Source organism: Chlorocebus sabaeus, chromosome 2 (genome assembly GCF_047675955.1).
Source record: "Chlorocebus sabaeus isolate Y175 chromosome 2, mChlSab1.0.hap1, whole genome shotgun sequence".
Classification (NCBI taxonomy): Eukaryota; Metazoa; Chordata; class Mammalia; order Primates; family Cercopithecidae; genus Chlorocebus; species Chlorocebus sabaeus.
In genome coordinates, this window is record NC_132905.1 from 63502866 (window position 1) to 63647044 (window position 144179).

At 43.0% G+C, this 144179-nt stretch overlaps 3 protein-coding genes, 1 non-coding gene and 1 pseudogene across 6 annotated transcripts in view; 2 read left to right on the forward strand and 3 right to left on the reverse strand.

Moving 5' to 3' along the window:
* EBF4 (EBF family member 4) overlaps nucleotides 1–7838 on the forward strand; it is a 64678-nt gene extending 56840 nt beyond the window's left edge. Inside the window, exons 14-18 of one of the 3 annotated variants that reach the window (XR_005239227.2) lie at nucleotides 1–112; nucleotides 207–395; nucleotides 3461–3645; nucleotides 6737–6812; nucleotides 7031–7838. The exon at nucleotides 1–112 is cut by the window's left edge and continues 66 nt beyond it. Coding sequence is in view for 1 of the 3 variants with exons in the window: in XM_007962154.3 (XP_007960345.2) it covers nucleotides 1–112; nucleotides 207–395; nucleotides 3448–3645; nucleotides 6737–6807 (570 nt within the window). In the remaining 2 variants the exon portion in view is untranslated. Of the gene's footprint in view, nucleotides 113–206; nucleotides 396–3447; nucleotides 3646–6736; nucleotides 6813–7030 lie in introns of all 3 variants that reach the window. The other 2 variants (XR_005239226.2, XM_007962154.3) reach the window with 2 other exon arrangements.
* A 33040-nt stretch (nucleotides 7839–40878) lies between these two features.
* On the reverse strand, nucleotides 40879–47751 carry CPXM1 (carboxypeptidase X, M14 family member 1). The gene is made up of 14 exons (XM_007962138.3): nucleotides 47506–47751; nucleotides 45498–45659; nucleotides 45200–45309; nucleotides 44924–45063; nucleotides 44740–44830; nucleotides 43968–44118; nucleotides 43782–43870; nucleotides 43321–43444; nucleotides 43041–43237; nucleotides 42776–42955; nucleotides 42394–42691; nucleotides 42072–42211; nucleotides 41342–41444; nucleotides 40879–41236 (listed from the first exon to the last, which is right to left on the reverse strand). Exons 1-14 carry the CDS (start codon nucleotides 47675–47677, stop codon nucleotides 40995–40997), a joined length of 2199 nt encoding a protein of 732 aa, XP_007960329.1. The 5' UTR covers nucleotides 47678–47751; the 3' UTR covers nucleotides 40879–40994.
* Nucleotides 47752–56217: 8466 nt separating this feature from the next.
* Nucleotides 56218–109187, reverse strand: LOC103247565 (POTE ankyrin domain family member G-like). Its single transcript, XM_073004860.1, is given in 11 exon segments — nucleotides 56218–56328; nucleotides 80871–80994; nucleotides 87984–88150; nucleotides 89197–89241; nucleotides 90624–90694; nucleotides 96514–96584; nucleotides 99077–99214; nucleotides 100545–100651; nucleotides 103799–103972; nucleotides 104132–104246; nucleotides 108667–109187. Coding segments are annotated over 11 exon segments (1644 nt in total).
* Nucleotides 97707–97809, reverse strand: LOC119622644 (U6 spliceosomal RNA). Its single transcript, XR_005239250.2, has one exon. It is a non-coding gene; the product is annotated as a U6 spliceosomal RNA (small nuclear RNA).
* A 4001-nt stretch (nucleotides 109188–113188) lies between the features above and the next one.
* LOC140710439 (cyclin-dependent kinase 2-associated protein 2 pseudogene) lies at nucleotides 113189–113559 on the forward strand (annotated as a pseudogene).
* The last annotated feature ends 30620 nt before the right edge of the window (nucleotides 113560–144179 follow it).

Here is a 144179-nt window from a genome sequence, read left to right on the forward strand (position 1 = left end):
CCGCTCGGACCCCTGGCCCCAAGCCACCCGCACCCCGCCGTCGTGGGCATCAATGCCTTCAGCAGCCCGCTGGCCATCGCCGTCGGGGACGCCACCCCGGGGCCTGAGCCGGGTGCGTGCGCCGCGCCTCCCCGCGGTCCTCAGGCCCCGCCACCGCCCCTTCTCCGGCCGGCGCCGCCCCCTGACGGCCGCGCTCTTTCTCGCAGGCTACGCGCGCAGCTGCAGCAGCGCGTCTCCCCGCGGGTTCGCGCCCAGCCCCGGCTCGCAGCAGAGCGGCTACGGCAGCGGCCTCGGAGCTGGCCTGGGCGGCTACGGAGCGCCAGGAGTGGCCGGCCTCGGCGTGCCTGGGTCCCCCAGCTTCCTCAATGGCTCCACCGCCACCTCGCCCTTCGCCAGTGAGTGTCCCCCGCCGGCAAGGGAAGGTCTGGGGCCGGGGAGCGGAACGGGGCTCAGCCCCGCCCCCGCCCATCCCGGAGGGGTTGAGGCGTGGGCGCCGTGAGAGTCGACCCTGGCTCAGCCCTCGGGGCCAGGCCCACCGTCCCCGCCTAGGACCTCCCCTACCGCGGGACCTCAACCCCACCCCTAGGCTGCACATCCCGGGGTCCTGGGGCCAGAGTACTTTAGCCTTCTTTGCGGATCCGTTATGCACATCGCTTCTAGGCCTCCAGTCCCCATGAAGTGGGCTTTAATGGGAGGCGGGCGCCCATCTGAAACCTGGGACACCGCCCCCTTCCCATCTCGCGCTGGGACTTGGGGAGGAGGCTGGCGCCGCCTGCCGGAAGCTTAAGGAAACTCAGGGCTCGAGGGAAGCCAGGTGCCAGCCGCCCCCAGCCCCCGGGACTCCAGAGGCCGGGTGGACGTGGGGAGGATGTGGTCCCTGCGATGTCGTCCGGCAGAGCGAGCGAATTCTGTGTGATCAGACAAAATTTGAGTTTCAGTGTCCAAATCAGGAGCTGCCGGGCATTCAGCAAGTTATTTCAACTTGTTTCCTCGAAGTCAAATAGGGTCAATTCCACCCCCTGCTAAAGGTTGATCTCGGATCAGAATGTGCCACTGTGCCTAAGGTCCAGTGTTTGATTTCGGAGACCCAGCCCTAACTGTGGGCGCTGACCACGTCCCATCTGGCTTCTTAGAGTGGGGAGCTCAGAGCTGGGTGGACGGGTAATGTCTGCGTGTCATGAGTGAGTGACATTCCAAACGGCTTTGATGCCTTATCATTTTACACTGCCCTCAAGACTCTTCCAACATCAAGTTCCAGATCAGCAAGTTCACAGGTCTTTTTAGCTTAGCTATTCAGCAGACATTTATAAAGCACCCACTGTATGCAAAGCCCAGGGCTTGGGGGATCCCCCCACTCCTGTCATGTGCAAGAAGCCTCCCTATCAATCATAAGAGAGGTTGTCCCTGAAGTCCCAGGCGACTCTGCAGAGCTGGAGAAGTGGTGAAGGCTGTCCCAGAAGGAACTGGTCATGGCTTTGCCCATGGTGCCCTCCCCTCTCCATGTCCCGTATTTGCCATTGCCGAGACTGCACTCTGTCCACCAGCCTGGCTTCCCTTGCAGGGCATGTGTCCTGCCTGCTGCTGTTTCTGGCTGAAGGCTTGATCTTGGCCCTCTCTGGCCTGGGCTCAACTTCTGGGACCCAAGGCCCCAAAAGCCAGAGTCCACATAGGCCATGGCCCTCTGGTGTCCCTCCCAAGGCCCCTGCCTCTCTTGGCTCTTTGCTCAGGCCAGGCTTGACTGCTCCTCCTTCCCTTCAGTTCTGGGGCAGTACCCTCACAACCTCTCTGTGGGCGCCCCCTTGGGCCAACACTAGTGGGGCCTGTAACATCAGTTCTTTCCCGCACATACACTGTGGTCAACAGTAGAGGAACACACTGCCGCGGTGTGAAGAAGCCAGCCCACCTGGGGTCTTCCGATTCAGCAAGAAGATCAAGAATTCTAGAGCTGCTTAAACCCAGCATCAGCTGGAGACACACTGGACTTGAGGGAGGGTTGGTCCCATTTCATGATACTGTCTTGATGAAGGCTTACCCTTCCACCCCCCACGTTCAAGGTGCTTTGTAGCCCAACTCCAAGGGATGTCATTCTCATTGAGTTTGCCAGAACCTTCCTGGAATGACATCAGAACTGTCCCAGCCAGAGACTCAGGGGCTGTTTGCTTGGGTCTCTCTTTGTTCTTCTACTTTAGCCACCAGCAACCGTGGAATGACTCGAAACTCCCCACACTACCTACCCAAGGTGCAAAATGCAGCTGTGAGCCCTGGGCATTAAGAGCTATAGTACATTTTCTGGCATTGGTCTCAAGCCCTTCATCAGGCTCTGGGGGCCTCTCCAGCTGGCATTAACTATTGTCTTAAAGGAGATGAGGCTGAGGACATTTGGAAGAGGGGCAGCTGTTGAAGGCATTATTGTATCAAGGGAAGTAGGAGGGTCCTCTGATGCCAAAGGCAGCCTTCTCAGGCTGTTGCTTTCTTCCAGGAAGCCCCACCAACCCCACTACCTGCTGCCTGGACAATACTCAAATCACGGCCTTACCGGTCTTTACAGGAGAGAGGCAGGGAATTGGGTTCAGATGAGAATGTAGAAAGGTGGGATCCAGCGATGCCCTGGGCCTGAGCCCCCAGGAGAGGAGGCTGCAGGAAGAAGGGGCAGGCAAAGCCTGTGTGCGGGAGGCTCCCTTGCCATTCCCAGGAGGGCAAGCCACAGCCTGGGTGGCTGGGGAGTTTGAGAACAGGAAGATCTGAGGATGTAGATCCCTGCACTTTGCTTTAAATTGACCAGCTGGAAGTGGGAGATTCAGGAGACCCCCCACCGGGCCCAGGCTGGAGATGACAAGGACCTGCATTAAGCTGTAAGGAAACAAAGTGCCCCAAGGTGCAGGGGGAGGTGGGAGAGGGACAGGGGAACATAGCGGACATTGGCAAGGAGAGCATATTTGAGGAGGAAGTTGGAGTGCTGTTTGTGATGTTGGACAGAGAGGCTTATAACAGAAGCTTGTGTGTTCCCCCAAACTTCATCCCTGACTGCTTGGTCCAGCTCTTCTGTGACTCCTGAACTATGACTCTAGCCTTGTCACCCCAAGGCTCATAGATGTTTCCTCAGAATCCCTGGGGTTTTCAGCAGAAATCCTGAAGTAGTCCAGCTGTTGCTCATCTCATTTTTGGGGGTTACCTCCCAGTGTTTGGTTTTATTGAATGTTCTGGTTTTGCATTTGTCTTTACCTGGTCTGGCCCTGTCATCCCCAGCCCCGAGAAAAGGTCTACAGAACCCTTGAGAAGGCAGGGCTGGCCCAGGACCCTCACAGCTCCCAGTGAGGTCTGAGCCTGGTACCTGGGTCAGCAGCCCACGTGGGGCCCCAGCCAAGCTGCTCACTCTGGTGCTGTCTCCCTGTTGTGTCTCCCACCGCCTTTCCTGCTGCGCCTGCCCCTCCCCGCCCCGCCCCGGAGTCATGCCCTCTAGCCCCCCGCTGGCAGCTGCCTCCTCCATGTCCCACCCGGCCGCTGCCCCCACCACCAGCGTCTTCTCCTTCTCGCCTGTCAACATGATCTCCGCCGTCAAGCAGAGGAGCGCCTTCGCCCCCGTGCTGCGCCCCCCGAGCTCCCCACCCCAGGCCTGCCCCAGAGCCCACGGAGAGGGGCTTCCAGGTGAGTGATCCACCCTCCCTCACTGTGGCAGGAAGGAGGGGCCCTTGTGGAGCAGCTGGGCAAGAGGGGCCCACTCCATCCACATCTCACCAGTGCCTCATGCTGACTGACCAGCTCTTCTTGGAGGATGGAGAGCAGGGAGCTCTGCTGGGGTCCAGGGAGGTCCCTCTGGCCCCCACTCCCCTGGCCTCCCAGCCTGGGATGGTCGCCACTCTGGATGCTCTCAGTTGACCACTTGGCCAAGGGAAAGAGACTCAAATCACAATTGATGAGGTCTAGAAATTACCCCAATCCCCATCCAGCTGAGCCCAGAGCAAAGACCCTCGGAGCTGGTGGGCTGCACGCCTGTACCTGTGCCTCCCTGTGTCCACCAGAGGGTAGCACACACCACTGTGAGGCACTGGGTCACTGACAATGGAAGGGGACTGACCTTAGACGAGGCTTAGCCCAGCTTCCCTCCCCACATTTTACAGATTGGGACTTGAGACCAAGTCATCTTCCCACATCCCATTCCTGAAATGGCTGTTCCCTCACTTTACTCACGTGCAGCAGAACCTTTGAACCAGTGGAACCTTTCCTATCCAAGTGGTGATTGGAAACTCACTGGGAGGACAGAGGAAGGGACTGGCTGTGGAAAAGGAGGAGGCAACAGGATGTGGGTGGGGCGGAACAGGTCTTTGTGTATGAGGATAGTGGGGGCCCAGGGCCAGTGTCTTCCGTAAGAGGCTTACAGGTGTTTTCTTATCCGGCTAAGGGATGCTTCCACAGGATTTCCTAGGACTCAATCTGGCACACAGCAGGTGCTTAATAAATAGTCGAATTATTGAATGAATATGAGTCAGAAGGGCACCGTTCACACCCACACAGAAGGCTGCAGTGCAGTTTGTGGGGCACTGATCTGGAAGAGGTTGGGTTAGAGCACGGCCTATTGAGTATTCCCCAAAGCAATAATGGGTCAGAGCAACAGAGCTTAGGAAAGAATCAGTGTTGAAATTACGTAAGTGGCTATTGAAGAATTTGTCAGAGCCTTTCATGTGCCAGGGTACATTGTGAACCTTCTAGGAAACAGGAGATGCAAATATATTTGAGCACAAAAATGTATTTTTCTAAGAGCATCTTGAGATTAGTTTCTGGGGAATGACCTTGAAATGCAGGAAGAGACACCCTCATTGTTTCCTCAGCCTGATGTGGGGGCTGATCAGGCTGGGATGCCTGTCACAAGAGCAAGGCCAGTGGCTTGGGCCCCAGAGCCATCTCCAAATCCAAGGCAGGGGCAGGTGGGGCAGCCACCAGGCTGAGGCAGGGGAGGGGGCTGTGGACAATGCTCTATGGAGCCTCTGTGCTCCAGGGTGCCTGTATGAGAGTCCGGAGACACTGGAAAGAGGGTGGGAAAGCTCAGGGCCTGGGAGAACAACTGAGGATAACACATGTCCGCAGCGTCTCGCAGAATCAGCTGTTCTGGGGGCAGTTAGAGCAACTAGGTGCAGCCCAGAAACTTCTGAGAACTGTGCTAATGCCTGCCCTGCACACAGAATGGGGCCCCTTCCCACCAGGGACCCTTCTCTGCACAGCTCAGGCAGGCCTGTGATGGTGACTCAAATAATAACAGACTTTTGTGCCAGGGACAGTGGGCGGGCAAGGGAGCTGCTAGGTGACCCATCTGGAGGGTAGAGGGTAGCCCATCTTCAGGGAAGGACTTGCCCAAGCAGGGTTTGAAGAAGGAGGCAGGGGTTCTTAGTTGAGGAGGAATGCCCTAGATAGAGAAGACCTCGGGCCGAAGGTGTGGGGGTGGGAAGGCAGAGATTTGGAGCCCACGTTCAAAACATTAATAACCTAACATGGCCGATTACAGTGGCTCACACCTGTAATCCTAGCACTTTGGGAGGCCGAGGTGGGCAGATCACTTGAGGTCAGGAGTTCAAGACCAGCCTGGGCAACATGGCGAAACCTCATCTCTAAAAAAAAATACAAAAATGAGCTGGGTGTGGTGGCACATGCCTGTAGTCCCAGCTAGTTGGGAGGATGAGGTGGGAGGATCACTTGAGCCCAGGAGATCAAGGCTGCAGTGAGCCGAGATTGCACCATTGCACTCCAATCTGGCTAGCCTGGACAACAGAGCAAGACTCTGTCTCAAAAATAAATAAATACATAAATACATAAAAACATAACATACAAATATATGCCAACAATTTATTTAACTCATTAATGAGGGACATAACAGGATGACAAAGCAGCTTAAAGTAGACGGTAAGAGACTGAAGCCAGTAAAACAAGGATGGCTGAAATAAGATTGCTGGCTGCAAACTGCTTCTACAGAGCAATAAACTTGTAACCTTTCTCTGGGGACTGTCTTTTCTACCAATGAGAAATCATCTACCATTTCTCAGCCTCCTCCAAGTGAACATCCATCCAAAGAGCAAAGCCTGGGCCCTAGCCAGTAGCGTGAAGTCAAAAGACGTCACATGCCCCAGAATAAGATGACTCTTAAGGTGGGCTTATTTGATAATGTTCTAGGTTGACTTTGAAAGGATACACAGTCACTTTTTTTGCCTTATTTCCAAGTATTGGATATTTTTTCTTAGGTGTGTCTGGAGCTTAGAATGTGAGGGATGGAGAGAACAGAGGGTCACCGATTTCTCCTGCCAGCAACGAGAACCATGGGAGGGAGTCAGGCAGGGGTGGGGAGTGGTGGAGTGATGAATTTCATAGGTTGGGGAGGCAGACAGGATGTGGGTATGTCAATCAGTACTCCTAGAAGCTGGCCTCTTTCCTTTTCTGCCCTGGTACATGTCCATGTGCTTGAGGAAGCAGATGGGCCCTCTGGAGGAGGCCACCCTGGGAGAAGGAGCCTAGGGTTGTTGCTCTCTTGAGGGAGGTAGGGAGCAAGGGCGTGGGCTGCATCCCCTGAGCATCTGAGAGGCACCCCTCATCCCTGATCTGCAGTGCTGCCCCGGGCCAGAGCTAGGGATGGCTGACTGCCTTCAGAAAGTGCTATATTGCCTGCCTGCTGTCTCCAGTCCAGAGAGTGACAGGCAGGTGGCTCCCCCGGATGGCACATGGCTTATGGCTCCTTTCTCCTTGACTACTACAGACCAGTCTTTTGAGGATTCTGACAAGTTCCACTCTCCAGCCCGGGGGCTTCAGGGCCTGGCATACTCCTAATTACGGTAGGTCTCTGGCTGGGTCTGGCCTCCCCACTAGCAGCCCCACAGGGATGGGGAGCTGGGGTCCAGGTCTTCCTCCCCAGGGCCCATCTATACAGCTTTCTGAGGTACATAGCCCACCCCAGTAACCCAAGCTGACCAGGTAGAGAGAAGTGGCTTCGTGTCCTTTGGCAGCCAGCCTTCCTCCCCGACCTTCTTCTCTCCCTCTCTCGCCCCACCAGGTCTGCAGCTGTTGTTCCCATGGAGCCCGGACTGGAGGTCCCTCTGGGATTCACAGCCATACCCTGGATGGTGGCACAGACAGATGCAGGGCTGGGGCCATGGGCAGACCTCAGCCCATCAGCGGAATGGGGAGGGGCCTTCACCCCATGCTCAAGCCTCCCGCTAGGAGCCCCACAGGCTTCTCTCGCCTCCCTGTCTTAGGGTGGTCAGAAGCCCCAGCACTGTGCAGACGCTCTTGGCAGGAGAGCATCCCAGGGAGGTGCTGGGATTGTGGGCCTCACTGTCTGGGTCTTGGTTCCTCTGAAAGAGATGGATCTTGTGCAGACCAGGGATGTCGGGTGAGGGGAGCACGGGATGGGGACCGTGGGAAAAAGGACAGCTCAGGGAGAAGTGACCTGGAAAGGTCCTGTTTGCATCTGACCCATCTCAACTGGCCCAACATCCCAAGTTCTGTGCAGCCAAAGGGCGGCGCCCCGCAGCCTAGGGAGGCCTGCCCAGGCTCCCATGGAGCTTCCAATAGCTGCTTCCCCCCGCAGCTGCCCCCACTTCCTTTGAGACCTGCACTCTCATGCTTGCCGCATCATGCCTCCCTGTGGGGGCTTTGGGCATGGAGGAGGCAGAAGACGGGGTACCAGGCCTCCTGTATTTGGATGTCTCATGGATTCTGGCCCACACACTCACAATGACTCTGGCTGGCCCCATGCAGTGGGCCCAGCTGCCCCCCAGGTGGCCTCACATTCTGCTCTGCTAAGTTTGGAGAAAACACAACAATAAACCAGATGCAGGTGGCGCCTGCCCGGCCTCTCACCTGCCTCCTTGGTGTGAGTTTGCTTTTCTCAGCAGCCATTCAGCAACTCTAGGGGCAGCTCCAAACCCTATCCCCGGGGAGCCCTCTTGCGCCTTGGGCTTTTTAAACAGCCCCTGATTTTGACTAAGCAAGTATTCCCTGCCCCACGTCTGTTCTTGGGGACTGTTGGGGGATGGGGAGCAGGCTAGCAGGCCTGAGCTCTGCCTGGGAGCATCATAGGGCCACTGAGGACTCAGTCGCCCAGCTCTCTGGTCAGGACCAAAGTGGTGGTTCTCCAGACATTGCTGAGAACCAGGACAGACCAAACCAAATTTGACCCAGATGTACAGAGGCTCAGAAATTAGATCCAATCCAACACAGAGGCTGCAGGGCCCTGCCTGGGCTGGGTGGGGCAGCTTGTGGTTTCCAGGGCTGTTTATCTGAGCCACACCCCAAACCCATCCCACCCCACGGCCCCCAGGCCTAGGCACCTTATGGCTCACCTGCCTCAGAGTTTGGGTGGAAGGAGGGTAAGGAGGCAAGATTCCTATGCCCATTCACTCCACCACCCACCCCTCTAGGATGAGTCCCAGTTGTCGCCTGAGATATGTCCCCTGGATGATTGGCTGGCTGGCTGACCCTGAAAGCCACTTTTTTGACCCATGATCCAGTGAGCCCCGTGTCTAGCCCCAGGCCTCAGGCTTTCCTCTTTCTCTTCCTGGCCATGCTTCTGGACTCTGGCCTCTGGACACCCTGGCCCTCTCAACCCATGCGTCCATGACCTGCAAATGCAGCCTTCTGGACAGGCACACTTGCCAGGGCAGATGGTCTGCTCTTGTGTTTCAGAAGCCTCCACTTCTTTCTCTGGTGTTCTTGGCCAGCACCTGGGATTCATCTCTCCTGGACACAGGGCAAGAGGTCATGCTGCTTTCTGGTCATCCTGCCCCATTCTCAGTGCTTGTGTGGCCTCCAGCTCAGAGCACCAAAACTCACTCCCTGCTTTATTTGGCTCTGAGCAGCTCCTGTTGCCCAGGGCCCTCCCAGCTGAGGCCCTGCAAAGTTCTAATCTGCACTGGACATAGGTGGTAACTGGATAGTGGTCACACTCTGGTTCCCAGGATGGGTCGGGTGCCATGGTGGATATAAATGAGACATGATGTCTATCCCTAACAATCCCACAATGCTGCTCAAGCCACCGTTTGAGTCCACACTGTCCCTTTCCTTCATCCACAGCAGACATAGCTAAACAATTACCATGTTTGCAGTGACCTGGATTGTGCCTCCCTAAAATCCATATGTTGAGGCATTAACCTCCCACGTGACTGTATTGAGGATGGAGCCTTTAAGGAGGTGATTAAGACTGGATGAGGTCATCAGAGTAAGAGTCTTGATCCAATAGAATTGGTGCTCTTATAAGAAGAGTAAGAGACACCAGAGTGCTCTCTTTCTATCATGTAAGGACACAGAGAAGGCAGCTGTCTGCAAACCAGGAAGAGAGCCCTCACCAGGAACCAAATCAACTGGCACCTTGGCCTGTGACTTACAGCCTCTAGGACTGTAAGAAAACAAAATTCTGTGGTTTAAGCCACCCAGTCCATGGTATTTTGTTATGGTAGCCCAAGCAAACTAATATAACATTTTTTTTTTTTTCCATCTGTGAGCCGAGAGGTGCTTCCAGGAAATTAACCCTTTAGTGTTTCTGGCCTGCCCCTCCCACCTACATGGAGGAAAAATCACCAGTTAGGTTTTGTTGTGGAATATTGTTGGCAAATTCTGGGACAGTAATCCGAGGTGATGTGGACAGGACACCAACAGTCTCTGCTATGCCACAAAACCACCATGATCACAGAATCATTTTCAACAAAGCTACTGATCACAGTTGTTACTTGAGATGAAAACTATTAGCCACGTCAATATCACACCGGGCCTTCCTGTAGTCTATAAATCAGCAAGTCAAACTGCTGACGATGAGTCAGTACAAGACTGCCCACCAGCAAACCTGGGCCTATGTCTGGGTCTGTGACACCTTCTACAAAGCAACAGGGGCATCTTCTGGGCCTTGCAAATGGAACACCTTTCTGGACTTCCCACATTCCGTAGTCACAGAGGTTCCTTTCTCAATAGCACCAGCAATCCTCAGTCTGAGGATGACATTAAGCCAAGTGGCAGAAACTTGGCCTTGAGCTTACATAAATCTGTAGTGGAGACCCACTACCCAATAAATGCTGTCAAATGACCAGGTCTTAGTTTAGCTCAGTCCTGAAACCTTGCACACAAGTAGAATTGATTGACTCTTTGGCATTCATCCCTACAGAGCCCGGATATCTCAGGCCAGTGATGAAAATCCTAACCTTAGCTCCAATTCCTATGTGAATATTGGTCAGGGTGGGATCATTTGCCTGGAATGGAAGTTGTCTTTGTTTCAGTTCCCCCAGCAGCAGACCTTGGGACAGGAGGTGGGTCCAGATGGTTTATTTGGGCCGCAATCCCAGAAGGCACCAGTCAGGGGAGCAGGGAAGGGAGGCAGCAGAGAGAAGGAAGCCCAATACAGGATGCTACTGAGCTCGCTACTACTGTGGGTTTTTCTGAAGCTTAATCCCAGCTGGGAACTCTGGGAAGCTATAAAATGCATACCTCAGGAATTTTGCACCTGAGGAGCGAGGCAGCTGGGGTAGTTATACACCAATTCTCATCAGTCAGTGGTTAGGGCTTCTGGATGGAGTGGGAGGGCAGCACTAGCTTTCTGGCACTTCTCCAGTCTTCCCCACAGGTGGTAAAACAGTCCCAGTAGCTAGGGAAAACACTCAGACAAAGAGAAGCAGGAGCTGACAGTTGGAATCAGACAGGTATACACAGAGGAGGTAAAGATGTGGGGATGTGGGTGGGGCACACACCTGGAGGTGGTCCCTGACAGTCATCCAGAGGAAGATGGTTTTTTCTACTTAAAGTAAGTTTGGAGTAGGCATGGATTTTTCCTTTATCTGCAGGTCCCACCTCTACCTGGGACCAGGTGACAGAAACTGCCCAGGCTATTTCTAGTTGAAGTACCAAGATGCCAGGTGACAAAGGGGTCCTTCTCAACATCAGCCCACCCCCAGGCTTCTAATGGGGGTGGGAGTAGAATGGGCATCAGACCCTTGACTGCTCACCCTTCGGAGAGAGTGCGTCTCCACTAAGTCCTCTGCTTTCCTCTTACAAATGTTTTCTAGCAGAACCAGGCTGCTGCATTTTGTATCTGACCCTGGGGACCAGAGAGCTTCTGCGGCTACATTTTGGCTCAGACAGGACCTGCTGTAGACAGGTCTCACTGGCTCAAGAGAAGCCAGGCAGCAGCTTTCACCAGCCCTCTGCTGACTATTCTGCAAAATATCATTATCCCTGCCCCCTGCCCATATTGGCAGAGACTTTTAACTTCTTCCAAAAAGAAAAATCCCCTAGAGAAATGGAAATTGCTGTGCAGTATGGAAAGGATGGTCTTTTAAAAAAATATGATCTTAGGCCAGGCATGGTGGCTCACGCCTGTAATCCTAACACTTTGGGAGGCCGAGGCGGGTGGATCACGAGGTCAGGAGATCAAGAGTATCCTGGCTAACACGGTGAAACCCCGTCTCTACTAAAAAAATACAAAAAAATTAGCCGGGCATGGTGGCGGGCGCCTGTAGTCCAGCTACTTGGGAGACTGAGGTGGGAGAATGGTGTGAACCTGGGAGGCGGAGCTTGCAGTGAGCTGAGATCATGCCACTGCACTCCAGCCTGGGTGACAGAGCGAGATTCCATCTCAAAATAAATAAATAAATAAAGATGTTAGAGCCCAGGCAGCTACTTGGGAGGCTGAGGCTGAGGCAGGAGGATTGCTTGAGCCCAGGGGTTTGAGGCTAGTCTGGGCAACAAGTGAGACCCCCATCTCTCAAAAAAGAAAACAGTGTTGGGTTAATTTGATAGTCATATGCAAAAATTGCATTTGACCTCTACCTCACACCATACACAAAAATCAATTCCAGGTGGATCATGGATGGAACTGTGAAACCTAAAGCAATAAATCTTTATGCCCTTGAAGACAGACTAGAAGCTTTTTGCCAGAGTGATATCCAAGGTCTATCTCCCTACCCACGTGACCAACCTTGGATTGAAGCAAGCACTGGACATATTTGAAATGGTTCAAATGGACCCCAAAGTCTCTTTTCACTTCTCTAGGAGAACTTTTCCAAATAGGAAAAAGTTCACAGTTCACAGTGTCTTTCTACCCAAGGAGAGACTAGGTCTTCACAGTTAGTGATTCCCCAAAGCTCTTAACTGCTTATCCTGGGGCAGCTGCCTTCCCCACCCTGTCCACAGCTCCCTCCTCTGCTGCCACCTCAATGGTAGTAACAACACCCACTGGATGATGGAAGGGAATGGGCCACCTCCTTGGAGCCACCAGCCTAGAATTTGGCTGTTCACAAGACCTTCAACGTGAGAGTCCTGATGGGTGCGAGGCATCGACCACAGATATGGACCTAGGATCCTCTTATCACTTCTCCCATGCTCCCCTTCTCTTCTCTCTCATTATGAGGGGTGTGTGTGTGTGTGTGTGTGTGTCAGGGTTTCGCTCTGTCACCCAGGCTGGAGTGCAGTGACACAATCATAGCTCACTGTAGCCTTGAACTGCTGGGCTCAAGCAACCATCCTGCCTCAGCCACTTGAGTAGTTGGGACTACAGGTACCGCACCTGGCTAATTTTTGGGGGGTAAGAGATGGAAGTCTCACTATATTGCCCAGACTAGTCTCAACCTCCTCGGCTCAAGTGATACTCCTGCCTCAGACTCCCACAGTGCTGGTATTACAGGTGTAAGCCACCATGCCTGCCTTCGTTATGAGATTTTTTTTTTTTTTTTTTTTGAGACAGGATCTTGCCCTGTCACCCAGGCTGGAGTGCAGTGGCGCATTGACAGCTCACTGCAGCCTCAGCCTGCTGGCTCAAGTGATGCTCCTGCTTCAGCTCCCAGAGCAGCTAGGACCACAGGCACATACCACCACACTTGACTAATTTGTGTGTGTGTGTTTTGTAGAGACAAGTTTCTCCATGTTGCCCAGATTGGTCTCAAACTCCTGGGCTCAAATAATCCCCCTGCCTCAGCCTCCCAAAGTGCTGGGATTACAGTTGTGAGCCACACGCCCACTCATTAGATTTCTGATAACCAGAATTTCTTAATTGAATGTAGTCTAAGTTATCAATCTTTTCTTTATGGTTAGTGTTTCTTGTATGCTTTTAATTTATTTATTATTTTGCTTCACGCTTCCCCTCCCCTTTTGTATGCTTTTAAACGAATCTTCAGTGGGTGCGGTGGCTCATAATTGTAATCCTAGCACTCTGGGAGGCCAAGGTGGGTGGATCACTTGAGGTCAGGAGTTCTTCAAGACCAGCCTGGTCAACATGATGAAACCCCGTCTACCCCGTCTCTACTAAAAATACAAAAATTAGTTGGGCATGGTGGCGTATGCCTGTAGTCCCAGCTACTCAGGAGGCTGAGGCAAGAGGATCACTTGAACCCAGGAGGCAGAGGTTGCAGTAAGCTGAGATCGCACCACAGCCTGGGCAACAGAATGAGACCCCATCTCAAAAAAATTACTTGATTAATTAAATTAAATTAAAATAAAATAAATTTTAAAATCTTCACTTACACCAAAGTCAAGAAGATATTTTAGAATTTTTCTTGTTTTTGGCTTTTATATTTAGGTCCACAATCCAACTAAAATTTATTTTTGTGTACAGTGTAAGCTAGAGATCAAATGTAATTTTTTTTCATATGGATAGCCAATTGACCCAGCACTATTTACCGAAATGAGTATATTTTCCCCCACTTCATTGAACTGAAGTCTTTTTTATAGATCAGACATTCATAGATGTGTGTGTCTGTCCTGGATTCTCTATTCTGATCCATTCATCATTTTATCTACCTCATGCCAATGCCACATTATCTTAATTACTTTAGATGTATAGTATGTTTTGATATGTAATATGGCAAGTCATCCAACTTAATTCTTCCTTTCAAAATTTTTTATTTTTAGTTTTAATTTTTTATAGATATAGGGCCTCACTATGTTACCCAGGCTGGTCTTGAACTTCTGGCCTGAAGTGACCCTCCTGCCTTAGCCTCCCAAAGTGCTGGTATTACAGGCTTGAGCCACCATACCCAGCCTGTACAACTTAGTTCTTCATAATTATGCCAGCTACGTGTAGTCCTTTTCATTTCAATACAAATTTTATAATCAGTTTGTTAATTTCTATTTTTTAAACTGGCAGGCAGATTGCCTGAGCTCAGCAGTTTGAGACTAGCCTGAGCAACACAGTGAAACCCCATCTCTACTAAAATGTAAAAAATTAGCCGGGCTTGGTGGCATGCACCTGTAGTCCCAGCTACTCGGGAGGCTGAGGCAGGATAATTTCTTGAACCCTGGAGGCAGAGGTTGCAGTGAGCAGAGATTGCGCCACTGCACCATAGCCTGGGCAACAGAGCGAGATTCCATCTCCAAAAAAAAAAAAAAGCCTGCTGGATTTTCATTGGGTTTACATTAAATTTACAAACTAATTAATGGAGAATTGATGTCTTAAAATATTGTGCGTTTCAATCTATGAATATTGTATATCCTTCCATTTATTTAGATCTTTTAAAACTTCCCTTAATAATGTTTTATAGACTTCTGTATGAAAGTTTTACACATATTTCATTTATTTCTATTTGACTATTTTGTGGTATTATAAATAGTATCATTTTCTTAATTTTATTTATTTGTTGTGAATATACAGAAACACAATGGATTTTTGTATAATTACCTTGTATCCAGCAATCTTGCTTAGCCACTTATCCTTAGATTATCTTGGATTTTCTTAGCTACATAGTTATGCCATCTGCAAAAATGGCATTTCTTCACTTGCAGTCCTTATTTTTTTATTTTTACTTATTTTTCTTGCTTAAATGCACTGGCTGCAACCTCCAATAAAATGTTGAATAGAAGTAGTGAGAGTGGACATCTTTGTTTTGCTCCTGATTCTGGAGGGCAAACTTTTAATATTTCACCATTAAGCATCATGTTTGGTTTATAGATATCTTTCTATTCGTAATTTTCTAAAAATGTTTGAAAATTATAAATAGATGCCAAATTTTATGAAATATTTTTCTACATATATTAAGTAATCAAATTACTTTCTCCATTATTTCATTAATGTGCTGAATTACATTAATTACATGTCTAATTTTAAGCCACTGCATTAGCTAATTATATGTTTAATTGTAAATGGCCATATATTCTTCTTCTTCTTTTTTTTTTTTTTTGTTCAAGTGATTCTCCTGCCTCAGCCTCCCGAGTAGCTGGGATTACAGATGCGCACCACCATGCCTGGCTAATTTTTGTATTTTTAGTACAGATGAGGTTTCACTGTGTTGACCAAGCTGATCTGGAACTCCTGACCTCAAGTGATCTGCTCTCCTTGGCCTCCGAAAGTGCTGGGATTACAGGCATGAGCCACCATGCCTGGCCTTATTCTTTATACAGGGTATACCAATTATTAACACAGAGCCCATTTTCTCTTTCTCTCTCTTCCTCTCTCTGCACTGCTCTCTAAGAAGGCACTTACTGGTCCTCGCCCTTCCCTGCTTCTCCTGGAGAAGTGAGGCTTTCTGCAGACCACCTCAGTATCTCATACTGCCATGCTGGCTTCAGCTACCTTCTGGGAGCAGTGAAGGGAAAAATACAAGAACAAACACAAATTAATCTCTCACTAAGTCATTCTACTTTGATTCTAACCCATCTTTTACCATTCTATTCTAACCATTAAGATTCAAACCCGGCTGGGCTCCTCAGTTCTGGGTCCCCTCTGTGGGAAATCCGGAAGAGTCCTCGTGAGTCGTCTGTTCAGGAGCCCCGACCACTCACTTCCAAAGGCGAAGGTGCTCAAAGCTCCCCTCCTTGCCTCACCTTGGCAGCGGGGCACAGAGAGGGTAGGAGGTCCTGGGTTTGGAGCTGCAGAGACTGCCAAGCGGAATGGGTAGGCGGGTCTCAGAGACCCCCACTGAAGACAGAATGGAAGAGACTTCATGACTCTGAAGATGCAGGAGAGGCTGCCTAGCAGGGCGGGAACAGAAACAAGACTTTTGTTTGTATACAATCCTTGAGTATTTTATTCCTTGAGAGAGAAGGCGCCAAGTGGTTACAGTGGAAGGAAAGCTGGCCATTCAGTAGCAGATTTGCTGTTCCCTGGGGCTCAGCATCCCAGCATCTTCATTCCCCACAGCCTCTCCTGCCCCTCCCCTGCCAGCCTGGGAGCGAGAGCTGCCCCGATGCACCCTCAGCTGGCAGGGTGTGAGGAGGAGGCTCAGGCTAGGCTGCCGGGGCTCCGGGCAGTCATTCCATGAGTCCAGTTCCTGAAGGGCTGATTCGTGTAGGGAAGAGAAACCCTCTGACTTGGCTCCTGCCCTTGCTGCCTCTCTGTGGGTTCCACCCATCTAGGAGCCTGCCCCCTCCACGCACCCACCCGCTCACCCAGAACTCAGTTCACCTTTAGGTGGGTGGGGGAGGCTCCAGCCACTCTCAGGCTGGCACTGCCTCAAGCCCAGCCAGCGTTGGCTTCTGTGGTGAAAGCTGGTTTGTCTGGGCTGCTCCCCAGGGCCTTCCTGGAGCTGGGCCTGGAGGCTGACCTTGCCAAGACAAACTGTGGCTGCCAGTGGAATGTGGTCGAGTGGTTGAGCAGGCCTAAACCTGGCAGGTCTGTCTGTGGTGCCCCCGCAGATTCCACAGCACAGAGCCCTACAGAGTCAGGCGGGGCCAGGAACAGGTACCAAGAGACTTCCAGGCACCTCTCTGTCCCTTGTTGAGTGAGGCCGGGGCAGCCTTTCTTTTGGTCTCAACTGAAAGTGAAAAAGGCTATCATCAAGTGTCAAGGTTGACAGAATTCCTCAACTCACTTCCTCTGGGAAGCGGTTGTGCAGGAGAAGGCATGGTGGGGAGGGGGTGCGGGGAGGAGTGTGAGCCTGTGTGGGTGTGGGCATAAAGCAGGAGTTGCCAGGGGAGGAGAAAGAGCTCCAGTAAGACCTCTTCTTCCCTTAACACAGCCCGGTGGGATGGGGCTACATTGCTGTTAGAGCCACTGTTTGTTTGTTTGTTTGTTGGAGACAGGGTCTTGTTCTGTTGCCCAGGTTGGAGTACAGTGGCACTGTCTCAGCTCACTGCAGCCTCAACCTCCTGAGCTCAAGCAATCCTACCTCAGCTTCCTGAGTAGCTGGGACTACAGGCATGTGCCACCACACCCAGCTAATTTTTCTATTTTTTTAGAGACAGGGGTCTCGCTATGTTGCCCAGGATAGTTTTGAACTCCTGCCCTCAAGCAATTCTCCTACCTCTACCTCCCAAAGTGCCGAGATTACAGATGTGAGCCACCGTGTCCAGCCAGATCCACAATTTGTTCAGCATATACCATCAGCCCATTATTTTAGGTGGGGTTCGCTGGACGCAGAGCTTGAAATGGGGATTTGGGTGCACATGAAAGGGCTCTTTGGACAGAAAGGAGAGAAGAAAGCAGAACAGGGCAGGGGAAAGAGCTGGGCAAGAATACGGTCTCTGCAGGAGACCAGCACAGTCCCACACTGAGCCTAAGCATGAAGGGTACCTCAGTTGGACCCTGCCGTGACAAGGAGATGCCTCTAATATCCCTGAACCTGTCAACCACTGGCTGCAAGCTGCCAGAGGGGAGTGAAGAGTTAAACCTCCTGGGCAAAGCAGCTCCCATTTGGCCAAGGGCAATACTTAGGAGAAGAGGGAAGCTGTGAGCTGTCAGCAGCCAACACTCACCCCAGTTGGGGGTGAGCACAGTGGTAAGGATCTGGTGGAACTCTAAAAGCCTCCACTCTACCTAGTAAATCCGAGACCAGGAGCAATGCCCATCTTTATACCAGCCCTACTCCTTGGATGGCAAGGATTCCCCTTCTGTTTCAAGTGGGGCTTATAGGGAATGTCCTGGGCCATTGACAAACAAAGGGGAGGAATCCACCCAGGAAGATCAGGTGATGCTCAACAGAGCTGTGCAGCAGAGGTGGACACACACAGCAAGCACGCAGTTGACTCAATCATAGTCACTCCTTGGGAGGGCCATGGGTGCTGTCCACATCAGTTCTGCTGGCTCAGGACTCCCGTCATTGCCTTGGATGTCTCTAAAAGGTGACTCACTCTTCTGCCTGTCCTCCCACCTACACCCTACCCAGGTTGAGCCCCATTTCCCTTCTCTTCTACCTCCCAGATCAGCAATGCTGAGCCAGTCCCCAAGGTAGGGTGAGGGCTGGCAGTCTTGCTGTTGCTCTAGTCTCTTTCCAGGATCTCACCTTGGCATCTGTTCCTGCTTCCCTGTGGTCTTCCCTTTTCATACTCAAGAGGGTGGTGGCTCACGCCTGTAATCCCAGCACCTTCCCTTTTCATACTCAAGAGAGCGGTGGCTCATGCCTGTAATCCCAGCACTGTGGGAGGTCGAGGTGGGTTGATCACTTGAGGTCAGGAGTTCGAAACCAGCCTCGCCAACATGGTGAAACCCCATCTCAATTAAAAATACAAAACTATTAGCCAGGTGTGCTGGGGCGTGCCTATAATCCCAGCTACTTGGGAGGCTGATGCAGGAGAACTGCTTGAACCCAGTAGGCGGAGGTTGCAGTGAGTCGAGATCATGCCACTGCACTCCAGCCTGGGTGACTGAGCAAGACTCTGTCTCAAAACAAACAAACAAACAAACAAACAAAACAAAAGAAAGGAAACTGTTTCCAAAACCAAAACAAAACAAAAACTCTGAGTCTGCTCTGTTTCTCCTTCTGCATGGCCGGCAGCAACCCTAATTTCCCTTAGGCAATAGGGACACTACTGACTAAGTAGGGGAAGCTCACGGAAGTTAGAACAAAGGGATAAAGGGAAGTTCAAGGGACTTGGTGCAGTGGCCAGAGAGGAAGGACAGCAGCGTCCTCTGGGAGGGTGAGCCCCAGAAAGAGGCGCCCCACAGGAAAGATGACAGGAGGTGGAGGGAGCAAGAGGGGAAAAGAAAACGTGTGAAAAGCACCTCATGCTCCAAAAAACAAAACAAGAAAAGTAGAGACTTCCCAGGAAATGGAAAGATGTCGTTTTGCCATTTCTTCTGCTAAGTATAATTTAAAATCCTGAACGGCTCACGCCTGTAATCCCAACACTTTGGGAGGCTCAAGTAGGAGGATCACTTGAAGCCAGGAGTTCGAGACCAGCCAGTGCAACATAGTGAGACCATCTGGCTCTACAAAAGAAAAATTAGCTAGGTGCGGTAGTGCATGCCTGTAGTCCCAGCTACTCAGGGGACTGAGGTCGGAGGATTGCTGGAGGCCAAGAGTTTGAGATTATAGTAGCATCACCACACTCCAGCCTGAGCAACAGTGAGACCTTGTCCCTTAAGTAAATAAATAAATAAAAATAAAAAATAAAACCCTGGGCATTATATATGAAATAAGCATAAGCGGATTCTGGGGGAAAAAACAGGATTCTGAATGGTGGAGAAAAAGAGGCAGATTATCTAGAGGCCTCTGCAGCCCAGGAAAGACATGGCAGAGAGTCCCCTGGGTTTTCTTTCTGTTCCACATATCCTAGATTTGGAACTTAAGAAGCTGGCAACCCAGCAATGCCAAGGTATGCCAAAAAATAAAAAAAAGCCCCAATAAAAACCTGCTCCTCTAGCCAAAGGACCAAGTGAATAGCAGCCTAGTAAAGCTGAAACCGAGACACAGAAACTACTCTACTTCAGCCAAGCCTCACAGAATAAACTGAGGCCCCACCTACATCCGCACAGCAAAGGCCCAGTGGAGAGCCTAAATTCCACCCTCCCAAGGCTGCAATGAGGTTCCCCAACTAAGGGAGGAGACCACTACTACTCCTGCTGCCCTCCTCCCCCCCACCTTGCCTAGTTCAAAGACAGGAGAAAAGAGAGAGAGAAACAAAAGTAAGATAAATAGCCAGACAACCTTGGCACCACCACCCAGTCCTAGGAGTTAAACGAAGTAATAATAATAACATCAACCCCTGGCCTAAACTACTTGTGTTATCTGTAAATTCCAGACACTGTATGAAAAAAGCATTGTAAAACTTTTTGTTCTGTTAGCTGATGCATGTAGCCCCCGGTCACGTTTCCCACGCTTGCTCGATTTATCACGACCCTTTCATGTGGACCCCTTAGAGTCTTAAGCCTTTAAAAAGGCCAAGTATTTCTTTCTCGAGGAGCTCGGCTCTTAAGACGTGAGTCTGCTGACGCTCCCGGCCAAATAAAAAACCTCTTCCTTCTTTAATCCGGTGTCTGAGGAGTTTTGTCTGCGGCTCGTCCTGCTACACAACAATCACTACCAGAGCAGTGCCAGTGAAGACAGGGCAGAGAGTTGAGCCATCCATCTGTGTCAGCCAGCAAAGTGGCCTCCTCCGTGCTCCACGGTCTCACTAGTACCACCACCACGCTGGGAACCACGTGAAGAACCTGGATTTCCAGCCTGTACTCTCCAGTAAAGAGGCGCCTCTCCCACTTCCTGCTGAGATGTGTCATAGGAAGCCTTGTGGAGAGTCAGGATTTTTGCCATGGCCCAGAGCAATTTATTAGACCACCTACCCTGCCTCTTCGCCCCCCAGCTGTGGTGTCAGTGAAGATCACAGCTGGAGTCAAGACTTCCCACCTTTGCCCATCAGTAAAATGGAGCACCTGCCCCCTACAGGTGTCAATAGAGGTCATTTTTTACCTCCACCTGGCAGGGAAGACCCGACCCTACCCCTCAGCACCCTGCCTTGCCCTGCCAGACAGATCGGTGTCAGAAAAAAGCCTGCTAAAACATAAAGTTTATATTTATTTATTCATATTTTTCCATTTTATTTTTAAAGAGGGTCTTGCTCTGTCACTCAAGCTAGAGTGCAGTGGCTGCAGTTCACTGCAGCCTTGAACTCCTGGGCTCAAGCAATCCTCCCCTCTCAGCCTCCCAAGTAGCTGGGACTACAGGCATGCACCACCACGCCCTGCTAAAACACAAAGTTTAAATAAGATCCAGAGTCTGATAACACAATACAAAAAGGTCCAAGTTTCAGGCTGGGCACAGTGACTCACACTTGTAATCCCAGCACTTTGGGAGGCTGAGGCAGGCAGATCACCTGAGGTTGGGAGTTCGAGACCAGCCTGACCAACATGGAGAAATCCCATCTCTACTAAAAACATATAAATAGCCGGGCATGGTGACCCTTGTCTGTAATCCCACCTCCTTTGGAGGCTGAGGAAGGAGAATCACTTGAACCTGGGAGGTGGAGTCTGTGGTGAGCCAAGATCGCACCATTGCACTCCAGCCTGGGCAACAAGAAGGAAACTCCATCTCAAAAAAAAAAGTCCAAGTTTCAACCAAAAATCACTTGTCATGCCAGGAACCAGGAAGATCTCAAACCAAATAAAGAAAGGTCATCTATTGGATGTAACACCAAGATGCTTGAATTAACTGATAAAGGTATTAAAGCAGTCATGATCAAGATACTTCAACAAACAACTAAGAATATGCTTAAAACAAATGAAAATTTGCCTCAGCAAAGAAATAGAAAGTTTCTGAAAAAGTAGACGATAACAAGAGCCAAGTGGAAACATTGGAACTGAAAAAACAGAATCACTAAAATTTTTACATTCAGTGGATGCGCTCAACAGCAAAATGGAAGGTACAAAGGAAAAAATCCATAAACTCAATGACATACTAACAGAAATGGCCAAATCTGTAAAAAGAGAGGAGAGACTAAAAAAAAAAAAAAAAAAAAAAAAAAAAAAAAAAAAAAAAAAAAAAGAGAACCTCAGAGACTGTGGAGGTATAACAAAAGAGCTAACATTAGTGTCACTGGAGTTCCAGAAGGAGAGAAGGGCTGGGTGTAGTGGCTCATGTCTGTAATCCTAAGACTTTGGGAGACTGAGACAGGAGGCTTATGTGAGCTCAGGAGTTCAAGACCAGCCCGGGCAACATGGTGAAACCTTGCCTCTACAAAAAATACAAAAATTAACCACACATGGTGGCATACACCTTAGTGTATGCTACTCAGGAGGCTAAGGTGTGAGGATGGCTTGAGTGTGGGAGGCAGAGGTTGTAGTGAGCTGAGATTGTACTGCTGTACTCCAGCCTGGGCAATAGAGTGAGACCCTATCTCAAAAAAAAGAAAAAGAAAGAAAAGAAAAGAAAAAAAGAAGAAAAATACTCAAAGAAATAGTAGCTGAAAATTTCCCACTTATCACTCATGTAATAAGGGACTTCAGCCACTGAAACACTGTTTTCTTTTTTTTTTTCCGGGGGGGGGGGGGTTGTTCTGTGTTTTTGTTTGTTTGTTTTGAGATGGAGTCTTGCTCTCTCGCCCAGGCTGGAGTGCAATGGCGCAATCTCAGCTCACTGCAACCTCCGCCTCCCACGTTCAAGCAATTCTCCTGCCTCAGCCTCCCAAGTAGCTGGGACTACAGGCACACACCACCATGCCCAGCTAATTTTTGTAGTTTTAGTAAAGATGGGGTTTCACCATGTTGGCCAGGATTGTCTAGATCTCTTGACCTCGTGATCCGCCTGCCTTGGCCTCCCAAAGTGCTGGGATTACAGGCGTTAGTCACCATGCTCAGCTGCTGTTTTATGGTTTTTTTTTTTGTTTTTTTTTTGAGACATTCTCACTCTGTTTCCCAGGCTGGAGTGTAGTGGCATGACAATAACTTACTATAACCTTGAACCCCTGGGCTCAAACAACCCTCCTGCTCAGCCTCCTCAATAGCTGGGACTACAGGCATGTGCCATCACACCCAGCTAATTTTTAAATTTTTTTCAGAGATGCAGTCTCACTGTGCTGCCCAGGCTGATCTTGAATTCCTGGCCTCAAGCAATCCTCCTTCCTTGGGCTCCCAAAATTTGGGGTTACAGGCATGAGCCACCATTCCCAGCGCTGAAACACTTTTTGAAGCTTGTATTGGTAACCTAATACAAGTAAGTCATCAGAGGTATCTATATTTCATATAGCTGTGTTTCTAATAAAGTTGTAATTAAAAGAACATTTGTAACTTAAAGTTCTAAGATGTCGCAGGGGTTGGGTCACTATATTGAGTGTACCGCCCCAACTCCTCTTCTCACATGCAGATTTTAGTGATAGTTTTAAATTAAATTTTGAACCTGTGCTTTGTTTTGCTTTTTCTGAAACAGGGTCTCACTCTCTCTACCAAGCTGGAGTGCAGTGGTGCGATCTTGACTCACGCAACCTCTGCCTCCCAGGTTCAAGCGATTCTTGAGCCTCAGCCTCCTGAGTAGCTGGGATTACAGGCATGCGCCACCATGCCTGACTAATTTTTGTGTTTTTAGTAGAGACGGGGTTTCACCATGTTGGCCAGGCTGGTTTCGAACTCCTAACCTCAGAAGATCCACCCGCCTTGGCCTCCCAAAGTGCTGGGATTACAGGCGCGAGCCACCGCATCCGGCCAAGCCTGTGCTCTTTATTTCCTCCATACTGCTTCATAAAGTTGGGGGCATTGAGCTTGGGACTTATCTCACAGAGGCTGAAGCCACCTTTGTCTTCCTCTCCGTGGAAATTAAATAGGTTTCATGTCAAGCATAGTACTTGTGATGTCTGTACAAATTAGAAAAAGGTGTCTCTTCCTCAAGCCCCCCCCAAAAGTATTATGTTAATATTTATTCCTTAACAACAGTAATTAAGATAAACATACAGGAGCACTTGCCCCTCCCGCAAAGCTGAGAGCCTTCGTGTCACCTGATAGATTAGCTGAAGCAGTATTCCTAGGTGAGAAATGTGTTGTTTCCAGAATGCAGAGGCCACCAAGCACAGTGCTTCCTTCTTTGTGGCAGGGGATACAAGATACAGCAATTAGTCGCTAACTTTGAAGGAGATATCCTGGCATGCCCTTGGCCAACAGACCCTGCAAAACTTGACCAAAATGGCAGGTCCCTGAATCCTCCCAGGCTTTATCTCCCACTATCTGGATTGCATGTGTCTCACCAAGGCCTCCAGTGTGCTAGCCATGTTGTGCTCATCCTGCCTGCCTGCATGACATCAGTAACATAAAGGATCACTGCAGTGTCTGCATGACATGTGGATGGTACAGATACCTTCAAACTATATTATGATAGAGACCAGGAAAATTAACATAGCCCTAGAGCAAAACACTGAGTTAATATTTATGTGAATGAGGACGGTTTCCGATCTTCTTTTCTAATTGGGATGGAACTCTAATATAAAATCCACCACCATAACAAACTAAAAGAGAAAAAAATACTTGGTCACCTCAATAGATGCAGAAAAAGCATTTGACAAACCTAATATCTGTTATAAAAATTCTCAGCCAGATGGGATGAGAGGAAAACTTCCACAATATGAGAAAGGGCATCTATGAAAACCTAACAGCTAACCCCAAACTGAATGTTTTGGCCCTAAAATCAGGAACTTGCCCTAAAATTAGGCAAGGATGCCCACTCTTACCACTCTTGTTTGTGCTTCTTTGATCTGAAAATATATGGCTTTCACAAAATTTGAGCAGTTTTCAGCCATTGTTTCTTAACTTTCATTTAATATAGTACTGGAAGTCCTAGCAAGTGTGATAAGGCAAGAAAAAGAAAAGTCTTAATATTGAAAGGAAAAAAAAATTATTCCCACTCACAAATGATATAATCATCTGTGCATAAAATCCTAAGGAATATATATATATTTTTGGAAAAAAACAGCTCCATGGCCAAGCATGGTGGCTCACACGTGTAATCCCAGCACTTTGGGAGGCCAAGACAGGAGAATTGCTTGCGGCCAGAAGTTCAAGACCAGCCTGAGCAACATAGGGAGACTCCATCTCTACAAAAAAATGTTTTAAATGGCCAGAAATAGTGGTGTGTGCCTGTGGTCCCAGCTACCTGGGAAGCTGAGGTAGGAGGATCACTTGAGCCCAGGAGTCTGAAGCTGCAGTAAACTGGATTACGCCACTGCAGCATAAAGCCTGGGCAATAGAGGGAGACAGCTATCAAAAAAAAGAAGCTCCTAACTAATATTCAAGTTTATCAAGATCACAGGATTTGAGATCAATATACAAAAATCAACTACAGTTCAATATATTAGCAAGGAACAATTAAAAACAAAATTAAAAAAATAACACCTGCATTTGTTTGCTAGGACTGACATTAAAAAGTACCACAAACCAAGTGGCTAAAACGACAGAGATTTATTTTCTCACAGTTCTAGAGGGTAGAGGTCAAAGATCAAAGCATCAGCTGATTTGGTTTCTCTTAAAGCCTCTCTCCTGGCCCTACAGGTGCCTGCCTTCTCCCTATGTTTTCACATGGTGGACAGATAAAGCTCTTGTGTCTCTCTCCTCTCCTTTTCCTTTTTTTTTTTTTTGAGACAGTCTCGCTCTGTTGCCCAGGCTGGAATGCAGTGGCGCAGTCTCGGCTCACTGAAACCTCCACCTCCCCGGGTTCAAGTGATTCTCATGCCTTAGCCTCCTGAGTAGCTGGAATTACAGACTCGCGCCACCAACCCCAGCTAATTTTTGTTTTTTCAGTAAAAATGGGATTTCGCCATGTTAGCCAGCCTGGTCTCAAACTCCTGACCTCAAGGGATCCGCCCATCTTGGCCTCCCAAAGTGCTGGGATTACAAGTGTGAGCCTCTCTCTCTTCTTAAAGGGACACTAGTCATACTGGATTAGGGCCCACCCATGTGAACTTAATTACTTTATTCTTTAAGGTTCTGTCTCCAAATACAGTCACAATCTGAAGTACTGGGGGTTAGGACTTCAGCATATGAATTGGGGTGACATAGTTCAGCCCATAAAAATACCATTGATAAGAGCTCAAAAAATGAAATACTTCAATATAAATCGAACATAAGATGTGCAGGATCTGTATGCTGGAAACTACAAAACGCCAATGAAAGAGATAGAAGAAGACCTAATAAGAGAATAAACACACAGTGTTCAAGGATTGGAAAGCACAGTTAGTATAGTTTTGTTTTGTTGTTGTTGTTGTTGTTAGGACAGTCTTGCTCTGTTGCCCAGGTTGGAGTACAGTGGCATGATCTCAGCTCACCAAAATCTCCGCCTCCCAAGTTCAAGCAATTCTCCTGCCTCAGCCTCCTGAGTAGCTGGGATTACAGGCACACACCACCATGCCCAGCTAATTTTTGTATTTTTTAGTAGAGACGGGGTTTCACTGTGTTGGCTGGGCTGATCTCAAACTCCTGACCTCGTGATCCACCCACCTCAGCCTCCCACAGGCATGAGCCACCATATTCAGCCTCACAGTATAGTTAAGATGCCAATTGTCCCCAAATTGACCCACAGATTTAATGCAATTCCAATCAAAATCCTAGCAAGATTCTTTGGAGATAGACAAACTGAATCTAAAATGTGTATGGAAAGGTAAGAAAACAATAATAGCCAAAACAAGTTTGAAAAGCAAAAGGCATGGGATTCACACTGCCCATTTGTGTGTGTATGTGTGTGTGTTTCCCAGATTGATGTTTGTTTGTTTGTTTTTGAGACGGCGTCTTGCTCTGTTGCCCTGGCTGGAGTGCAACGGTGCAATCTCAGCTCACCACAACCTCTACCTCCCAGGTTTAAGCAACTCTCCTGCCTCAGCCTCCCAAGTAGCTGGGATTACAGGTGCACGCCACCATGCCCAGCTAATGTTTGTATTTTTGGTAGAGACAGGGTTTCACCATGTTGACCAGGCTGGTCTCGAACTCCTGACCTCAGGTAATCGACCCACCTCAGCCTCCCAAAGTGCTGGGATTACAGGCATGAGCCACTGCACCCGGCCTCCCAGATTGTTTTATTGTGGTAAAGTATGGATAATATAAAATTTACCATTTAACTTTTTTTTTTTTTTTTAAGATATGGAGTCTCACTATGTTGCCCAGGCTAGATTCGAACTCCCAGGCTGGAGTGATCCTCCTAGCTCAGCCTCCTGAGTAGCTGAGGCTACAGGCACATGCCACCACATCCGACTAATTTTTGTACTTGTGGTAGAGATGAGGTTTCACCATGTTGGCCAGGCTGGTGTCAAACTCCTGGCCTCAAGTGATCCACCTGGTTGGGCCTCCCAAAGTGCTGAAATTACAGGCATGAGCCACTGTACCCAGCCCACCAACACTTTTTATTGTTAATTTTATTGATAGTAGTTATTCTAATTTAGGGTGTAAAGTGATATCTCATTTCAATTTGTATTTCCCTAATGACTAATGATGTTGAGCATTTTTTCATGTGCTTATTGGCCATTCATGTATCTTCTTTGAATAAATGTTTATTAAAGTTACTTGCCCATTTTTGAATTAGCTTTTTTTTTTTTTTTTTTTTGGTGTTGAATTGTAGAAGTTCTTTACATATTCTGGATATTTAAATTTCTGCAATTTTGTTGTTGTTGTTGTTGTTTTTGAGACGGAGTCTCGCTCTGTCGCCCCGGCTGGAATGCAGTGGTTGGATCTCAAGTGGTTGGATCTCAGCTCACTGCAAGCTCCGCCTCCCGGGTTCACGCCATTCTCCTGCCTCAGCCTCCCAAGTAGCTGGGACTACAGGCGCCCACCACCTCGCCCAGCTAGTTTTATGTATTTTTTAGTAGAGACGGGGTTTCACCGTGTTAGCCAGGATAGTCTCGATCTCCGGACCTCATGATCCGCCCGTCTCGGTCTCCCAAAGTGCTGGGATTACAGGCTTGAGCCACTGCGCCCGGCCTATTTCTGCCAGTATTTTCTACCATTCTGTGGGCTGTCGTTTCACTCTCTTCTTTGATGCACAAAAGTTTTAAATTTTGATGAGGTTCAGCTTACCTGTTTTTTCTTTTGTTGACTGTATTTTGGTGACATATCCAAGAAATCATTGACAAATTCAATGTCATGAAGATTTTTCCCTGTTTTCTTCTCCTAGGAATTTTATGGTGTTAGCTCTTCGGTGCAGGGTTTTGATCCATTTTGAGTTAATTTTTGGATATGGTGCAACGTAAGGATCCAGCTGCATTCTTTTGCATGTGCACACTACCTGGTTTTTAGATGTATCATAAAGCTACCATAGTCAAGGCACTGTGGTATTGGCAAAAGGACAAATACATACCAATGCAACAAACTAAAAATTCTAGAAATAGACCCACATAAATATGGTCAGTTGATTTTTGACAAAGATGTAAAGATAATTCAATGAAGAAAGAACAGCCGTTTCAACAAAAGGTGCTGGAACAACTGGACTTCCATATGCAAAAAAAAAAAAAAACCTAGACTAACATTTCATATATTCATATATATATATATATATATATAAATTAACTCAAAATATATGATAAACCTAAATGAATATGTAAAACTATAAAACTCTTTGACTTAGGAGAAAATATTCATGATCTTTTGTTAGTCAAAGAGCTTTCAGATAGGACACAAAAAACACCATCTATAAAAGAAAAAATGGATACATTTAACTTTCTCAAAATTTAAAACTTCTGCTCTGCAAAAAACACTCTTAAGAGAATAAAAAGTTCTTTCCTTTTGTCACTGCAGCAGCCGCTGTATGTCCAAGCTTGAGAAGAGACTGGCCTCTAAGAATCTCCACTGTAGCAAAAAATAGTCTGGCTGGACCCTAGCAAGACCAACAAAATCGCCAATGCCAACACCTGCCAGCAGATTCGAAAGCTGATCAAAGATGGGCTGATAATCCCAAGCCCCTGACTGTCCTTTCCTGGGCTTCATGCAGGAAAAGCACCTTGACCTGCTAGGAGGGCAGGAATATGGGCATAAGTAAGTGAAAGGATACTGTCAATGCTCAAGTGCCAAAGAAGTTACCCTAGATGGGGAGGATGCAAATTCTGCATCAGCAGCTCAGAAGATACTGGGAATCTAAGAAGACTGGCCACCACATGTATCACAGCCTATACCTGAAGGTGAAAGAGAACATGTTCAAAAATACATGGATTCTTATGGAACACATGCACAAGTTGAGGTCTAAGACCAAGGAAGCATACAAATGTATTCACCTCCAGTCCAAGAAGGATCATCAAGGATCTGTCCAAGGAGGTAGAGACAAAGAAAAAAAGGCTCCCCACCCTCCTTGTCTGTACACAGTGGCCTCAGCAATTATATAGACCAATCACTCAAATAAAACAAGTCTCTTTTTGCCTTAAGAGACAGAGGGAGAGAGAATGGAAAGACAAGCCACGGATTGGGAGAAAATATTTACAAATCATATATCAGACAAAGGACTTGTATCTAACTCTCAAAACTTAAAAATAAGAAAATAATGCAATTTTAAATGGGCAGTTTATTTTATTTTATTTTATTTTATTTTATTTTATTTTATTTTATTTTATTTTATTTTATTTTATTTTGAGACGGAGTCTCGCTGTGTCGCCCAGGCTGGAGTGCAGTGGCCGGATCTCAGCTCACTGCAAGCTCCGCCTCCCAGGTTTATGCCATTCTCCTGCCTCAGCCTCCTAAGTAGCTGGGACTACAGGCGCCTGCCACCTCGCCTGGCTAGTTTTTTGTATTTTTTAGTAGAGACGGGGTTTCACCATGTTAGCCAGGATGATCTCGATCTCCTGACCTCGTGATGCGCCCGTCTCGGCCTCCCAAAGTGCTGGGATTACAGGCTTGAGCCACCACGCCTGGCCAATGGGCAGTTTAAAACAAAACTCTGCAGTTTAAAAAAATAAAAACAATCCAATTATAAAATGGGCAAAAGATATAAACAGATATTTTTCCAAAGAGGAGATTTAGGTGACAAATAAGCACGTGAAAAGATGTCCAACATCCGCAGCCATTGGGGAAATGCAAATTAAAGTCACACTATTTCACTACACACCTATTAGAACAGCTAAAATAGGTGCGGAATGAATAGCTAAAATAACAAGTCATGGTAACACCAAGTGGTGACAGGTGTGCAGAGAAGCTGGCTCTCTCCTACATTCCTGATGGAAAGTAAATGGTACAGACACTCACATACACTTAATCTATGATCCAGCAATCACACCCTTGGGCATTTATCCCAGAAAAATGAAAACTTATGTTCATTCAAAAATCTGTTCTTGAATGTTCCTATTAGCCCTATTTATAATAGCAAAATACTGGAAACAACTCAAATGTCCCTTAATGAGTGAATGGTTGAACAAGCTCTGGAACATCCATATAAAGCAATATCACTCTGCAATAAAAGGATATGAACTATCGAGGCATGCAGCAACCTTGATGAATGTCAAGGGCATTATGCTTAGTGAAAAAAGACTCCATCTCAAAAGGTTATGTGCTGTATTATTCCATTCCTATAACATTCTGTAAATGACAAAACTATAGAAATGAGAGAACAAATTAGTAGTAACCAAGAGAAAGAAATGGAGATGGGGGAGGCAACAGACACAAATACAAAAAAGTAGCATAAGGGAGTTCTTTGGCGGTGAGGGAACAGTTCTATATCTTGATTGTGGTGGTGGTTACACAAATCTATACATAGGATAAAACTGCACAAAACTAAACACAACACACACACCACACACACACACACAAATGGATACAAGGTTTTGGGGTTTTTTTAATGCCAAAAACTGAACGAGGTCTGTAATCGAGTTGACTGTAATGTACCAATGTCAATTTTCTCATTTGGATGTTTGTATTAGTTTGCTAGGGCTGCCACGCCAAGTACCACAGACTGGGTAGCTTAAACCAACAAAATTATTTTCTCTGCCAGGTGCGGTGGCTCACGCCTGTAATCCCAACACTTTGGGAGGCTAAGGAGGGGGGATCCCCTGAGGTCAGGAGTTGGAGACCAGCCTGGTCAACCAACATGGTGAAACCCCGTCTCTACTAAAAATATAAAAATTAGCCAGGCATGTTGGCAGGTGCCTGTAATGCCAGCTACTTGGGAGGCTGAGGCAGGAGAATTGCTTGAACCCGGGAGGCGGAGGTTTCAGTGAGCTGAAATTGCGCCACTGTACTCCACTCTGGGTGACAGAGCAAGACTCTGTCTTGGAGAAAAAACAAAAAAAATTATTTCCTCACAGTCTTGGAGTCTGGGAGTCCAAGGTCAGCAGATTTTATTCCTCCTGAAGCCTCTCTCCTTGGCTTGTAGATGGACGTCTTCTCTCTGTGTCCTCATATGGTCTTCCCTCTGTGTGTATCTGTGTCCAAATCTTTTTTTTTCTTTTTTTCGAAACAGGGCCTCTCTTTGTCACCCAGGCTAGTGCAGTGGCTCAAGTAATCCTCCCACTTCAGCCTCCCAAAGTGCTGGGATTACAGGCATCAGCTAATGTACCCGACTTCCTCTTCTTATAAGAACACCAGTCATATTGGAGGGACCATCCGTTTGACCTCATTTGACCTTAATTACATCTTGAAAGACCCTATCACCACATACATTCTGAGGAAGTTGGCGTTAGGACTACAACATATGAATTTGGGAGGAAGATGATTAGAGCCATACGATATTGTACTGAGCTATATGTCACTACTGGGGGAATAGTCAAATGCGCGTGGATCTCTTTGTACTATGTGAACAACTTCCTGTGAACCTATAATTATTTCAAATAAAAAGTTAGCCAAGTGTGGTGGCTCATCTGTGTAATCCCAGCACTTTGTGAGGCTGAGGCGGGCCAATCACTTGAGGTCAGGAGTTCGAGACCAGGCTGGCCAATATGGTGAAATCCTGTCTCTACCAAGAAATACAAAAATTAGCCAGTCTTGGTGGCGCATGCCTGTAGTCCCAGCTATTCGGGAGGCTGAGGTGGGAGGATCTCTTGAACCCGGGAAGGAGAGGTTGCAGTGAGCCAAGACCACACCACTGCTGTCCAGCCTGAAAGACAGAGACTCTGTCTCAAAAAAAAGGTCCAGACACAGTGGCTCACACCTGTAATCCCAGCACTTTGGGAAGCCAAGGTGGGCAGATCACCTGAGGTCGGGAGTTCGAGACCAGCCTGACCAACATGGAGAAATCCCGTCTCTACTAAAAATGCAAAATTAGCCAGGCATGGTGGTGCATGCCTGTAATCCCAGCTACTCGGGAGGCTGAGGCAGGAGAATCGCTTGAACCCGGAAGGCGGAGGTTGCAGTGAGCCAAGATTGCACCATTGCACTCCAGCCTGGGCAACAAGAGCGAAATCAGTCCCCCCCCAAAAAAAAAAAAGTTAAAACAATGGGGAAAAGATATAAAGACATTGCATCAAAGAATATATATGAATGGTAAATAAGCACATGAAAAGACATTCAGCATCATTAGTCATTAAGGGAAATGTAAATTAAAACCAAAATGAGAAATCATTACATGCCTATTCCGATAACTAAAATTAAAAATACTATTAATACCTAATGCTGATGAGAATGCAGAGCAACAAGAACTCTCACAATTGCTTGTGGGAATTCAAAATAATACAGCCACTCAGGAATAGTTTCTTATAGTTACACATACACTTATCACATGACCCAGCAATCCTATCTCTAGGTATTTATCCTAAAGAATGAAAAGTATGGCCGGGCGCAGTGGCTCAAGCCTGTAATCCCAGCACTTTGGGAGGCCCAGATGGGCAGATCACGAGGTCAGGAGATCGAGACCATCCTGGCTAACACGATGAAACCCCGTCTCTACTAAAAAATACAAAAAACTAGCCGGGTGAGGTGGCGGGCGCCTGCAGTCCCAGCTACTCGGGAGGCTGAGGCAGGAGAATGGTGTAAACCCGGGAGGCGGAGCTTGCAGTGAGCTGAGATCCGGCCACTGCACTCTAGCCTGGGCGACAGAGCGAGATTCCATCTCCAAAAAAAAAAAAAAAAAAAAGAACGAAAAGTATATTCACATAAAAACCTGTACATGTTCACGGCAGCATTATTCATAATGGCCAAAACAACTTAAATGTCCTTCAATGGGTAAATAGGTCCACAAGATGGGATACTGCTCAGAGATAAAAGGGACAAATGACTGATACACGCCACAACATGGATGACTCTGAAATGTATGATGCTAAATGAAAGAACCTAGACTCGATAGATTGCATACTTTATTATTCCACTTACATCACACTCTGGGAAGGGCAAAACTATAGCCACTTCAGCTCTCTTTTGGTTACTGTTTGCATAGTTTTTTTTCCATCTCACCTTCAACCTATTTGTGTCTTCGAATCTGAAGCGTGTCTGTTGAAAATAACAAATAGGTTTCATTTTTTCTTTTTCTTTTTCAGACAGAATCTCACTTTGTCCCCCAGTCTTCAGTGCAGTGGTACAATCTCAGCTCACTGCAGCCTCGACCTCTCGGGTTCAAGCAATCCTCCTGCGTCAGTCCCCCAAGTAGCTGGGACTACTGGCATGCACCACCATCCCCAGTTAATTTTTGTATTTTTAGTAGAGACAGGGTTTCACCACGTTGCCCATGCTGGTCTCGAACTCCTGAGCTCAAGTGATCCGCCCACCTTGGCCTCCCAAAGTGCTAGGATTACAGGCGTGACTCACCGTGCCTGGCCAACAAATAGTTGAGTCATATTTTTTAATCCATTATGTCAGTCTCTGCTGTATAATTAGAGGGCTGGTTTGTTGGTTGGTTGGTTGGTTGTTTTTGAGACAGGGTCTCGCTCTGTTGCCAGGCTGGATGGAGTACAGTGGTGCCATCTTGGCTTACTACAACCTCCGCCTCCCTGGTTCAAGCAATTCTCTTGCCTCAGACTCCCGAGTAGCTGGGACTACAGGTGCGTGCCACCATGCCCAGCTAATTTTTGTGTTTTTAGTAGAGACGGGGTTTCACCATGTTGGCCAGGATAGTCTCAATCTCTTGACCTCATGATTCGCCTGCCTCGGCCTCCCAAAGTGCTGGGATTGCAGGCATGAGCCACCATGCCCAGCCTAGGGTTAACCCACTTACATTTAAACTGATGAGGTAAGATTTACATCTGCCATTTTGCTGTTTGTTTTCTGTCTTTTTTTTTTTTTATTCTTCTTCTTCCATTGCTGTCCTTCTGTGTTAAATAAATCGTTTAATTCCCCTGTATCGTTTTAATTCCCCTGTTCTTCCTTTCCTATACATTTTTTGAGTTGTTTTCTTGGTGGTTGTGCTGGGGATTACAATAACATCTTAACTTTTAACATCTAGGTTGGATTAATGCCAACTTAATTTCAATTAATACCAACATAACTTAATTTCAATTTTCTCCCATTTAGTTCCATTTCTTCCCGCCCCTTTGTGCTCTTTTTTTTTTGAGACGGAGTCTCGCTCTGTCGCCCAGGCTGGAGTGCAGCGGCTGGATCTCAGCTCACTGCAAGCTCTGCCTTCTGAGTTTACGCCATTCTCCTGCCTCAGCCTCCCAAGTAGCTGGGACTACAGGCGCCTGCCACGACGCCCGGCTACTTTTTTGTATTTTTTTAGTAGAGACGGGGTTTCACCGTGTTAGCCAGGATGGTCTCGATCTCCTGACCTCGTGATCCACCCGTCTCGGCCTCCCAAAGTGCTGGGATTACAGGCTTGAGCCACCGCGCCCGGCCAGTATTTTATTTTTTTGAGGCAGAGTTTTGTTCTTGATGCCCAGGCTGGAGTGCAATGGCATGATCTCAGTTCACTGCAACCTCTGCCTCCTGGGTTCAACCTCCTACCTCAGCTTCCCAAGTAGCTGGGATTATAGGCACCCACCACCATGCCTAGCTATTTTTTTTTTTTTTTTTTTTTTTTTTTTTGTATTTTTAGTAGAGACGGGGTTTCACCACGCTAGTTAGGTTGGTTGGTCTTGAACTCCTGACCTCAGGTGATCTGCTCACTTCAGCATCCCAAAGTGCTGGTATTACAAGCGTGAGCCACCACACCTGGCGTGAACATATATTTTTAAGTGAACACCCATGTACTCTCACCCAGGTAGTGGAAAAACATATTGTGAGCATTCCAGAAGCTCCCTATGTTCTTCTCCCTGAATGTTGCCTCATTGCTCCCCCATAGAATCAATCACGATTCTAAATTTTATGATAATCACATCCTTGCTCTTTATTTATTTATTTATTTTTGTTTGTTTATTTGTTTCTTTGTTTTTGAGACAGGATCTCACTCTGTTGGCCAGGATGGGATGCAGTGGTGTAATTCCTGCTCACTACAGCTTCAACCTCCTGGGTACAAGCGATCCTCCTGCCTCAGCCCCTCAAGTAACTTGAACCACAGGCACCCACCACCACAACCAGCTAATTTTTGAATTTTGATTTTTAGAGACAAGGTCGCGCTGTGTTGCGCAGGCTGGTCTTGAACTCTTGCGCTCACGCAATGTTCTCGCCTTGGCCTCCCTCACTGCTGGGGTTACAGATGTGAGCCACTGTGCCCAGCTGTTCTTTATCTTTTTATCATTCACACGCATCACTAAAAAATATAATTCTTTTCCTTTTGCATTTTGCTTATTTACTCAGAATTGTTTTGCAAGAGTCATCTATGTTGTACTAGTTTACTTATTTTCATTCTTGTATAATTCAATTGCATAAATGTACCATATTTTATTCTTCATTCTTTTCTTTTCTTTTTTTTTTTTTTTTTTTTTTGAGACAGGGTCTCACTCTGTTGCCCAGGCTGGAGTGCAGTGGCGTGATCACTTCTCACTGCACCCTCAACCTCCTGCTGGGCTTGTGATCCTCCCAGCTTCTCCTCCCACGCAGCTAGGGCCACAGGTAGGTGCCTCCATGCCTGGCTAATATTTGTATTTGTTGTAGAGATAGCATTTTTCCATGTTCCCCACACTGATCTTGAACTCCTGAGCTCAATCCACCCACCTCAGCCTCCTGAAGTGCTGGGATTAAAAGTGTGAGCCACCATACCTGGCCTCTTCATTCTATTTTTAGTGGACATTTGGATTTGTTCCAATTTGAATCTCTTTCAAACAAAACTGCTATGAGCATTCATGTACATGTATCTTTTATATATGTGCAAGAGTTTCTCTATGGTATACATTATATATCTAAGAATTGGGCATATGTGTCTTCAATGTTACTAGATTATGCTGAAGTGTTCTCCATCTTCTCATACCATACATGTCAAATGGAATGCAAGAGCAAATACCTCTAACGACATGTGGTACAGACACAGGTTAAGGGTTTACTGGAGGAAATTTCCAGGCAAAGAGTTGAAAAAAATGTATATGATGCCCCAAATTCCCTTTATCCAAAAGGAAGCTTGCTTAGGTCAGGCAGGGCTAAACTCACTGCTGAAAGAGTTCCAGCAGAGTGAACCCCTTCTCATGACACTCTACATATTTATGAAGGCAAGAGAGGGCAGGGCCACCTGGAAAACTAGCAACAACCCATGGAAATTTCTGGCCATAGAAATGTCTTAACTGTAAATGAGGAGAATCCAGAGCTTGGACATCACTTGGCGAGCTCACATGCCACTTCAGTCATGCTGAACTGTTTCTTTTGTGAAATGCATGTTCACATCTTTTACCCATTATTATATTGGGTTATTTATTCTTCTTGGGGTTTGTCAAGATTCGTGTACCTGTGAATTGGTGTCTTTCATCAGTTCTGAAAAATTCTGATAGCGTCTCTTCAAAAATTGCTCTTGGACTGGGCATGGTGGCTCACGCCTGTAATGCCAGCACTTTGGGAGGCCGAGGTGGGAGGATCTCTTGAACTCAGGATTTCAAGACTAGCCTGGGAAACGTGGCAAAACACTGTCTCTACAAAAAATGCAAAAATTAGCTGGGCATGGTGGTACATGCCTGCAGTCCCAACTATTTGGGAGGCTGAGGTGGAAGGATCACTTGAGTCCAGGAGGTTGAGGCTGCCTGCAATGGGCAGTGATCACACCACTGCACTCCATCCTGTGTGACAGAGCAAGACTCTGTCTCAAAAATAAAAAATAAAAAATTGCTCTTGAGTTTGGTGGTGGCTAATGCCTGTAATCTCAACACTTTGAGAGGCTGAAGCAGGAGGACCACTTGAACCCAGGAGTTTGAGACCAGCCTGTGCAACATAGGGAGACCCCGTCTCTACAAAAAGTACAAAACTTAGCTGGGCATGGTGGTGCATGCCTGCAGACCCAGCTACTCAGGAGGGTGAGGTGGGAGGATGCTTGAGTCCAGGAGGTGCAGGTTGCAGTGAGCTTTGATGACTGCACTCTGGGTGACAGAGTGAGACCCTGTCTCAAAAAAAAAAAAAAAAAAAAAGCTGCCTTTCACCATTCTTCCTCTCTTCACTTGTCAGTTTTTCTTCCATGTCTCTTACCATCTCTTCAATATCTTTTATCTCTTTCCACATTTTCCTCTATATCTCTCTGTCCATTTCCCAGAAAGGATATTCTCTTCTGACCTAACTTCCAGTTCATTAATTCTCTCTTTAACTGTCTAACCCACTATTATACACACCCATTCAGTTTTTAGTTTAGGTTATTATATTTTTATTTGTAGAAATCATTAGGTTATATAGATATAGATATATAGATATAAATACAGATACATATTTTTTGAGATGGGAGTCTCGCTCTGTCACCCAGGCTGACTGCAAACTCCACCTCCAGGGTTCAAGCAATTCTCCTGCCTCAGCCTCATGAGTAGCTTGGATTACAGGCACCTGCCACCACACCTGGTTAATTTTTGTATTTTTAGTAGAGACAGGGTTTCACCATGTTAGCCAGGCTGGTCTTGAACTCCTGACCTCAGGTGATCTGCCTGCCTCAACCTCCCAAAGTGCTGAGATTACAGGCGCAAGCCACAGCGCCTGACCCAAATAGCTCATTTTAATGCTTTTTTTCCCTCTAATCTGAGGAGGCATCTTGTATGACTTTTATTTTACACAATGTGAACATAGTTATCTTATAATCTGTAACTGGTGAATCAAATTTATTAAATTTTTGTAGGTCTAGATCTCCTATTTGTTACTGCTGCCTCATTTCCTTGATTTTTGATGTGATGTTTATTGTACTTAAAAAATTATTTGTATGACAATTGAGTAACAAGTTGACTGATATAAAATTCTTGGTTCATTTAAAAAATTATGTGTCACATGTAACAGATTGACCAATATAAAATTTTCTGTTCATTTTACAAACAGTATTCCCTAAAGTTGTCCAATACTGTGATCCTACTTATGGGTATTCTACAATATTTCAGATGATATAGGCTGACCAGCCAGGCACGGAGGCTCACACCTGTAATCCCAGCACTTTGGGAAGCCAATGCGGGCAAGCACCTGAGGTCAGGGGTTCAGCCTGGCCAACATGGTGAAACCCTGTATCCACTAAAAATACAAAAAGTAGCTGGGCGTGGTGGCACACGCCTGTAATCCCAGCTACTCTGGAGGCTGAGACAGGAGAATTGTCTGAACCCAGGAGGTGGAGGTTGCAGTGAACTGAGATTACACCACTGTGCTCCAGCCTAGGTGACAGAGCTAGACTCTCTCAGAAAAAGAAAAAAGAAGAGAAAGAAGAGAAAGAGAGAGAGAGAGAGGGAAAAAAGAAAGAAAAGAAAAGAAAGGAGAGGAGAGGAGAGGAGAGGAAAGGAAAGGAAAGGAAGAAAGAAAGAAAGGGAGAAAGAAAGAAAAAGTAAGAAAGAAAGAAAGAAAGAAAGAAAGAAAGAAAGAAAGAAAGAAAGAAAGAAAGAAAGAAAGAAAGAAAGAAAGAAAGAAAAGGAAGGAAGGAAAGAAAAGAAAGAAAGAAAGAAAGAAAACAAAGAGAAAGAAAGAAACAGAGAGAGAGAAAGAAAGAGAGCGAGCGACTGGCCCATTTAACATCTTCATTTTAACCTTTCTTTGGCTTGACTTCCTATAATGTAGAGGCTGGAAAGCTAAAACCTAAATATCCCAGCTTCTTTTCTATCTGGCATTCCTCGTGTAACCTAGGTCCTGTCAAACAGATGCACTGGCCCTAGACTTGGAGCTAAGAATGGGCAAAAGGAGGTGGCAACCACATTCAGGGAGATCAGATTTTCTGGCAGTCACGGTAATGGAGCTGTATGGTTTCTTCGGTACAAATATGAAATGTTCTGGCATCTAGTCCCCAGTATCTTAGTTGCCAAATATAAAGCAATGGTGAAGTGATTATTTCTCTAGGAACATTCCCATGACATACATGGTTGGGGATTCCCTATTGCCTTTGTTGACATTGACTATAACATTTCTGGTTATGGAGCATCCAAGTCTGGTTTCCAGCCTTCCTGGAGAGTGTGTGACCTTCCTAAGACCCTTTAATCAATCCCTTTCTGCTTATTTAGAGTGCTATTTAGAGTGGATTCTATCATCTACACCTAAGAAGTCATATCCAGTGAAACCAAAATAGAATCCAAGCAACTGTAGAACAAACTCAAGAGTACAAAAACAAGAAATCCTAGACAAAAAAAGCAGGCAAAGTTAAACTATGATGTTAGATGTGAGGATAGTGGTTACCCTTGACAGACGGGGGTATTGACTGGAAGGGTACACATGGGGAGAATTTTGGAGTACTGGTAGTATTGGGGATTTTTAAACCTGGGTTATGGGTGTCTGAGTGTGCTCTGTCTGTGTACATTTATATGGCTGTGAACGTATATGCACTTTTCATTATATATGATAAACTTCAATGAATTAAAAATCTGTTTTTGAAAAATGACACTATATAAGTGGAGGTAAGGAAAAAAGGTGCAGGGAAATTTGGCACTAGATCCTTCATGGTGATTAATGGATACTCACTATGTGTGGGAGAGACAGAGACATCTCAAGAAACAGTGCGAGAGCCAAGTAGTAGGCAGAACTTACATGGCAAAAGGCTGCATGACGTCTTTATGCCAGATTTTGCCTATTAGTATTTGCCCCATTCCTGTCCCTGGAAGCTCTACTCTGAATGACAAGGGGGTTGGGAGACTACATTTTGTAGGCTTCCTTGTCAGCTGAGTTACTGTTAGATTTTGTCAGTGAACTTCATAGGTCAGGGACTAGAAAGTGGGAGGAAATGAGAAATCATCCTGTTTCTGGCTCTAGCCATGGCAGGTAATTGCTTGTGGTTGCAAGTAGTTACGAGTGATTATAAGCTCCAGCACCATCAGCAAATACAGGTTATAAACACCAGACCAAGGGTGCTATCCTGATTTCTGGGTAAAATTCCCTTCCTTTTTTTCATCCAGCTCTTTTTTGTTTGTTATTGTCACCCAGGTTGGAATACAGTGGCCCCATCATGGCTCACTGCTGCCTCTGCAGCCTCCACTTCCTGGGCTCCAGTGATCCTCCCACCTCAGCCTCCCTCAGCCATGTGCCACTACACCTGGCTATGTTTCTTGTTTTTTATTTTTGTAGAGGTGGGGTCTTGCTGTTATCCAGGCTGGTCTCAAACTCCTGGGCTCAAGCAATCCTCCCACCTCAGCCTCCCAAAGTGCTGGGATTATAGGTGTGAGCCACCACACCTGGCCTCATTCAGCTCTTCCAACACCTTCCTACCCAATTTCCAGCATTAAATTTCCCTCCACATTAAATGCCTAGAATGGGTCGTTTACCTGGCAAGACACAGACTGATACACAACTTCCCCTTCAGTCTGATAGAAACTCATCAAAGCCTATCAGCTATGAATAGTCTGAGAATGGCTGAAGCAAATTCAAATGTTCTCAGCTGACCCACCTCTGGCCGACCCTCCTCCTTGGAGCCATCCCTATCCATACTCCACACCCTGCCCAACTCCCGCCTGAACTTCTAGAGCCACTACCTCTACTGCATCCTTGACTGACGAGTCCTGTTGATCTGCAGTGCTGTATTTCACGTGTGCAGCTCCCCTGCACTCCCACGGCACCTGGCCTCCACCCTAGCATGCCTCATAATATACTGAACTGTCCTTTCCCTTGACTAGGAGCCCCAGGAGTTTGAGTGCAGGCACTGCTGATCCTGATTCCTTGCACACCTGGCAATGAGCAGGCGCTTACAGAATGCCTGGCAGCACCATAATGGTACCTGTAGCAGAAGCTGATCGGCAGAAATGAGTTGCTCTGCCAGGTCCTTGGTTCAAGAAGAGCCCAGGTGGGATCCTCTTTTCACACAATGTGTCCAGAAGCCAACGGATGAGAGTGCAAGTGTGCAGAATAGGAACTGAGGCCTGTCCCAGGGGGAGGACCTGGGGCATAGAGACAACACAAAGATGAGCTAAGGTGCCCGGTAGCTTTAATGAGCACCTTTTCCTCACTTTGTCCCTCCCTCTCTACTCTTCCCCTTCCCGTCTTGACAGGTCCAGCCTGCCCTAGGGCTCTTAAACCGCAGGTATCAATCCTTCTGTCCCCTTAGCCGCTCCAGGCGCCTGCGAAGGTCCGGGGGCACCTTGGCCCCAGCTGCCAGCAGCTCGCGCAGTCTCTGTTTGGGAGTCTTGGTGAGCACGAAATTGCAGGGGAAGGGGCCCTCTTCAAAGGTGACCCGACAGTTCCGTGTCACTGAATGGTAGCCCTCGGCACTGGCAGTCACCATGTAGTCCCCTGGGGTCAGCAGACGCCAATAATCCCCGCCCCATGCTGAGGAGAGTGAAGGACATGATCAGGACCCAATCAATGATCCTTTGCTTCTTCCTGGGCCTCCAGCCCTCCAGCCCCTTCCCTTGCCCTCCCAGTCAAACACACCCGTTGTCACATCATGGTTAATCCCATCCACAGCAATGACAGCATCAGCAATCCCAAGCTCCGTGTCCTTGTCCCGCACCACTCCTGCAATGCCCATGCGCACCTGTGTGGGAAAAGGTTATCAGAGCCCTTCCCCTTCTGCAGGAGAACATGACATTTAGTTAACTTGCTGGCTCTGTTGCCCTGCAAACCTGATCAAAGTGGTAGGTCTACTACGTGCCTAGGTGACAATACTTCTGGGGAAAAAAAGAAATCTTGATTGATAAATCACATCTGGACTAAGAATGATAAATACCTGGTAGGAAGGCTTATCTATCCTTGGGCTTTCCCAGGTTATTAGGCTTGTCTTTGGTAGAAGCTTTGGAAGCTCTGCTTATGGAGCCATTACAAGGATTATGAGCTCCATGGAACATGAAGCTTCTATGCCAGGACAGCTCCTGCACCTGACTCACATGAGTCTCTCCTGAGGACAGCTCTGGGGCAGCGCCATGGACCACCACCTAGACTGCAATGGAGGCTCCTCCCACCAGCTCTAACACGGTGCCACGCTGCCAGCCAACTGCACTTCCTGTCCTGTGTGCTTCTGAGACAATCTGATACCAAGCATGGCCCATGGCATCTTGTGTCTGAATGCTCAGCTGGACCTTAGAAGAACACCTGGTAGGAGCTGTAGGCTAAATGGACAGCAGGAGTGATTCAGGCAGGCTGGGGACTGGGACGCAGAGCCGACCTGCTCCAGGTAGGTGAGGAGGGCGTCTTTGTTATTCTCCCACTCCTGGGGCAGTTCATTCTCATGAGGGAACTTGTCACAGGACAGCTCCACAGTGACCTCAAAGCAGTTGGTGTGTAGGTAGCTGAAGTCATTCATGCCTAAGGGTACCACAGACACTGGTGCCTAAGCAGGCAGGATGCAGTCCCATCTTCCCGCTACCCTCCCTTCTCTGAGGGACACTTCAGGGTGGGAACTGATGCCAGCACTGTACGCAACCGCAGGCTGTCTTATCTGGGCAGGGGCTGCGGGGCCAGGGCTAACTCCACCCTCAGGCACATACTCCCGGGGACTGTGTGCCAGTCAGCCCCGTTGATGATGTTGCCGTGCACGGAGAAGTCCTGGCTGTGGCAGGGGCGGCGGCTGGTGTCCTGCATGGCCAGATTACTGCCAGCATAGACAGTGCTGAGCCAGCGAAACACAGCATCATCTGGTGTGGGTGTGAGTTCGCGGGCAGCCCACGGGGTGCGAGTCATGTCGAATGGGTAAGACACCACGAGCTCCCCGCCGTGGAGGTTGGCACTTAGCACAAAGGGGATCCGCTTCATCCACTTGATTACTGCCCGTGTTTCAGGAGCCACCTGGATGGGCAGGTCAGGAGGGGCAGGAGACAGAGACAAGGTCCGCCCCCCACAGCCCTCCACTGCTGCCTTCAGAATACTCACGGTGGCATTGGGCAGGGTGTAGTAAGTAGGCAATGGCAGGTGATGGTTGGGGACGATGTGGGGCACCTTCCCATCGTCCTGTGCTTCCCACAGTGGTGTGTTGAGGTCAGCAAAATTATGGTTAAGGTCGATACTCTGGTTGTTCCAGCGGCCCTCAGCCCAGCCCACCAGCTCTGAGCCCTGCCAGGGAAGCGACTTGTTCAAGCCGAGCAGGTCCAGGCACCAGGGCAGAAGGACAGAGTGACCCTCATGCTGGGTGGCCTACCCGGTGGTAGGCGATCTCATAGCCATCAGGGTTCATGGAGGGCAGCAGGTGAATGCGCATCTCAGTGAGCAGCCGGGTCACCCGTGGGTTCCCTCGCAGGAACTCATGGCACAGGAACTGCATCAGGAGCAGAAGCAACTCCCGCCCCAGGGCCTCATTCCCATGCATGCCGGCCACGTAGCGTACCTCAGGCTCCCCTGGGGACACATGGGGGCTTGCAGCGGGCTCATGCCTGGGGCCCTGCCCTGTGCCTACCTCTCCCCACTCCCCTTGCCAGTACCCAGCTCATGCTCCCCAGGCTGGTCCGACATTTCCATCACATACAGCTTCAGGCCCTGGTAGCTCTTCCCGATGCTGTAGATGCGGGTGATGTTGGGGCATTGCTCGTGGACCTGCTTCATCAGCTGGCGAGCACAGTGTAGCATGGCATGAGGCATGGGAGGGGTACGCCCGGGGCAGATCACGTGTGCCATGGAAAGAAAAAGTCAGCGAGGGCACAGAGGGGGCATCCCATCATGGCACAGGAGGGAGCGGCCGCAGAGCCGGGAGGAAGGGGCAGGACAGGGGAGGCACCATAATAAGGGAAAGTGGGACAGAGCTTAGGGGTCCACAGGAGAGAAGGTTGAGACATCAGGAGGCGGCGCAGGCAAACAAGCACAGTCACAGCAGGTTATGCCCCGGTGGGAAGGGGACATGAGATGGGTGGGTCCTCCTTCCCAGGTCATAGGGGTTATATCTGACCTTCCTCATAGCCTTGTAATTGTGATGCCGAAAGTCTAGAGGGTCAGAGGATCCCGGTGCAGAGGCCTCAAGGAATAGGTCATTGGGGTCTGGTGGAGGTTGAGTTTATGGTAAAGGGTGTGTCCACAGTGAAGGATGCACCCTGCATCCAGGCCCTGCCCAACCAGCCCTGGCCTGACTGCCCACCTGAGACTGGGCAGGCCAGGATCTCTGCCCGGAGGCAAGGTGTGCCTCCCTGGAGCCAGGTCTGGGGCAGCAGGCGAATGAAGCGGGCCACCTGGGGCTCCGGCAGGAGGTTCAGCACTGGAGTTTCTGGGTCTGAATTGGCAGGAAATACCTGGGGGCAGCCAAGTTCTCTGTTGTGGCTGCTCAAACCCCAGAAGCCTGACCCAGGACCCAGGGAACGAGCTCAGGCCTCCAAGCTCACTGTCTCCCCACCTTAGTGGGCTCAGCTAGAGACTTGCACTGTGCATCAAACACAGACCCCGGCCCGCAGCCTCTGCCAATGGGCAGCCCTAGGCAGCCCTGCTCTCTGGGTTGGATACAGTTCATTAGACCAGTTTGGCCACGTGACTCAGGGGAAACCAATCCTAGAGCTGGCCAGGACTCCACATTGTAGCTGGGGTAAAAAGAGGTCCGTGAGACACGGAAGTCAGAACCACGAGGAGGCAAGAAGTGATGTGGACGAGTGGCCCTGCGCCAGAAGGGGCATGCCAGGAGGAAGCTGTACCATGAAGTAGCACCCAGCCTGTGGTGGCATTATCTGGGGAGGATGTGGGCATGTCCTAAAGCAGCTGGCTCCCAATGGTGCCAGCTGTGTTTCACCCTCCTGACAAGCCCCACCACCCTGGAAGCCCAAGCAGGCATCTATTCCTTGTCCTCAGAGGAGCCTCAACCTAGCCTGGACTGGGTGCCCAACTCCCAGTATGGAGGGCCCAGTCGCAGTGGGGCCACTCACCGCATCCATCCCACTGCTGTGGTTCCTACTTCCCCACCAGGTCCAACTGTCATTGCTAAACTGGACCTTGTATGATGTGACCCAGTCATACCTGGCAGGAGAGGTGGAGAGAGATCATCAGTGCCCCCAGGACTCCCACCCCAGTCCTTCTGTGACCTCCTGACCTAGGGTCAGTCTGCCTCACCTCCAGACAGAGTTCCTGCCCTGTGTGATAACACCCGAGAAGCGGGTGGGGTGCCCAGCGTCCACCTGAAACCACGGATCAGTGTCCTGCTCCTCAGCACACCAGCCTCCATCATATAGATCGCCGTCCTCCAGGCCTGACTGCAGACACAGGACATGGTGGTCAGGCTCAGGTGGACAGAGTAGGGCAGGCCAGGACAGACAGGAGGCAGGAGAGACGTTCCCAGGGGCTGCCTTCCCTACCCTGAGACCATGGCTCTGAGCCAGGATTACTGACCTGAATGTTGAGCCGTCCTCGGTGTGGTCCAAGACCAAAGGACTGGCTGCTGGATGCCTCAAGCCGGCTATCTGAAACTCGCAGGGACTCCAGACCCAAAGGAGCACAGCCTGGGGCGGGGATAGAGCAGTGAGACAGGACCAGAGGGAGGGTAGCCAGGGAAGATGGGAAGCTGAGCTTAAGCTTGCTCCTGTGCTAGGCAAGCAAGGGGCATGCCGGTGCCCATGAGACCAAGAGCTGTGTTGGTAAAGTGCCCTAGGGGCTGCAAGTCTGGGCTGGGCCCCTGGAGAGGAAGTACCTGTTTCTTGTTTCTCAGCGGGGTTGAGGGTCCCTGCTGGAGTGGGGGTCACAAGGGGCCTGGCAGTCACCAGGGAGGTGGGGCGAGTTAGCTTCTTCCGCTTCTTCATAATGACCTTTTTCTTCTTGATGATTCGAATCCGGACATGCTGTTCTGAGGTCCCTTGGGGTCCGAGAGGCACAGCATGGGGAAAGGAAGAATGGTGAAACCCCGGACGGAAAGATCTGCCAGCCCAAAAAGACATGAGAGCCCACAGCAGGCCACACTGCCAGGATCTAACAGCCTTCACATGACATCAAAGGCCTGCAATCTGACCCCAACCTGCCTCTCCAGTTACTTCCTTGGCTCCTCCTTCTCCCTGATGTGACTACATGCTTGGCCAGCCTCCCTCTGAACCTCTAATCCAATGGAGAGCTGCACCCAGCCTCTAGAAACTGTTTGGTTGCTCCAAAGAGCTGAGTCTGCCACTTTACCTCCAGGTCTCTGCAGTAGCTATCCCCTCCCCTGTAATGCTACCCCTCGCCTCTGATTTTTTTCACCTAATTTCCATTCTTCGTTTGCATCTCAGCCCAGATGCCTTTCCAAGGAGGCTTTCTTAGCTCCAGACTCAGCATCGTGCCCCAAAACCCCTGTGCCGCTTCCATTGTTGTGTCTGCCCTCTGGGTTCAGATGGCCTGTCCTGGAATCCATGTCTGCCTGGGTGCTGAGGTTTTCAGGGCTGGGCCTGCCCGCCTGCCCACCAGCCTGCCCGCCTGCCCGCCTGCCCACCAGCCCGCCCACCAGCCCGCCCGCCTGCCCGCCTGCCCACCAGCCCGCCCACCAGCCCGCCCACCTGCCCGCCTGCCCACCAGCCCGCCCGCCTGCCCGCCTGCCCACCAGCCCGCCCGCCTGCCCGCCCGCCCGCCCGCCTGCCCACCAGCCCGCCCGCCCGCCCGCCCGCCCGCCTGCCCACCAGCCCGCCCGCCCGCCCGCCTGCCCGCCCGCCCGCCTGCCCGCCTGCCCACCAGCCTGCCCACCAGCCCGCCCGCCTGCCCGCCTGCCCACCAGCCTGCCCACCAGTCTGCCCGCCTGCCCACCAGCCTGCCCGCCTGCCCTTCAGCACACGGCTCTGCACAGGGCAGGCGTTGGGGGTACCCATCGAAGCTCCACAGCTGCCTCCAGAACAGGCTGCCCATTTCTGCATCTGGTGCCCCTGTGCCTTTGCCCGCCGCTTCCTTCTCTGTCTCTGTCTCTCTCTCTGTCTCTCTCTCTGTCTCTCTCTCTGTCTCTCTCTCTCTCTCTCTCTCTCTCTCTCTCTCTCTCTCTCTCTCCAGACTCTCCTGACATCACCCTTCAAGGCCCACTTCCACTTGCCTCCTCTAGAAGCCCCTGAGTGTCATCCGCTTGCCCTCCTCCACTCCTATTCCACATCTGGAAAGCTGGGAAGTCAGGCTGCCTTCCTCTCCCGCTCTGCCCCATCCTCCCGGCAGCCTCAGCGAGGGGCTCTCCCTTCTTTCCTTTTGTTCTTTCTCTCCAGCCCTCGCCTTCAAACTCTCTCCTACACGTCTTGCTCTGCACCTTGAGAGCTTTTACCCCTCCGTCTCCCCTCCTGCCGGTTCTGGCCTGTTTCGTCTTTGGTGAAAAGGGAAGGTTTGGGGCTTGGAAGAGGCAGCATCCCACTGGCGCCTGTCCTGGGACTGCTGACTAGGTCTGGCAGGGAACCGGGGCTGCCGAGTCAGCAGCCATTGCTCCCAGCAGGGAGTTGAGGGAGTGTGAGTGTGTGTGTGTGTGCACTGTGAGTGTGTATGTGTGTGTGCGCGCGCGCATGTACGTGTGTGCGTGTGTGAATTTGCATGTGAGTGTGAGTGCGCGTGTGGGTGCGAGTATGCGTGTGGGATGAGTGTGAGTGTACGTGTGTGGGGGTGTGAGTGTGCGTGTTCCCGCGTGTGTTAGGGAAGGGTCGCCCGACGGGGCAGGGAAGCCGGGCAGTCGGCTTGTGGGGGAGCGGACCCGCGGTCGGGGAACTCACCGTTAGCCGTCTCCACCGGCAGCTGTGCCAGGCTGCTGTTCGTGGCCGGGATCGAGCCTGGGACCTTGGTGGTCGCGGGCTGTGCGAGGTCCAGCACCGAGTTCCTGGGCGCCCCCAGAGCCGGGCCGACGGCCTGCGCGAAGGCGGCCAGAGCGAGCAGGAGCCCCCACATGGCGGGGATTCAGTGGAAGGGGCGCGCGGGCCGCCGCGGGTGGTGGGTCGGTCTCTTCCTGCCGAGTGCGCCGAGCCCCCCGCCCCTTCCTGCCTCCCGCCCCTCCGCAGCCTCCTGCCCGCCCACAGCCCGCTGCCCGCCTCGGACCTCCGAGAGGAGGAGAGGGCCGGGAGGAGCGAGCGGGGCTGACCTCCAAGGGGCCGCCCCAGGTCTCGGGACCGCCGACTCTGCCCTTCCTCTCGGCCGTCTGGGGCTAACCAGCCTCACTGGCGCGCTGCGCCTTTACAGTCTACAAAGCTACACTGAAGAAACCAAAGATCACCTGGTGGCCATCAAGCCGACTAATAGGAGGCAAAGCCCCTTATCTGAGGAATTCAGCATGACACTTCCCTATTGTCTAAAGCCACGTCTGGTGCCAAGCTTCCTTCCCAAGAATTTATAAGTAACTGGAATGTCTGTACATTTCTGTAATGCGTGCACGTTAAGACCCATTGTGCAACCTTTGCTGACATCAAGGCGCCAAAATATAGACAAATGTAACCATTTACCATGACCTAAGTGACTAATGTCGTCCAAATTACCCTGCAGTTCCCCGCAGGGAGCTCAGTCCTCTCTTGCTGAAGCGCCCACTGCGCTCTGCTGCAGCGTCCTTTCCATTTAATAAAACTTTCCTTTTCAGACCTATACTGTTGTTGATAAGTTATTTTACCACCCGGGAGCCAACCACTCCCCGGTTCCGGAGCTCTGACACCTCGCCTGGCATCTTGGTGGCCCATACGGGGACTTCACTGGGATTTCCCTCTTCCTTTTTCTCTCTGCTTCCTTCCACGGTCTGATTGTTTACTCTTTGGGGAAGTGACGGGGAACAGCTCTTTGGTGGGATCCTGAAGCCCTAGAGAAGGGATACCTGGCTGTCCTTGCCCTTAGGGGTGAGGGACTGGCTGGGGCTCTTTTCTGTTTTCAGACTGCCAGTGAACCAGCTTGAGTTCTCAGCTTGGCAATTGACAGTTTCTGGCCAAGGGCCATCCCCCAGTGTTAACCCAAGGCCAAGACGAAAGAGCTATTGCCCGTCAAAGTGGCAAGGCACTTTCATTTTAACACTCCATAAGCCTTGTCCTGGAAGCGGTTGATCTCAATTCTACACAGGGATGCCTCAGGGATCTTGTAGTTCCTTGTCTAAACCCAACATGGGTTCAATTAATTCAGTTCCATCCAACTCATCCTTGGATTGCCTCCTTAAAAATAGTCCCATTGGTCTCATTTTGACCCACAAACTCTTAAAAATAAGCATATAAGGCTGAGCACAATGGCTTATGCCTGTAACCCCAGCACTTTGGGAGGCCAAGGCAGGCAGATCACCTGAGGTCTGGAGTTCAAGACCAGCCTGACCAACATGGCAAAACCCCGACTCTACTAAAAATACAAAAATTGGCTGGGCACAGTGAGTCACACCTGTAATCCCAGCAAATTGGGAGGCCGAGGCGGGTGGATCACCTGAGGTCAGAAGTTCGAGATCAGCCTGGCCAACATGGCAAAACCCTGTCTCTACTAAAAATACAAAAAAAAAAAAAAAAAAAAAAAAAAATTAGCCGGCCATGGTGGCGGGCACTTATAATCTCAGTTACTCCGGAGGCCGAGGCAGGAGAATCGCTTGAACCTGGGGACGGAGGTTGCAGTGGGCCAACTGGAGTGCCACTTCACTCCAGTCTGGGCGAAAGAGCAAAACAACGTCTAAAGAAAAAAAAAAAATACAAAAGTTAGCTGGGCGTGGTGATGAGCGCCTGTAATTCCAACTGCTCCGGATGCCAAAGCAGGAGAATCACTTGAACCCAGGAGGCGGAGGTTGCAGTGAGCCAAGATGGCGCCACTGCACTCCAGCCTGGGCAACAAAGCAAGACTCTGTCTCAAAAAATAAAAATAAAAAATAAATAAGATTTTAAAAAGCAAATACTTTGTTTGTAATATTGCTTGGGTTCAATACAAGCTCCCTAATCAATCAATTTGGCCAATTAATGAAACTTTGGATTGCAATGTTATTTTACAACTTAACTGATTTTTTGCTGGAACCTTGGAAAGGATTCAGAAGTCCCATATGTTCAGGTCTTTTTTGCTTTATCCCCAAACCCAAACCCAAAATTACATAAAAATTGTCATGTATGCTTCCAAGGAACTTCCTCCCTCCCCGATTCTGATGTCTTAGATGATCCTTCCTTTTGCCTATTATACCTCCTCAACCTGCTCACTCTTCACCTACACCCTCTCCATCTGCTCCATTCCCTAGTCAATCTCCCACCCACATACCCAAATACTTTCTTCCCTTCACATACTCTCAGGGGAGTCACACATGCTACCAGCACAGAGTCCTCAGAGAAATCCCCAAAATACTTTGCCTCTTGCTGAGATGGCTAATGAAGATTTGGGAACAAGTCGAGTTCATGTCCCTTTTCTGATCATGTCTGATCTTTTGCAAATTCAATCCAAGTTGGTTCATTTAGTCAGAATCCCTCTAAGTTCATTCAATAATTTCGGACTTTAACTGTCACCTTTGATTTAACCTGGCAAGATGTATTGGTGGTATTAACTACCTGCTGTTCACACACACACACACAAAATTCACACATGTAGTCTTTAGCATGGGCAGATGAAACTCATGCTCCCAATCCTAATAACAGAGCTGGGCAGAAGCTATCCCCAGCACAGAACCTATTGGCAATACCAGGCCGCCAATGCTAGCCCAAACAGAGGTAGGGGTAGACAGGATCATATGGTAATTTCTCCGTTGGAAGGAATGAAAAAAATATGTAATAAAACCTGTTAAGTTTTCTAAATCATAAGAAACAATAGCTGGGCGTGGTGGCTCACACCTGTAATCCCAGTACTTTGGGAGGCTGAGGCAGGTGGGTCACCTGAGGTCGGAAATTTGAGACCAGCCTAGCCAACATGGAGAAACCCCGCCTCTACTAAAAATACAAATTTAGCCAGGCGTGGTGGTGCATGCCTGTAATCCCAGTTACTCCAGAGGCTGAGGCAGGAGAATCATTTGAACCTGGGAGGTGGAAGTTGCGGTGAATTGAGATTGCACCACTGCACTCCAGCCTGGGCAATAAGAGCGAAATTCTGTCTCAAATAAAATAAAATAAAAAGAAATAATAATTTTGTATGTATGGAACTATCTGAAAGCCCTGCCCTTTTCCAAGCTAGACTGGTGGAGGCCATGCATAAATATACAAATTGAAACCCTGGGGCCAGACATGGTGGCTCACGCCTGTAATCCTAGTACTTTGGGAGACCAAGGCGAGGCAGACTGATCACCTGAGGTCAGGAGTTGGAGACCAGCCTGGCCAACATGGTGAGACCCCGTCTCTACTAAAAACACAAAAATTTGTGGGCACAGAGGTGCATGCCTGTAATTCCTGCCTTTTAACACTTATATCTTCCAGCTTATAATGATTCCACCTACAGATGACTATGCAATCCCAATACCAGCCTGCAACAGCAACTTCCATTTTCATGGGTCCTCTTTCTGGAATCTGGCCTTCCCTCCACGAACAAGTTTTTCATGACCCTTCATTCCCTTCATGACAGAAAGCAGGAAAGGGAAAAATGCAACTAATCCTTTCAACGCCCCTTTTCAGCAGGAAGTAGCCAGACAGACTGGACACCCCTCTTCACTGTGCCATTTTCCCTTTCTTGGGATCCTAACAGACAAGTAGACGTGAGCATGGAGAAATACAAAGGGTCAAAGATTTGCCAAAAATATTTATCAGCGGGAAAATGAGGAGAGCAAGGATCACCTGGTGGTCATTAAGCAGACCATCAGGAGGCAAAGCCCCTTATCTGAGGAACTCAGAATATCATTTACTATGACTTACATAACTAATGTGGTCAAAATTACCCTTCAGTTCCCTGCAAGTGAACTCAGGCCTCTCTTGTTGAAGCGCCCTGCTGTGCTCTGCTGCGGGGTTCTTTCCATCTAATAAAACTTTTCAAACCTATACTGCTATTGGTAAATTCTTTTACCACCCGGGAGCCAACCACTCCTAGCTGCGCTGCCGGGGCTCTGACACCCCGCCTGGCACACACCATTTCACTTAGCCCCTTGAGGCCCTCAGCCCGCAGCAGGCATCTACTTTGTACCATGCGCTATGCCAGGACTTTTGCACGTGGCCTCTCAAACTTCATTTTACAAACTGGTAAACTGAGGCTTAGAGCGGCTAATTGACTTGGGCGAGGTAGCAAAGCTGAGAACTTTGGGAAGGAAACTACAACCCGAGAGGAAAAGCTATCCAGAGCCAGAGGCCCCCTGGCAGGGCAGGTGGGACAGAAGAGGGAAAAGAATGAAGGGAAAATGAGGCGGCGGGCGGGGCTGGGGGCCGACCCAGCGCCTGGGGAGAGGGCTGGTCCCGTAATCCTCCTGAAAGACAACTCAAGGGGCCCAAAAAGAGGCGGCGTGACGGCGCTTCCCACCACCATCACCAACCCCGGCCCCGCCCCTCCTCTCCTTTCCCTTCCCTCCCCTACTCCTTCGCTCACTCACCCAGCTGCCACGTCCCGTCCCGGGGTTACATAACCCGAGAGAGAAGCCGGAGAGATAGCCCGCGGGCTGGGGCTGGGGTGGAGAAGCCAAGGTTTGAAGCGCGCCCTGACCTCCCCTCCAGCTCCTCGCCCCCAACTCGTATTCTCCTCGGGGAGCCGGCAGCCCTGGGGCTGCCCAGATCCGGAGATGCCCTTTCCGTCCTCCCTCCAGGACCCCCTTTGGATCCTCCATTCCTGGTCATCTCCCGAGAAGGAAGGAAATGCGTCCAGTGGTGTGCCTTTGGCCAGCGCTTGGCCTTTGCAAAGGGGCCTCCAGGGAGATGCTCCCATCCCCACGAGAAGTGAGAAGCGATGCCCAGAAGTGGCCGGCAATCATCTGGCGTAAGCGGGGCCCTGTGCAAATGGTTTTTGCGGGGCCACTATCTGTATAAATGATAAGAATCACCCAAAATCAGCTTGTCGGCACCATTCTGGCGGCCCACGCTCACATGAACCCCAGAAAGAAACAGCGCACCGCATTCTGGGACTGGGGCCCACCACCAGCAGGGACTACCTCATAGGCACCGGTCCTGGAGCTCCTCAAGGCGTCTGGGCTGCCCCACTCACACAGGGTAAAGAGCTAGAGGACTCCCGAAAGGGAGTGACCCCACATGGCCCGCGAACAACTGGGTCCCGCCTCGGGGCGCCCTGCCTCAACGGCGCTGCCGGATCCTGGGCACTGGATGGGAGGACAGAGAGACATTCAAGGGAAGCGCTGCACAGCTGGGACTCCCTGGGGCAGATGGGCGGCGCGGATGCTTCCCGAAGATAGGAGGCCACAGTCAGAACAGGTCCCGAGGGCTGCTAAGCCTTCCGCCAAAGACCAATCTGGCCACCTCTAGGTCTCTGGTCCCCACACCCATCCATGTTTCTCAGGAAAGAAGGGGGGGGCACAAGAAACAGGACATCTCAGCCTCCTGAAGCCCCCACCCCCTCCAAGCCCTTCCCCACACAGTAGACAAATTGTGTCAAGTTCCTCCAGGCTTAAGTCCCCAATGGGTTCACCTGCAAGGTCTTCATGACCAAGTTCTTCCTGCCCACGTCTTTCCCGTTCCATCTGCCTCCCTATCCCCTGGCTCCCATCCCTCCAGTCACTCTGGCATTCTAGCTGCTCCTCCCACGCACCAGCCCAACTAGCTTCTTGGCCTTTTCGCTTGTGCATGGAGTTTGTCTTCTCAGTCAGATTTCCTTTCAACATCACCTGCTCCCAAAGGCTTTCCCTGACTACCCTGACTAAAACAAACTCTCACTTTACACACTGTATCCTCCCACCCGTTTAAATTATTATCTTAAAGGCACTCAAAACTGAGATGATCTTGCTATACTTATGTGTTGGCTGTTCAGGTTTCCCCGCCCCCAGCAGGAGGTAAGTACCCCGCCAGAAGAACTTTGTACCCAAATGTCCACAGTTGCACCTCAGAGCCTAGAACAGCCACCTGGTCCCTAGTCAGCTCTCATAAAGTGTGTGTATAACATATTCAAGGTTAGAGGGGACAAAGCAGAGCTGAAAGGACCTCCCTAACAGTGCCAGGTTTTGCAGGAGAGGACATGGCAGGCCATGAACTGAAAGACCAGTTCCCAAAGTGACTAGGGTGGAGTGGCTGGCACCCTCTCACCAATATTTTAGGGGCCAGGTCTGCAGGATGCAGACCTTTTTTCCTTTTTTTTTTTTTTTTTTTTTTTTTTGAGATGGAGTCTCTCTCTGTCTCCCAGGCTGGAGTGCAGTGGCGGGATCTCAGCTCACTGCAAGCTCCGCCTCCTGGGTTCACACCATTCTCTTGCCTCAGCCTCCAGAGTAACTAAGACTGCAGGCACCCGCCACCACGCCCGGCTAATTTTTTGTATTTTTAGTAGAGACAGAGTTTCACCGTGTTAGCCAGGATGGTCACGATTTCCTGACCTCGTGATCCGCCCGCCTCGGCCTCCCAAAGTGCTGGGATTACAGGCGTGAGCCACCATATATGGCTAGGATGTTCCACCCCTTATGTCTCCTGCACCCACCCCCCACTCCCCTTCCCACCACTCTGCACTCCCTGCCCCTCTGCCCTATTGCAACCCTTAGGACCCCTTGGTTCCCTGCTGTGTCTCCTGAGCCCCTGCAGCACCTTCTCACACTCTTCTCCACTCCCAGCCCTGCTGCCACCCCTGGCCCTTGCCACTGGCTACCTGGGACCGCAAAGGTACAAGCATCAGGATCTGGAGGTGATAGCTCCTGGGGCAGAGGGGCAGGTTTGCACCCAGGTACCTGTATAGCCAGATCTCGTCTACCAGGAGCCAGGTAGATCTTTCGTGGTCTCACTAGGTGCAACTGAAAAGGACTGGATAGTGGCATCTGCCTAAAAGAGATTTTAATGTAAGGGGTGGGCTAGGAATCTCCTGCCAGCTCCCTGGTGTGGTTAGGTGGTTGGAGTGGGAGACGATAGGTGACTCTGGTGACACACAGGCTTCGTTTCACGTCCCACTTCTGACATGTATTTTGTTTGGCTGTCCTTGGGCAGTAGTTTCACCTCCCTAAGACTTAGTTTCCTCATCTGTAAAATGGGAACCGTATCCTTCTCCCAGGGTTGCTGTGATGATAAAGTGAGACAATATGGGGCCTTAGGGGACTCCTAGATTAATCAGATGAATTAAAGGTGGGGAAAACAGCATAACACAGCCCTGTTACTCCTACATACTTAGATGGAATAAAACAGTATCAAGGAAAAGAAAGGAAACTGTGTGTCCAGCGGTACAACTAATGAAGTAGTAGAATCTACTGCCTGCCTGTGCCTCTAATCTCCTGTGCCTGGGTACTAAAGCAGAACTCACTCCCTGTGATGTAGGTGAGCATAGGTGGAGCCTCACATGGGACCAGGATGCACAGGGTAGCATCTCCCCACACACCCATTCTCCCCTAATAATTATTTCCCTAATAATTATTTTAATTCATTAAAATTATTTCACTAAGGTTAGCAAAAGCCTCCTAATTCACAAAACCTACAAGCTTTTTTGCAACATAAAACATTTTTAACCATTCTTTTCATTTTTTCAACTATCCCTTCCTTGACATTAAGATACCAGTATAATCATTTATGCCTTCATATTACACATGTTTACTGATGTGTTTTATTGAATGTCAGATACCAGACAAATAAATAATGGCGAGTTGAGATAGTAATAATACACACAGTGTGACATGAAAGCAAATAATAAAGGAACATAACCTACTCTGTTAGAACAAGATCATTTTTTTCTGAAAGATACGATGTTTGGGCTGACTCCTATATGATTTTAGTGACTTAACTTGTGACATATTTTCCTGCACCTACAATCTCAGGTCTTGAGACCATTAACTACCTAAACAGGACAAGTAAAATTTGGAGTAGACAGAATTATCTTCACCTAAGACCAAGCTAACATCAGTGTTACCTCAGTGATGAGAAATAACTCCTTCCACCTGGTGTGCATGCAGCTTCTGATCTTAATATGTTTTTATTTTTTCTCTGCCAATGGAAGCCACTAGCTCTGTGACCTATTCATGCAATCCAGATGCCCTGATGACCTAGATGCTTTAAATGCCTACATAGCAGCTCTATATCGGTCCTAGCTTCTTAGCAAGGCTTCCAATTGCTATCCTTATCTGTCATAACAATTGAGTGGAAAAGAATTCTATGAAAGGTGAGCTAAGATCTTGTGTCAATCTAAGACTTACAGATAGTGACTTCTACAGCTTGTCAACTGAGGCTAAATCTCTTCTCTGAAATGCTAGAACTGGGAAATGCAAAAGGGAGCAGAGAGAAACATTTGATTAAAAAACTCCACAAATGCAGGTTAAAACTGTAGCCCAGGGAGATACAAAAATCTATTCCTGAATTCATAAGTAACTGGTAGAAGCCCTTACACAGAAAGCATTGGAGAAAAACAATTTTATTTAAATTGTTGAATCTCTATATGTGAAGTCTCAACTTTGAAAAACAGAATACTGTTCATTTAATCACAATGGCATTGCTAGAAGAGAGCGACCACCCCAGCTCAGCTTTGTGAACAAGAATAATGCAGGGCAGCTGAAACTTCAGGATGAAAATGAGATATCTATACTATATGAGAAACGAATAGAGAAACTGTGTTTAACCTTATCTAAGCATGTCCCAAGAGGAGGTTTCTGTACTCCACCTTAGTCTGTATGTCAACTGAACCTTTATTGCCTCTGTATGGCAGATCCTCTTTCTCAAGTCTAGATAGACAAAGTCCCCAGGGCTGGGGCAATAGCTTCTGGCATCACATGGTGTGAGCCTAGAAGTCCATTTTCAGGGCCAGTGATTCAGTAAGTGAATTGTTCAAAAGTCAACATTCAAGCAAATTTGGCTTCCAATACCACAGATGTTTTTAGAACTTCCAGGGAGTGAAATTTATATCATCTATTTTTGTATTTAACAAATGTATATTCAAACTTACTATTTTAAAGAAAATATGATAACTACTATAAAATGCTATAAAAATTATTGGTACATAATATGAGTGTCTGTTATAGCAATTATTAATATTGGGGATATTTGACTACTGTATGTCTCACTGAAGTAGCTTTGAAAGGTCCTAGAATCATAACATCTGCTCAGCTTACAAATCACTAGCATACTTCATGAAATTATTATCTTTATATATGTTAGAAAATCTAGGAAAGGGATTTCTGAAAGAGGCATTTCTAAAAACTGTCTATAATTCATAACACATGAATATTGTATATATAATCTGAAAAACACTTTTAACATTTTTGCCTAAGATCAGAGTTTTTTAAAAGGCAAAGACATATTTTAAAACACATTGAATTATTTTATTGTATATCTTCTTTTTTTTTTTCTTTATTTTTATTTTCCTCTATAGGAAAATTCCTGGGATAATTTTAAAGACATTAAACATTTTTTATTCATATTAATTAATATCACACTCCCCCTGAAGATATTCTCTCTTTTTTACCTGTCTAAATTCACTACAGGGAATTTATTTAAATTTACTCCACATAAGTATTATAATACTTTTAGTGTGTTTTTATGTTACTTCTCTTAGTTAATTGTGAAATTCAGAGCATTTATATAATTTTAAAAAGGTTTAAATATTACTCTTCATTGCATGAGAAAAAAAAGTTTAGCATTTCTAAAAGCGATTTTTATATGCAAGATTTCCAGATTCAAATAGAAAAAGTAATGTAATTATAACATGATTTTTTTTTTGATGGACTTTTTAAAATTTTATTTTATTTTTATTTTTTAATTTTTATTATTTTTTTTTAATTTATTTATTATTATTATACTTTAAGTTGTAGGGTACATGTGCATAACGTGCAGGTTTGTTACATATGTATACTTGTGCCATGTTGGTGTGCTGCACCCATCAACTCGTCATTTACATCAGGTATAACTCCCAGTGCAATCCCTCCCCCGTCCCCCCTCCCCATGATAGGCCCCGGTGTGTGATGTTCCCCTTCCCGAGTCCAAGTGATCTCATTGTTCAGTTCCCACCTATGAGTGAGAACATGCGGTGTTTGGTTTTCTGTTCTTGTGATAGTTTGCTAAGAATGATGGTTTCCAGCTGCAGCCATGTCCCTACAAAGGACACAAACTCATCCTTTTTTATGGCTGCATAGTATTCCATGGTGTATATGTGCCACATTTTCTTAATCCAATCTGTCACTGATGGACATTTGGGTTGATTCCAAGTCTTTGCTATTGTGAATAGTGCTGCAATAAACATACGTGTGCATGTGTCTTTATAGCAGCATAATTTATAATCCTTTGGGTATATACCCAGTAATGGGATGGCTGGGTCATATGGTACATCTAGTTCTAGATCCTTGAGGAATCGCCATACTGTTTTCCATAATGGTTGAACTAGTTTACAATCCCACCAACAGTGTAAAAGTGTTCCTATTTCTCCACATCCTCTCCAGCACCTGTTGTTTCCTGACTTTTGAATGATCGCCATTCTAACTGGTGTGAGATGGTATCTCATTGTGGTTTTGATTTGCATTTCTCTGATGGCCAGTGATGATGAGCCTTTTTTCATGTGTCTGTTGGCTGTATGAATGTCTTCTTTTGAGAAATGTCTGTTCATATCCTTTGCCCACTTTTGGATGGGGTTCTTTGTTTTTTTCTTGTAAATTTGTTTGAGTTCCTTGTAGGTTCTGGATAATAGCCCTTTGTCAGATGAGTAGATTGCAAAAATTTTCTCCCATTCTGTAGGTTGCCTGTTCACTCTGATGGTAGTTTCTTTTGCTGTGCAGAAGCTCTTCAGTTTAATGAGATCCCATTTATCAATTTTGGCTTTTGCTGCTGTTGCTTTTGGTGTTTTAGACATGAAGTCTTTGCCCATGCCTATGTCCTGAATGGTACTACCTAGGTTTTCCTCTAGGATTTTTATAGTATTAGGTCTAACATTTAAGTCTCTAATCCATCTTGAATTAATTTTCGTATAAGGAGTAAGGAAAGGATCCAGTTTCAGCTTTCTACTTATGGCTAGCCAATTTTCCCAGCACTGTTTATTAAATAGGGAATCCTTTCCCCATTTCTTGTTTTTGTCAGGTTTGTCAAAGATCAGATGGCTGTAGATGTGTGGTATTATTTCTGAGGACTCTGTTCTGTTCCATTGGTCTATATCTCTGTTTTGGTACCAGTACCATGCTGTTTTGGTTACTGTAGCCTTGTAGTATAGTTTGAAGTCAGGTAGCGTGATGCCTCCAGCTTTGTTCTTTTGACTTAGGATTGTCTTGGAGATGTGGGCTCTTTTTTGGTTCCATATGAACTTTAAAGCAGTTTTTTCCAATTCTGTGAAGAAGCTCATTGGTAGCTTGATGGGGATGGCATTGAATCTATAAATTACCTTGGGCAGTATGGTCATTTTCACGATATTGATTCTTCCTATCCATGAGCATGGTATGTTCTTCCATTTGTTTGTGTCCTCTTTTATTTCACTGAGCAGTGGTTTGTAGTTCTCCTTGAAGAGGTCCTTTACATCCCTTGGAAGTTGGATTCCTAGGTATTTTATTCTCTTTGAAGCAATTGTGAATGGAAGTTCATTCCTGATTTGGCTCTCTGTTTGTCTGTTACTGGTGTATAAGAATGCTTGTGATTTTTGCACATTAATTTTGTATCCTGAGACTTTGCTGAAGTTGCTTATCAGCTTAAGGAGATTTTGGGCTGAGACAATGGGGTTTTCTAAATATACAATCATGTCATCTGCAAAGAGAGACAATTTGACTTCTTCTTTTCCTAACTGAATCCCCTTGATTTGTTTCTCTTGCCTGATTGCCCTAGCCAGAACTTCCAACACTATGTTGAATAGGAGTGGTGAGAGAGGGCATCCCTGTCTTGTGCCAGTTTTCAAAGGGAATTTTTCCAGTTTTTGCCCATTCAGTATGATATTGGCTGTGGGTTTGTCATAAATAGCTCTTATTATTTTGAGGTACGTTCCATCAATACCGAATTTATTGAGCGTTTTTAGCATGAAGGGCTGTTGAATTTTGTCAAAAGCCTTTTCTGCATCTATTGAGATAATGATGTGGTTCTTGTCTTTGGTTCTGTTTATATGCTGGATTATGTTATTGATTTGCGAATGTTGAACCAGCCTTGCATCCCAGGGATGAAGCCCACTTGATCATGGTGGATAAGCTTTTTGATGTGTTGCTGAATCCGGTTTGCCAGTATTTTATTGAGGATTTTTGCATCGATGTTCATCAGGGATATTGGTCTAAAATTCTCTTTTTTTGTTGTGTCTCTGCCAGGCTTTGGTATCAGGATGATGTTGGCCTCATAAAATGAGTTAGGGAGGATTCCCTCTTTTTCTATTGATTGGAATAGTTTCAGAAGGAATGGTACCAACTCCTCCTTGTACCTCTGGTAGAATTCAGCTGTGAATCCATCTGGTCCTGGACTTTTTTTGGTTGGTAGGCTATTAATTATTGCCTCAATTTCAGAGCCTGCCATTGGTCTATTCAGGGATTCAACTTCTTCCTGGTTTAGTCTTGGAAGAGTGTAAGTGTCCAGGAAATTATCCATTTCTTCTACATTTTCCAGTTTATTTGCGTAGAGGTGTTTATAGTATTCTCTGATGGTAGTTTGTATTTCTGAGGGGTCAGTGGTGATATCCCCTTTATCATTTTTAATTGCATTGATTTGATTCTTCTCTCTTTTCTTCTTTATTAGTCTTGCTAGTGGTCTGTCAATTTTGTTGATCTTTTCAAAAAACCAACTCCTGGATTCATTGATTTTTTGGAGGGTTTTTTGTGTCTCTATCTCCTTCAGTTCTGCTCTGATCTTAGTTATTTCTTGCCTTCTGCTAGCTTTCGAATGTGTTTGCTCTTGCTTCTCTAGTTCTTTTAATTGCGATGTTAGAGTGTCAATTTTAGATCTTTCCTGCTTTCTCTTGTGGGCATTTAGTGCTATAAGTTTCCCTCTACACACTGCTTTAAATGTGTCCCAGAGATTCTGGTATGTTGTATCTTTGTTCTCATTGGTTTCAAAGAACATCTTTATTTCTGCCTTCATTTCGTTATGTACCCAGTAATCATTCAGAAGCAGGTTGTTCAGTTTCCATGTAGTTGAGTGGTTTTGATTGAGTTTCTTAGTCCTGAGTTCTAGTTTGATTGCACTGTGGTCTGAGAGACAGTTTGTTATAATTTCTGTTCTTGTACATTTGCTGAGGAGTGCTTTACTTCCAATTATGTGGTCAATTTTGGAGTAAGTACAATGTGGTGCTGAGAAGAATGTATATTCTGTTGATTTGGGGTGGAGAGTTCTATAGATGTCTATTAGGTCTGCTTGCTGCAGAGATGAGTTCAATTCCTGGATATCCTTGTTAACTTTCTGTCTCGTTGATCTGTCTAATGTTGACAGTGGAGTGTTGAAGTCTCCCATTATTATTGTATGGGAGTCTAAGTCTCTTTGTAAGTCTCTAAGGACTTGCTTTATGAATCTGGGTGCTCCTGTATTGGGTGCATATATATTTAGGATAGTTAGCTCTTCCTGTTGAATTGATCCCTTTACCATTATGTAATGGCCTTCTTTGTCTCTTTTGATCTTTGATGGTTTAAAGTCTGTTTTATCAGAGACTAGTATTGCAACCCCTGCTTTTTTTTGTTCTCCATTTGCTTGGTAAATCTTCCTCCATCCCTTTATTTTGAGCCTATGTATGTCTCTGCGTGTGAGATGGGTCTCCTGAATACAGCAGACTGATGGGTCTTGACTCTTTATCCAATTTGCCAGTCTGTGTCTTTTAATTGGAGCATTTAGTCCATTTACATTTAAGGTTAAGATTGTTATGGGTGAACTTGATCCTGCCATTATGATATTAACTGGTTATTTTGCTCGTTAGTTGATGTAGTTTCTTCTTAGCCTCGATGGCCTTTACATTTTGGCATGTTTTTGCAATGGCTGGTACCGGTTGTTCCTTTCCATGTTTAGTGCTTCCTTCAGGGTCTCTTGTAAGGCAGGCCTAGTGGTGACAAAATCTCTAAGCATTTGCTTATCTGTAAAGGATTTTATTTCTCCTTCACTTATGAAACTTAGTTTGGCTGGATATAAAATTCTGGGTTTAAAATTCTTTTCTTTAAGAATGTTGAATATTGGCCCCCACTCTCTTCTGGCTTGAAGAGTTTCTGCCGAGAGATCTGCTGTTAGTCTGATGGGCTTCCCTTTGTGGGTAACCCGACCTTTCTCTCTGGCTGCCCTTAAGATTTTTTCCTTCATTTCAACTTTGGTGAATCTGGCAATTATGTGTCTTGGAGTTGCTCTTCTCGAGGAGTATCTTTGTGGCGTTCTCTGTATTTCCTGGATTTGAATGTTGGCCTGCCCTACTAGGTTGGGGATGTTCTTCTGGATGATATCCTGAAGAGTGTTTTCCAACTTGGTTCCATTTTCCCCCTCACTTTCAGGCACCCCAATCAGACGTAGATTTGGTCTTTTTACATAATCCCATACTTCTTGCAGGCTTTGTTCATTTCTTTTTCTTCTTTTTTCTTTTGGTTTCTCTTCTCGATTCATTTCATTCATTTGATCCTCAATCGCTGACATTCTTTCTTCCAGTTGATTGAGTCAGTTACTGAAGCTTGTGCATTTGTCACGTATTTCTCGTGTCATGGTTTTCATCTCTTTTATTTCGTTTATGACCTTCTCTGCATTAATTACTCTAGCCATCAATTCTTCCACTTTTTTTTCAAGATTTTTAGTTTCTTTGCGCTGGGTACGTAATTCCTCCTTTAGCTCTGAGAAGTTTGATGGACTGAAGCCTTCTTCTCTCATCTCGTTGAAGTCATTCTCCATCCAGCTTTGATCCGTTGCTGGCGATGAGCTGCGCTCCTTTGCCGGGGGAGATGCGCTCTTATTTTTTGAATTTCCAGCTTTTCTGCCCTGCTTTTTCCCCATCTTTGTGGTTTTATCTGCCTCTGGTCTTTGATGATGGTGATGTACTTATGGGGTTTTGGTGTAGGTGTCCTTCCTGTTTAATAGTTTTCCTTCTAACAGTCAGGACCCTCAGCTGTAGGTCTGTTGGAGATTGCTTGAGGTCCACTCCAGACCCTGTTTGCCTGGGTATCAGCAGCAGAGGCTGCAGAAGATAGAATATTTCTGAACAGCAAGTGTACCTGTTTGATTCTTGCTTTGGAAACTTCCTCTCAGGGGTGTACTCCACCCTGTGAGGTGTGGGGTGTCAGACTGCCCCTAGTGGGGGATGTCTCCCAGTTAGGCTACTCAGGGGTCAGGGACCCACTTGAGCAGGGAGTCTGTCCCTTCTCAGATCTCAACCTCCGTGTTGGGAGATCCACTGCTCTCTTCAAAGCTGTCAGACAGAGTCGTTTGCATCTGCCTTATTGTATATCTTCTTGTCGAAGAAAAAAATCCTTAAAAAGTTCTGAATTCAAAAAAAGTTTTTATCAAATCTTTATGAAGTTTGACACATTAATAATATTAACTTTGATCATGGCACATTTAAAATATTTACACATGTGATATGGCAATTACATATTTTTTTGTCTGGTTTTTTTAAAGCCTGCATGGAAGTACAACAATATGCTCATTTTTAAATTTTATTCATCTAGATAAATCATATAAAATTAACACCTATTTACAATATAATGTACATAATTATTAATATAGCTTAGCATTGTGTGATTTTATTTTTATTATTTCAAACAGATAATTCCATTTAAAAGGCAACATACAAATTTTGGACCACAAAAAGGAAATACGAAAACCTTTAGACCAGCTGTTAGCTAGCCTTTGAAAAGCAAATTAAGCAGGTTTGTAATATAATGCAGCAGATGGAGAAAATGTGATCACCCAAGGAATAAATTTTCTTTATCTATCATTTTAAGGTAGGTCTGTCAGTGTGCCTCTCAGAAAGTCAGTGTTTTTCTCTCATAACATTCTTTACATTCTTGCAAAATAATGTTCTTTCACAGATATTTTCTGATCATATGTGCTCTGAGTTAAGGGTAAGGGAATGTTAATACAAGAAAATGACAACATCTTGTTTCATTTTAAAAAGTAGATGGTTACGTAATATTGTTTACTGCAAATAGGTATAGAATATGTAAGCAAAAATGGCACTTATCTAGAAAAACGTTACATTATTTATACTGGTCTAGACTTTGGCCCTAGATATATGTGTTTCTGATTTTTTAAAAAGACAGAATTTTGGTAGCCGGTGTTAATAATTTTAAGAAGCTAAATCAAGTGCACCTTTTAAGGAGATCAGAGATGATAGAAATCTGAGACAGACAGACCAGTGAAAACACTAATTCTACAAACTCCATGGGAAGCCAGGGCCATGAAATTACAAATAATCTGATGGAAATTGATAACTAGACAGAGGACAAAATAAGGAGCTATTTGAAAATTGTGTTGATAAATTGCTTTGCTATATGGCACTACATATATGATTAATAAAAAGATAGGCTCACACCTGTTATCTCAGCACTTTGGGAGGCTGAGGCAGGTGGATGATGAGGTCAGGAGTTCCAGACCATCCTGACCCACATGGTGAAACTCTGTCTACTAAAAACACAAAATTAGCCAGTTGTGGTGGTGTGTTCCTGTAATCCCAGCTACTCAGGAGGCTGAGGCAGGAGAATCGCTTGAACCCGGGAGGTGGAGGTTTCAGTGAGCTGAGATCACACCACTGCACTCCAGCCTGGGCAGCAGAGTGAGACTCCATCTTCAAAAATAAAAGAAAAAATAGATACTAGAGATTTGAGTTTTAGTAAAGATAGTGACACTATTAGCTGAAATAAAGCACACAGCAAGAAAACAGAGTAAAAATAATGTATATTGTTTGGAATGTGTTCGTTATTTAGTGTATGTCATGCACAGAAGTAGATGCTCAGCAACCAGTTGCTATGTAAAATTGCTTTATCAGAGAAGGGATAGAACTGGAGATCAGTTATGATTCATCTGATATGGGCTGATAGTTGAAGCCATCAGAACAGGTAAAGCGTCTAGCAGAAACATGTAATAAGAGATAGAGGATTACATACAGAATTTTATTTAATGTGGCCACAAATTGGAAGGAAACTTTTTAAGATGACATCAGTTCGTATAATACATGCAAAAAAGCCATAACAAGCATGAAACATTTGATGAGTGCTTCAGGGCCACTGACAAAGAGATTCAAACAATATCCCAGAGAGATTTTTTATTTCCCTTTACCGACAATGAGAAATCTCTTCAACTCCTGTAGTAGCTGATATGGAGTTGACTTTCTTGGTGTTCTATTTGAAAGACCTGATATATACCCAAAATGATGCTCACGGGAATGTTTCTCACAGCTTTCCTTCTGTCCTTGTTCCTAATCTTGTAGATAGTTTGGAACTGACCATGTGGTTAGTATCAATAGATAATATTTTCACTGTTATTTTTGGGAGTGCAGTGGTTATGGGCATTTGCATAGATGATTGGAGAAGAGAGTTATACAGATATTAGATGTGGGCTAAAATCCTTGCATTACTAGTAAGTGGTCTCTTTTGTTTAGTTGCATATGTGGATGTGGCTTTTCTATAATGTGGTGTAGAAAGAGAAGTATTTTATGATTCAACAGATTAACTTTTATTCCTGTCTTGGCTTGTTAATTCCAGAAGAGAAAGCAATGCTGACCTCTATAGGCTATTTAAAATTTCAGGCTTTCGAGGGGGGCGGAGCAAGATGGCTGAATAGGAACAGTTCCAGTCTCCAACTCACAGCGCCAGCGACACAGAAGACACATGATTTCTGCATTTTCAACTGAGGTACTGGGTTCATCTCACTAGGGAGTGCCAGACAATCTGTGCTGGTCAGCTGCTGCAGCCCGACCAGCGAGAGCTGAAGCAGGGCAAGGCATCACCTCACCTGGGAAACGCAAGGGGGAAGGGAATCCCTTTTCCTAGCCAGGGGAACTGAGACACACAACACCTGGAAAATTGGGTAACTCCCACCCCAATACTGCACTTTAAGCAAACGGGCACACCAGGAGATTATATCCCACACCTGGCCGGGAGGGTCCCACGCCCACGGAACCTCCCTCATTGCTAGCACAGCAGTCTGAGATCTAACCGCAAGGTAGCAGTGAGGCTAGGGGAGGGGTGCCCACCATTGCTGAGGCTTAAGTAGGCAAACGAAGTCCCTGGGAAGCTCCAACTGGGTGGAGCTCACAGCAGCTCAAGGAAACCTGCCTGTCTCTGTAGACTTCACCTCTGGGGACAGGGCACAGCTAAACAACAACAACAAAAAGCAGCAGAAACCTCTGCAGACGCAAACGACTCTGTCTGACAGCTTTGAAGAGAGCAGTGGATCTCCCAACATGGAGGTTGAGATCTGAGAAGGGACAGACTCCCTGCTCAAGTGGGTCCCTGACCCCTGAGTAGCCTAACTGGGAGACATCCCCCACTAGGGGCAGTCTGACACCCCACACCTCACAGGGTGGAGTACACCCCTGAAAGGAAGCTTCCAAAGTAAGAATCAGACAGGTACACTCGCTGTTCAGCAATATTCTATCTTCTGCAGCCTCTGCTGCTGATACCCAGGCAAACAGGGTCTGGAGTGGACCTCAAGCAATCTCCAACAGACCTACAGCTGAGGGTCCTGACTGTTAGAAGGAAAACTATCAAACAGGAAGGACACCTACACCAAAACCCCATAAGTACATCACCATCATCAAAGACCAGAGGCAGATAAAACCACAAAGATGGGGAAAAAACAGGGCAGAAAAGCTGGAAATTCAAAAAATAAGAGCGTATCTCCCCCTGCAAAGGAGCACAGCTCGCCAGCAACAGATCAAAGCTGGACAGAGAATGACTTTGACGAGATGAGAGAAGAAGGCTTCAGTCCATCAAACTTCTCAGAGCTAAAGGAGGAATTACGTACCCAGCGCAAAGAAACTAAAAATCTTGAAAAAAGAGTGGAAGAATTGATAGCTAGAGTAATTAATGCAGAGAAGGTCATAAACGAATGGACAGAGATGAAAACCATGACACGAGAAATACGTGACAAATGCACAAGCTTCAGTAACTGACTCGATCAACTGGAAGAAAGAGTATCAGCGATTGAGGATCAAATGAATGAAATGAAGCGAGAAGAGAAACCAAAAGAAAAAAGAAGAAAAAGAAATGAACAAAGCCTGCAAGAAGTATGGGATTATGTAAAAAGACCAAATCTACGTCTGATTGGGGTGCCTGAAAGTGAGGGGGAAAATGGAACTAAGTTGGAAAACACTCTTCAGGATATCATCCAGGAGGACTTCCCCAACCTAGTAGGGCAGGCCAACATTCAAATCCAGGAAATACAGAGAACGCCACAAAGATACTCCTCGAGAAGAGCAACTCCAAGACACATAATTGCCAGATTCACCAAAGTTGAAATGAAGGAAAAAATCTTAAGGGCAGCCAGAGAGAAAGGTCGGGTTACCCACAAAGGGAAGCCCATTAGACTAACAGCAGATCTCTTGGCAGAAACTACAAGCCAGAAGAGAGTGGGGGCCGATATTCAACATTCTTAAAGAAAAGAATTTTAAACCTAAAATTTCATATCTAGCCAAACTAAGTTTCATAAGTGAAGGAGAAATAAAATCCTTTACAGATAAGCAAATGCTTAGAGATTTTGTCACCACCAGGCCTGCCTTACAAGAGACCCTGAAGGAAGCACTAAACATGGAAAGGAACAACCGGTACCAGCCATTGCAAAAACATGCCAAAACGTAAAGACCATCGAGGCTAGGAAGAAACTACATCAACTAATGAGCAAAATAACCAGTTAATATCATAATGGCAGGATCAAGTTCACCCATAACAATCTTAACCTTAAATGTAAATGGACTAAATGCTCCAATTAAAAGACACAGACTGGCAAACTGGATAAAGAGTCAAGACCCATCAGTCTGCTGTATTCAGGAGACCTATCTCACATGCAGAGACATACATAGGCTCAAAATAAAGGGATGGAGGAAGATCTACCAAGCAAATGGAGAACAAAAAAAAGCAGGGGTTGCAATACTAGTCTCTGATAAAACAGACTTTAAACCATCAAAGATCAAAAGAGACAAAGAAGGCCATTACATAATGGTAAAGGGATCAATTCAACAGGAAGAGCTAACTATCCTAAATATATATGTACCCAATACAGGAGCACCCAGATTCATAAAGCAAGTCCTTAGAGACTTACAAAGAGACTTAGACTCCCATACAATAATAATGGGAGACTTCAACACTCCACTGTCAACATTAGACAGATCAACGAGACAGAAAGTTAACAAGGATATCCAGGAATTGAACTCATCTCTGCAGCAAGCAGACCTAATAGACATCTATAGAACTCTCCAGCCCAAATCAACAGAATATACATTCTTCTCAGCACCACATCACACTTATTCCAAAATTGACCACACAATTGGAAGTAAAGCACTCCTCAGCAAATGTACAAGAACAGAAATTATAACAAACTGTCTCTCAGACCACAGTGCAATCAAACTAGAACTCAGGACTAAGAAACTCAATCAAAACTGCTCAACTACATGGAAGCTGAACAACCTGCTCCTGAATGACTACTGGGTACATAATGAAATGAAGGCAGAAATAAAGATGTTCTTTGAAACCAATGAGAACAAAGATACAACATACCAGAATCTCTGGGACACATTTAAAGCAGTGTGTAGAGGGAAATTTATAGCACTAAATGCCCACAAGAGAAAGCAGGAAAGATCTAAAATTGACACTTTAACATCACAATTAAAAGAACTAGAGAAGCAAGAGCAAACACATTCGAAAGCTAGCAGAAGGCAAGAAATAACTAAGATCAGAGCAGAACTGAAGGAGATAGACACGCAAAAAACCCTCCAAAAAATCAATGAATCCAGGAGTTGGTTTTTTGAAAAGATCAACAAAATTGACAGACCGCTAGCAAGACTAATAAAGAAGAAAAGAGAGAAGAATCAAATAGACGCAATAAAAAATGATAAAGGGGATATCACCACCGACCCCACAGAAATACAAACTACCATCAGAGAATACTATAAACACCTCTATGCAAATAAACTGGAAAATCTAGAAGAAATGGATAATTTCCTGGACACTTACACTCTTCCAAGACTAAACCAGGAAGAAGTTGAATCCCTGAATAGACCAATAGCAGGCTCTGAAATTGAGGCAATAATTAATAGCCTATCAACCAAAAAAAGTCCAGGACCAGATGGATTCACAGCCGAATTCTACCAGAGGTACAAGGAGGAATTGGTACCATTCCTTCTGAAACTATTCCAATCAATAGAAAAAGAGGGAATCCTCCCTAACTCATTTTATGAGGCCAACATCATCCTGATACCAAAGCCTGGCAGAGACACAACAAAAAAAAGAGAATTTTAGACCAATATCCCTGATGAACATCGATGCAAAAATCCTCAATAAAACACTGGCAAACCGGATTCAGCAGCACATCACAAAGCTTATCCACCATGATCAAGTGGGCTTCACCCCTGGGATGCAAGGCTGGTTCAACATTTGCAAATCAATAAACATAATCCAGCATATAAACAGAACCAAAGACAAGAACCACATCATTATCTCAATAGATGCAGAAAAGGCTTTGACAAAATTCAACAGCCCTTCATGCTAAAAATGCTCAATAAATTCGGTATTGATGGAATGTACCTCAAAATAATAAGAGCTATTTATGACAAACCCACAGCCAATATCATACTGAATGGGCAAAAACAGGGAAAATTTCCTTTGAAAACTGGCACAAGACAGGGATGCCCTCTCTCACCACTCCTATTCAACATAGTGTTGGAAGTTCTGGCTAGGGCAATCAGGCAAGAGAAAGAAATAAAGGGTGTTCAGTTAGGAAAAGAAGAAGTCAAATTGTCTCTCTTTGCAGATGACATGATTGTATATTTAGAAAACCCCATTGTCTCAGCCCAAAATCTCTTTAAGCTGATAAGCAACTTCAGCAAAGTCTCAGGATACAAAATTAATGTGCAAAAATCACAAGCATTCTTATACATCAGTAACAGACAAAGAGAGAGCCAAATCATGAATGAACTTCCATTCACAATTGCTTCAAAGAGAATAAAATACCTAGGAATCCAACTTACAAGGGATGTAAAGGAACTCTTCAAGGAGAACTACAAACCACTGCTCAGTGATATAAAAGAGGACACGAACAAATGGAAGAACATACCATGCTCATGGACAGGAAGAATCAATATCGTGAAAATGGCCATACTTCCCAAGGTTATTTATAGATTCAATGCCATCCCCATCAAGCTACCAATGAGCTTCTTCACAGAATTGGAAAAAACTGCTTTAAAGTTCATATGGAACCAAAAAAGAGCCCGCATCTCCAAGACAATCCTAAAACAAAAGAACAAAGCTGGAGGCATCACGCTACCTGACTTCAAACTATACTACAAGGCTACAGTAACCAAAACAGCATGGTACTGGTACCAAAACAGAGATATAGACCAATGGAACAGAACAGAGTCCTCAGAAATAATACCACACATCTACAGCCATCTGATCTTTGACAAACCTGACAAAAACAAGAAATGGGGAAAGGATTCCCTATTTAATAAATGGTGCTGGGAAAATTGGTTAGCCATAAGTAGAAAGCTGAAACTGGATCCTTTCCTTACTCCTTATACGAAAATTAATTCAAGATGGATTAGAGACTTAAATGTTAGACCTAATACCATAAAAACCCTAGAAGAAAACCTAGGTAGTACCATTCAGGACATAGGCATGGGCAAAGACTTCATGTCTAAAAAACAAAAAGCAATGGCAGCAAAAACCAAAATTGACAAATGGGATCTAATTAAACTAAAGCGCTTCTGCACAGCAAAAAAAACTACCATCAGAGTGAACAGGCAACCCACAGAATGGGAGAAAATTTTTGCAATCTACTCATCTGATAAAGGGCTAATATCCAGAACCTACAAAGAACTCAAACAAATTTACAAGAAAAAAACAAAGAACCCCATTAAAAAGTGGGCAAAGGATAGGAACAGACAGTTCTCAAAAGAAGACATTCATACAGCCAACAGACACATGAAAAAAGGCTCATCATCACTGGCCATCAGAGAAATGCAAATCAAAACCACAATGAGATACCATCTCACACCAGTTAGAATGGCGATCATTAAAAAGTCAGGAAACAACAGGTGCTGGAGAGGATGTGGAGAAATAGGAGCACTTTTACACTGTTGGTGGGATTGTAAACTAGTTCAACCATTATGGAAAACAGTATGGCGATTCCTCAAGGATCTAGAACTAGATGTACCATATGACCCAGCCATCCCATTACTGGGTATATACCCAAAGGATTATAAATCATGCTGCTATAAAGACACATGCACACGTATGTTTATTGCGGCACTATTCACAATAGCAAAGACTTGGAATCAACCCAAATGTCCATCAGTGACAGACAGGATTAAGAAAATGTGGCACATATACACCATGGAATACTATGCAGCCATAAAAAAGGAGGAGTTCGTGTCCTTTGTAGAGACATGGCTGCAGCTGGAAACCATCATTCTTAGCAAACTATCACAAGAACAGAAAACCAAACACCACATGTTCTCACTCATAGGTGGGAACTGAACAATGAGATCACTTGGACTCGGGAAGGGGAACATCACACACCGGGGCCTATCATGGAGAGGGGGGAGGGGGGAGGGATTGCATTGGGAGTTATACCTGATGTAAATGACGAGTTGATGGGTGCTGATGAGTTGATGGGTGCAGCACACCAACATGGCACAAATATACATATGTAACAAACCTGCATGTTATGCACATGTACCCTAGAACTTAAAGTATAATAATAAATAAATAAATAAATAAATAAGTAAAAAAAAAAAAAAAAACCAGTAACAAATTTTGAAATATATTTACTTGCAATAAAATGTTATCTATAATATACATTCTTTAAATGTTAACCCTTAAGTTACTCAGAAATTCAAGAACAAAGTAAAAGCCACCATGAGTCACAATCATATATTCTTTACTATCATCTTTGCCACAGAACTTCTGCACTTGATCTTTCTTTTATTTTTCTGATAATTTGTGTTTGTTCCTCCCTAAATGGCTCCAAGTTAACTCTTATGAGAAAGTTTCAAACCCCCTTCTCTCATCATCATGCCCCAAACTTTGTCAAAAAAAAAAAAGTCTCAGAGGTATTATATTGAGTTATTTAGGCCAAAGTCAACAAATGGATCTTAGAATAAGACTTTGAAAAGAATGTAATACTCTATGCTAGGCATGGTGGCTCCTGCCTGTAATTCCAGCACTTTAGGAGGTTATGGCAGAAAGATGACATGAGGCCGGGAATTTGAGACCAGCCAGAGCAACATAGTGATACCATACTCTCAACAACAACAACAACAACAACAAACCACATTGAAAAAACTAGCCAGGCATGGTGCCTTATGTTTGCAGCTCCAACTAGTTGGGAGACCAAGGCAAAAGGATGGATGGGACTCAGAGTTCATGGCGGTGGTGAATTATGACAAAATCACTGCACTTCTGCCTGGATGAGAGACAAAGACCATATCTGAAAAAAACACAAAATAATCATATAAATAAGGATTCTAATGCCGTAAGCCTTTCCCTAGGCTGTAAATGTTTTATGCTCATTTGAATTGCATTTTAAAACATAAAGTCCTCCTCAAGATGGCTTGTGGAGGCAACCAAGAAGCCCGCAGTGCCATACAAGCCCTGAGGCATGGACTGGAGCCCTAAAGCAAGCACACACCCTGCCACTGAGCCTGCTGCTCCTTTCCTCTGTCTGGCTCCATTTGCAGCACAGTTGTTGCACTGAGGCTTGTGCATACCTGGCAAGGCCAAGCTGGATCAAAGAGCAACGAGCCAAGTCTGCAAGGGTGTGCCAGGAGCCGGTGTACCAGCACACCAACCTCACTCGCTGCCGTTCAGGGTACATCATTCCTTCTATCCTAGAGGTAGGGCCTCAGTGCCATCTGCTTTTCCTTAGGCCTCTGCTCCAGCAGCCATCAGGTGGCAAGCCCTCAGGCTGTGGGAACCTGACCATCCCTACTTCCTTCAGTGGATGAGGTTGGTGACTGGTCCAACTGCTACATACACACCCTTGCCAAGATGGCAGGTTGCTCTTTAGGCCAGCTTGGCTTTGCCTGTCATGAACAGGCCCCAGCTACCCACATACTGCTCTGAGTGAGCTTGTCCTGCCTAAGGCCAAATTCTAAGTCTGGAAAGGGCCACAGAAAGCCTAGACCCCTGGATTGCAATCCTGGCTGCTTTCTTCACTTGAATGTAAAGTTCTCCTTCAGACGGCCTGTGGTCTGCCTCTTGGCAACAAAGAAGCCCGCAGTGCCATCTGAGCCCTGGGGAATTGACTGGAGCCCTAAAGGCAGTGAACACCCTGCTCCTGAGCCTGCTACTCCTTTCCTCTGTATGACTCCATTTGTAAGACAATTGTTGCACTGGGGTTTGTGCACGCCAGGCAAGGCCAAGCTGGCTCGAAGAGCAACCAGCCACCTCTACAAGGGTGTGCCAGGAGCCGGTGGAGCAGCCACCAACCTCACTCACTGCCACTCATGGTACATCAGTTCTACCCTAGAGGTAGGGCCCCAGTGCCATCTGCTTTTCCTCAGGCCTCTGCTCCTTCAGCCATCAGGTGGCAGCCACACAGTCTGTTGGAATCTGGCCATCCCTGCTTCCTTAGTGGGTGAGGTTGGTGGCTGCTCCACCTGCTCTGGGTGAACCTTTGCAGAGGTGGCTGGTTGCTCTTTGAGGCAGCTTGGCCTTGCCTGGCATACACAGACTCCAGGTACAGACATTCTGCTCCGAGTGAACTTGTCCTGCCTGGGTCCAAATTCTACGCCTGGCCAGGGCCACAGAAACCCTAGGAACCTGGGTGGAGATCCTTCCTGCTTTCTGCACTTGAATATAAAGTCCTCCTCAAGACAGCCAGTGGTCTGCCTCTTGGCAACAAAGAAGCCCACGGTGCCATCTGAGCCCTGAGGAATTGACTGGAGCCCTAAAGGCAGCGCACACCCTGCTCCTGAGCCTCCTGCTCCTTTTCTCTGTGTGGCTCCATTTGTAAGACAATTGTTGCACTGAGGCTTGTGCATGCCAGGCAAGGCCAAGCTGGCTCAAAGAGCAACCAGCCAACTCTGCAAGGGTGTGCCAGGAGCCGGTGGATCAGCCACCAACCTCACTCACTGCTGGTCATATCATTTCCTCTACCCTAGAGGTAAGGCCTCAGTGTCATCTGCTTTTCCTCAGGCCTCTGCTACATCAGCCATCAGGAGGCAGCCACTCAGGCTGCGGGAACATGGCCATCCCTGCTTCGTTCAGTGGGTGACATTGAAGGCTGGTCCAACTGCTACAGACGCACCATTGCAGACATGGCTCGTTCCCCTTTGAACCAGGTTGGCCTTACCTGGCATGCACATACCCCAGCTACCCACATGCTGCTCCGAGTGACCTTGTCCTGCCTGGGGCCAAATTCTAAGTCTGGCCAAGGCCACAGAAGGCCTAGTCCTTTGGGTTTCAATCCTGGCTGCTTTCTTCACTTGAACATAAAGCACAGGCCACCAACCTCGCTCACTGCCACTCATGGTACATCAGTTCTACCCTAGAGGTAGGGCCCCAGTGCCATCTGCTTTTCCTCAGACCTCTGCTCCTTCAGCCATCAGGGGGCAGCCACTCAGGCTGTTGGAATCCCACCATCCCTGCTTCCTTGAGTGGGTGAGGTTTGTGGCTGCTCCTTCTGCTCCAGGGGAACCCTTACAGGGGTGGCTGGTTGCTCTTTGAGCCAGCTTGGCCTTGCCTGGCATGCACAGACAGCAGGTACTAAAGTGCTGCTCTGAGTAAGCTTGTCCTGTCTAAGGCCAAACTCTAAGTCTGGTCAGGGCCACAGAAGACCTAGGCCCCTGGGTGGAAATCCTTTCTGCTTTCTGCACTTGAACATAAAGTCCTCCTCAAGATGGCCTGTGGTCTGCCTTTTGGCAAAGAAGAAGCCCACAGTGCCATCTGAGCCCTGAGGAATTGACTGGAGCCCTAAAGGCAGCGCACACCCTGCTCCTGAGCCTGCTGCTCTTTTCCTCAATGTGGCTCCATTTGTAAGACAATTGTACCACTGAGGCTTGTTCATGCCAGGCAAGGCCAAGCTGGCTCAAAGAGCAACCAGCCACCTCTGCAAGGGTGTGCGAGGAGCAGGTGGACCAGCCACCAACCTCACTCACTGCCGCTTGTGTACCTCATTTCTTCTACCCTAGAGGTAAGGCCTCAGTGCCATCTGCTTTTCCTCAGGCCTCTGCTCTGTCAGCCATCAAGTGGCAGCCAGTCCGGCTTTTGGGACCTGGCCATCTCTACTTCCTTGAGTGGGTGAGGTTGGCGGCTGGTGCAACTGCTCGTGGCACACCCTTGCAGAGGTGGCTGGTTGCTCTTTGAGCCAGGATGGCCTTGCCTTTCATGCACATGCCCCAGCTGCTCTGAGTGATTTTGTGCTGCCTGGGGCCAAATTTTAAATCTGTCCAGGGCCACAGAAGGCAGAGTCCTCAGGCCTCTACTCCATCAGCACCTGCTTCAGGCACACCTTTGCAGAGGAGGCTGGTTGCTCTTTGAGCCAGCTTGGCCTTGCCTGGCATGCACAGACTCCAGATACGGACATTCTGCTCCGAGTGAACTCGTCCTGCCTGGGTTCAAATTCTACCCCTGGCCAGGGCCACAGAAGGCCTAGGCCCCTGGGAGGAAATCCTGGCTGCTTTCTGCACTTGACCATAAAGTCCTCCTCAACATGGCCTGTGGTCTGCCTCTTGGCAACAAAGAAGCCCGCGATGCCATCTGAGCCCTGAGGAATTGACTGGAGCCCTAAAGGCAGCGCACACCCTGCTCCTGAGCCTCCTGCTCCTTTTCTCTGTGTGGCTCCATTTGTAAGACAATTGTTGCACTGAGGCTTGTGCATGCCAGGCAAGGCCAAGCTGGCTCAAAGAGCAACCAGCCAATTCTGCAAGGGTGTGCCAGGAGCCGGTGGACCAACCACCAACCTCACTCGCTGCCAGTCAAGGTACATAATTTCTTCTACCCTAGTGGCAAGGCCTCAGTGTCATCTGCTTTTCCTCAGGCCTCTGCTCCATCAGCCATCAGGTGGCAGCCACTCAGTCTGTTGGAATCTGGCCATCCCTGCTTCCTTGACTGGGTGAGGTTGGTGGCTGCTCCACCTGCTTCAGGGGCACCCTTGCAGAGGTGGCTGGTTGCTCTTTGAGCCAGCTTGGCCTTGCCTGGCATGCACAGAATGCAGGTACCAAAGTGCTGCTCTGAGTGATCTTGTCCTGCCTGAGGCCAAATTCTAAGTCTTGCCAGGGCCACAGAAGGCCTAGGACTCTGGGTGGAAATCCTGGCTGCTTTCTGCACTTGAACATAAAGTTCTCCTCAAGATGGCCTGTGGTCTAACTCTTCACAATGAAGAAGCCCGCAGTGCCATCTGAGCCCTGAGGAATTGACTGGGGCCCTAAAGGCAGCACACACCCTGCTCCTGAGCCTGCTGCTCATTTCCTCTATATGACTCCATTTGTAAGACAGTTGTTGCACTGAAGCTTGTGCATGCGGGGCAAGGCCAAGCTGGCTTGCAACCAGCCAACTCTGCAAGGGTGTGCCAGGAGCCGGTGGACCAGCCTCCAACCTCACTCACTGCCACTCGTGTACCTCATTTCCTCTACCCTAGAGGTAAGGCCTCAGTGCCGTCTGCTTTTCCACAGGCCTCTGCTCCATCAGCCATCAGGTGGCAGCCAGTCCGGCTTTTGGGACCTGGCCATCCCTACTTCCCTGAGTGGGTGAGGTTGAACGCTGGTGCAACTGCTCCAGGCGCACCATTGCAGAGGTGGCTGGTTGCTCTTTGAGCCACCATGGCCTTGCCTGGCATGCACATGCCCCAGCTGCTCCGAGTGATCTTGTTCTGCCTGGGACCAAATTTTAAATCTGCCCAGGGCCACAGAAGGCAGGGTCCTCAGGCCTTTGCTCCATCAGCACCTCCTCCAGGCACACCCTTGCAGAGGTGGCTGGTTGCTCTTTGAGCCAGCTTGGCCTTGCCTGGCATGCACAGACCGCAGGTACCGATGTTCTGCTCTGAGTGAACTAGTCCTGCCTGTGGCCACATTCAAAGTCTGGCCAGGGCCACAGAATGCCTAGTGTCTGGACTGCAATCCTGGCTGCTTTCTGCACTTGAACATAAAGTCCTCCTCAAGACAGCCTGTGGTCTGCCTCTTGGCAACAAAGAAGCCCACAGTGCCATCTGAGCCCTGAGGAATTGACTGGCGTTTTAAAGGCAGCACACACCCTGCTCTAGAGACTGCTGCTCATTTCCTCTATATGTCTCTATTTGTAAGACAATTGTTACACTGAGGTTGTGCATGCTGGGCAAGGCCAAGCTGGCTCAAAGAGCAACCAGCCACCTCTGCAAGGGTGTGCCAGGAGCAGGTGGACCAGCCACCAACCTCACTCGCTGCCGCTTGTGTACCTCATTTCTTCTACCCTAGAGGTAAGGCCTCAGTGCCATCTGCTTTTCCACAGGCCTCTGCTCTGTCAGCCATCAAGTGGCAGCCAGTCCGGCTTTTGGGACCTGGCCATCCCCACTTCCTTCAGTGGGTGAGGGTGGCGGCTGGTGCAACTGCTCCTGGCACACCCTTGCAGAGGTGGCTGGTTGCTCTTTGAGCCAGGATGGCCTTGCCTGGCATGCACATGCCCCAGCTGCTCCAAGTGATCTTGCGCTGCCTGGGGCCAAATTTTAAATCTGCCCAGGGCCACAGGAGGCAGAGTCCTCAGGCCTCTACTCCATCAGCACCTGCTCCAGGCACACCTTTGCAGAGGTGACTGGTTGCTCTTTGAGCCACCTTGGCCTTGCCTGGCATGCACAGACCGCAGGTACCGATGTGCTGCTCTGAGTCACCTTGTCCTACCTGGGTTCAAATTCTACCCCTGGCCAGGGCCACAGAAACCCTAGGAACCTGGGTGGAAATCCTGGCTGCTTTCTGCACTTGACCATGAAGTCCTCCTCAACATGGCCTGTGGTCTGCCTCTTGGCAACAAAGAAGCCCGCGATGCCATCTGAGCCCTGAGGAATTGACTGGAGCCCTAAAGGCAGCGCACACCCTGCTCCTGAGCCTCCTGCTCCTTTTCTCTGTGTGGCTCCATTTGTAAGACAATTGTTGCACTGAGGCTTGTGCATGCCAGGCAAGGCCAAGCTGGCTCAAAGAGCAACCAGCCACCTCTGCAAGGGTGTGCCAGGAGCCGGTGGACCAACCACCAACCTCACTCGCTGCCGGTCAAGGTACATAATTTCTTCTACCCTAGTGGCAAGGCCTCAGTGTCATCTGCTTTTCCTCGGGCCTCTGCTCCATCAGCCATCAAGTGGCAGCCACTCAGGCTGTTGGAATCTGGCCATTCCTGCTTCCTTCAGTAGGTGAGGTTGCTGGCTGGTCCACCGGTTCCAAGTGTACCATTGCAGTGGTGGCTGGTTTTTCTTTGAGCCAGCTTGGCCTTGCCTGGCATGCAGAGGCCCCAGCTACTGAAATGCTGCTCTGAGTGAGCTTGTCCTGCCTTGGGCCAAATTCTAAGTCTGGTCAAGGCCACTGAAGGCCGAGTCCCCTGGTTGGTAATCCTGGCTGTTTTCTGTTTTGGAACATGAAGTCCTTCTCAAGAAGGCCTGTGGTCTGCCTCTTTAAAACCAGAAGCCCGCAGTGCCATATGAGCCCTGAGGCATGGACCGGAGCCCCAAAGGCAGTGCACACCCTGCTCCTGAGCCTGCTGCTCATTTCCTCTATATGGCTCCATTTGTAAGACAATTGTTGCACTGAGGCTTGTGCATGCCAGGCAAGGCCAAGCTGGCTCGAAGAGCAACCAGCCACCTTTGCAAGGGTGTGCCAGGAGCCACAGGCCTCTGCTCCATCAACCATCAGGTGGCAGCCACTCAGTCTGTTGGAATCTGGCCATCCCTGCTTCCTTGACTGGGTGAGGTTGGTGGCTGCTCCACCTGCTTCAGGGGCACCCTTGCAGAGGTGGCTGGTTGCTCTTTGAGCGAGCTTGGCCTTGCCTGGCATGCACAGAATGCAGGTACCAAAGTGCTGCTCTGAGTGATCTTGTCCTGCCTGAGGCCAAATTCTAAGTCCCGCCAGGGCCACAGAAGGCCTAGGCCCCTTGGTGGAAATTCTGGCTGCTTTCTGCACTTGAGTATAAAGTCCTCCTCAGAGGGCCTGTGATCTACCTCTTCCGCAATGAAGAAGCCCGCAGTGCCATCTGAGCCCTGAGGAATTGACTGGAGCTCTAAAGGCAGCACACACCCTGCTCCTGAGCCTGCTGCTCTTTTCCTCAATATGGTTCCATTTGTAAGACAGTTGTTGCACTGAGGCTTGTGCATGCGGGGCAAGGCCAAGCTGGCTTGCAACCAGCCAACTCTGCAAGGGTGTGCCAGGAGCCAGTGGACCAGCCTCCAACCTCATTCACTGCCACTCGTGTACCTCATTTCTTCTACCTTAGAGGTAAGGCCTCAGTGCCATCTGCTTTTCCACAGGCCTCTGCTCCATCAGCCATCAGGTGGCAGCCAGTCTGGCTTTTGGGACCTGGCCATCCCTACTTCCCTGAGTGGGTGAGGTTGGACGCTGGTGCAACTGCTCCAGGCACACCGTTGCAGAGGTGGCTGGTTGCTCTTTGAGCCACCATGGCCTTGCCTGGCATGCACATGCCCCAGCTGCTCCGAGTGATCTTGTTCTGCCTGGGACCAAATTTTAAATCTGCCCAGGGTAACAGAAGGCAGGGTCCTCAGGCCTCTGCTCCATCAGCACCTGCTCCAGGCACACCCTTGCAGAGGTGGCTGGTTGCTCTTTGAGCCAGCTTGGCCTTGCCTGGCATGCACAGACCGCAGGTACCGATGTTCTGCTCTGAGTCAGCTTGTCCTGCCTGTGGCCACATTCAAAATCTGGCCAGGGCTACAGAATGCCTAGTCCCTGGATTGCAATCCTGGCTGCTTTCTGCCCTTGAACATAAAGTCCTCCTCAAGACAGCCTGTGGTCTGCCTCTTGGCAACAAAGAAGCCCACAGTGCCATCTGAGCCCTGAGGAATTGACTGGAGCCTAAAGGCAGCACACACCCTGCTCCTGAGACTGCTGCTCATTTCCTCTATATGTCTCCATTTGTAAGACAATTGTTACACTGAGGCTTGTGCATGCCAGGCAAGGCCAAGCTGGTTCAAAGAGCAACCAGCCACCTCTGCAAGGGTGTGCCAGGAGCAGGTGGACCAGCCACCAACCTCACTCATTGTCGCTTGTGTTCCTCATTTCTTCTACCGTAGAGGTAAAGCCTCAGTGCCATCTGCTTTTCCACAGGCCTCTACTCCATCAGCCATCAAGTGGCAGCCAGTCCGGCTTTTGGGACCTGGCCATCCCTACTTCCTTGAGTGGGTGAGTTTGGCGGCTGGTGTAACTGCTCCTGGCACACCCTTGCAGAGGTAGCTGGTTGCTCTTTGAGCCAGGATGGCCTTGCCTTTCATGCACATGCCTCAGCTGCTCCGAGTGATCTTGTGCTGCCTGGGCCCAAATTTTAAATCTGCCCAGGGCCACAGGAGGCAGAGTCCTAAGGCCTATACTCCATCAGCACCTGCTCCAGGTGCACCTTTCCAGAGGTGGCTGGTTGCTCTTTGAGCCAGCTTGGCCTTGCCTGGCATGCACAGACTCCAGGTATGGACATTCTGCTCCAAGTGGACTTGTCCTGCCTGGGTTCAAATTCTACCCCTGGCCAGGGCCACAGAAACCCTAGGAACCTGGGTAGAAATCCTGGCTGCTTTCTGCGCTTGACCATAAAGTCCTCCTCAAGACGGCCTCTGGTCTGCCTCTTGGGAATGAAGAAGCCTGCAGTGCCATCTGAGCCCTGAGGAATTGACTGGAGCCCTAAAGGCAGCCCACACCCTGCTCCTGAGCCTGCTGCTCCTTTCCTCTATATGGATCCATTTGTAAGACAAGTGTTACACTGAGGCTTGTGCATGCCATGCCACATATGTGTGTATATATATGTTTTAAAAATCCTTTATCCTTTCCAAAATGCATCAAGTTATATTTTTAAACAAATACATATATTAAAACATTTGAAAATGACTAAAGAAAATACCTCAGAATTCATTTTCTTTTCAGCCACTTCCATCTGCTCTTGTTTACCAGTCAGAATCTCTTCTTGTGACATTCCAGCGATCTGTTCTTCCAAAACTTGCTTCTGGGTATCATTTTGTTCATCACTAGAAGACATTTTGATTTTCATGAAATACTGGAGGTATCCCTAAAATGATCTACAGGGCAAGATGGTGCCATCAGATGTCATTCACACAATGCATATCTGCACATTAATCCAAGACAAGGCAAAGGGGTCTCACATCTCTTAAACCAGCTCTCCCCAACCATGTTGGCACCAGGGACTGGTTTTGTGGAAGGTAATTTTTCTGTAGACCTGAGTTGGGGGATGGTTGCAGGATGATTCAAGCACATAACATTCATTGTGCACATTATTTATATTATTACTTATATATAATGAAATAATTACATAGCTCACCATAATGTAGAATCACTGGGAGCCTTAGCTTGTTTTCCTGAAACTAGATGGTCCCATCTGGGGGTGACAGGAGATGGTGACAGATCATAAAGGATTAGATTCTCATAAGGAGTGAACAACCTAGATCCCCTGTGTAAGCAGCTTACAAGAGGGTTTGAGTCACACTCCTATGACAATCTAATGCCACCACCGATCTGACAGGAAGAGGAGCTCAGGCAGTAATGTGAGTGACAGAGAGTGGCTTTAAACAGATGAAGCTTTGCTTGCTCACCTGCCACTAGCCTCCTGCTGTGTGGCCCAGGTCCCAACAGGCCAGGGACTGGTACTGGTCCATGGCCTGGGGATTGGGAAGCCAGCCCTGTGTTAACCCATACTTTTTATCTTTATTTTTTGGAAACACTTTCCACTTATATTCTTGATTCCTCTGTATTTTATAGACAACTTAGAAATTCCTTTTGGAACAAGACAGGGTCTAATATTGCGTTTTTAACATACAACTTTGAATTAATTTTATCTGAGTATGTGACAGAGATGTGAAATAAACTAATCCTTAATCACTTTCAATTTTACTTTTATTTCATGCATATTAAGAATAAAACTGGGAAGTCCTAGGCAGAGCAACTGGGCAAGAGAAATAAAGGACATCCAAATTGGAAAAAAGAAAATCAAACTATCTCTTCATCAATTATATGATCTTATCCCTAGAAAACCCTAAAGACTTCTACAAAACACTCTTTGACTTGATAAATAAATTCAGTAAAGTCTCAGAGACTACAAAATGTACAAATACCAATGAGTAGTACCACTATACACCACCTACAGCCAAGCTGTGCATCACAACAAGAACCCAGTCCCCTTGACAATGGCTGCAAAAGAGTAAAATACCTAGGAAAATACTTAACGAAGCAGGTGAGTCAGCTATAAAAGGATAACTGGAAAACACCACTGAAGAAAATCAGAGATGACACAAATAAATGAACATACATCCTATGCTCCTGGACTGAAAGCATTGATATTGCGAAAATGACCACAGTGCCCAAAGCAGTCTACAGATCCAATACAGTTTCTATCCAAGTACCAACGTCATTCTTCACAGAGTTATTTTAAAAAGCTGACATTCATGTAGCACCACAAAAGAGCCCGAATAGCAATGCACACACAGAACAAAAGGAACAAACATGTTGGCATCACATGACCTGAAAACTGTAATTATTTTTAATGAGGTAAAAATGTATAAGAATATCACTGTTATTGTACAGAGGAGACAGTGAACAAGAAAAGAAAAGGAATTTAAAAAGAGAATATCACTACCATATACATATATTAACTGACAGACTAAAGTCTCCTACTGGAGATTATGTTAAGTCTTGAGCAAAAGCTTCTAGAAATACTAAAAACAGAAACAAGACAAATAATTTTAAGGAATAAATTTTACAGAGAAATATGTATTTTAAAAAAAGAAAACAGATCTTCCTGAGAGCTATTATTAACCAATTCATCTTGACCAAAATTTTAAAATGAGGTGTAAAATTCTGGAATATAAAATAGATTCATTTTGACCATAGCTAATTGAAGGCAACTTTTAAACCAAAAATGTTCAGTTAAAGTTGAGTCTAACTTAGGAAAGAAACGACCTGTACCAATGGTAACAAGAAGCCACCCAGAGCCAGTTTGAAATCTAGTTAACCAATCAATGACCACTGGTCTTGCTCACCAACCACTACAGATGTGAGCAGCTTGCTTCTGAAATACAGCCAAGCAGCAGCACCTGCTCCATCAGAAGAGCCAGTGCCTGACCAGTATTCTTCTTACTGTAGGAAGCAAAAAAATTCCAACTCTGTCTTTTTATTTCAAATGCCAAAGGTTCATAATCCCTTGAAAAGAATTTGTAAGTCCATTAAATGTGCCACCCCAATTTTTAGAAAACTAAAAAGTGAGTGGCCGGGTGCAGTGGCTCACGCCTGTAATCCTAGCACTTTGAAGGGCTGAAGTGGGTGGATCACCTGACGTAAAGAGTGTGAGGCCAGCCTGACCAACATGGTGAAACCCTGTCTCTACTAAAAATACAAAAATTAGCCAGGTGTGGCGGCAGACCCCTGTAATCCCAGTTCCTCAGGAGGCTAAGGCAGGAGAAATACATGAACCCAGGAGGCGGAGGGTGCAGTGAACTGAGACCCCACCACTGCACTCCAGCCTGGGCGATAGAGTGAGACTCCATCTCAAAAATCAAATCAAATAAAATACTAGTAAAGTTTGCAATTCCTCTGACTCAGTTTACCATAATTACAATTATGATTACTAGTAAAAGAATAAATAATGAATAACCACAACATTGGGCTTTTCACCCTAAATAAAAAAATAGTATAAAGAATGTAGCTTATTATAAAGAGCCAAAACAATTTTTTAAATGCATATAATTAGCAGGCAAAACTATTAGAGTGAACCACGTCAAACTTTTTAAAAGTGAGAATCAATCAAACAATATACCCAGGATAAACTCCACTCACTCATTTAATAAGGATTTATTAGGTAGCTACATCCAATATGCTAGGTCTTTTTCTAGGCAGTGAGGATACGGTAGTGAAAAATAAAATCCCTATTCATGAGAGTGAGATAAACACACAATAACAACAGACAGAGAAGACAAAATATACAGTACGTTAGAGGAGAAAAACTAAAGCAGGAAAATTAAATGTTTATGCGTTTGATGGGGAGGGTGGTGGGAAAGTTGGGATGGTCAGAAAAGTCTCTGCTGAGAAAGGGGATTTTTTTCTTTCTAATACGAAAAACCTTTTATTTGTATATCAAAGACTCTAAGAAATGATGATATAAGGTTAAGAGTGTTGATGTCAAGATACAAATGGATTTGAAGTTAGAGATGATAAATCACTTTGTTTCGTTGAACCTTCCCTTGGTTACGTTAGAGAGCCTCCCTGGTACACTCCCAGTTGAATCTTAAGCATGATGCGTCCGGGTAGTACATGGTTCTTCCTCAGAAAGTGGTTGTTCCATAATGTGTTTCTTTTTACCCTTTTTCTACTTCTTAGTAGAAAGGAGGTTTTAAATAAAGAACTGAAGGAATGGAAAGAGTAAGCTAGGAGGATATCTGGGGAAAAAGCATTCCAGACACAGGGAACTGCCAAGTGCAGAGGTGTGCTTGGAGTCTTTAAGCACTAGGGGTAGATAAGGGATGGCAAGAATTTCAGTGAGGCTGAAGCAGAGCAAGGGAGAGAATTAGGAGGAAATCTGACACATACTCAGAGGGAAATGGGAGGCAATCAGAAGGGCTGGGGCAGAGGACTGACACAATTTGACTTATATTTTAAGTACATCCACCGAGTTAAGAATTGATGAAAAGGGAAGTTTTTAAAAGCCAGAACTATCGATTGCCAGTCTATGACACTCATGTAGACTGTAGATGAGGGTGGCTCAGATGTAGAAGATATGACTGGCTTCTGGACATATTCTTCAGGTAGACCTGACAAGATTTACTGAGAGATTAGATGTGAGGTGTCAGAGAGAGAGAGAGAGATGAGTCAAGAATGACACTCAGATTTTTGGCAGAGCAACTGGAAGAGTTGCCCTTACCCAAAGTAGGAACAATTACATGAGGGGTAGATTTCAGGAAGGCCATCTGTAGCCCAATTTTGGATCTGACAAGTGTGTGATACCCAATAGCTAACCAAATAGAGATGTCAAGTAGGCAGGCTGATACGGAAATCTGGAATTAGGGAGAGAGATCTGAGCCAGAGACATACATTTGGAAATCACTAGCATATACATGGTAGAAAAAGTCACGAGGGTCTGGGTGCAGTGGCTCATGCCTGTAATCCCAACACTTTGTGAGGCCAAGGCAGACAGATCACCTGAGGTCAGGAGTTTGAGACCAGGCTGGCCAACATGGGGAAATGCTATCTCTACTAAAAATACAAAAATTAGCCGAGCATGGTGGCACAAACCTGTAACGGCAGCTACTCAGGAGGCTGAAGCAGGAGAATCGCTTGAACCCAGGAGGCAGAGGTTGCAGTGAGCCGAGATCACACCACTGAACTCTAGCCTGGGTGACAGAGTGAAACTCTGTCTCAAAAAAAGAAAAAGTCATGAGAGAGAAGACTGAGGACTGAGCCCTGGGAAAAAATAATGTCCAAATGGAGAAAGATGAGGAGGAGCAAGCAAAACAGACCATGATGAATGGACTAGAAAGGTAGGAGGAAAAGTCTGAGGGAGTGAGGTCCTGAAAGCCAAGTTGAAGACGCTGTTAGAGAGGAGATGTCCTCCATTGGCTCAAATACTGTTGACAGACTAAATAAAATGAAGTGTAAGAAAAATGCCTAGATTTATTACAGAAAAAAATTAGTGATAATCTTGAGGAAAAACAATGTTGGAGGAGTGCTGAAACTGAAGACTTACTGGTGTGAGATTAAGAGTGAATGAAAAGAAAATTGAGTTCATGAGTGTAGACAGTTCTTTTAAGGACACCATACTTAGGAGTCATGACTGAGAATGTTGTCATTTTCTTCCACAGTCATGGAAAAGTAATAGACAATTAGTTTTAAATTTTATATAACAGGTGTAGTCTTCAAATTTTATATAACAATTATATATTTTAAAGGTGATAAAATTATACAATGTGGCATTAAAAATGCCAGACTGAGGTGTTAAATTCTTAAAACTATAGAACTAAAAGTTGCCTTGAACATTTCTAGATTCCATAAGCTGAATATCACTTTGTTCATGCTTATACATAAAGACCAAGAAACACTAAAAGTTTCAAGGAGAGTATTTCTTGCTTGATAAAAATCAGCCAATTCTAGAACAGTTGATACTCATCAAATACACAAAGTAATTGATCACAGTAAAATACTGAGTTCTAGCAACAGGAATAAAGTGGTAGAAATGCTGAAAATAATCTTATTTTATAAATGAAATTTTAAAAATTATATGAAGTCACTGTGGAAAACTATGGTGTGGTGAATACTGAAATATATCCTTTTCTCAAAGGAAGGATAATGTCACACATGCAGGGCACTTTTATGAATAAGAGTTACTGCATTAGCAGCACCTTCCTTTTAGCACAAGGTCAGCAAATTAGCACCTGTGGGCAAAATCCAGCCCACTGCCTGTTTTTCTAAGTCAAGTATCTTGGAACGCAGCCACGCTTATTCACTCTACAGTCCACAGAGTCAATTAGCTGGGTGTGATGTTGCACATCTGTGGTCCCAGCTATTAGAGAGGCTGAGGTGGGAGGATCACTAGAGCCCAGAAAGTTGAGGCTGCAGTGAGCCATGATCATACAACTGCACTCCAGCCTGGGCAACAGAGACCCTGTCTCAAATACTCAAATATATATATATACACACACACACACACACACACATATATATATATATATATATATATATATAGAGAGAGAGAGAGAGAGAGAGAGAGAGTTTGCAAAGCCTAAAATATTTACTAACTGGCTCTTTGCAGAAAAATCTGGCCAACTCCTGGTTTAGTAGATGAAAGATCCTTTGATATATTTTAATAAAAGTTTTACCCAATATACTGAAACATTTATATTAAATATAGATCTCCATGTACAATCCCTTGGCAATATTCAGATTGAAGATCCAATATTTCAGCACTCAGGCACTGACAACAAAAATTTAATAACTAGCAATCAAGGTAGAGTGTAAATGTAGCATGTAGCTTCCATTTGCAACACAGCAGATATTACAAGAATTCTAACAAAATTATCTTAAGATGTGTTATCTAAAACTAAAGACTTTAAATACATTTTAATTGTGAAATAATCAGTTTATATCTAACCTCATTTGTAAAAAAATGGTTGCATGCTACATTATTTTCTGGGAATGAAAATTGAGTTATTTCCTATTGGTAAGGATTTACTTTTGATAATGATAACTTCCTACTGAATAGGATTCACCTTTTTGATATAATGATGCTGTAATAAATGTCCTTATACATAAGTATATAAGTAACAAATCTATATAAATATCCTTAACATACATATATATCCTTACTATGTTATATATGTGTGTGTGAATATGCTACTAAATTAATGTTTGAAATGTGTTCACCAACAGTGTGTGAAATGTCTTTTTCAATGAGACCATTTCCTTTGCAGCAACACAGATCAAGCTGGAGACCATTATCCTGAGCAAACCAATGCAGGAACAGAAAATCAAATGCCACATATTCTTGCTCATTAGTGGGAACTAAACAATGAGAACTCATGGACACAAAGAGGAGAGTAACAGATACCAGGGTCTACTTGAGAGTGGAGTGTGGCAGGAGGGAGATGATCAAAAAACTACCTTTTGGGTCTTTTGCTTATTATGTGGCTGATGAAATAATCTGTAGCCCAAACCTCCATGATACAGTTTACCTATATAACAAACCTGCACATGTACCCCTGAAGCTAAAATAAAAGTTAACTAAAAAGAAAAGAAAATGCCTTTCACCTCAAATTTGCCAATACTGGTTATTTCTCAAATAAATTTATGACTAGAAAAAATGGTAACTCGTTTTTTGCTGATTATCATTTTTCTGATTACCAGGTGATGCTGAATATCCTAGCAAAAGTACAAAATTTGTTAATCATGAATATTAGCCAAATTAGGATTAGTTTGACAGCACATAGTTGTCTCCTGTTAAATGTTGCCATAGGGTTACCTGTGATACTCTTCATTCTCAGTGTCAGGAAATTGCTGACTTTCCGGTGTTCTGCTCTTGCTTTGTGGAATTAATCCATCATCACCATTGCCAGCAGCGGCATCATTAGTCAGGTTTTCTGGTAATCTCACATGATTACTTCCGTGCTTCTTCATTTCTTCTTCAACCTTGAATGGAAGTTTGATATTAAGGATGGTTATCACTTTATTGAATAAAAAGAACCTTTTTAATTGATTTTATCAATTGACTCAGTGTATCATTATTTTAGTCATTAAAAATATTTCACGCTTAAGTTTGATCATATATACATAACTATTACAATATAATTTTAAGATGTAATTATCATATCATTAGTGTATCATTGAAATATTTGTAAAGTTTGCTTTATTTCTGTTTGACTGAATAAAATAGAATTTTCCAAAATTCATAAAGGGCCCTCCTTCATTTTGTGCTTTTATTCCCAACCACTCTTCAGAATCGTATATATGTATTTACCCCATTTGACTCATGGGAACACACAAATAAAAAGACAAAGATGCAAAATGTGTCCTCTTCTGTCTTTACCACCTAGATCTTACATTAAGCAGTCAGATTTAGAGGATGAGACACTGTGGGGTTTCAGGAATAGAAAGGAAGATTGCCCTTTTCTGCACTGAGATTTTCTTCTCCCCCACTGCCTTTGACCATTCTTTTTTCATTTGGTTCCTGGGTTATCAAAAACATGATGGTTCTCACTGAAACATGGGAACCAAAGTTCGCCACAACACAAGGACCAGAGTGAAACTGCTGAGGTAGGAGCAAGGAATCCCAGAAAATGAGATGCTCCCCATATTTCACATTCAATAGTCATACAATTTTCTAGCTGAAAGATACACAGAATAAGAAATTATCTTCTTTAGCCACATTATCTATTGATAATCAGACTAAAACCAAGAAAGATAAAACGATTGATCCAAAGCTCCTAAAGTGGCATGACCTAGCATTTTACGGCACCATTCAGGATTATTCGAGAATAATGAAAGAGTATCTCTAGGGTTTATATCTCTTTAAACCTCAATGTACAGAATTCTTTCTGAGTTAAATATTAAATTTTTCACTGATGATTTATGCTACTTACATGATAGGATCATGTATGCCTACACTTAGTACACTTTGTTAAACAACACAATGTAAAAATTGAATTCAACAGAAACATTTGAATAGAAAGGTATACCTCTCTATCACAATCCTTGTTTATTTCTCGTTCTTGAGATATTTCCTGTAAATGCAAAAATAGAAGGTTAATTTGCTTGTTGTATTTCTTTGATGTCTCCTCTCTTGGAATGCATGTTTTTAAAATAATTTTATTTTAAGTAATCAAGTATGGACAAAGAAAAATTAGAAAATAACTAAAATTAAAATTTAACTGTCAAAATAGTTAAATAAATAAATAAATAATTAAAATTAAGAATTAAATTTTTAATCTACATTCAGCTACTGCCACATCACTGGCTTCTGACTAACATGTGAAAAATACTTCACCTTAATCAAAGGGAGAAGAAAAACATGAATCAGCAAACTTAACTTTGTCACCATTTGTTTGGACTAAACTTAATTTGTTATGTGTTAAATCTACCAAAAATGCATCAGCAGATGATTTGTAGTGTTGCAAAATCTTCCTCACTCGAAAAGAGTTTACCTCACCAAACCCTAACCAGTGAGCCTCTACAGATTACTAACTGGATTGTAGGCACACTTTCAATTATTAGGAGCTGAAATCAACACCAAACAGAAAGAAATGCAAATTCTTAAATGTTAATTGAAATTACATGTTGTAATATGATAGTGTTATGTATCTAGATGATCTCCTTAAGTCCAGTTCTAATATATTCTAACGTGTACTAATTACAGTGGATAAAAATTTTAATAATCTGTACTGATTTTCTGCGACTGAAGTAAGTTCGAATGTTATTGTGTTTCTGTACTAATACCAAAGGTCCCACTCTGGAAGATATGATTCTTGTAATAGGCATTTGGGTTGCTTTTATGACCTGGTTCCCTCCCTGAAGAGAAATGCTGAAGTCAATGAAAGACCACAAGGCAGAATATATCTTTAACCTTGCTATCAGTGACTGCGATATAAAACTGCAGATTTTCAAGCACTGGCCATGATTACTCTTTAACCATGAATCCAGGTCAGGGACCATTAGTGTTACATTGTTCATAATTCCATTGCTTAATAATATAATCCAATAATTGATGTTACTTTCTTTATCATGTTAGGGTGTTGTAATAATAAAAGAACAAAGTTCTGGAATTTCTTTTGCCTCTATTCCAAACAGAAAGATTACCTATAAGCTAATCAAAAAGGTAGATAACAATATTTCAAATAAGAATATTATAAAATAAGAGTATTTTAAATTTTATAGTGGTTATGTTTTTAAGTTAAATTTCAAATGCTAAATTAGAATCTATTGATTCTTCTGTTAATGAGATTGCGAATTTATTAAATTTTAAGATTCTATTAAAAAGTTCTTAGAAAAAAGAATCTATTGATTCTCAAAACCTAGTCTGAAAGGTAATTTCCTTTGAACTATCTAATATTACTAAAGCAAAGAAAATAACATTAAATCAAAAATTTAAATTTAAAATTCTCCATGCCTCTGGCTGGCTATTTTCACTGCCTTTAAGCCTTTGTGACTCTTCCTCTGATGTCAGCTTTAAGTCTTGTTCTGTTGAGAAATCCATATATTCAGTTAAAATGAACCACTTAGAACAGTTAAAAACTATTGCCTTTATAAAAACAGATTTAAGACAACATTTTATTTTATCCTATAAATTGGGTGTTTAGTGTTTCATGAAATAGTTACTTAGGAAATCATTCTCTAAGACTTCAACAAACCACTTGGGGAGACACCTGATAAGATTCACTCACAAATTCATCCACCCAACATAAATGAACAAAACCACCAGAAACACAACTTTAAAATACAGTAGAAACATACAAGGTAACACAGTGTGTTGTTCTCCACTTCTTAATCATGAAGCAGAAAATGTAATGAGAAGGAAATTTAGTTTTAAAGAGAAACAAGTTTTCCTGCACTTAGCTACTCTGACTCTAAGGATAGTAACAGGTAGGGCCCAGGTAAGGTCATGGTGACCCTGTCTGAGAAGCAAGAGCCCACAGGTATGGGTCCAGACATCCCAGAGCAAGGTTAAGAAAACAAACTCCTTTACCATCCTCCCTTCCCCGCAGCATTTACTCATAGCTATTTTTACAAATGCATATATTTTGCAAGTTCCTGTTTTCCTTCAATGTAGTTGCAAAGTCACAAGCTATGCTGAGGCTGCAAAACTGTCACTATATGATTAACCGCCTTTGTTCTGTTTCTGTAAACTTGCCTTTATAAGCCAAGCTCTGTCTTTGTTCAGGACTCAGTTGTTGGAAGCAAATCTGCTGAGCTGCTGTGCACCTAAATAAAATCCTCCTGTTTCACCCACTGGGTGTCTCCTACCTCCTGTTTTCTGCAACAATAGTACCTTATAAATGATTTGCAAAATTACTACTGACGCCTTTATTAGTGTACAATGTCTTCCTAATATCTAAAATGTTTCCCTCCACTATCCTGACAAATTTATTTTCTTTTCTTTTTTTCTTCTTCTTTTTTTTTTTTTTTTTTTAGCCAGGGTCTTTCTTTGTCACCAGGCTGGAGTGCAGTGGCACAATCTCAGCTCACTGCAACCTCTGACTCCCTGGTTCAAGTGATTCTCCTGTCTCAGTCTCCCAAGAAGCTGGGATTACAGGCATTCACCATCATGCCCAGCTAATTTTCATTTTTTTAGTAGAGATAGTGTTTCACGATTGGCCAGGGGTCCTGATCTTTTGATCTTATGATCCACCTCTTTAGGCCCCCAAAAATGCTGGGATTCCAGGTGTCAGCCACCACAACCAGCCTTATTTTCATCTTTTAAAAACAATGCTGTGTGAAGTCTTCCTTGATTCTGCATGTCTTTCCCTAGATAAAAAGGTACTTCCTTCCTTGAGGCTGCCTTCGTACTTCACTGATTTTTCTACTGCATCTTTACCACCTGAACTGTACATTATTCCCCCACATGTCTGTCCCCTCTGCTCCAAGACTGCAGGGGACAGTCTTGCACATCATATTTGTAAAAACAGTCTTTATTTTACTCAGAAATTTCTTATTGAGTCCTGCTACATATATGCAAGGCATTAGGGTTTAAAAAGAATGAAAATAAAGCATATCAGGGATGGCTTTTCTAGAACACATGCCCAAGCAGGACTGAAATATTGAGGCCAGATTAAAAACGGTAGAGGGCAGGAAAGGGTAACAGCATTCCACGCAGCAGCAAGAGCAGGAGTAAGGCCTGAAAGAGTGAATGAGTGAGTAGGACATTACCAGCAGCTCAGTAATGCCAGAGAAAGGGCGCACAGGGAAAAGGGCTAAAGATAGAGAGTGGGGCAGAAGTCAGATTATGAAACCTTATGTGTAATTTTAAGATGCTTGGACATTAATGTTCAAGAGTGATCCCTGGTCCTATCTGCATTTAGATAAAGATAATTTTAATGCCAAAACAAATATTCCTAGTCAGCCGTTATTCATTAAGACAGGGTGACAGATAGCTCATGTGGACACAGCTGAGATGTTACTATGTAGCAAATTCTCAATAATTCTCATGAACACTTGGAAAGTCAATTCTATAATAAGTCAAAGAAATTACAATAAATCACTTAATATTTGGTTTGGGAAGGTGCTTTCTAAAGTTATAGTGCATATGAATATAACTCATAGTTGTGAATTCAGAGCTGTGACAATAAAGCAATGAAACCATGATGTGTTTGAGTCAGTAATCTTTAGATTTCTACCTAGTCTTCCTACCCAGTCTGTAAATCCTAAGTATAATCCTGGTACTCACTCTCAAGTTTACATTAATTACTAGCCTATACAAAACATACTCTTTCTCTTACTTCTTTTTGTTATTTATATGTTGCTTTGCTTAAAGAAAGAACACAAAAATGCTCTGCTAAAGGGATTCTGTTTGGTTGCAGGCTTCAAGAGGGGAAAAACAGAAAGCATATTTTGCAGAAAATGGTATTTTAGAAGTCAGAACTATGACATGAAATCAAGCAGGGCACTCTAGGACTGAATTTGCTGCGCTTCTTTAACACACTCCTTGCTCTCTTTCTTTTCTGGCAGCCGTGACTCACACAGGTCATGGAGACTATCATTCCCTAAGAGGAACATAACTCTGATATTCATCTTTATCTATTAGGATCATGTGTCCCAATTCTGTGTTCTGTGGATGCTGAGTTTCGGTCACTGATGGGTGATACACATGGACATTTTCATCAACTTTTAGATTCTTGGGTCTTTGACAAGTCTTGTTACTGAGAGTCAAACTAGTAGGATGTGAGTTATAAATGCTGGTTATCCAATTACCTACTCAAAATATCCTACATGAATATTCCATTAAACATGCATAGGAAAAAAATGGTCATTCCTGCTGACCTGTAACTCTTTGCTCTTCTGTATTCATCAGAAAATTTCCTACTCCTTCCTCATGTCCAGGTTAAATACTAGTGTACGACCTGGAAACCTGTAAATCATCTGACACTTCCCTCGGTCTCCCAAGCCTTTCTCATTCAATTATCACTAAATCCTATGGACTATACCTCTCTTCTGCCTCTGCTTTATATTCCCACTGCCACTGGGAACATAAACTTTACAAAATGGCTTCTATTTAAAAGAAAACCGTCAACTATTAATGTTAGCTCTTACATGAAATAAAAAGTAAGCAAAACAAATAAAAAAGGCATAACACCATAAAAACAAAGGCCAACATATTAAAATGAGTAACTGAGATTCCTAACTTTATTTCACCATGGATGGGTGAAACCTTATAATACATTGATACTAGTCCAAGGATGTGTGAAAAGCAAACTACAGCTGACTACTGCAAAAGTTTCCTTTGTCTCCTGGTTTCTTTATAAGGTTATATTCCATCAATCCCTGCAAACTATAGGCCACAGTCCAAATCCAATCTGCCTCATGGCTTTGTAAATAAAGTTTTATAGGAGCTCAGTCAGGCCTGTTTGCTTACATAGAATCATGGTGGCTTTCACACTACAACAGCAGACAACAGCAGGGTAAGTAGATATGACAGAGACCACATAGTCTCAAATATTTCTCACCTGGTCCTTTACAGGAAAAGCTTGCTAACCCGTTTTACACCAAAACCAGAATGCCTTAATACTCAAATTTAATCTTGTGACTTCCCTGCTCCAATGTCTCCAATGAGCCCCTGCAGCAAACATTGTTCGCTCCCTACCAATAGCCATTCCTTATTCTTTCTTGCAGAAGAAACACAAGTCTATTGGGATGTTTATTATCCCAATCTCCCTCCTCAGCCTCAGAAAGAGAAATGTTCATTCTAAGCTAATCACATATTTGCATTCCCAGTGCCTGGTTTGGGAATGAGCAGGTAGTGTAACACAGCCAATGAAATGTTACAGGAAGCCCCTTGTGTGCTTCTAAGTTTTCTGCCTGTTTAGAAGACACAGGTGAAGAAAAGAAGCCGTTGAGATGTTGTGTTGTGAGAACAAGATGTTTGGAGCTGTTGCAGATTACCCAACCATGAAAGGAGACATGAATAAAACACTGTCGACAGGACAGAAAGAGGGACAAGAGGGATCCCTAGGATATCACTGAACAAACAAAACAACTCTGGTTCCTACTGTTTTCACCACTGCTCATCAGTATTTGCAGTCCAAAGCATTCTACCTGGTAAACTTCCCATGGCCCACAGGATAAAACCTACTCATTTCTGTAGTATTAAAAAGTCTGTCATAAACTTGCCTTAGCTAAGTATTCACCTCATTCCCAACCTCTGGTGTCTCACACTTTTGGTGCTAGCAAAAGTGAACTTCTCAGAAACCCTGCAAAGTTCACTCAAGCATCTTGTCTTTTGCACTTGCTGCTCTTCCTGCCAAACAGGCAATCTCCTTAGATGTTCCTTCTGGCCAACACACAATCTTGTTGCATGTTCCTTCTGCCAAACATTATTCTTCTGCTTCTTTACCTAGAAAAATTCTTCTCACTCTGCATGCTTCACTTGAATCATGCCTACTTATTTTTTTCAAAACTTTCATTCCTCATCACATATGTCTGGCACATAATCAATATATAATAAATTACAATTATAAGCTTCCAGTGGGCATCTAGCACACAGTAAGCACTGAATGAAGTAGTAAAATTTTAAAAAATGACAATGATAATAACAAGCTCCTGTCTGTATTTTTAATTGTTTGTGTTTCATAGCATTAGAAAAGTGGTTAGTATCTAAAAGACATTTGATAGTTATTTGTTAAGTGGACAAGTGAAAACATAAATAGAAATGTTTTCTTTGTAAATTCTGTTGAAAAAGCACAGAAACGAAATGGAGACAGCTCTATTATGAGCACCTTAAGGATCAAAACTACATCTATTTCATCTTTATCTCCTGAAACTAATAAAACCTAACTTACAAAAGCTCTTTGATAAATAGGTAGCTAAATTAAAGTTGTCCTCACACCGTTTCAGTTATACAATGTATTAGGTGTCCACAACCAGGTAGCATACTAGCATTTTTGTTATTGTGAAACATTTTTCTACTTTTGTTATAATCTCCTGAGCCTAGAGTTGGGCAATTTGTATATTTATTTTGACAATCTTTTGGCAAATGGTAGCACAGCATCTTGTTCTAACAAAATTACTGTTATCATGACAATTAACCAACAGGTAGAAGAACACACCTTGTTCCAACAAAGTAAATGTGTCTCTTTCCAACTTCAAATGAGGACGAATGAAGTCAGTAACAGTGAGACCTTGTGGGGACAAGCATATGTAACATGACTTGTGCTTCAGTGTTCTTTTGTGATCAAAAATTCCTTACTGTTACTTTTTAATCTATGGTAGGACCACCCAGAGCAGGGGTCCACAACTCCCAGTCTACAGACTTGTACCAGTCCATGGATTATTAGGAACCACACCACACAGGAGGAGGGGAGCAGCAGGCAAGCCAGGGATGCTTCACCTGTACTTACAGCCAGCCCCATGGCTTGTACTACCACCTGAATTCTGCCTCCAGTCAGATCAGTGATAGCATTAGATACTCATTGGAGCATGAACCCTGTTGTGAACTGCCCATCTGAGGAATGTAGGTTGTGTGCTTCATATGAGAATCTAATGCCTGATGATTTGTCACTGTCTCACATTGCTCTGCCCCCAGATGAGACCATCTAGTTGCAGAAAAATAAGCTCAGAGCTTCCATGGATTCTACATGATGGTAAGTTGTATAATTATTTCACTATATATTACAATGTAATCATAATATAAATAAAGTAGCACAATAAATGTAACATGATTGAATAATCCTGAAACCATCCCCACCTTCCCCCAGCCCATGGAAAGATTGTCTTCCACAAAACCGGTCCCTGGTGCCAGAGAGGTTGGGGACAACTGACCTAATGGAATTCACTATCACAAGTCTTACCTGGATTGCTGTTTTCAGAAGAGATTGTTAGCATCTGTTTTTCTTTGTAGTCAGAAAGTAATTGGCAAATTCTATATATAAAAATGTAATAAACCAAATTACTATTTTAATACTGATGTAAAAAACTTAGCAAATGTAAAATTCTTAGAGTATTTCAAACAATATCATAATATCAGAACTTAACAGTATTATCCCATCCACTTATGAGTACATTCTACAAACTTCTCTTGAAGCTTCTAATTAAAGAAGAAAAAAAATGTAAGATGAAATGCTCACAAATCGAGAGCAGTATGACCCAGTAAATTGGCTTGCATTAGCATGACATAATAGAAAGTGTCCCAACTCTGCTTAAGTCCTAGCTCCATAATGAACAGCTATTTGTTCTTGGACAACCTGCTTCTCTTAGGCTCAATGTCTTCTTCTACAAAGTGAGGGCTTTGCTGCCTTATTTCACTAGGTTGTTATAATGATTTAACAAGATAACATTTTTTAAATGCTCAGAGAAATAGTAAAGCAATGGAATAATCTGTTCCTAAACTTCATGACTGAAATTATCTTGGAATCCCAAATAAAACCCAGTGTGTATTTTGTTCATAGATTCTAATATGCAAATGTTGTAGTTTTCAGAAAATGTTATTAAGTCCTAATTCTGCTTCTTAGTTGTTCTGCTCCTTATGGCTTCTAATTCAGGACATCCCAACTATGTCATAGTTTGTAACTAAATTTACTCATAAATATCTCATTAAAGTAGCTAATGTGATTGTCCACTATTACAGAGTTGACTAATCACACCAAGGGCAGAAAAACCAATAGATGTTAAGACCTGGCTTGAACCAATGATCCTTCTCTACCGACTCCAACTCTGAGCCAGCAGATGTTTGTTAGGGTAATGCTTTATATTGATGTCCAATTACAGCTGACATGGAGACCAAAACTCTACCTTTATTTTTTTTTTTTAGTTTCCGTGAAGAAGTTGCAAGCTGACATTCTCTAATTTTTGACATACATACTAACAACATATTTTGCACTGAACATGTTATTCAGCTCCAAGCCATCTCATAGACCATCTTACATGACTATTTTTTTAGTGCAAATCACAATTTCATTATTTTGGTGGCACCCATGTTGCTTTGATTCACACTGTTTCCTTAGAGCTAGTCAGCAAATAACCAAATGACCTTCCAGTGACTGCCCAAAATATAGAACACTTCAAAAATTTGTGCTGCTTCCTTACGCAGAAGCCATGCTAATTTTCTCTGTATTGTTCCCATTTTAGGATATGTGCTGCTGAAGCAACCACAAAGCCCTACTTTTACACATGATTAGTGATGAGTCATGGACAGGGCTTGGTTCTGTTAAGTCCAACTAACCTACTTGAGACTCTGAGAATTCTCTTCAATGGCTTCCTGTGAGGTAGAATTTGAAAAAATTTTAAAATCTTGAGCTACAGATGAAAGTAGCTTGGACAATTTTCATTATCGTGTAAAACAGATCACTCAAGGGGCCAACCACAACTGGGAGCCACTGCTCAGGGAAGATTCATATGGAACTTTCTACTGCCTAAGGTTCTCTACAGGATATACAGGTGCCTCACAGTATAGATCTGGTAGCAAAGAAGAAGAAACAAACACTGATCTCTTTCTGCCCTATTATTTGAACCCCTCTGACCCTTTAGAACAAGCCCAATTAATATCTGCCAGAGAAAAGACCAACAACGGCCTCAAAGGATCTCGTACCATGAAGGTCTCAGCTAACTCTTGGCTAAGATGCGGGTTCCACATTAGGTTCTGAATATGGGGGGAAGTGTCAATTTGCTCACTTTGTCTGCGGATAAAGGCAGGATGCTCAGCGGCCAGAGCAGGGTGCTGGTGCTTTGGAACAATGGCTGAGCAAATAAGCATAGGTATGGGAACATACAAACGTTGTAACTTCAAAGTCACTGTATGACTTGCCATGAAGACTTGAGGACTCTGAATCAGTAAGGGCATCTTTGTGTCAAAGATCAACCATTACCAGGCAGCAGGACCATTTGAGTGGCAACAATGCAGCAACAGGAGCAAGTGAAACATCAGAATGACTGGAATGTTCTTTTTTTCCCTCCTTCTTCTGACTTGATAAAAAGGACTGTCTTCCTTGGATTTAGTGAATCCCTTCAGTTATTGAAAAATTCAAGGAGTATGTAGGAGATAATACCCAGAAGACAGTCCAAGGCTTTCTGTTAAACTGGACATTTCAAGACCCAAATAACTAATCAGAAAAATCAAAGATATGACACTATTCTTTAATCCCATGCATAGGTGTTATACTTAGATGAAATGAACAATGTTGGGATTCTAAGTATCAAGGTCTAAAAGTCCTGAGATAAAGAATCCTGCACCCATTGGTACCTCTAACTTGTCTTGCTTTTTGTCTGATTTCTGGCTGATGAAGGGGACTAAGTGACTGCCACTCTAAAACTACCTGAACCACACTATGACATGTCACCTCATATGTAAGATGCGATTGTTATAATTACTTTAATCCTCAATTTAGCATTAACTAGCCTTTTAATGTAAACACTTACACATTATGATGACTAGAAACTGCATACTCTCTGGCTGTCTGTCCAGATAGATCTTTGGAAGATATGTCAATATTTTGCTCAAGTAGAAGGCTGACTATACTTGCTGATTCACAACATACAGCAAGTATGAGAGCAGTTCTAAAATGACAGAGATAATTTCTCCCTTAGAAACTGTAATAAACTTATTTTAAAAGCTAATTTAATATACTTTATCAATTTAACATCTTGCCTGTCCATGCAGAATTAAACATTTACATGCACTAAAACACATAAGCATCTTGGGTACTTAAGTGTTCATCTTTGTAAAATACCAACAAGGTTTAAAGGAAGGGACAACAAGGAAACCTCTTATCTCAGTGGGGTATTGCATAGTAGAAGACATTAATTTAAAGTCCTTTAATGGGCAAGAAACAATGCTAGTGTCACTTATCTGAAGTGGACAAAGGTTTAAGTGAAGATTTCCTTACAGCTTCCCTAGACTGATATGCTGTAATAGAAAATCAGCTAGGGGGTAACATAAATAAGAGCTCTCTGCTTGCTGAAAGCAGTAATATTAATAATAATGGTAAGAACAGTCATAGGAGTTTCAGTTAATGATGCCAATAAGCATGTGCTGGGCACTGAATTAAATGTCATATGTATCTTCCTTACTTATGCACAGCCAACTTTGAAGGATGTATTCTCCTACTTTTCATATATGATAACATGTGTGGTGGTTAATAAGATTCCCAAGGTCACACACCTAGCAAGTAAGAAAGCTAGGGATTAAAACCAGTCTTGTGTGAATCCAAAGCCTAGCTTTTTTCTCTTTATCACCCACCTACGGCTTGCCTTCATTAAAGGAAAAGTGTATCCACTTAAAACTATCTTCACTCCCTCTCTCCATACCAATTAAAAATAAAAACATCAAAATACACTGGCAATAAAAAAGGAAAAAAGCTGTGAACCCATATTGTGTGGGAATAGCAATTAATTGTCAACTAGGGATAAGCTAACATTAATATTCTTCAAAGAAGGCAACTTAAAGTAGAGTCATTGAAAAGACAAAAGGATTCTCAACTCCCATTTATGTTCCATACAGCATATTTATCAGAAAAGCATAGAAGACACAGAGGTTAAAAACGACTAGAAAGGGTTAAGAAGTTCAATACTGAGTCATAAAGTAAACTAAAAGTTAAAGTTCACATTTCATAAAATTAATATGAAATCCCTTTAGCTAACATAATATCAGGTAACCAAAATGTCATACAACAAATAACATCAGTCAATACAATGAGAAGATGAATCCTACTAAAACTGTTCTTCATGTTGCCCAGTCCAAATAATTGTTTTTCTGCTTAACTGATTTGTGTTGATACTGATCACTATGTCCCAATAAGTATAATTTAATCTTATTAATTTATTATTTATGACTTGAGTGACTGCTATCAATCTAGAACAACACACAGATTAAAAGAAATAACTATACCTTCCACATCTGTCACGTGCATTTAAATTAGCTTTTTTCTTGATTAAAAATTTCACCACTTGCTGTTTTTGTCCACGTACACCAAGCAAAAGTGGTGTGAGGCCATGCTGTAAAACAATATAAAACAAAAACAATATGTAATTCAAAAAATTATGTATTTCTCAGCTGAACTGGAAACTTTATATAAGATCTCATGGACTTACACTCATAGAAAGTAAATCAAATGTAGCTGCTTCCATCTCACTCTTCTGTGCTTTCCCACATGCTGCTGCTTCCCTTGGAAACACCCCTTCTCTGCCTGACCACATCAACTCTGATCATCTCAAAAACTCCCGTTCAACATTTACTGCTTCCAAGACTCTTTGCTTCTAACCCAGCATTTGGCATGGCACTTTTGGATGATGATTTTTTTTCCATTTAAACAAAGAGCTTCTTGAGGGCAGGGGATGTATCTTTTATCTCTGTATTATCCAACCCTAAGACAAAATTCTTGTGTATAAAGCAAGAATTTGAATGTAAAATATTTCTTTAGTTTCATGTTTTACCAAAAGTTCAAGCTCCAATGTGCAATAAAAATTGCTATTAATACTCATACAGCCCTTTTTAAGAATTTTTGCGTTCACTCATTTAAAATCTATTTGTATTTAATTTTTCCAGATTGTTAACTAAATAGGTAATCAGTTCACAGGATTACTGAAACTAACAGAATTCCTGTCTGTATTCTTTTTTTTTTTTTTTTTTTTTTTGAGACGGAGTCTTGCTCTGTAGCCCGGGCTGGACTGCAGTGGCCGGATCTCAGCTCACTGCAAGCTCCGCCTCCCGGGTTTACGCCATTCTCCTGCCTCAGCCTCCCAAGTAGCTGGGACTACAGGCGCCCGCCACCTCGCCTGGCTAGTTTTTTGTATTTTTAGTAGAGACGGGGTTTCACCGTGTTAGCCAGGATGGTCTCGATCTCCTGACCTCGTGATCCGCCCGTCTCGGCCTCCCAAAGTGCTGGGATTACAGGCTTGAGCCACCGCGCCCGGCCCCTGTCTGTATTCTTAATAACTCCATGGATTTTAGTGTTTAAACCTGCCATCCTGATTATGTCAAACCTCTGCAAACATAAGAGACATAATGGATAGTCCATAATACAGCTTCAATTGAGAAAAAAATGTTTAGAATTTGCCATAATTCTAATTGAGAAAACTACTCTTAACAACGACTTACTGATCTAAGCACTTGAGTAACTGAACAAAGAGACACAAAATCCTGAGAGGTCCATTCTCTACTTAATGAAAGACTACTCACTGCAAATTTCTAAAGACCTTCTGAATGGCAGTGAATAACTGAAGGTACAAAGGAAAAGGTATTATTCTGTAAGCTGATACACAGTGCCAATAATATTCATTTTAATGTCTCAACCACTGATAAAAGTCAGACTCGGGCAGGAATGGTCGCTCACACCTGTACTCCTAGCATTTTGGGAGGCTGAGGTGGGTGATTCACTTGAGCCCAGGAGTTCAAGATCAGTCTGGGGAACAGGGCAAAAACCTCATCTCTACTAAAAAAAAAAAATACAAAAACTGAGATTGGAGGACGACCTGAGCTTGGGGAGGTCAAGGCTGTGGTAAGCTGTGATTGCACCACTGCACTACAGCCTGGGGAACCAAGTGAGACCCCATCTAAAAAACAAACAAACAAAAAAAGTTAGATTAATGTTATTGGAAAGGAAAGATTTAAAGGAATTAGCACATATCCAACTCCAACTTTTCTAAAAGTATCTTACGTTTCTGAGATAGAAGAATTTACATATTACACTTATGTATTCAGTGTTTCTTAAGCAGGAGTGTATCCAGATTTTGAGAAATTTGTTGTTGTTGTCATTGTTAGAGAGAGGGTCTCATGTTGACCAGGCTAGACTCGAACTCCTGAGCTCAAGCAATCTTCCCACCTCAGCCTCCCCAGCAGCTGGGACTACAGCCATGCAACACCGTTCCTGGCTTCAAGGAAACATTTTTAAACATACATATCCAGGCTTTATTAGACTTACTCTATCAAAATCTTCAGGGGAAAGCCTAGACTTGTGGACTATTTAAAAATTTTCCTGAGGTAACTGGAATGCACAACTCTAGCTGGAAGCTAGTGCAATAGACGATTATTACTTCAGTCTCATCGCTCATCCACAAAACCAATTCCCTTTATCATTTGAGGATTTGGCCAAAAAGAGGAAAGAGTAGGAGAGAGACTCATTTACTGAAAATACCACATAATTTTCCCCGGTAAGAGTAGAATAAGGTCTAGTAAACTCAAAATCCAACCTGATCTCATTCCTTATAAGCCCCTTGTCTCCCACCTTCCCATCAAGACATGCTAGAGTTGAAAGCAGAGTTGAGACTCTAATTGGCCATTTTTACCAGAATAGGACACTAAGTCAGTTAATTACTTGTCGTTCCCTCTGCTCAAGGGTTTCCCACTACATTACCACCTGTTCACTGCCAATCTGGATCCTCAGAGGCCTCCTGAAATTGATCTCTAGCCATTTTACAACCCATTAACTCCCTCTCCCAAACTGAAAACTGTCATTTTCTAAAATTTAAAAGAATCTTGTCTCACCATACAAAGGAAACAAATGAATGATCAATAGCAACACACACACACACGCGCAGAGACACACACACACAGAAAACCTCTTCACAGTCTTTTCCCTCCACTACCTAATTTCCAAATTGGCCTTGATATTTCTGATTGCTGTCTTTTTCCCTTTCCGCTTCTGCCTCATAAGCAATCAGAAATATCTTAAGCCTTGCCACTGAGAGATACATCACCTCATATCTATTACTGTTTTGTTTTGGGTTTTTTTTTGGAACTTGTCAAAGTAGCAGGATTACCATTCACTGAAACATGTTTAAGTTTTCTTGGAGTTTTAATTTGAAACCTATTTCCAGGGCAAATTTTGTCATTTTACATTCATTAGGGGGAAAAAAAAGAAAACCTGGCAGGGAAAAATTGAAAAAAAAAAAGTATTACCTTTTGCAAATTCAGTGTTTTAAAAAAAATATTAACCACAAGTGCATTTAAAAAAAACTGTAACCTCTAATGCTTCTTTAAAAGTAGCAATATTTAAAACAAAGTCTTAGATAATTAAGTCATTTCAAAATATTTTCATTCAGGTTATGCTTGAGCTTCCAAATATGGAAAACTGGCCCTTACCCAGGTCAACGTTAAAATGAATGCATTTCAGTATTTTGAAGATAAAATTGGTAGATCTATACCTTATTTTTTGATTCAATATCAGCACCATATAAGAACAGTGCTTTCGCCATTAATTTATCTTCATTGTAGATAGCATAGTGTAGAGCAGTATTTCCATACTCATCTGGAATATTTGGATCAGTGCCATGTTCTAGCAACATTAATGCACATTCATCTTCTTGGCATTGTACAGCCTGTCAATATTAGACCAAAAATAAATTATAAGTCCTGTGAATTAAAAACAACATTCCACAGCTTTCACCAACTAGTTACATTTAAATGAGAAAACTCATTTTTATGCTATGTATTGAAATCAAAGCCATCTCACGCTGATATAGTTGACTACTGCATACCTTGATCAGAGCTGTCCTCTTTTTGTTGTCAAGGACATCAAGTTGACATCGTCTGTCCAGCAGGAGTTTTACTATTTCTGAATTCCCATTGGCAGAGGCCAGATGTAGAGCAGTCCTATGAGAGTGAGAAGACTTTTTAGGAAATTGTAGTGCACTATCTACAGCTACATCAATGATTCATGCAATTGCAAACACTGAATAGCCTGCTATTGCTCTGCCTTCAAAACAAACTTAATTTTCCCTTTGAAGAAAGTACACTACTTATTACCTCATGACTCACTGTATGAATGAAAGAGAAACCTATTTGAATAGGAAGAGCAGAGCCCTTGGATGGCATTCAACGTGGGCTGGAATCCTACTTGAAGCTCTGATGCTTCCCAGCTGTTGCTTACCCTTTTTGGCTCTCAATTTCCTCATCAATAAAATGGGAATGAAAAGAGTCGATTTCTCAGAGGAAACCACAGTAATGCTTAAATAAGACTCTACACGAAAGATATAGAATAGTTCCTAACACAAATAACAGCTCAGTAATTGTAAGATATTATAATTTTTACTAATACCACTAAAGACAACATTTGAATTCAATGAGATGATACAATTATACCTACACTTTCAGGTATGTTTTAAAGATTACAGGTAATGATGTATTTTAGTGATTCTAAGATGATCATTGTCTCTATGTTTTACCATTTCTCACACTGAAATACCACTTATAATTCATGATTTACTATAACTATAATTGGCAGGATTTAAGTAATTCTCTTATTGAGACATACAATAATGGGGCATCATACAATCCCTGGTGCCTTACATTAAGTAGAATATGTTACAATATAACAGGTCTGGGGCGGTTCCAGTCAGATGACTAGCATTTAAATAAATGTTAGTTCTTAAAAGAACTATGGAAGAAGAGGGCTGAGGTGAAAACACAAACAAATTTTTAAAATAATCTATTTCTTACTTTGGTTTTCAAAAACTTTAAGCCAAAGAAAACTTGAAATTCAAATGAATGGCATGGGCTCATTTTTATCAATACTTAAGATTTATACAATGTATGTACATCAGATATTTCCAATCATTCATATTAGGATTTAAGACTGTTATAATTTTTCTCCTTTTAAAATGGATTTATGAAACTATTTGTGGAGCTTTTTTTCAACGTTTACTTTTAGGGGTACAGGTGCAGGATGTGCAGGTTTGTTACATAGGTAAAAATGTGTCAAGGGGGTTGGTTGTACAAATTATTTCATTACTCAGGTGTTAAGCCCAGTACCCATTAGTTCTATTTCTTGCTTCTTTCCCTCCTCCCACCCTCCACCCTCTGATAGGCCCCAGTGTGTGTCACTTCCCTCTAGGTGTCTGTGCATTCTCATCATTTAGCTCCCACCTATAAGTGAGACCCTGTGGTACTTGGTTTTCTGTTCCTGTATTAGTTTGCTAAGGATAATGGCCTTCAACACCATCCATGTCCCTGCAAAGGACATGCTCTCATTCTTTCTTTTATGACTGCATAGTATTCCATGCTGTTTGTGTACTGCATTTTAGTTCTTAAAAGTACTAAAACAGTCTTTACCCAAGACTTATACATTTTCAGAAGGGTAGTTGAGGGTTATCTTTTACTACTGTCTACCTTCAGAAATGCTTTTGTTTGAAAGGAGGGAGGAAAAGTTTCAATTGAGATTACCCCCTAATGCCCCAATTTTAAATCTCTCAACTTGCTCAGGCGCAGCAGGTAAATATGAGGTTTTCAAAGACGGAAGGATCCTGAGAGATGGTAGAATATGCCTTCCACATAATAGGTGTCTGGCTTATGTTTGATGACTAAACGGATTGAAAGAATGCATAAACACAGCTTGGGAGTTCAATATTTTTAAAGAACTCCTGTTGAGTAGAGCAATACATTTACAATAGTAATGGTCATTTATATTTGCTATTTTAGTTTTCATAAATATATAACTAAAATAAAATAATTAATTCATACCTTTTACAGATGTTTACAGATAATGAAAATATAATTTTATAATAAAATGTATATACAATAAAATCTACAGGAACAGGTAAACAGAAACCCTCTACTTCTCAAGAGGGTAAAAGTTCACAGAAGATAGCTATCCACAGGAATAAAAATAAATAATAAAATGTGAGAAATTATTTGTATCTATGCAAGTAGCATATTCCTTCTCTTTCCAAGATTTATTTCATTACTAATGAAACTTAACTAAAACTTTTCAGATATTCGTTGCAGAAATCACAGATAAGAGAAAGGGAAAAACTTCACTTACAAATCCCCAGAAATAAGTTTGATTATGTTTTCTACATATTTTCAGGTAACACAAGAGCAGATTCTGTTTGTGTAGGTGTATAACAAACTGATTTTTTCCTCACTTGATATAGCAAAGTACATCTTTGCATGTCAACATATCTCTGTATCTACTGACACCTTCAATGGTTACATATTATTCCATCCTATGGATGCACTGAAATTTTTGCATAAAATCTTTATGTGAGCTCTTCTTAATACACTGCTATTTTAAGCAATACTAAGAAAAACATATGTGTCTATTTCATATAGATATTTCAGTATAATAGAGTTGATAGGTAAAAGGCATACACATTTTTAACATGTGGTTCTTATCATCAAAGTGTGTTAGAAATGTTGCAGCAGCTTCAACTTTCAGCAGCTACATAAGTACCACTGTTCTTCACCCTCACAAACTTTGTGGATAGAAGATAGTATTTCATTCCTTTATTTATTTATTTTTATTATTTATTTATTTATTTATTTATTTATTTATTTATTTTTGAGATGAAGTCTCATTCCATCACCCAGGCTGGAGTGTAGTGGTGCAATCTCAGCTCACTGCAACCTCCGCCTCCCTGGTTCAAGCAATTCTCCTGCCTCAGCCTCCTGAGTAGCTGGGATTACAGGTGCATGCCACCGTGCCTGGCTAATTTTTTGTATTTTTTAGTAGAGACGGGGTTTCACCATGCTGGCCAGGCTAGTCTCAAATTCTTGACCTCGTAATCCACCCAAATCCACTTTGCCCTCCCAAAGTGCTGGGATTACAGGCGTGAGCCACCGCAGCTGGCCTTTCATTCCTCTTCTAACTTAAATAGAAAACAGTATTTCATTCCTCTTCTAACTTAAATTCCTTATCTTACCAGGAACACTACGTTTTCCTATGTGCACAGGTCACTGGTAAATATGCAAAAAAGTACCTTGCCCAATCTTAAATTCAGCTTATTTTATTATATCTGCACATATATGCTTGGTTCAGTGGCTCAGGCTTGTAATCTCAGCACTTTGGGAGGCTGAGGCGGGTGGATCACAAGGATAGGAGTTCAAGACTAGCCTGGCCAAGATGGTGAAATCCTGTCTCTATTGAAAATACAAAACATTAGCCGGGTGTGGTGGGGGGCACCTATAATCCTAGCTACTCAATAGGCTGAGGCAGAGAACTGCTCGAACCCGGGAGGCAGAGGTTGTAGTAAGCTGATGTTACACCACTGCACTCCAGCCTGGGCAACAGAGTGAGATTCTGTCCCAGAAAAATAAATAAATAAATAGTTGCATATATAAATAGGCTTTTGTGTTTTCTTCTGGTACTTTTCTCCTTTTGTATATTTAAAAATTTTTAAACTATACTCCAGGAAATTACTTTTGTGACATAAAAATCTAGCTAGTTTTCTCCAAACAGCATGCATTTCATCTATTAATGATTAATCTTGCTTTATCAATATGAAACATCACCATTATCAAGCGCTAAATTCTTACATATATTTGGGTATTTCTGGATTTCCTATTCTGTTCTATTCATTGATATATTTTCAGCTGTTAGTAAACAATTTGTGGAAATAGTACATTCACATTTTGATATCTAGAAAAGCAAGTCTTTTTCCATTCTGTGATAAAAAATTAATCTATTACAGCAAAAAAATACAGGATGTGCAGTTTAAAAATGCTAAAACTTTGCTGTTTTTATTTGGCTTACGTAAAAGTGATAAACACAGAAAAAGCTCACATCTTAAGAAAAACGAATCTTCCTATTCAAGGACAGGTCCATCTTCCCATTTCAGTTTCCTTGTAAGGTTCCTCAGTAAAGAACATATATACATAGACTACATCGATATAAAACCCATATTGGATTTTATTTGAAAAATATTTAGCCCAGAAGTTGATACATTATGGGACTTAGTTCTCAATATATACCTTTCTATAAAGTATAGAACATTGTTTTAAAATATGTACATTAAAAATAATCTGCATGGATTTAATTTTTCGAGTTAAGTCACTTTAAAACAGTCTATTAGTGTTCTGTGAGGGAAATTATGATTGGATAGGAAATCAGCTAAAGTTTTGTTTCTGTGTTACTGTTCGTAAAGGGCCTGTGCCCTGACCTCTCTGAGGTTTCCACACCCAGGGTGGTGTGGGGCCTGCGGAGGAAGAGAAAGCCAGGACCCCGACCCCCACACCAGGAGGGTATGTCCCCATCATCCCCCCACGTCCCGCCTCCTCCCAGCCCAGGCCCGGTTACCTCTTTTGCTTGTCCGTCTTGTTCACGTCAGTGTCCCTGAGCATGAGGATGAGATCCTTTCTGGGGACTTTACCCCACCAGGCAGCTCTGTGGAGCTTGTCCAGATCTTCTCCACGGACGTGGTACCTGGGCTCCATGAAGGCGCTGTCGTCCTAGTCTTCCCAAGCTTCCACGTTGCTCTCCCCGCGCCCCTTGCAGCGGGGGAAGCAGTGGCAGCACCACTTGGCTATCTTGCTCCTGTGCGTCTTCATAGCGGAGTCCTCCTGGTCTCCAGAAGGGCCCACGTTGCTCTCGCCACTCCCCCTGCAGCAGGGGAAGCAGTGGCAGCACCACTTGGCCATCTTGCTCCCAAGTGCCTCCATAACGGAGTCGTCCTGATCTCCAGAAGCACCCACGTTGCTCTTGCCGCTCCCCCTGCAGCAGGGGAAACAGTGGTGGCACCACTTGCCCATCTTGCTCCTGAGACCAAATGGCTTCTTCACAGTGGAGGCAGCGGGTATTGAAGAAACCTCAGCCACCATCTGCTTTGAACAGCCAGGGGAGGCCGGTAGTAGCGAGCACATCGCGTCTACCAACCAGTTTCACCAACTAGCAGGAAACTCTGGGTTTTCGATCTGTTTGAAGAGAAAGGTCAATCCCAGCCAAAACCTGCCAACCCCAGCAGGGGAGCCCGGCCCATCCCACCCGGGAAAACCCACACCCAGCCGGGGAAAGCCCACGCCCACCCGGGGTGACCCCACGCCCCCCCCAGGAAGGGCCAACCCCCGCCCCCCACCGCCCAAAGGAAACACCCAACCCAGCCAAGGGAATGCCAACCCCAGCAGAGAAAAGGTCAAGCCCAGCAAAGGAACGCGAGGGAGGAAACGCCAATCCAAGCGAGAAACACCGGGCAAAGCGACTAACGCCGAGCCAAGCGAGGACTGCAGAGCCAGGCCTAGCAGTTACAGGCAATCCAAGCCGTTATGCGCGTGCGCGTGCGGTGTGCGCGCCTCAGGCGGCGTCATTGCACGTGGTACAGACAGTGGCCCATGTGTGCAACCTGCGCACAAGTCTTGGTGCCACGAATATCAGTGACAGCCTTGCTTTCCCGGCAAACTTCGTGGGAATTGGTCGAGCCTTCAGGCCATCGAGGAGAGGCCTCTGGTTGGAAAAAGCCTCTTGAAGCAGGACTGGGGCTAGAGCGCCTGGAACTGGAGGATGCTGACAGGCTCCTCTGAGGAAAGCCCACAAGACACTCGTGGCGGTGCTGTTGCGGGTGGCCACGGCTGCCGCTCAGAGCTCGGGCTTCTTTCTTATTTTTGTTTTGATTTTATTTTGCTACTATTTTCTACTTTCTTGATGTGATAGCTGAAATTTTTATTTGAGAAATTTCTACTTTTCCATTATACACATTTAGTGAAATACATTTTCCTGCCAGCACTGGCTTTACCTGTGTTAAATCAACTTTGATATGTTGTATTTTTATTCACTTTAATATATTTAATTGTTTCCCTTGAGATGTTTCCCTTAAGAGTGTGCTTGCTGTTTAGCGCTATTCACAATAGCAAAGACATGGAATCAATCCAAATGTCCATCAGTGATAGACTGGATGAAGAAAATGCGGTACACATACAACATGGAATACTATGCAGCCATAAAAAAGAATGAGATCATGTCCTTTGTAGGGTCATGGGTGGAACAGGAAGCCATTATCCTCAGGAAACTAATGCAGAAACAGAAAGCGAAACACCTAATGTTCTCACTTATAAGTAGGACCTGAACAATGGGAACACATGGATACAGGGAAGGAAACAACACACAATGGGGCCCCTGGATTGAGGAGGGAGAGGAAGAGCATCAGGAAAAATAGTTAATGCATGCTGGGTTTAATGCCGAGGCGATGGGTTGATAGGTACAGCAAACCACCATGGCACAAATTTATCTATGTAACAAACCTGCACATCCTGCACATGTACCCCAGAACTTAAAATAAAATAAATAAAAATGAAAAAAAAAAAAAACCAACAAAACTAAAATATGTGCTGCTTATCTTTCAAGTATTTAAGATTTTGCTATTATCTTACTTTTTTATTTTTAATTGGATGCCGTTTTGGCTGGAGGATACATTCTACATGATTTCAGTTCTTTTAAAACTCTAATGTTTGTTAAAATCCAGGATACAGACCATCTTGGTTTATGTTCTGTGGGTACCTAAATGTTCTGCTGTATTCTGATGCTAGGGGGTGGAGGAGCAGGGGGGTTTTTTTGTTTTGTTTTTGTTTTGTTTTGTTTTGTTTTGTTTTGTTTTGTTTGAGGCAGAGTTTCGCTCATTTTTTTCCAGGGTGGAATGCAATGGCCTGATCTCAGCTCACTGTAACCTTTGCCTCCCGGATTCAAGCGATTCTCCTGCCTCAACCTCCCAAGTAGCTGGGATTACAGGCACCCACCACCACACCCGGCTAATTCTAGTGTTTTTAGTAGAGGCAGGGTTTTGCCATATTGGCCAGGCTGGTCTCCAACTCCTGACTTCAGGTGATCCACCCGCCTTGGCCTCCCAAAGTGGTAGGATTACAGGCGTGAGCCTCCATGCCCAGCCAAGGGTGGAGTGCTTTATAAATGCCAATGAGCGGCAGCCGCCAACCTCAGTAGCTGCCGACGCTACTAGCGGCTGGGGCGGATGGCAGCCAGAGCCGGGACTCAGGCTCCGTGCCACCTGCGCCTGCGGCGCACACCTGGACGCTGTCCTCCAGCGGCCTACACTGGCGGGCACAGCAAAGCTGGGACTCACGTTTGAAGGAAGGAAAAAAATCAAACGAGTAATCCAGCACTGTTCTTTCCGGATCCATCCCGCTGACCCTCTTGTTTCCCACGTTTTTGAAAACTGGCCACTCTGACCTCAGATCCCTAAATCGGCAGCCACTGAGACCCGGCTCTCAGAAGCCAAAGCCCTGGCACTTTCCAGGCTGAGCGGGACGAGGTGAAGGCAGGCTGGAGGCTGGTCCAGGACAGCTGAGGGCCGACCGTGGGGGGTCGTGAAGAGGCCACCACTGGGGCCGCTACACGTGACATGGGATTTGGGCCATTGGGTAGAAGGCGTGGAGATGGGGCGCTGCCAGCGGAGCCACGGAGGAAAGAGAACACCCTCCAAATTGTCTTCCAGGGTTTCCGTGAGCATTTTATTAACTCAGAATCTGTCAGGAATAATACTAGGGAGTTACCTTTCCCTGAAAATGGCTCTTGTCAGAGTAGTGAGATACGCTTGGGGGACGGGGGGGCGGGGGCGGGGGGAGGAAGAGGAATGGGAGGCTCAGTTTATAAATATTAAGATCAGCAATGGTGTGCCGCTGGCAGGAGCAGAGCGAGCCTGGAGATTTGGGTGGCTGCAGCTGGTAAGTGGTTGCAATCCAGAGAGTGGGACTGAGATCCTCCCTTGTCATGTTAGCATCCCGTTTCCTGGGCGCGGGTCTGACATCCTGCAGATGGTCATTTCACTCATGGCAACTTTGTCTCTCTTCTATCACCCCAGACTCAGCTTCACACTCCAGGGCTGCACACCACCAGCCACCGTCATGTTAACCCCTTCCCAGGTCAATGTGTCCCTCACCTGGAGCCCAATCTGCTGCACAGCCTGGGACCGTCCATTTTCAGGGTGGTGGGCAACTTGGTGGCCATCGTGCTGCTGTGCAAGTCGCGCGAGGAGCAGAAGGAGACCGCCTTCTACACACTGGTATGTGGCTGGCCACCACCGACCTGTTGTTCACTTTGCTGGTGAGCCAGGTGACGATCGCCACGTACATGAAGGGCGGGTAACCTGGGGCCAGCCCCTGTGCGAGTACAGCATCTTCATCCTGCTCTTCTTCAGCCAGCCCGGCCTCAGCATCATCTGCCCCCTGATATCTATACAGGTAATTTGTGTTCGACATTCTCAGAGGAGTTTCATAAGCTTTATGTTTTATCTTGGTTATAAACAGAGTCCTCAAATGCATAAAAAAGAAATTATACCAGGATTGAATTTCAGCAGGAATAAGTTTATTTTACCTATTCAAAATTAAAGTACTTTTGTTTTGTTTGAAAATGTGTTTTTGTTAAAGATACGTTTCTGAAAAAAATTTAGGTAAATATTTAATAATGTCTCCTTTTCTATCCCAAGAAGTAATTTCATAGTTTACTTAAATTTTTTAACAAAAATGTAGCATAGATTTTTTTAAAAAAAATTCTATATTTTAACTCAATATATCCAAAATACTGTGTCAACATGTAATCAGTGTAAAAATTACTAGAGATAGTTTGCATTTTTTTCATATGAAATCTTTAAAATCCATTGTGTATTTTGCATTTTAGTACGTCTCAACTAACTCAAATGTGAAATTTTCATCGAGAATATCTGAACTGTATTTAGATTAATACAAATTGCAGTTAAAAAGTTCAACATAGATTTAGTAGGGGGTGTGCAGCCAGCTTGCAAATCAGATGTCCGCTGAGCTGCCAGGCAGCCAACCCCGGAGGAGCGGCCTGCTGGCTCCGCAGCGCCCAGGAGTTGAGGATGTCCTACAAACCCATCACGCCTGCCCCCAGCAGCACCCTCGGCTCCAGCATCCCCTGGCCCGGCACCCCGGTCCTTACAGGAAGCGTCCTGTCGCCGTCGGGCTCAGTGCCAAGAGCCGCTGTCCCTTTCAGACCGCTGTTTAACGACTTTAGACGCCTTCCATCGGCTGTGTGCAAGCCATGAAACCACCTGGCGCCCAGGGCTCCCAGAGCACCCACACGGAACTGCTGTCGGTCACAGGGGAGATGGGCAAAGGGATCCGGACCACCTTTGCTGGTAGCAAGAGCACCACGGAGCACCTGAAGAGAGGGATTATCCATCCCTAGTCAGAGTGCCTGGCAGAGACAGGGCGGAACCCACGCACTTAACAGGAAGCTCCTAAGCCTCTGTGTCTGGACTTTTCCCGGCCACTCCAGAGCACCTGCTTCTCCCTGACTCTCATCCCTAGCTGCACTAACCATCCTGGGCTTCCTGTCCTGTGTCCCTTGATGGTGCCCTCAGGAACCAAGGGGCGGCTCTCACTCCAGGTGGCAGCACTAACGATCCCCCCTCCCCCCACCCCACTCCGCCAACGCAACAAGAGTTAGCAGCGAGGTCCCCGTGAGTCCCACCCATGACCTGCCCACAGTGTTGCCCACTGGAACTTTCTGCGGCCCCCACCACTCAGCCCTTCCCAGCACTTCTCCCACGTGCCCCGAGCCTCCTTCTCCCTCAGCACGGGCTCAGGCCTCAGGCCTGACACTTCCCTGCCTTGTGTCTTTTGCTAAATATGATCTTTCTATATTAATAAAAGATGATTTGGAGTTTTGCTCTCTAAAAAAAAGTTTAATATAAAAGAGAAATGAAATTTAGCAAAGGAATATATCGATGAATATTTAAATACTTAGATGACATTACTACCAGATATAATGAGATCATCAGATATTTCATTTACTTATGATTAATGTTTGTATTTATTTTTTATTTATTTTATTTTATTTACATATTTATTTTTAGTATACTTTAAGTTCTAGGGTACATGTGCACAGCATGCAGATTTGTTACATATGTACACATGTGCCCTGTTGGTTTGCTGCACCCATTAACTCCTCATTTACATTAGGTATTTCTCCTAATGCTATCCCTCTCCACCCCCCCCACCCCATGACAGGCCGCGGTGTGTGATGTTCCCCGCCCTGTGTCCAAGTGTTCTCATTGTTTAATTCCCACCTGTGAGTGAGAACATGCAGTGTTTGGTTTTCTGACCTTGTGATAGTTTAAACAAACTAGCAAGATTAGAAGTCACTTTATAAGACAAATAATGAAAAATAAAGTATTACTGACATTGGTAACAGAATAAAAGTTAGAGTTAGACCAAGTATTAACAAATAAGCTTATTTATTTATAAGAGAAGGGACAATATTAAAAAGGATTAAATGATGTCTTGTCAATATGAAGAAAAACTGTATTATATATACTTCATTCGTTAACTTAGTATTGTGTTTCCTTGTATAATTTTCACTTGGTTTTGTCAGTTTTACTACTTGCTTAATTATTTCAAAAACTACATCTTCATAGACCATTTCAGCTTTTGCTGTGTGGGCAGAATTATAAAACCCAGTTTCAAAATTTCAACTGAACGTTGTCAGCATTTTTCTTTGGGCTTTTTATTAAAAAAATAAAACAAAACCCAAGTAATTGTGTGTGTGTGTGTTTTAGCATTATCATGAATGTAATAACAATAAAATCAAACAGAAGCAAATGGATAAGCAATATGTTGGACTAGCATCTCAAGTATGAAAATGGCATTGCCAACAGTGATATGATTTTTTTCAAAATGGTAAACTTTTTAAAGTATAATCTTATTTTAACCTAAAATCTTACTATCGGAAAGTGCAGTGTGCATTAAAATGTTCTGAAATGCCTTTATTCAAATTTATTAAATGGTCGTACTCATTCAGTCATCTACAAATTGGTTTTTCACTTCTGTAATTGTCTTATAGAATGTTCAGAAGTTATGCAAAATGTCAGATAATTTTCTATTGAATATGATCGTTTTATCATTGCAAGACTTCAAACATCCCTGTTTCCTACCAAATAAATGTACAATAGCGATAAATGTAAAGATGTTTTTCAAAAAGGACACATTTTCGAGTTATAAAACAAGGATTTTAAAACTTGAATTGTTACAGTGAATATGTCTTAATATAGGCTACAGTCACTTTAGATAAAAAATTACCTCATGTCTATTTTCAGTATTACTTAAAGGTGTTTATGTAGTGGCAAAGATTTTTTTTTTTTTTTTTTTTTTTTTTTTTTTTTGCCTAGAGGCAGATATTTTTCCACATGGCTATTTATGGTATGAAACTGTATTTAAATGCATGTACACATATAAAAGCTGCCACTGTGGCTGTAAACTATTAAAAGTTATAAAGATTAAAAAAAATAAAAAATATTTGTTTTTCTATGAAGTGTCTTTATTCAAGTCCAAATTTAGAGGTTTAAAATGCTTGAAATGAATAAAACTGAGTGTTTCACGTATTTCAGTTGGAATGGCCTTTGTCCTAGTTTTGTTAGTGAAGTAGCAGATTGCATTTTTTTCGCACTCATACACCTTCAAAAGGTGGACAGAAAAATTTGATAAAACTTCTAGGACATTATGTGATGAAACACATTAAACACTAAAGGAGAAATACAACCTCACTGTTTATAAAAGACATATGAGAAGGAACCCTGCATACATATATCTATCGGTTTTGGATTTTCAAAAAATATTTGCCTTAAAATGGGCTTCATTAGAATATGTGTTCTCCCACAAAGCCAAGGAAAGTACGTTAGACACAGGATCTGGAAGTCTACGTGTGTGATGTAACTTCATTGAATACATTTCACAAATAAGGCAGAAATGTATGCGTGTGACCCAAAATATTCTCTAAATTTTCTCAAAGCAATGCGGTCACATCTATTTTTTTTATACCATGACTAGTGTTCATTCCATGCGTTTGAACATTACCTCACACATTTGTAGCCTCCTATCTCTGTGATTAATTATGGCTAACATTCTCAGCAGTCAAACATCTTGAGCTTGTCTTCCATCTACACATTGCAGTATTTAGAAGAGTGCTTTAGTATTGTAAATTTGATCCAACATGTGTTCAACGAGATGAAATCTTCAATATTGCACTACCTGTGAATCGGGAGAATGTTAATTTGCTTCTGTAGTTTTAAGTGTATTCTCAGAGGTAGATGAAGCCATATTATATCATTGGATTCAAGAAGTAAAGTAAATAGAAGAAAAAAAGATGTTATTTTAGTTTGGTTATGTTTGTATCTTAAGTTTTCTTTTCCAGATATATGAGAGCCTACTAAATACACTGAATAAAATGTGGTAGCCTTGGGTTAAATATCATACTTTATATTTTGTTTATTAATTCCAGGATAGAGTAGAAAAATATGCTCTCTTATATAATATAAAAATGATATGGGGGAAAGAAGTAAAAAATTAACTTAGAGACATCATTAATTAATTTATTTTACAAATGAAACACTAAATAATTTCTATTTGTTTTGACAAATAGAGAATATATTTAGAATCAATGCTTTATTACTTGGAGTAAAAATTGTAAATGTATTATTCAGATTGTATTATTACTATGCACTACAGATCACATACATTGGTCTTTTCTTCGTATTAGACATTAATTAATGGCAAACGTCCCTTCGAGGGCTATTTAATAGGAATACTAAAGTATCTGGAATTTCTGAAATAATAAAAGTGACCTAAATCACCGTGTTTGGTAAATTCACAACATTCAAATGGCAGGAGGGGAGTGGTGGAGGTAGGGAGGGGAATGCTCATGTTCTCATTATTCCCAAACGGATTCTTACAAGTCTTCTCACTCGGCACATGGATGCATCTCAGTAATACACAATGTCTTAGACAGCCACAACTGTCTGCACTTTTTAACAAGGTACGTTTCCACATTATTATTCCTTGCCACCTCAATATCAGATATTTTCTCATGTCATCTTTTACTTCTGAAGAGCTGAATTATTGATCCATAGCTATATATCTGTGGATGTTTTTAAATTACGTGAAAATTTTGTATATGATTTTTTCTGGGGAAAGTATCAGAACCTGGTGATTGTAACAAAAACAATCACTCGTGTTAATATTTAAGTCTTAATTAATTCGGGAAAATTTGCACACACCTTAAGGTCAGATATTATTTTGTACCCTACATATAAAAACTTCTTTTTTTTTTTTTTTTTTTTGAGATGGAGTCTCACTCTGTTGCCCAGGTTGGAGTGCAATGGAGTGATCTCTGCTCACTGCAAACTCCGCCTCCCATAACATTAATGATCACTGATCAAAGATCACCATAACAAATATAATAATAATGAAATATTTAAAAAATTGTGAGGATTATACCGAAATGTGAAACCAAGACACAAAGTGAGCACAGGCTGTTTATTAAATGGTACCAATAGACTTGTTTCACCTGGGTTGTCACAAACACTTCATTTGTAAATAAAAGAATAAAAGGCCATATCTGTGAATAAAGAGAAGTGCAATAAAACATGTTTGTATTAATTTGGTTAACTTTATTCCAACTTAATGTAAACTAGTTTATTTATTTATTTATTTATTTATTTATTTATTTATTGAGACGGAGTCTGGATCTTGCCCAGGCTGGAGTGCAGTGGCGCATCTCAGCTCACCGCAAGCTCTGCCTCTGGTGTTCACACCATTCTCCTGCCTCAGCCTCCTGAGTTGCTGGGACCACAGGCGCCTGCCACCATGCCCAGCTAATTTTTTGTATTTTTTAGTAGAGACAGGGTTTCACCGAGTTAGCCAGGATGGTCTTGATCTGACCTCGTGATCCTCTCATCTCGGCCTCCCAAAGTGCTGGGATTACAGGCATGAGCCACCGCTCCTGGCCATAAACTAGTTTTAAAACAGTTTATAAAACTCTAAAATGAACCCGGCAAATTTAGAGCAATAATAAAATGATTTAAATTAGAGAAGTCTTTTTTAAAAAGGATAAATAACAAATGTCTCATTGGATTTATTAAAGTTGTTTCAAGTTCAGCTCTGAGGTTCTTAGAAACTAAAGTAAAAAGTATGACCAGTTTCTGAAGTCAAGACAAAATCATACAATCTTTAACTTAGAAAATTATCTTCCGTGTTGTGTCCTAAGCATGAAACAAATGTAAGGACTTGCCCTGACACTCTGTAAGTCGTTCCTCTCCCATATGCACTGCAGAAATGTTTCCTGGCAAGAACAGCAAGTCAGAAGCCTTTTCAGCACAATAAAGAGGGACATGCTACATATAAAAAAATAGATGAGGAGGGAAAATAGCACCTTAGAGAAGTAAGAAGTCTCAAAAGAGACATGTATAAGGAGAGCAGTTGCAATTATAAAGAGCAAAAATATGGAATGATGAAAAAAGATACTTTAAAGAAAGTTTTCCTCAGTACTTTGCAATGCTCTTGCCACCTTCTGAAGAAAGGTGGTTCCTCCTGGAAACAGGGTATTTGGACCCAGGCTTTGGAATGGAGTGACTGTCTGCATTGAACTACCTTAAACTCAACTTTGTGAGCATAGGGTAAGAATAATTGGGTTAAGTAAAAGTCACTTTTAATCTAAAACGTCGTTCGTTAGTTTGACCAACTTTCTTTACCACTGGCCACTTGATCCTTCTCTTGTTTGACCAGGGTTGTCAAACAAGGTTTTTTGTTTCCTTCTTTGAAGGAAAGAGTCAGTGTTTCTTCCATTCCAATGCATCCACTTGAGGAATTTTTGATAAAATGGGCAATGAATGGGCAGTAGAAGAAGTTACAGGCTGCTAATAAAATGCTAAATAATAAACCTTGGAAATTCTAAAATCGTTGCAGGAAGACCTTGCTTATTTTGTAACTATTATGTATTATCATATGTATACTTAACTCTTTGAATGTGTTAGTTTGTGTTCAAAGTATACCTTAATTTTATATATATATTTAAATTACATAAGATAAATAAAGCCACTAACAATTTTTTAAACATTTTCTTATATTTCCTTTCAGTATTTTTATATGCATGCATCAGTCAGTACTCAGTAATATTGCTAAATGCATGTTTATATTCACAAAGCCTCTCCCCTTGTGCAAACTCTAGTCAGGATCCTCTAGGCCTCCTCTAGGCCTCAGTCTTCAGTGTTCTTCCTAGTCTGGCCCACATCTCTCAGGTTTAGGAAGAAACTTGCAAAGAATCCCCCACACTCAATACTGATCACCTTTGATATCTGATCAAATTTGTTATCTCCCACCACCCTCCAGATGATTTCTGACCAGCTTGGCCTGTCTTCAGTAAGAATCCTGTTAGATCTGTTCAATCCAAATCCCCTTTGCCCCTGATGTTTCCTCTTAGTATGCCCAGTTGAACAAATTTTCAAACACTAAAAAAATCTTAGACAAAATTAAGTTCAGATAGATTCTAGAATGCTTACATTCAGCTCTTGGCTTTCTGAACACCTGGCATATCCTCTTTAAATGATCTCAATACAAGTAAATACAAAATGAATAGAAGTAGACATTAGAAATGGGGAAAATGGAGAAATACAGGAATGAACAGAAGTTTCTATTTCAGGTAATTAGATAAATTGTAAGATGTGTATAGTTAACTTTTGTTAATTAGTTTTAGCCCCTTGAACCTTTGAGAACATTTTATTACTATATTTATCGAACGTTATATTTTTTATTTTAACATAGAATGGTATTTTCACTCAAATCTCTTGAAACATATTTATAGTTAATAGTTAAATTTTATTTAATATCGATTGTTTCTTTTTATTAGTATTTTCTTTCAAAAATAATTTCGGCCGGGCACAGTGGTTCACACCTGTAATCCCAGCACTTTGGGAGGCCAAGGTGGGCAGATCACTTGAGGTCGGGAGTTCAAGTCAGCCTGACCGACATGGAGACAACCCGACTCTACTAAAAATACAAAAACTAGCCAGGCGTGGTGGTGTATGCCTGTAATCCCAGCTACTCGGGAGGCTGAGGCAGGAGAATCGCATGAACCTGGGAGGCAGAGATTGCCATGAGCCGAGATCGCACCATTGCACTCCAGCCAGGGCAACAAGAGCAAAACTTCATCTCAAAATAATAATAATTATCATTAGTAGCATTTTAATTTTATTTAAATATATTTGTTCCATACCTTCATAATGGGTTACCTCAAATGAATTTATTATATAACTGGAGCTCAAATTTAAGTTTATTTATAAAATATGATTATAATTCAACCTTATTGATTTGAAAAGATTATAAAAGAAAGTCAGAGGAAAAAGATCTTATACCTTCTATAAATACAACATTTTCCCAAGGTCATGTGCATACATCATGCCTAATGTCAATCATTGATATCTTCAATGCAAGCACCATATGCCATATGGAACATGTGGACTCTGTTTTTGTGGCTCCAGAGCAACTTAAGATTTCTGTTTTATTTCATTTTTTCTGAATGCCTTTAAAATCATAAATACTTAATAAATTATAAAGAAATAATACTAAAGTACATTTTATACCTCATGAAATGAGGTAGATTTGGTTAGTTTACACACTGAAAATTTTATAATTTTATGTTAGACAAATATTGTTTATACCTGTTTTCTTCCTAGCTTTGGAGTTAATTTTATGTTTTATCTGAAAGGACAAAGCCTTGACCATATGGATTGTTTTAGCTAATGAAATATGAAGGAAAATTATGTGTGCCACCTTTGGGCACACAAAATTTAAGAACTGAAATTTCTTATCCTTTCAGCTTGTGTCCCAGATTAAAGAATATATGGAGCAAATTAACATATATATTAATAACAGAGATGTATAACTTATGTCACTTATACTACAATAGAATGTTATTTTCACTTATAGGTAGCTTAATAAGGGTAAGACAAAGGAATTGAAGCTCTTCAATCTGCTATTGGAGTGCATCTTCATAAGCCTATCTAAGAACATACATATTTGATTTAGAAGTATGAGAAGTCTGACATGTTATTGGAATACAAACTCCATTGGGTTGGAATCTGATTACTTTGCACTCTGCAGTGTCTCAACTCTTCATAATTATGTAGCCCAATTGAATCTTTATTAAGTCACTGAGATTTTGAGATTTTTTTTCTAGCAAAACCTAAGTTATTGTGAATTACAGTCCTGTTTGTGTGCTCCGTCTTCTCAAATTTTTCTCATGAGTTCAGCTTTTTTTCTATGTTTTACTTACTTATCAATGAATATTAACTATGATATGTGCCCAGTCTTAATGACCCTAAGAAAAAACCTCTGTTGTTAAGGCTAAAGTAACTAATGGCGAGGGCACCCCGAGTCTCCACTGAAGAGCAGAAATATGCACCTCTGAGTCATAATAGTTATTAACTGACGATTTTATTTCAGCTGTCTAAATCTCATTCTCACATTTGGATAATTTATATGTTTTACATTTAGAAAGGATTGTAATTAGCTACCAAGTGAAAGATGTTAAAATATTCTGCATTATATACAGTCATTTTAAAAATTATCCTGTAGCCTTATGAATTAGGTATACTACATCTATTAAATGCATTTTAGAAATGAGGACACTGACTCTGCTGGTTCCTTTTTTTCTTCCATGAGAATATTATGCTCTACCCTGTCATAATGCTCATCACAACTGCACTAAATTATTCAAATCTTTTTTTTTTTCCTGCCAGAGTATGAGCTCCAATTGGACAGATTCTGACAATGTAAGTGTTACTGTTTGCTGCATGAATAAATGGATTGGGAATTCAACCAATTTGCCAAATGTGCACAAATTTTTAAGTGGTATATAATGGGTTTTCCACTAAGCCTGTCTGAGTCAATCCTCCTTGTACATTGCCTACCTTTAATACTCTATGTGCCTGAGGATTATATATTAATGTACTGACCATGCTTTCATAAGGGAGTTAAATATCAGGCCACCTCTTTCCCTGCATATTATCCATCTAAACTGAAATGGATAGGCTCTACCTCCTGAATGACTCAGAACAGATAAGCTCTCAGTCTTTTAATACTTCCATTTTTTTTAATGGACATGTGACTTCTATCTTTTATATTTGGGCACATTTTACAAATTTATTCATGTCATTTCATTGGTATCTTAAGGTTACATAAAAACTATCAATGAGTATGTACTTCTTGATTTAAAAAATTCTTAGCCCAAGTAAATTTATTTTAAAGGAGAACTTTAGACATGCAAAAACTATCAGAGTAGAGCTTCAAAATTATCCTAAAAGCATACTACAAGTAAAAGTACATGTTTTATTTTGCTCTGTTTCTGTTTTGTTTCTTCTATTATCATGTCTCATATATGAAAGAATATAACCTAATGGATTGAATTTAGAATATCAGTTTTTTATGTAAAACCTCTGATTTTTAATCACTATCACTAAGTCTTTTTGTATTTGCAATTTACAAGTTTTTACATAAATAAATAGCACTTATTTTGTCATTTGGACTTGCAAATTCTAACCTAGAATGACAGCTTCTTTAGTCCTGAGCATTATATTATTGGTAGAGGCTTTATATAAGGTCTAATTATATTTACCTTTATTCCAAATCCCAAATCCACCTGTAAAATATATATTAATATAGAGAAACTAACACACATCACTTACACAATATCATTAGAAAGATATTTTTATTTATAATAGATTAATAAGAGATAAGACAGAGGCCTTCAGACTCTGCAATCTGCCTTTGAACTGTATTGTCATAAACCCCATGTAGGAACATGTGTATTTAATTCAGAGGTATGCCAAGTCTAACACACTTTGAAATACAAAATTCACTGGGTGGGGATTTGATGAATTAACTCTCCACAGTGTCACTCACAAAAAGATATAAAACATAGGTGCTCAATAAATATTTATTAAAAGAAGAAACAAAGTCGGTGTCTACTTAAGAAAGTTATTGATGTAGCTAGCAAGTAGATTGCCCTGGAGAGAGAAGGAAAAAAATGTTTTCAAGAGAGTGAGATTAACAAAGATTTATTTTTAAAAGTTGAGAAGAAGAATTTAAAATTCAAGAAGTAATATCTGCTGTGCAATTGAAGTTGAGGTGCAAGTAGAAAGATGAGGCTGAAACAATAACGTTTAAATGCCCCCTTGTAAGTGAATGTCATGGGTGTGGTCTGGAGGCAAGAACAAAGGGTCATGAGTTATACTGGGGTAGCCAGCCATGGAAAAACCTCAAAGAGGCAAATGTAAGCCAAACCACAGAATACTGCAAAATGCTGAAGATCGTATTAAAAATTCTACAGATGGAAAGGCATAATTAGAATTCAATTGAAAGTCAGGGTAAGCCCTCAGGATAAAGATGATGCAGTTATGAGAATAGACCAGAAAAAAATGAGACCTGCCCAGTGTAAATGGCAAAAATAGTGGGGTTTGGCACAGTATATTTTGACATACTAATTTTCCCTTAGTGGTTGTCAAATCAGTACTGCTCAGACATCAAGGGCTAGATCATGAACTGTTTTGTGTCCTAGTTATCATATTTAAACTTTATCTGAAACACTATGTGGAGCTGTTGTATAATTTTTAGCTGAAGACTGACATAGTTATTTTGTGTTTTGTAAAAGTCACTCTGACATCTGTACAGAATACATAATTGAAAATGGTCATAAACTTGAAGAACAGAATATAGGTTTTACTGGAGTAATAAGTTAAACCTATTTTTAATGAACAAGAACATTGTTAAGCAACAGATGAATAAATAAAAATTAACTAATAAATACAAGAAATTCTGCTATGGAAATTAAATCAAATATTATTAATGCAAACAATTTTGTTGTGTATTTAAAAGCAGTAATTCATATAATGAACTTGTTATATCTTTGTCTTACCCTAACCCCAGCTCTAATTACAAGTTTCTTTCAAAGTGTATACAAAATTAGCATTATGAAAAGTGGTCTGAGTACTTATTAGGAATTTATCCCACAGATATTTAAAGCCTTGTACTATAAATGAATTTCCAGCCTATACTGAAATAATTGAAGCGACAAGGACTCCAAAACCTCCAGGAATCGACCAATTAAATCTTGAAAATTAAGGAGGTTTTTCTTGTATTAGCATGGGCATATCATTCTTTTCCTTTTCCTCATTGTTTCAGTTCTTCTGCTACGGTTCAAAAATGTTGCTTGACAGATGAAATGTGCTGTTAATTACTTTGAATATTTATTTTATTTATTTATTTATTTATTTATTTTTGAGACAGAGTCTCCCTCTGTTGCCCAGGCTGGAGTGCAGTGGCCCGATCTCGGCTCACCGCAAGCTCCGCCTCCCGGGTTAACATCATTCTCCTGCCTCAGCCTCCTGAGTAGCTAGGACTACAGGCACCCACCACCACGCCCGGCTAATTGTATTTTGTAGTAGAGACAGGGTTTCACCAGGTTAGCCAGGATGGTCTAGATCTCCTGACCTCGTGATCCGCCCGCCTCGGCCTCCCAAAGTGCTGGGATTACAGGCCTGAGCCACCGTGCCCGGCCTATTTATTTTATTTTAAAAAATAATGCCTGCTGTTAAATAACCCTTAGGGGGGCCTATATATTTAAAAATTTCTGTGATAATTATCAGTCACAATTTGTAATTGTAACAGAGGGAATGATGAAGGTAAGTGGCAAAAAGTGTTTATTTCTGGTCTCTCTGAGTGACAAGTGGTAAAATTTTCTTAAGGAACTTTGTAGTCAAAAAATAGCTGTCCTTGCTATTCTCATAAAATCTTACATAAAGGTTTATCATATCTCCTTCAAAATTTTAAGAGAATATGATATTATAACATGTTTCATTCAGACAAGAAACTGGTATAATCTAGTATCCTCGAGCTAAATTCAGAATATGGCTTCCACTTTTCAAAGGTAATTTTTTTTTTTTTTTTTTTTGAGACGGAGTCTCGCTCTGTCACCCAGGCTGGAGTGCAGTGGCTGGATCTCAACTCACTGCAAGCTCCGCCTCCCAGGTTCACGCCATTCTCCTGCCTCAGCCTCCCGAGTAGCTGGGACTACAGGCGCCAGCAACCGCGCCCGGCTAGTTTTTTGTATTTTTTAGTAGAGACGGGGTTTCACCGTGTTAGCCAGGATGGTCTCGATCTCCTGACCTCGTGATCTACCCGTCTCGGCCTCCCAAAGTGCTGGGATTACAGGCTTGAGCAAAGTTAATATTTTATTACCTCTTTTGCTTTTCATAAGCAAAACAGTAAAAACATTTTCACCCCGATGTGATTTGGATGCTTGTTCCTCCAAATCTCATGTTGAAATGTAATCAGCAATGTTGGAGGTGGGGCCTGGTTGAAGGTGTTAGGATCATGGGGGTGGATCTTTCATGAATGGCTTGGTGCCATCTTCATGGTAATGAGGGAGATTTTCCTCTGAGTTCACAGGACATCTGGTCATTTAAAAGAGTCTGGGAACTTTTTCCTGTCTCTCTTGCTTCTGCTCAGGGCTTGTGATGTGCTGGATCCCTCTTTACCTTCTGCCATGATTAAGCTTCCTGAGGTCCTCAACCAGAAGTGGATGCTGCCACCACGCAGCACATGCCATTACAATGCCAGAGTGAAGAAGCCTTGGCAGCTTCCACCTAGATGCTAGAGAATGTGTAGGAAAGTCTGGGTGACCAATCACAAGCTGGAGCCCCACACAGAGTTCCAACTAGTGTACTTCCTAGTGGAACTGTGGGAACAGGGTGACTGCCTTCCAGATCCCCACATGGTACAGCCACCAGCATCTTGAAACTGAGGCAAGAAATTAAAGAAAAATAAAATTAAAAAGAAAGAGAAAGAAGTTTTCCTTTTTTAGGCTGACTTGTACCAGAGGCAGCAACAGGCACAGCCAAGAACCAGGAAACGTCTTGATAATATTATCTGATGTGCTCTAGAGACTCTCCCAGCACTCCCTCAACACAGGGAGAAGAAAAACAAATTTTCCTTTGTTTTATGGAATGAGTTTGTAGACTCCTGTTCTCTATAACTAGTGACTTCGAGTATTCTGTTTTATCTAAGAAGTACAACGAAGGTCATGAGAAGCCTGAGTGGGCCTGGACTACAGCTGCCTGGGTACCATAGTGAAGGTTACAAGATAAACCAGTGCAAGGAACTTTAGAGCAAAATCTAGATAACAGACATCTGTGTTGCTTGGCAATGGTCATGTGCAATCCTGAGTTTGTCCTGCCTCTGTATCCCTGCTTTCACGCCACCATAAACTTGCTTTAAGCTAGCCCGCCCCTTTGGTGAAGTGTGTATAAAGTCAAGTGCTGTCTTTGTTCTGGGCCCAGTCTTTGGATGTGAGTCTGCTGGGCCTGAGTGCAATCAATAAAGATCCTCCTGTTTTAACCTGAGGTATCTCTCTCATCCTCCTGAATCCTGCAACAAAACCTCAGAATGGAAAAGTCATAGGCAACAGAACTAGAATTTCAACCCGTGACTGCAGCCATGGAGGCTACCAAATCATGGGAGAGAGCTTCACAAGGCCTTGTGTGTTCACCCCTGGCACAAGTGTGCCCTGGATGTGGGACATGGGGTCAAGGGATTATTTTGAAGCTTTACAATTTAATGTCTTTCTATCTGGTTTTTGGAATTCCATGGGGATTTTTGCCTCTTTCTTTTTGCCAGTTTCTCTCTTTTGGAATGGGAATATTTACCCAATGACTGTGCTACTCTTGTATCTTAGAAATAAATAATTTATTTTTGATCTTATATGCTCACAAGTGGACGGAACTTATCTTGATCAGTCTCAAATGAGACTGGACTTTTTGAGTTGATGCTAGAATGAGGCTAGACATTTTGTGACTATTGGAAGGATAATTTTATTTTGCAATGTGAAAAGAACATGACATTTGAGGAGCCAGGGATGGAATGATATGGATTTTATGTTACTTTCCTCAAAATCTCATTAAAATGTAATCGCCAGTGTTGGAGGTGGGGCCTGGTGGGAGCTTCAGGATTATGGGTGTGGATCCCTCACAAATGGCTTGGTGGCATCCTCATGGTAATGACAGAGTTCTCACTCTGAGTTCACAGGAAATCTGGTGTTTAAGAATCTAAGACTTGCCCCCTTTTGCTCCTGCTCTTGCCGTGTTACACACTGCCTCTTTTTTTTTTTTTTATCTTCTACCCTGATAGTAAGCTTCTTGAGGCCCTCACCAGAAGTAGATGCCAGCATGATACTTCCTGTACAGCCTGTAGAACCATGAGCCAATTAAACCAGTTTTCTTTATAAATTATCCTGCCCCAGGTATTCCTTTATAGCAATACAAAATGAATTAACACAGCCCACATTTAAGACAATTTCTCAGTTTTTCTTAGCCTTAACTAACCTAAATACTATCAACCAAAATGTAACGAGGGCAGATCTCAATAGACTTAGAGATTCATTTTGCCAAGGTTAAGTATACACATGGAAAAAAGAAACACAAGTTACAGTAGGAACTATGCCCTGTACTTTTCCAAAGAAGATTTGGAGAACTTTAGTATTTACTGGGGAAAAGAGGAAGTGAGATGGAAAGAAAAAAGGAACAAGAAGAAAGAGAGGGGGCAGCCAATGGTGTGAATGGTTACTTTCTCCTGAGGTTCTAATGCTCAATGAATCTACATTTTGCCTGTGAAAAGAAAGGAGCAGGGGAAAAGTCAATCATGCATTTGTCTCCCACTCAGTAAATCTACATTTTACACATGATAAACTAAGCATGTAAAATTATAGTGATCTGTTTGAGAGTAAAAGGAAGGCAATTTTTGCATGACCAAGTTCCCAAGCTTAACTTTTTCTTTTGGCATAGTGAGCTTGGGGTCCCAGTATTGTATTTTTCTTTCACAATACAAAATAAATCTATGAAAGCATGTTAAGATACAGTTGATATTATCATCGAAATGAGACATTATATACAGATATCATAAGGCTACTTCTTGTTTTTATCCTTTATTCAGTCACTAAAAATCTCCTTGCACACTGTGGAAAGAAAAATAGACTTCATGTTAAAAGCTAAAACTTAGTATATTTTATTCTTTCCATAGAATTGATTTGAAGACTGGCCTCATACCCCATTTGCAGTGAAGGACTGAACCTGGCTTAGAGGTAAGCCCTCGATAACTACAAACAGGTGGCTGGCTGTCTGAGTAGCACACACTTAATCCACACTTGCTATAGTCAAAGACAGACATAGTTTTCCAGCATAGGCATTTCCCTGACACTAATATCAGTGAACATGTTCTGTACGCCTTTCATGATTGTATAAACTTTGATCACCATTGCTTCATCTTTCATGCTTACAGACTGAGTGATCCTTTTGCCTTTCCACATGTGGCCATCCCTCTCTCTCTTCAATAATTCAACTTTATTAGTCTCCAGACTTTCTTCCTCATATGTATATATATGATATTATTTATTTCTCAGAGACAGGGTCTCATTCTGTTCCCTGGCTGGAATGCAGTGGCATGACCATAGTTCACTGCAGCCTGGACTCCTGGTCTCAAGCAATCCTCCTACCTCAGCCTCCAGAACAATAGCTGAGACTACAGACGTGTGCCACCATGCACGGCAAAGTTTCAAATTTTTTGTAGAGACAGGGGCCACCTATGTTGCCCTAAGCTTGTCTCAAACTTCTGGCCTGAAGTGATTCTCCCACCTTGTCCTCCTAACGTGCTAGGATTCCAGGTCTGAGTCACCATGACTACCAGACTTTCTTCAACTCCGTTCTCTTTTGAGGAAGATAAAAAACATCTGTATCTCATTTTCCAAATGTGGAGGCTCCATTGTTTAGACCAAAGGCAAAACAATGATTTCTGTATTCCGGAAAGCTTTCCTTCTGACCCCAGCATTCTCCAGGCTCCAAATGCTGATTGAACAATTGTATTCATGGATTGATGCAGCGCTTCTTCAATTCTAATGTGCATGTGTGCTGCCTGGGGATTTGCTTAAAATACAGGGGCTAATTCAGTAGGTCCAGTGGGGCCCAACATTCTGCATTTTTTAAGAAGTTCCTGGGTGATGCTGCTGGTGTATACACCACTCTCTCAGTAGTGATACATGAGTGCAATAATTGTTAGAGCCTTTCTCTGTGTCAGAAGAAAACGTTCTGAGAAGAGTGTATTCTTTCTATTCCATCCTTGTCTCCAAAAGCATGAATTCCTACTTTTTCACATTGGCATAAATTCATTTATTTTTCTAAGGAAAAAAACACACACCCACACAAGATTTCACCACAATTTATTTATGTACATTTAACATTAATAAAATTTGGAAGAGCTTAATGTTTGCTGAATATATTGAAAAGTATTTATTATATATTTCTTGTGATAATCTGAAACTTATCATCAAGGCATGTACATTGTATTAGGCTGTTCTTGTACTGCTATAAATGAATATCTGAGAGTGGGTAATTTATAAGAAAAAAAAATGTTTAATTGACTTCTCTTTCTGCAGGCCATACAGGAAGCATGGCCCAGGAATCTGGTCAGCTTCTGGGGCATCCTCAGGGAGCCTTTACTTTTGGTGGATGGCAAAGCTGGAGCAGGCACGTCACATGGTAAAAGCAGGAGCAAGAGAGAAGAGAAGGCATTACCCTTTACAACAACCAGATCTCTCAAGAACTCACTCACTATTGTGAAGACAGCAACAAGCTGTAAGAGATCCACCCCCATGGCCCAAACACCTCCCACCAGGCTCCACCTCCAGTATTGGAGGTTACAGTTCAACATGAGATTTGTAGTGAGGTCATATATTCAAACCATATCATACATACATAAAATGAAATTGGCAAATAACTGGGATGATACCTAATGGGGGGGGGGGACCCAAGCTAAAGACAAAGCTATCTGATGCTATAAAGTTTTTCAAAACGATACAAATGGGGACCAATACATTCAACTATCTCTAGTCCCAACTCTGGCAAAAGTTTGCCCCAAGGGCTAAGTATCTGTGCCATTCCAATATGTGAATGAAGAGATGGGAAATTTGGTTTATAGTTAAAAATCTAGTCCTGGGGGTTATGGGATATAAGACTTATTCTTACATTAAAGAGTTAGAACTAGATATCAAGGTAAGTAAATTCAGTATGTGTCTCCTCCAATGGCAGGGGAAAAAGAAGGAACACAATCCATTTAAAGGTAGACCTAGTTGGGACATGACATTAAGTCTCATTAAGTTGTTTTAGTAAGCTGTACACCTCCTTCCTTAGATCAGTTTAAGAGATTTCAGGAAAAATCAGGTATGTTTCTCTTTACAGATTATTTTACTATGCACCAATGGGGATTGCAGCTCCAGTATAAATAAGAGATTCCACCATATCTCACTTGAATAAAATAACTATCTGTGTCTCAGGGCTTCAATATTTCTTCATTAACATTATTTTTTATATCCTTTTGTGGCAAATGTGGACATTTTATGACTTTTGGCAAGACATTTTGAAAGTCTAAACTGTATTTACATGTATTTCTTGTCACCGTGATGACTGGACATTTTTAGGGAGAAGAAACATTTCTTTCCCACTCCTGATGGTTCTTCCAAATAGCAGGGAAGCTCCGCTAGTTGGTTATGCTGCCTCTCTCCACTTCCTCACACACCTGTTGCTGAGTACTGGAAAAAACTGTCCATGAAAACCTGGTTCCTTTTCTCCTTATTCGTGGGATCTGCTTGCCTACAGAAGTCATATGCTCTTAGGCATGTGATCCATTTAAATGCAAAGGCTCTGTCCCCTGGAGAGGCTTATGGTGGTCCAAGGCTGTGGGTGACCAGGAGGTTATGTTGCTCTGATTCTGGCATCAATTGTAGGAAATCCATTGTTGGCACATGCTCAAGCCACGTTCTCCAAATTTATTAGTGACCAAAGTGATATTTTGGTTCCTAACTACAGAATCTTTTGTCATACTTCTCTGTTGTTTCACACTTCGTCAGAGAAGAGTGGTAATATTTACTTGGTATTCCTTTGAACCTCAGCATTATTCATCTTCATTAACATTCAGAGAACTCCAGAAGGCTGGTTCCAATAGGAAATATGTGCTTTCTTCCTTATGATTATGTGTACGTGGACGGCAATATTTATTAATAAATGTCTCAAAATCAAGACTTGGGGAACTTGGCTTGAGAAAATTGAAATGCAACTTCAACTTCATCCCTGAATAAACTTTGGAACTCAAGCTCTTCTGATTTCAGTGACCTCACATATAAAATGGGGTTCAGATCTGTACTGTACTTAAAGCTTGGCTGAGAGGTTAGAATTGAATGTGAAAATATATTGAAAATTATAAAACAACACAAATGTATGTCATTATTCTAATAATTCCTCATGTGTATGTAGGAAACACACATTGGTAAAGTAAATGGCATTACTTTTGATTTTATTCAATTTGTTTCCCTTTATAGAAAGCTGGAATAAACCATTTTTTCCTTTTAGAAACACTATTACTCTTTATTGATTGCATCAGATTCTTATTGTATACTATAATGTGCACTTTCTCCTAGGGTGACTTTTTATGAGCATTAAGAATGGATCATTTTTATATGTAAGTTCTAAGGTAGGCTGAGAAGTATTTTCTAGTCACATAAGGTCTTTAAAAGTGAATTATGTTTATACCACTTACGTAGTTTTTTTTTAATGATGTAAATAGCACCTTGTTTTATTATGACAAATTTTTAGACTTAATATTTTTAGTTATACGAAGTGTTAAATGACGTTTGTTAGCTTATTTTAGTGTAGGCACTTTAAAATGTCAGCCAAACAGATGTTCCACTATAAACATGAATAACAATGAGGGATAGTAAGACTAAATATAGGATATTTTATTACGTTAATATTATTTAAAATTCAGTAGTGATAACATTGTATATAATTAATGAAGATGACAAGAAAGACTCCCAAGTTTATAATTTACAAAAAAGTTGTAATTGGTTTAGTTATTTAAGTTAAAAAGTAATTTATTAATTTTGAATGGCAAGGATATAGGAATAAAGTTAAGTAGATATGACTTACAGTGTTATCCTGATCATTTCTGACTTTGCTTCTAATGTTATTCTGACCCAGTTAAATCTCAGTACCATATCATGTTCAATACTCAAGTAGATGCTATAAATTGATTATATATGTGTATTTACATATGTGTGTATATGTGATGTATAATACAAAGTGGGAGGAAGGAAAATCTATGCTCTCTAGAAAAGAAAAACATAAATGTCATTTTCCTACAGTTTGTGCTTCATAAGTGAAGGAGAAATAAAACCCTTTACAGACAAGCAAATGCTGAGAGATACTGTCACCACCAGGCATGACTTACAAGAGCTCCTGAAGGAAGCACTAAATACAGGAAGGCAAAACCAGTACCAGCCACTGCAAAAACATATCAAATTGTAAGGACCATCAACACTATGAAGAAACTGAATCAACAAATGGGCAAAATTAGCAGCTAGCGTCATAATGACAGGATCAAATTCATACATACCAATATTAATCTTAAATGCAAATGGGCTAAATGTCCCAATTAAAAGACACAGACTGGCAAACTGGGTAGAGTCAAGATCATTCGGTGTGCTGTATGCAGGAGATCCATCTCATGTGGAAAGACACAAGTAGGCTCAAAAAAAAGGGATGGAGGAAAATTTTCCAAGCAAATGGAAAGCAAAAAATGAAGGGTTGCACTCCTAGTCTCTGATAAAACAGACTTTAAACCAACAAAGATAAAAAAAAAAGACAAAGAAGGGAATTACATAATGGTAAAGGAATCAATGCCACAAGAAGAGCTAACTATCCTAAATATACATGCACCCAATACAGGAGCACACAGATTCATGAAGCAAGTTCATAGAGACCTAGAAAGAGACTTAGACTCCCACACAATAAGAGTGGGAGAATTTAACACCCCACTGTCAATATTAGACAAAATTAGACAAAATGAGAGAAAATCAGCAAGGATATTCAGGACTTGAACTCAGTTCTGCACCAAGGGGATCTAATAGACATCTACATAATTATCCACCCCAAATCAACAGAATATACATTCTTCTTAGCACCACATCACACTTATTCTAAAATTGAGCAATAATTGGAAGTAAAACACTCCTCAGCAAATGCAAAAGAATGGAAATCATAACAAACAGTCTCTCAGACCACAGTGCAATCAAATTAGAACTCAAGATTAAGAAACTCACTCAAAACCACACAACCACATGGAAACTGAACAACCTGCTCCTGAATGACTACTGGGTAAATAACAAAATTAAGGCAGAAATAAATAAGTTTTTGAAACCAGTGAGAAGAAAGACACAACTTACCACAATTTCTGGGACACATTTAAAGCAGTGTTTAGAGGGAAATTTATAGTGTTGAAATGCCCACAGGAGAATGCAGGAAAGATCTAAAATTGACACCCTAACATCGCAATTAAAAGAATTAGAGAATCAAGAGCAAATAAATCCAAAAGCTAACAGAAGACAAGGAATAGCTAAGGTCAGAACAGAACTGAAGGAGATAGACACACGAAAAAACTCTTCAAAAAATCAACGAATCCAGGGGCTGATTTTTTGATAAGATTAACAAAATAGATAGAACACTATCCAGACTAATAAAGAAGAAAGAGAGATAATCAAATAGACACAATAAAAAAAATGATAAAGGGGATAAAACCACTGATTCCACAGAAATACATACTATCATCAGAGAATACTACAAACATCTCTACATAAATAAATTAGAAAATCTAGAAGAAACTGGTAAATTCCTGGACATATACACCCTCTCAAGACTAAACCAGGAAGAAGTCGAATCCCTGAATAGAACAATAACAAGTTCTGATATTGAGGCAGTAATTTATAGCCTACCAAACAAAAGAAACCAGCACCAGATGGATTCACAGCCGAATTCTACCAGAGGTAAAAATGAGAACTGATATCATCCCTTCTGAAACTATTCCAAATAATAGAAAAACAGGGACTCCTCACTAACTCATTTTATGAGGCCAGCATGATCCTGATATGAAAACCTGGCAGAGATACAACAAAAACAGAAAATTTCAGGCCAATATTCCTGATGAACATTGATGCAAAAATCCTCAATAAAATACTGCAAACCAAATACAGCAGCACATCAAAAAGCTTATCCACCACAATCAAGTCAGCTTTATCCCAGGGAGGCAAGGCTGCTTCAACATACACAAATCAATAAATGTAATCAATCACATAAACAGAAACAATGACAAAAACCACATGATTATCACAATAGATGCAGAAAAGACCTTTGATAAAATCTGACACCTCCTCATGCTAAAATATCTCAATAAAATAGGTATTGATGGAACATATCTCAAAATAATAAGAGCTATTGATGACAAACCCACAACCAATATCATACTGAATGGGCAAAAGCTGTAAGCATTCTCTTTGAAAACTGGTACAAGACAAGGATGACCTCTCTTACCACTCCGATTTAACATAGTATTGGAAGTTCTGGCTAGGGCAATCAGGCAAGAGAAAGAAATAAAGCGTATTCAAATAGGAAGAGAGGAAGTCATATTGTCTCTCTTTGGAGATAATGTGATTGTGTATTTAGAAAACTCCATCGTCTCAGCCCAAAATCTCCTTAAGCTGATAAGCAACTTCGGCAAAGTCTCAGGATACAAAATCAATGTGCAAAAATCACAAGCATTCTTATACACCAGTAACAGACAGAGAGCCAAATCATGAATGAACTTCCATTCACAATTGCTTCAAAGATAATAAAATACCTAGGAATCTAACTTACAAGGGATGTGAAGGACCTCTTCAAGGAGAACTACAAACCACTGCTCAATGAAATAAAAGAGGACACAAACAAATGGAAGAACATTCCATGCTCATGGATAGAAAAAATCAATATCTTGAAAATGGCCAAACTGCCCAAGGTGATTTATAGATTCAATGCCATCCCCATTAAGCTACCAATGACTTTCTGCACAGAATTGTAAAAAACTACTTTAAAATTCATTTGGAACCAAAAAAGAGCCCGCATTGCCAAGACAATCCTAAGCCAAAAGAACAAAGCTGGAGGCCTCACGCTAGCTGACTTCAAACTATACTACAGTAACCAAAACAGCATGGTACTGGTACCAAAACAGAGAGATAGACCAGTGGAACATAACAGAGCCCTCAGAAATAATACCACACATCTACCACCATCTGAGCTTTGACAAAACCAGGAAATGGGGAAAGGATTCCCTATTTAATAAATGGTGCTGGGAAAATTGGCTAGCCATAAGTAGAAAGCTGAAACCGGATCCTTTCCTTACTCCTTATATGAAAATTAATTCAAGATGGATTAGAGACTTAAATGTTAGACCTAAAACCATAAAACCCCTAGAAGAAAACCTAGGTAATACCATTCAGGACATAGGCATGGGCAAGGACTTCATGTCTAAAACACCAAAAGCAACGGCAACAAAAGCCATAATTGACAAATGGGATCTAATTAAACTAAAGAGCTTCTGCACAGCAAAAGAAACTACCATCAGAGTGAACAGGCAACCTACAGAATGGGAGAAAATTTTTGCAATCTACTCATCTGTCAAAGGGCTAATATCCAGAACCTACGAAGAACTCAAACAAATTTACAAGAAAGAAACAACCCCATCAAAAAGTGGGCAAAGGATATGAATAGACATTTCTCAAAAGAGGACACTTTAGGCATTGTGATATGTTAACAGAATATTAATTTATGTGTAAACACAGTCCTGTGTGCTCACCATTACAGGAAAAAAACTTTTAAAACTAATAAATTAATTCAGTAATGTTGCAGGATACTATATCAATGTACAAAACAATAAATTGCATTTCTATACACTTACAACAAATTAGTACTTGGTTAGTGCATACAATATGTTAGGTAAGATGCTAAGCCATTACACACAAACACACACACACACACACACACACACACATATATAGAGACATCATACATAAGAGTTTAAAATGAGGAACCCAGGGATTCTTGAGCAGTGACTAATTGACATATTTTCAATCTTACTTGGTAACTTTAAAACTATCATTAAAATCTACTGTTTTGGCTTACAACAACTAAATGCACATAAAGGTATTAAATAACTTTATTAGAAAGCTTGACTAACTTTGCCTGGAAATAAATGTGTAGCACAACTGAAAAGTAACCAAAGGACACACTATCATAAAATGCCACACAAAAGTATTTTAAAGGAAAAAAATATATTAGGACTAAAAGATGCCACTAAATTTGTTACCGCAGAAATACAACAGAGCACACTTTTAGGCATTGTGATATGTTAACAGAATATTAATTTATGTGTAAACACAGTCCTGTGTGCTCACCATTACAGGAAAAAATATTTTAAAACTAATAAATTAATTCAGTAATGTTGCAGGATACTATATCAATGTACAAAACAATAAATTGCATTTCTATACACTTACAACAAAATATATGGGAAAAATTAAGAAAATGCCATTTGTCATAACATCAAAAATAATACTTATAAATACAACTAAGATGGTAAAAGATTTGTACAATAAAAACTCTAAAATAGTGGTAAAGGCAATTATAGAAGAGACCAAAAAGAACTTAGTGTTCATGGATTGGATAAATTAATATTAAAACATTCATACCACTAAAAGTGATATAAAGATTTAAAGCAATCTCACTGGGTGTGGTGGCTCACACCTGTAATCCTAGCACTTTGGGAGACTGAGGCGGGTGGATTGCTTGAGGTCAGGGGTTCATGACCAGTCTGACCAACATGGTGAAACCCCATCTCTACTGAAAATACAAAAAGAGTTAGCCAGGCATGGTGGTGTGAGCCTGTAATCCCAGCTACTCAGGAGACTGAGGCAGGGGAATTGCTTGAACCAGGAAGGTGGAGGTTGCAGTGAGCCAAGATCACCTCACTGCACTCCAGCCCGGGCCCTGGGCAACAGAGTGAGACTCCATCTCAAAATAAATATATAAATAAATTTAAAAAATAATAATAAAAAATTAAAGCAATCTCTATCAAAATTAAAATATCATTTTCCAGAAAAATAAAAAATTTCTGAAGTTTGTGTGGAATTAGAAAAGACCCAAACTAACCAAAGAATTTTGAGCAAGAACAAAGCTGAAGGCATCAAACTTCTTAATTTCAAATGATACAACAAAGCTATAGTCATCAAAATAGCATGATATGGGCATTAACACAGACACATAGACCAATGAAACTGAAGAGAGAGCTCAGAAATATCCATCTGAATACAGTCAACTAATTTTCAACAAAGACATACAAATACACAGTGAAGAAAGAATAAACTGTTCAATAAATGGTGATGGGAAAACTGGATATACACATGCAAAAAAATTTTACCCATCTTTTACAGAATATGCAAAAATTAACTTACAAGGAATTAAAGACTTAAATATTGGACCTGAAACCATAAAACTTTTGGAAGACAACATTGGGGAAAATTCTTTGGCATTGTTTGCGGCAATAATTATTTTTTGTATTTGACACTAAAAGCCCAGGGAGAAAAAAAAGTGAGACTACATCAAACTAAGAAGTGTCTACTGCAGAGCAAAAGACAGTCAATCAATTTAAAAGGCAATCCACAGAATCGGAGAAAAATACTTGTAAGCCAAATATCAGATAAAGGGTTAGTATTCAAAATCTGTAAGAAATTCATAAAATGTAACCCCCTCAAAATAAAAATAACAATAAAAATAACACATTATTTTTAAAAGTAGCTAATCTAAATAGATCCTTTTTCAAAGAAGCCATTAATAATCATCAGAAAAATGCAAATCAAAACCAAAATGAGATAGCACCTCAAACACATGTTAGGGTAATGTTTATTAAAAATTCAAAACAAAACAAATTTTATCAATGGTGGAGAGAAAAGGGACCTTATACACTGTCACTGGGAATGTAAATTGGTAAAGCCATTAAGGAAAACAGCATGAAGATTCATCAAAACATTAAAAATAAAACTACTATCATATGATTCAGGAATCCCACCTCTGGTTAAATATCCAAAGAACAGAAAATCACATATTGAAGAGATATCTTCACTCCTATGTTTCCTGAAGCATTATTCACAATAGACAAGATATGAAAACAACAAAAATGTCCATCAACACATAACTGAATAAAGAAAATGTCATAAAACTAGGCATGTAGCTCATGCCTATAATCCCTGTATTTTGGGAGGCTAAGGCAGGAGGATTGCTTGAGGCCAGGAGTTCAAGACCAGCCTGGGTAACATAGCAAGACCATGTTCCTACAAATTAGCTTGGCATGGTGGTGCACCCCTGTAGTTCTAACTACTTTTGAGGCTGAGGTGGGAGAATGATTTGAACCCAAGAGTTTGAGGTTTCAGTGAGCTATGATAATACCACTGCACTCCAGCTTGGGGAACAAAGATGGACAACTGTCTCCAATAATAACAAAAGATAAATTAATATAAATATGTGCATACAGCATAGAGGCTATATTAATAATAATGCATAAGTAAATTATATTAATGAAGTAGATCTCAAATGTTCTCACCATACACCAAAAAAACCCTAGTGAGTATGAGAAGTAATTGACATGCCGTTGAGATTGATTTTGGTAATTTTACAATGTGTGTGTGTGTTTGTGTGTCTGCGTGCATGTGTGTATATCTCAAAACATCATATTGTGCACCCTAAATATATAAAATTTTTGTCAATAATATGCCAATAGAGGTGGGAAAGTATCAAGTATAACCAAAACAGTATCTAGCCACATATAAATTTCATTTAAAACCCTTTAAAATAAATTCTAGATTAAATTTAAAATCCAAATTGACATAATTTTTTTTTAGTCAGGGAGGTTAAAATGAGCAAGCATGGCTTAAAAGCTAGAATTGAATATTTAGCTAAAGTATCATTCATAAACAGAGTAAGTAAAATATTTTCAAAAGTAAAAACATTGAGAGATTTGATTACCTAAAGAAGATTTTTTAAGAGTATACTTCAAAAAGAGAGGAACATTTTCTTGTACAAAGTTAACATAAAAATAAAAGTATAAAAGACTTGATATTGAAATGTCAATCTATGATGGACATTGAACTGAAGAAACTACATAGTCCTTAGATGCTTCAGTTTCAGAAGCATAAAAATATAATAAAAGTGTAATTCCATGCATTTTGTTTAAACTCAATAAGCTAAATTTGGGGCGACTTGAACAATTCAACTATAGAATGAGTCTACTTTTTAGAAATATTTTTCATCACCAACACATTAAAAATTTATAGCACGTTAATCCCATTTTCTGGAGAATATTAACCATTCTTTTATCAGAGCTGATTTGTACCAGTGGAACAAGAGTGGCACAGACATTGCCTACAAGGTTCTGGATGCTCAGGATGACTGGGTTATACGTCCATAACAGGGCTGAAGAAGATGAGATGATAAGGTTCAGCCAGTACATGACCACAGAGCAATTCACCAGTAGCAGGATGATCTGGGTAACCCTTTTCTCTGGTGAGGATCTTGGGGAGTTGCTGGTACTGTGAAGATGCTGGGATCACCTCTGATGCTTGGACAAAAAGATCACCATGTATGCACTTGAGAGCAGCGTAATCCTACAAGGAAGACATCCCTGGATAATGTCAGAATAAAAAACACTCCTCACATGATGGGCTTCATGGGAGAAGGTGAGCAGTATTTGCTGACCTTAAGTAGACTGGTCTGAGTCACAATGGAAGAAGCCACAGTGAAGAATATTATGTTGCTACTGAAAGACAAATTGAGGGAACAAAAAAAAAAAAAAAGAAAAAGAAAAGAAAAAAGAGGACACTGACAATGTTATTTGTAAATTTATGTTTACAGCTTGCCAACCAGAAATTGCTGAGGCTGATTGTGCTGGCCTGGTGTATACTCAGGAGACAGGTGGTACAGATGGTACAGGTGGTACAGATACACGGGCCCCTCGTCACTTTGTTTATGTAGATCAAGGACTTGCATTTGAAGTTATTCCCAAAATGCAGTGATTCAAGCATATCTGGAGGCAAAACATCAACTACAGTGAGGATCATCACCACCTGAATGAAGGCCAAGTGACAGCTGATCAAGTCATATGGTTTAGGTTTGTGATCCTGAAGGAGTGTGAAGATGTGGAAGAAAAGCAAAAAAGGTGTTGGCTGAAAGTCCAATGGCAGATTCAGAAAAAAAAAAAAAAATTTTTTTAAGCATAACTGAAGTGAAAAGTGTGTTCATATTAATGACAAAAATAAACATATTTCATATATCTGGGAACAAAACAATGGATCTCACATTATCAATGTTTGTTCCTTAGTGTCCAAAATGATCACATCATTATTTTAATTTTACCCACTTCTTCTTGGTTAACTCTATCTCATATAAATTCTGCATAATCCAATCTCTGTACTGTTTTCTATACCAAATAACTTATATATGTAAAACATCAACACATTCATAATTATGCCTGTGTAGATGCACAATTTCTAAACTTCTATTACACCTATGCCTCTCTTTTTAGAAATCATATCCTTGTTGTTTAATATTTCTGCATTCTATATTAAGCATCTAGAATGGTAAGGAACATACAAAATTGCTCAATGGTATTTGCTCAGTTAAATTAAATAAAAATTTATTCTAATAGGAAAGAATCACCAATAAACAAATGCTAATATCCAGTTGACTGTTTCTCACATCCCATCACTTTGATACATCTCATTTCTTCATCACTCTCTTGTGATTTTGGACTTGGTAATTCTACTGAATGCACTATAATAATTAATGAAAATATCCTTATTTTCAATTAGCTGATTCTCAATCTTGATTTCATCTGAAACCTTATATTTCCTTTGCCATGAACTGTGAAATATTCTCAGTATCTGAGAATTAAAATGAACATACTTAAGGGGCTTTATTGCCCCTTAAAGATTATATTGTGTTTACCAATAATCTAATTCTTCTACCTAAAAATGATGCTGATTTTCTCCAAGTTTATTTTTCATCCCAGAAATATTTTATGAGACTCTCTTCCTCTCAGTACAGGAGTGCCACCTCTTAATTATCAAGAAAAAAAATTGCCACTTTAGTCATTGCTTGACAACCATGAACTTGCAACTAAATAATCACATGTTGATTCTTTTCCTGAGACATCACTTACTGCAGGGATACTCTCAAATGCCTAGAAAAATACTGTCTCCAATAGTAAAGGTAATTCCCTTAAAGTTTTCTCAGAATATCTCCAATACCAGAATATCTTGTAAAGTTTCACAGAATAATGATGCAGTTACTGTCTCATGTTATTTAGCTTGGGTTCGGGCATCATTATTTCATCAGTTGAATTTAATCCAGAACTAAGAACAGTTTAGCTTCATGACATGGAGAAATAGAAAACCACCACCTTCATTCAGATTCTTACAAGATGAAGATGTGTGTCTATCTCTATATTCAAGGACACTTATTACTGTACTGTCCCATAAATATAAATACGTAAGGCAAAGCAGAAATGTTGACAGTTAGCATTCTTGGCTAATAATCACGCTAGGCTGACTGATGACTGAGGTAGAAAATTGCCTTAAAGCCACCTGATACATATATAAAATAAGACATACATTGTATAGTTAATTAAATAATTGTTACTTTTTTAAAGGCTTAATCTAGTAAGAAAACACGTTTATTTTAGCTGCAAGAACCAAACGACAGAGAGCTCCTACCAGCATACAGTGGCGCCCTTGGCACAGTTTGGTTCTACTAGCAATTTGGAACCAGAAATAGTAGGATCACATTAAATGAATGACTTAATGTTCTCTAAATATTAGGATTACACTCCATTACCAGTAACAGAATAGTTGGGCATGGATTAATAATATGTGTACAATGATTTATTAACTATATTTATGTAATTTTATTGGTATACTCCATGTTATAAGCCATACATCAAAAAGAGATGATGTAAATAGTTAGATAAAATAACATTGATAATGTTAGTATTTTCTTCTCTCACTACCAATAGATATTGAGCTCACCTTCTCTAATTCATGCCCTTCCCTCTGTTAGGTGGCCATCACATACTGAAAATGACTTGACTTTCTGAATTATCAAATGGTATATTTCTCCATGAGAACCTGAAGGGCATTGCTACTGAGCCTGGACAGGAAAGAACCATGGTCCCCATGGAACAGGTGTACAAATAATTACTTTTAATAATAAATTATTTTTATTGTATATTTAAAAAATATATCTCAATTGACACAACTGAACTGATTTTTGTCTTCAATATATCAAAAGTGTTTTATTTTTATGCAAATTTTAAACTGTGCATCATTAATTTCTTCTAATGATTCTGGTAAATTTATTATGAAAAAATCATGGAATTTGCAATAACAGGATGACAAACTGGGAGAAATAAAATAAATAAAAAATTCAGAGAAGTTACTTACACTTTGGTCAGAGTACAAAAAATAATTGAGTTTTATTTGATACACTAAAAAAATAAAATCTGAACACACTTTAGCTCTCAATATGATAAGTGACAACTAGAGATTCCTAGGGCTAAGGGTAAAGCTATTCTCAGAGAACACACAATGCAAATTAAGTTCACTCTCATTTTACTGACTTTAATTTTAGGCTGTTCTGAATATCATAAGTCTCAAAGTGTAGACATAATCATGGATAATGATAGGGAAAATAACACCATTAAATGTACTAGGCAAAAAAAGGCTGATCATAACATACGTGGGGTTAGCTCAGACATCTGAAGAAAAGATAAGGCATATAATGAAAAAAAGAACCCAAGAACTATTTGTATAGAATGAATATGTTCCACTGAGGGGAAAAAAGTAGTTTGGTAAAATTTATTTTTTTACCTTCATCACGAGATTTAACTTTTAAAGTGGCTTTATTTTACAAATAATATTTGAATAGTGAGTGATATTTTCACTTTGCCTTCTGTAGATTTAAGAATAAAATCTATTTTTAAAAACTGTTTTGTTATATTAATCAAAAGTGTCATTTTAAACATATATTTTTTCCATATTAATTGAGGAACCTTGTGAAACCTATGATGGGTCATAATAACAAAAGTAATTATAAGCATTTTGGGTGTCAACTTGAGGGGTTGATTGGCAAATAGCAGTAAGTGGCAACCTCAAAAAGTCAGATGACAAATTTAGAAAATAAAAAATTTTTCACTAAAATTAATTTCATAAACATATCTTTTTAAGATACACAAATGCCAGAAGAATAACTAGATAAGCATCAGATGTTACTGATTTACTGCAGTGCATCAACAATTCTCTAGAAATTAAACTTAGTGTGGGGTGCAGCTGAAAGTACAACTCTTGCTGACAAGCATATTGTTAATTCGGAGACATTTAATTCTCAGCTGCCCTGGGGGAAAGCATAGGCAGGGAAAGTGTCACTGCTGAATTAGGAGGCAGAAAAATAGCTGGAGAGACTTGATCACAAATTGTGTGCTGCCAATTTTGAAAAACCCTAATAATACTACAGGAAAATTTTTGTTTCTATTTTGTTTACTTTTTTCTGACTATCCCAACCAAGAAGACATCAATTAGTAGACACCCGTCTTTACTAAAGGCTTGAAAGTTTTATTTTTACTCATTATATCCATATATATTACAGTGAAGAGATTGCAAGTCATAGCTATTAACTGTGTCAAATATTAAATTTGGAGGGATATTTCCAAGTGGGAAATTGAAATGTGAAGGAATGCATTCTTTTCTGTGTACACTAATTAAAAGCAATTGAACTTCTTTCTGATATTATCCTCCCTCAGTGCATAAAATGTAGACAGAACATTTAAAATGCTTTAATTAATTTATTTAATATTCACAGACATAATGATTTTGTGCTTTTAACTTTTCTGGAGAATTCTATGCCTTCATTGATCACAACTTTTTGACCTCAGTTTAGGCTGCTGGCCTAAAAACAGGCACACTTGCCCCACTACTGCCACTGCTAGGGCCCAAAAACTGGTTCACTGGTGTCC

Coding starts and splice junctions, on each gene's coding strand:
- CPXM1 (XM_007962138.3), bottom strand. CDS start 47,677: ATGTGGGGGCTCCTGCTCGCTCTGGCCGCCTTCGCGCAGGCCGTCGGC. Junction 45,310..45,497: donor CGCTGAGAAACAAGAAACAG/GTACTTCCTCTC, acceptor TCCCCGCCCCAG/GCTGTGCTCCTTTGGGTCTG. Junction 43,238..43,320: donor GCCTGGGGAGCATGAGCTGG/GTACTGGCAAGG, acceptor ATGTGTCCCCAG/GGGAGCCTGAGGTACGCTAC.